Source organism: Hippocampus guttulatus, chromosome 3, assembly GCF_054856545.1.
Source record: "Hippocampus guttulatus isolate MCC_2025c chromosome 3, RoL_Hgut_1.0, whole genome shotgun sequence".
NCBI lineage: Eukaryota > Metazoa > Chordata > Actinopteri > Syngnathiformes > Syngnathidae > Hippocampus > Hippocampus guttulatus.
In genome coordinates, this window is record NC_141263.1 from 22,185,932 (window position 1) to 22,330,110 (window position 144,179).

The 144,179-nt window shown below is 42.7% G+C and overlaps 2 protein-coding genes and 3 long non-coding RNA genes across 11 annotated transcripts; 2 read left to right on the forward strand and 3 right to left on the reverse strand.

The window, feature by feature from the left end:
- The first annotated feature begins 21,645 nt into the window (after positions 1-21,645).
- aktip (akt interacting protein) lies at positions 21,646-26,836 on the forward strand. Of its 2 annotated transcripts, none has more exons than XM_086107446.1 (10): positions 21,646-21,913; positions 23,018-23,173; positions 23,807-24,006; positions 24,089-24,153; positions 24,245-24,345; positions 24,860-24,948; positions 25,013-25,111; positions 25,398-25,505; positions 25,578-25,638; positions 25,903-26,836. In XM_086107446.1, the coding sequence occupies exons 2-10, from the start codon at positions 23,126-23,128 to the stop codon at positions 26,032-26,034; spliced, it is 903 nt and encodes a 300-aa protein (XP_085963572.1). In that variant the 5' UTR covers positions 21,646-21,913; positions 23,018-23,125; the 3' UTR covers positions 26,035-26,836. The 2 variants fall into 2 exon arrangements, with proteins under 2 accessions (XP_085963572.1, XP_085963571.1); XM_086107445.1 differs by having other exon boundaries at positions 21,646-21,769.
- Positions 26,837-27,820: 984 nt separating this feature from the next.
- On the forward strand, positions 27,821-105,478 carry chd9 (chromodomain helicase DNA binding protein 9). 5 transcript variants are annotated; one of them, XM_086107440.1, is made up of 39 exons: positions 27,821-28,255; positions 32,033-33,611; positions 58,968-59,395; positions 71,671-71,773; positions 74,493-74,639; positions 75,675-75,743; positions 75,849-75,904; positions 76,323-76,440; positions 76,657-76,743; positions 77,646-77,783; positions 78,066-78,187; positions 79,788-80,031; positions 81,522-81,698; positions 82,305-82,448; positions 84,647-84,902; positions 84,987-85,197; positions 85,948-86,143; positions 86,846-87,049; positions 88,688-88,873; positions 88,960-89,070; positions 89,853-90,052; positions 91,275-91,474; positions 91,554-91,713; positions 93,828-93,917; positions 95,758-95,861; positions 96,199-96,316; positions 96,405-96,462; positions 96,896-96,944; positions 97,046-97,325; positions 97,849-98,054; positions 98,153-99,001; positions 100,081-100,250; positions 100,329-100,553; positions 101,705-101,885; positions 101,982-102,121; positions 102,480-102,707; positions 102,790-102,939; positions 103,288-103,392; positions 104,066-105,478. In XM_086107440.1, exons 2-39 carry the CDS (start codon positions 32,133-32,135, stop codon positions 104,921-104,923), a joined length of 8,847 nt encoding a protein of 2,948 aa, XP_085963566.1. In that variant the 5' UTR covers positions 27,821-28,255; positions 32,033-32,132; the 3' UTR covers positions 104,924-105,478. The 5 variants fall into 5 exon arrangements, with proteins under 5 accessions (XP_085963566.1, XP_085963567.1, XP_085963568.1 ...); XM_086107441.1 differs by having other exon boundaries at positions 101,708-101,885; XM_086107442.1 differs by having other exon boundaries at positions 100,329-100,502.
- Positions 54,203-55,534, reverse strand: LOC147207861 (uncharacterized). Its single transcript, XR_015100489.1, has 2 exons — positions 55,391-55,534; positions 54,203-55,283 (listed from the first exon to the last, which is right to left on the reverse strand). It is a non-coding gene; the product is annotated as an uncharacterized LOC147207861 (long non-coding RNA).
- On the reverse strand, positions 59,029-65,022 carry LOC147207862 (uncharacterized). 2 transcript variants are annotated; one of them, XR_015100491.1, is made up of 3 exons: positions 64,979-65,022; positions 62,334-62,495; positions 59,029-59,157 (listed from the first exon to the last, which is right to left on the reverse strand). It is a non-coding gene; the product is annotated as an uncharacterized LOC147207862 (long non-coding RNA). The 2 variants fall into 2 exon arrangements; XR_015100490.1 differs by lacking the exon at positions 64,979-65,022 and adding an exon at positions 64,571-64,655.
- On the reverse strand, positions 72,709-76,471 carry LOC147207863 (uncharacterized). Its single transcript, XR_015100488.1, has 2 exons — positions 76,330-76,471; positions 72,709-75,863 (listed from the first exon to the last, which is right to left on the reverse strand). It is a non-coding gene; the product is annotated as an uncharacterized LOC147207863 (long non-coding RNA).
- Positions 105,479-144,179: the final 38,701 nt, after the last annotated feature.

Genomic DNA, 144,179 nt, shown 5'->3' on the forward strand with positions numbered 1-144,179 from the left:
ACTGAACTTGGTCGTTTGGTTGTGCTGGTAGGTTGGTTTTTCAGGTATGTAGACAATGTCACAAAAAACTGACAATGTAATAATAAAAAAATTAAAAAAAACATAATATGCACATGTGAACCAGAGTTGAGTCAAAACCGGTGTTGCAAAAAAAAAAAAACGTTTTTCAGTAGGGACTATAGAAAGATTTTCTTTGTTGTGTATTCGATTGAATATATAGGTTGAAAATGATTTGCAAGTTCTTGATTTCTGTTTTTTATTTTCCACATCTCACCTTCATTGGAATCGGGTTCGTAAATCTCTGCTATTTTAAGCAATGAAATTCTGACACGATGTTACAGAAACCTTTTGCACACAATAACTGTGTGTGTGTGTGTGTGTGTGTGTGTGTGTGTGTGTGTGTGTGTGTGTGTGTGTGTGTGTGTGTGTGTGTGCGTGTGTGTGTGTGTGTGCGCGCGCCCGCGTGTGCCCCCACCAAGTGAATGTGGGAACTTGAACTTTCTCCCATTTGCAGGAGTTTTTAAATCATTGCCGATGTCAGGTGGGACACGCTCCGTGCCACCTGGCATCATTATCAGCACTTCCCGGTGCCAAAGGGGAGGCATTAAATCCTCTCCACCAGCACGCTGATTGAGACTGTGACTGTCATTAACCTGAGGTGACGTCGGCGAGGGGCTGCTCAGCCCGGGTAGGCGGCGATTCACGTTGACACAGCCGTACGGTATTGTATGTTGCTAATGCCTCGCCTTGCAACTGGAGAGTACATATTGTTGCTGCTCAGTTACTTTACGTGACCCGTGGCAATACACGGGCGCTGACGGAGTAACAGAATTCTACACACAAAAAAAAAAAGAAGCCACATACACTAAGTAGAATAAATTACGGATGTATAGAATTGCCAACGTGAAGTCCAAAATGTTCATTTATTCAACCATTTTGGGGGTTTTATTATTTGATATTGTTTTGTATTCATGTATTAACCGTTTTAACTGTACAGGCAGCGTACCATTTTAACATTCTAAACTGGCCCACAAGCATAATAATCAGGTAAATATAGCCTCTACAGGGACACGTGATATTTCCTGAGCCGTATTGTACATATTTGTACTGCTGGTTCACCATCACACTTTTGCCATGACTGGTGCCTTTATGTCCTCCTTTTGAGGACGGGACCGCCCTGTTTAATGAGCGCGTGTACTCTTTGCTGTAACATAACGTTAGCGGTAGCCTGGAATTATTTTTTAAGGGTCCGTCTGACATCTTAGGTGATGATGAAGTGGCAGCGTGTGGATAGAGGAGGTGGTCCACTCTTTGGAGGCGTGTGCTCCCCACAATTAGAAGCGACCGTCGCCCCCCCCCCCCCCCCCCAAGTCTCGCTCTTCTCAGCAGAAATATATTTATCTGAGGATAATTGGCCATTAAATCCTTACTTGACAACTGTGGAAAATGCCAGCCCCAGTAGTAATCTGGCTGCCAGAAAATGACAACGGCTGGCAGGGCTGTCGACTGCTGGGAGCCACATCAGGAAGGGATGGATCTATTCCTTACGCACACATACACACATGGAGCAGAGCTGGCGGTTCAAATCAAATCCTGTCCCGTTCACAAGTTAGTGATTTTTTTTCTTTAAAAAAAATGAAAAAGAAAAAGAAAATAAACCCCTCATTATATTATAGTTCCCAACAACAGACAGGTCTCAGCATTGAGGATAAAGCATCATCCACTTTGCCTAAGCTTATTTTACCATACACATTATGAGGACAGAGCATGGTGACCATGTTGGTTTTTTTCCCATAGCAAACATGAAATGTACAAAAAAACTAATAATAATGTACATACTGTAGTTTCTGTGTGTTCGAGAGACATCTGGGGTGTCGTGTGACAATACATAGTATAAATGTTTGAGTGTGAGTTGGGGTCAACAGCAGTTCCTGCACCAGTGAGCCAATGTTTTTGCATGTTTAACAAATGATTGCACTTCTCAATAGGACATTTTCGTGATATGGGAATTGTGGGATTGTTAAAAAATGTTTGATTGCTGTATTGAACAAACTGAACATTTAGAATTTTGAATGGGAACCAATTGTTGAATTTCCCATGGGGGGAATGACTGCCATGTTTTGGGATGGCAATGTGGAATTGTGGGAAAACTGCGAATGCTTGGAATGTGAAGAAATAAAAAAAACATGGATTTTTGGGACATGTTGAAATTGGAATGGTTTGAAGTGGTTGAATTACGAAAAATGGCAGAAGAAACGAAAAATATTTAAAAAAAATAAAGGGAGAACAATATATGTGTGAACACATTCAAAAATGTTTCTTCGGTGGTATCTCGTTGCCAAGCAACTATGTTGAGCTGAAGTTAAGAGTCATTTTGTCAGTCAGTAAGCCTTGTCTAATAAATAAAAATACTCTTTTGCTGCTATTTTATGGCATCTATAGGAAATTACAAATCTTTGTGGATGGGTGCCAAATATATTTTAGCTTTGTCAGGCAAGGTTTGGTCCCTACCTGTCACGATAAGAACAAATTCGCTATATTTCCACACTGACATACTGCATGTAGCCCCAGACAGGCTGCATAAAACTGTCCTATAAAACTTTTTATCAAACCAAATTTTGCCTCTAGCTCTTCAACTGTATTTTCTTCACGGGATGACAAAAACATGTTATCTGAGATACTCCAGATTTAAGCCCGAGTATGGACAAGGCCTCTGCATGGAGGCTTTCAACAAATCTGGCTAAGAGGTTGGGTGCAGGGCCCTGAAATATAAATCACGCTTTCTAACTTTTTATCGTCATCTCATCTTTTCACGTGTCATTTGTTTTGCTCGATTCCACCGAGCGACTCGAAATCACAGCAGGCTGCCAGAGCACGTTTCGGGCGACACTCGTCTCCAATTCCCAACCAAGGAGGAGAGAGCTTTCTCGGATCTCGACCAGACAGCAAGGGTAGGATGAAAAAGTAATAATACTAATATTAGGCCGAGTGGCGGGAAGAGAAAGGGGATGGATTGTGCTCTAAAAGTACCAGCTCGTGTTGTTTATTAATTCAGAACAGTGTTTCACTTTTCTCAATCTGTGTTATCAAAAATTCCAACATTGTCTTGAGTGCAATCTCGTGTAGGGGTGATAATGGCACAAGGGAAGCACAGGCAGGTATGCGGCATCAACTATTCACAAGGGAACTTGGAAAAGAGGGAGGGAGGCAACGCGGTGTCTTCCCGCACCGCCATCAACACCCCAAAACAGTCGCACGCCACATTTGAACGGTTTGTCAAAGGCGCTTTTGTTTGTTCCGCCGTGTTTCCGCCCGCCGTTGTTTTTTCCGTATTGCCTCCCCTCACATCATTCTCATACTCTGGAGGCTCACAAAACAGGAGCCCTATTCCCTCGCCGCCTCCGTTTGATGACCTACATTACATTCTCTACAGCGGCAGCTTACACGTCCTGTGTGTGCATAAACTGCGGTGAACAAAAAGGGAGGAGCCGGCGTACAGGGATGGTAAAATGAAAGCGTAAGGTGGCGGGTGGAGGGATGTTGCATCGTCTAAACAAGCGTTTGTGTCGGCGTGTGTCAATAAATCCACTTGGGGCATTGTCGTTTGGGGGTTTGCCGTCGTCCCGACTCGCAGTTCCTGCGGGAAACCATCAAAGTTTGACAATGCAGGGACATGGCATGCTCTGCATCCCCGCAAAAGTAATCTAATTACAATAATAATCCCTTTTATTGCCCTCATGCAGTCAAGTCTACTTTTTGTTACTTTGCAAAGATGCTTAAATGATTTCAATGGGTGTTCTTTTAGTCATTTTATTCAGCTACTTTTCTTTCTTATTGCTCTGCACATGTCTTCAGTTGTTCCGTTTCTTAATACTTTTCGAAGCGCTTTGTTGTGTGAAGCACATTGAGTTGTCTTTTGTATGAAATGTGCTGTATGAATAAAATTGCCTTGCGTTGCCCAAAAACCAGCTACAGCTGTTTTGGTCACACAGAAGTAGTGTCAGGATATTACAACGCAGAGACAATATTATCGTAATCCAGGCCTACCCCATTTCTGTCAAATGACAAATAACGAGCAATATATAGTCGCCCAAGTCTGTGCCTGAGACGCTTGGGGGTCAGTCATGGGAGCCTCCAACCATGGCGCATCTGTAGCTCCTTCGAAAAATCATCCCAAATTGGTTTCATCTGGCAAAATGGCGAGCGCCTTGTACGTACTTTGATCACAAGGCATTGCGCAGGCCCCGCTAACATCATGTACTCGCTTCCACTGTATGTACGGGGAGTGCGCTCTGTAACCCAAGGAGCCTCTTTTTCGGAAAACCACATATGTTCAGCGTGGATGAAAAGTCAACTCCGTGATGTGCGTCCAACAATGCGCCCCTTTGATTATGGCTTTTCAAGCACGAGCAATTTCACCATCGAAAAAAAACCCCAGAGTCTGTGAAAACGTGCTGCAACTTGTGTAAGACGTCATGTGAACGTCTCGCAAAGGAAAAGAGCCATCACGCAAATTAAGCCCCTTGGTTTCTGCCCCTCTTTCCCCGCTCCAAAAACTAAAAAGTTTGGTGTTATCCCAGCGAGCAGCACTAAAGCAGGAAGCCAGTTAAGCCCTATTAGGAGCCTTCGCGCTGCGACGATCTCATTGGAAGTGCTGGGTGAAAATTGCCCGGATTAATGTGTTAATCCACCTCTTTAAAATGCTAATGTCCATTTTATGCCCATTAAATCTCAGTGTGCGTTTTCTTTGATGCGTGCAATTTCTATCAATTAAACACAGAGGAATGAAACAGGCAGCAGGGAGATTAGTCGCTTTGCTTCAAGCGTAAATTTCTCCATTTGGTTTCATATTTATCTTGAATGGCGAGAGGGGGTGTGGGATGTTTGGAGTGGGTTTAGGAAATACAGAAGGAGAAATGTGGCGACATGAAGAATTCTGGAAGTCCCTCATGCCTTTCACAACAACAAACAGTAGCACTTGCTCATGTCTAATTGACTTGCCAACATTTTGTTTCATGTCTGATTTTGCGAAGGACTCAATTTTCTTGGGATGAAAATTATGTAGGCATTCATTTCACGGACATGTATGCTCAAGCAGACTTTCAAGAACTTCCAAATGAATGCTGTAAATGTAATAATAGCGAATTGATACTATTCAGTCATCAAAGCATTCTGCTAATATTTTAGCTCAAAATAAGCATAAAGGCAAATTTAGGAACGTGATTTGGATTGTCAGTCATCTGCTCCAAATGAAAAGCTACAATTTACTTGAGCACCAGGATGCCAACAGATGAAGCCAAAGCAATACCGTTGCATTCGCCTCGGAACAAAAACAGCGAATGGGTGAGTTTTCCAGCTAATATACACAAATAGCTTTAAAAAAATTGAGTGCAGTGCGAATATCTCAAAATGGACGTACGACGATTTCAACACAAACTTAAAAAGGCGCGGGATGGGATGTTGCAGCCCAAGTACGATTTTTGAGGGGCCGCTCTGTTGGCCATTGCAGATGCGGGTTAAAAAAATTAACATTATAACACATTTCATTAAGGAACAGTTATGACAGTAGCGATTTTATCATGTAAAAAACTGTACGCCAGATCACAAATTAACACGCACTATGATGCTAAATAACTGATATGAATCATACAGAATAGAACCTAAACGTGTGGATAAACCTGTACGGTGAAAACTTCTCACGCCATAAATTGTGTGATGACTTGCGATGCCCTTGCCATTGTGCAGAGCCTTTTTGCAGCAGGAATGGAACTGGTCCAATCGCTGAGGGCTCTGCGGCTGACCAGAAAATGCTTCCAGATTTGTCGCACACACACATGCACAAAATCATTGTTCGGCGTTAAAATGCTTCCAGTAAACTTGCATCTATCATGCAAGTGCTATTTTTGAGATATGGCGCTCGAACTGATTTATGGAGGCCTTTCGACGCCACGCGCGACTAACCCTCCATCACGAGCAAAATCGGCCGCTGTAAAAGTAAAATACACTCTTGCAAACCCAGCGAAAATGTATCAAGTCATATTTTATTCACGCTGGCGTTGTGTGACAAGTTGCAATGCGCCACTGGGAAAGGTCGAGGAAGTCTGGGAATCTATTACTATTGATTATTCAAAGTCGAGGTGAAATGGCTTGAACCAAAGGACTCCTAGGTTGCTAGGAAAACAGCGCAAATTGGTAAACAATTGCGCCGCAACAAAAGACGAGCAAAACAAACTCCTTCTGTCCACCGTGAGCATATGTGGGCGATAATTTATTATGAACCGCACCTAATTTTCTGTGACATATTATATCTTTGCCTCAGTAATCATGAGCCCCATTTCATTGAGTGAATTAGGTGCTCACGGCTTGGTGCGATCACAGACCTGGAAAATGAGTGTTCACAGGCTGCTAATGGCCGGCAGATGAGGCAGACAATCATCTTTAATGTTCAGCAGCAACACAGAGCAGCCTGATATAAAACCACGGTCGGTTATTACCGTACTATTATTCTACTAGCCTACTAACAGCTAACAGGGGCATTTTGGAAGACAAACGGTTGATTATACTGGGAAACAATTTGAACCCCCTCAAAAATAATCTGTTGAGTTAGATTTCCATGCCGATTCCAAAATTCTAGGACATGAAGATTGTTCTCCACAGTTTTACCACATAAGCAAAAGTCCACTCCAACTGTAGTAAGACCCAGCAGCTTCTTACTCATCGACAGCTATCTGGTAACTTGTTTGTGCAGTTACAATTAAGCGGTGAGAGAAGTGTGCAGCTCCCAATGGGTTGGTACTATCAAGATCTGCAAAACAAACAGCGAGCATAGTAAGATTTGTCAGGGCAGCCATGACCAAGCGGTGAAGATCATCATCTACAGCAGTGGTGGGCAAACTACTGCCCGCGGGCCGAATCCGGCCCGTTGGTCTTTTTAATCCGGCCCGCCGAAGGTTGGTCCACAATTAAGGTTTGATGTGAATGATTGCATTCATTTCAATTGGATTTGTAATGACAGGCATTTCACCGCCAGGTGGCGCATTGACTTTAAGTTGCAGAACACGGGGGGGGGGGGGGGGCGGGGCAATCTTTTCGACCACCTAGTACCTCTGTATCGCTCTACTTCTACTGGTCTGATCACAACCCATCTGCAGCGATGCACAGGCTAAAATAGGTCATCAACAACACTTTTGTCATTTAAAAAAAGTATATTAATACAGTACTTTCATGCTTTTGTTCTGTTGATGTTTGATATGGACTGTCAACAAATGCAGTTTTTTTTTAATGTACCATAGCTCGTGCTGACCTGGTCCTTCTGTCAATTTTTAAAAGTCAATGCGGCCCCCGAGCCAAAAGGTTTGCCCACCCCTGATCTACAGCCTTCTCACAAACTCAGACCAGATGAGGTCGCTTCAGCATGGCAATATTCTTCTTGGTCAGGAACGGTCAGATGCTCAGGGCATTTTAAGCTTCCACGTTGTGATGGTGAAACTCTCGCCCACATCGGAAGGGGGAAACTCATAGCTTGTAGTTTGGGTTTGAAATACTGGTATCTTTTGTGACAATCGTCCTGGAACTTTTTTGACACACCTTGTGCAAGTTTCAACTAAATTGGGGGGGACTGGGGACTACCCAGTGGGGTCTGTTATCCGCAGAGAAATGTGACCTCGGTTTTGACTTAGGCTTCGATGACCTGAATGCAGAAGTAACTTGGGAGTCCAGCATAAAGTGGGTAGCTGGTGTAGTCAAGCCACAGTGGCTCATTTGCAGATGTGTGGTCATAGTCAGTTGCTTACTGTCCTCTGAAGGCCATACAGAATTTGTTGAGTAGAAGTGCAAGAGATAACGAACCATCCCACAATGACTCTGCCACCTTTTGCCACTGCGCAATTTGTCGTAGGGAAAAGAAGCATAAAAGAAAGGCTGACAGAGAAGGAAATATTGGAGGGAGTCAAGCGGTGCAGTCGGTTTGGACTTTTCCATCACATTTTTGAAGGGAGCAGCCACTCAAACACATGCTAAATCTATCATCCCCAAAAAAGTCATTTGTGTGATGTTTGTCTCTGTTTTTTTTTTAATTTACCTATTTATTTTTAAAACACATGCAACGTTGTATCTTTCCCTTCCAAGAGTCCTCCTGCTGCTCTTCTCCGTCTTTCCAGTGGTTCCAGCTGGTGTTACAGATCATGATCCTTAGCGAAAGTGTTGTTCTGGAAGTTGGGTCTTTTCTGCACCATCTATTCTAACTCCATTCAACAGCCTCCCCCCCGTCCTTAACACCGCAAGCTGTCAGCGGTGTCACAACATGACGGGGCTGCGACACCACTGAATCTGGCATCGCTTTGTCACCCTGATACACTTAAGCATTGGTTGCACTGTGCTCCGGCTCGGCAAAGACATGCTGTCAAGTGAGGAAAGGCCATTATCTGCAATAGACACAAAAGTACAGGGGATCCCTGCAGACAGAGAGATGATTAAGGGCTAAGTGTCATTCTTCCCGTCTTGCCGGCTCTTTAAAAAATATATATATATATTTCTTACTGTCCTTTCTACTGCGGAGCCTGCGACTTATAGTCCTATCATCGCACGCCCGTGAGGAAGGGACACACCGGCCTTGACAACCACGCCTGGCCGTTCCGTTCAACCATCACCACTCCAAACAATGAGAGAGGACAGAACTCAGTAGGATTTAAACACACGCGGCAGGGAATAAATGATGACGGGCATGAGTGGAATTTGGCTGTGAAATATTTGAGGAATGTCCACACAGGGATTGGACACTTGGTGCAGGCGGGGAGCAACACAATATGGCTAAGCCTCGTAGACATGAACCTGGCTACGGGTGTCTGATTTCTAGGCGACAGTCGCAATAGCGGATCAGAGATAGTGTAGTCGGACACTCGGCAGACTTGATTCCCCAGTAAATGAGTGTACATGGGGAATGGTTATGTGATGGGCTGGCGTCCAATCCTGGATGTCTTTAACACATAGTCTGCGAGGACAAATGTCAGCATCTTTGTGGTCCATCAAAGGGTAAACAGAAAATGGATCATGGGAGTATGACATGGTTGATGGTAGGCAAGGTTGAACTGGTGCAAAATAAAATCAATCAATCAATCAATAAAAACACAGCCCTGCCATTGCCTACTTTACTTGTAACCCTCCCTGTAACTGAGAAGTCATTGTTTCTCATACGATCCACAGTCATGGCTCCATAAAATAAAAACATACTCTTGCCCATCGCACAGAATAAAAGCAGGATCAAGTGTAAGTAAAAAGCATGATTTGCATTTGCTAGCTATCAGCTGAGAAGTGATTGTCACCGACACTGTTTTGCAGATCGGTGGCATTCAAATCGTATCTACAAAGCTCGATGTCACAAAAATATGCCTTAATTCTTCACAATCCTAAATAGCCTTTGTTCTTGCCTGTATTATGAATTGAATGAAATGAATGAAAGCAAGATTCTGGATATTTAAGCATTTTATTTCATAAAATCACGACCGAGGATCGTGCGATAAGCAATAACTTCTCTCAGCCATGTTGGTTCTTGGCCAGATGTGAAGACAATGAATTAGGTTAACATTGAAATATTTTGAAGTTAATGAACTGCAAAAAGATCATTAAAGTTTTATTAATTGCACCTCATCTACCTTTGGAGGCAAGTATCTGACCGCTATGCCCAACGGTCCGTCCAGTCCTGATTGTATGTAGGTGTGAAAGTCTAGGCAATTGACTGGAGACCAATTCAGGATTTCTTTCACGCCCAAAGTTACTCGTAATAGATTCCAGTGTCTCCCTTGGCCCTGAAAATGGAAGTATAGATGGATGCTAGTGCACTGGTAACTCAACTGTTTCGATTCCTGCTCAGTGAGTTCAGGTCGAAATGGATTTCTATATGTATGCCCTACGAGACCGGCGACTATTTCAGGGTGTCTTTTACCCTCGATCAACTGGCAAACTGGTCGAAAATGGATGGATGGAAAAACCAATCGCAGTCTGTTCTATCATCTAGATTTCTTGGGATTTCATATAGAGTCCACTTTTCCCCCTGATCTACTGAATGTTTATCCAACTAAAAACGCTACAAGAGTTTTGCCTCGGGGACTTTCAGTGGCAGCTAAGCGCGAGTTTGGATTTGCATTCTGCCTGCCCCAGATCTTTCGCAGCCAGTGTTGAGCCCTGAGTGGGAATTCCATCAACAGCAATTCGCCTTCCAAAATTTCTAGGCTAGCATGTGTCCCCCGACCGGCAGCCCAAAGACTGGCATCAGTATTCCAATGGACAGACAGACAATCAGCCTGCAGTTTTATCACTCAACATTTGTAAGAATCAGATCTGAGACACCACAGTATCAATAAAAGATCTCATTTCCAGCCTCTCTACTACAAGTGGGCCTCTTTCAAGCGACAGTGTGGGTATCAATGGTGCTCCGAATAATGAAAAGCAATTATGTAGCTAAACAAAGCCGGCGCGGTAATGGGCTTTTGTTTTATTTTTACTTTCAAAATGGAAATAGATTTTGTGGTTGGACATGTGTGTGCGTGTGTGTGTGTGTGTGTGTGTGTGTGTGTGTGTGTGTGTGTGTGTGTGTGTGTGTGTGTGTGTGCGTGTAAGTGTGCTGCTTTTTTTTTCTTCCCTCTCCTCCTCATCTTGTGGGTCACACGTAGGACAATCTCCTCATCACACCCGTCGACCCACAGCATTATTGGGACGGAGGTTGCAAGCCGCATGAATTAGATGGCAAAGTCTGCATTGAAAGCTCAGCTCCCAGGCAATCTTGCCCAAACAGAAAAAGGGGAAACAGAAGACAGCTCCTTAGATTGTCTCTATTAATTATTCAAGTGTCGGAATCTCTATCCAATGACCCCCATCAAATGAGCGCACATTATTTAGCAGGCAGCCGCGCATGAGCATGACGACAACGACTGAGGTATCACAAACGCCACGGGAATCACATAAGCACATAATGCGAATTCATGGACTCGAGTGTATTGTAATGACATTTTTAATTTAATTTATTATACCAATTTTCATGCTATGAGTATTTATTTTTTTAAATAACAAAAGTTGAAGGGATTGATTTATTTCACTACAGTACCAGGAATTTCTTGGAGGCATGCACTTCCACACACAAAAAATACACACAAAAATGCTGCATGTCATAGGGGTATGTGTATGTTTCATTTGTCATAAAATTTATATATCTGCCGCGGAAGTTACTGTACACTTCCATATACGTTTTTGTAATGTATAAATTAGTATATCATGAAAGGAACTGTACGATACAAATGAATCAAAATTTAAAACTAAATTCCCTTCCTTTTACTGAGCATTTAAGCATTTAACAATATGTCAACAAAAATACATTTTTCTTTGGATTCCATCCATCCATCCATGCATTTTCTAATCCGTTTATCGTCACAAGGGTCGGGGCATTCTGGAGCCTGTCCCAGTTGTCTTCGGGCAGTAGGCGAGGGGTTGCCAGCCAATCGCAGGTTGTATAGCAATCATTTTTAATAATTGCTACAGTGTCTTGTGATAATCTACTTTAATATGAATGGACTATATTTGTAAAATTTTAAATCATCAATGGGGAGACATTTATTTATTTAACTGCAGAGGGTGACAAGCATGAGGCTACAGAATGAATGAATTAGTGTGAAACCACTATTGTGAAGTTGGCATTTATTTCCCTGGCATGTAATATCAGTGCATGCAGTATTTAAGTATTATTTTAATAATCATACCAGCCTTTTGTGATTTTTTTTGCATGAATAAAATTATTATGAACTAATGGGTCAATATTTATAAATCAGAGTTTAAAACTTGCAGTTGTAGAGGTATTTACAGTGATTTCTCAACTGTATGTTTGTTTTACGATAATTCTCAGTCGTATATTTTTTTTCACAAAAAATAATTCATAGAACTTACATATAAGATATAAATATTAGGGGTTTTGTTTTAAAGTGATGATGGCATTGTGTCGCTTGCAGAATGCGACGGCAAAGAATGATCCAAATATGTTAGCAACCGAATTCATCTTTTTGCCCTTCTTCTTTTGGTGATAAAACACGTTTGCGAGCATTTGGCGGTTTCCAAACAAAGCCCTGAACTTGTTGACATGAGCTGGGAGACGTGTGTGATTGGCATGGTCGTCAACCCGCTCTGTTATTTCAGTCTTTCGCCGCATCCGGCCGCTCACTCAGGATTGTGTACTAACTAATTTACCAGAACGAGGGGAGGTTTGAGGGTAAACTCACAGGTGTGTTGTATGCAGATCATCGGTCAAGACTGGGCACCCGGGCATTGAAGACCTCACATGTCGGTTGCGGTTCTCATGGTGCCAAGTGGCCACGTTCGCTCCCTGGTTTTGCCATGGAAGCGGGCAGCCCAAAAAGACTTGAGTTGAGTACTGGGAATGCATTGCTCACGCTGGACTGTGAGTTCTGGAAGGAGAACGAGAGCGTCAACAGTGGAAACAGGCTGCCATCTGCTGTTGGGTTGAGGACTTGCACGTCCACTGGTTTTCAAATGGCACCAAATGTGAAAAACAAATCGATGTTTCCAAAATCTGTGGGTGCTGAACTGCGAAAATGCAGGGGTCAACTCTTGTTTTAGTTTGTAATATCACCGCTAGAGGGCAGACATCTTTAAGTTGCGCTTACACTGTGTCGTATACTGCCCTATACTATAACGTGAGTAGGCCTAATATATATAATTTTTTGTGGTTATGGAATGATATGCAAACATTTTGAGTGAACTGATGTTTGTGAAAAAAATGTACAAGATTATTTCTTGCACTTAACAGTGGTTTCTTGTTTGACAGTTTCGTGCTGTCGTCGAATGTACCGCATAGTACCAAGGTTGACCTGTGAGAGGCAGTGTGGTGCCACAAGCCATCCAGACTGCCAGGAAATACAAAGAGCAGTACAATTTGCAAATTCACATAGTTGTGTTTTATTTTATTTTTAATATTTTTAGCCCATCCTCACTGAAAACATCATTTATTTACTGCATTTGTGTACAGGCCCCAAACTATTGCTTTGTATGTATATTTGATATATTTATTTTAGTTCTGAGCTCAGTCAAACTTGGTGTTGACGCAACACTTGGAATTGGAGAAAAAAAGTGCTCAAATTGGGCCCACTTGGTGGTACGTCTAGAACCCGCTCAAAATTCTGAAATCCTGCAAAATGTTAAAATAACATGCTAAATTTAAAATCGACTTCAGAGTGTCCCCTCCTTGTCAAACAATGCCATTCATTTTGTGACTGCATGTGGTTGTAAAGTTGCTTAATTAAAAGAATCGATTCGCTTACAGTCAACCTTTCCACTTATGTTACAGTTTTCCAAATGAATGAATTATTCAGGAGTGGTGGCTAGGCAACAAAAGGCATGGCCGCTTAATGTGCTTGCCTAAATAGCAGTAAAGAGCCGGGCCTCGCCTCTTGCCGCGGATAAGGTACCACTGTTCTGCTTGTGCTAAGTGTGTCTCGTTTAATTTAATTCAATAATCCCGATAAATGAAATAAATCCCTTCAGGGACACCCGGCAAGATAATATAAAATGAGTTTGGCAGCGGGAAAAAAATTAGGACATTACGGTTGATTGAACGTTGACAAAAAGCGGGAATATTACAGCGATATTCTTTATGTTTGTAATTTTCGCAATAATGAAATGAAGGCATCCGGGCGGAAAGCAATCAGCGCCCAAAATGGATGACAGCGATTTGGCGGCTTAGCGAAGGAGGGCGCATTAGCATTTTTGTGCACTCCCAATGCAAATTGTTTCACTTAAACTTTTTCAATACCAGTTTGCGTCGTGACTTAATTTTAATAAGCACCCGGCTGATAAGAAAGTGCCAACTTGACTGGCAGATCAGGGTGCAACACTTTTGATTCACAAAATTGAAGAAGAGTGTGATTTTCTCAGTTTACGCTGAATTGAGATTATTTGACTCTGTAATGAAAAATATCCGTATCAAAACATTCATTTGAATTTAATAGGGACGCCGGTGTAATTAAATGTGCTCCTCTGCATAAATGGAATTGGTCTTTACTCGAGGCTGCGGCTGCTTGATAATCTTTTACTTACAACCGAGGCCTTTCTGCTCAGAATGGGAGAGATTTAATTAACAAGCTATTAAATATGGTTCATACTTACGGGAGCTACATTAAAACGCTGCTTGTGTTTGACGCTGATAGTGATTTTTCAAGACGCTCAAACGCATACGGCGGCAGAATTGTGTGCTGTCAGTTTTGGGGGTTTATTGATGCCATGATCAACTGATTTCATTGAGGTGCACTTGTCCCCCCAGATTTGGAACAAAATATCAAAAATGATCGTCAAGCCAGGCACAACGAAATGTACACAACACAATAAAATAAATGAAATATGCAAAGTTTACTGGTTCTTCTTGAGAAATATGATCGCATGGATTATGTTCAAATTTGAGCATGTTACCACCCACATTAAAGAGTGTCATCAAGTAATTATTAACTTGCCCAATGTATAGAATGAGGCTTGAAATTAGTGAAAAATCATTCCACTGTCTGCGCCCTCAAATGCTGCAGGCGTGTCCGACGTGCGCGCTGAACCTCACCCCGCTCAACTGTTAACTATCAATTACATGCCACCACTGTAGACAGCGATGTATACATGCAGTAGGAAAACTATGGCTCACATCTTGCAAAATCACTTTCGTAATAATAATAATAATAATATATAATAACAATAATACATAGGATTTAGGAGGCCCGCCTTCTGGAACAGTTACTGTGGCGTATGATTATGAAATAAGCGCACAAGCCAACGTCAAGTCATTAGTGTGGCTATAATGTGAAAGTTGACCGCTGCCACAAGTGTGTCATGGGGCGCGGTTCAAGCCACGCCCAGAAAATAATGACGGAAGAAATGGTGAAAAACAGTGGGACGCATATATCGCCACAATTCAGCACTACGGAGTTTTCAGTGATTATCTTCAAACATGTATTTAGAAACAGATCTATAATTTCACTTAATTAGGACTTTAATACACGTAGACCATAATAAGATGCATGCTTTTGGGGTAAAACCAGAATAGCCCGGGAGAACCCACACAGGCACAGAGAGAATATACAAATTTCACACAGGTAGGCCGGGATGGGAATCAAACCCACAATCTTTGCACTCTGAGGCCGTCGCGCTAACCAGTTGACCACCATGCTGCCGGCTCTCACTTTTGGTTGATTGAATTCAATGTTCCGATGCAGTCATTTAACTCATTCAGTACCAGCCAATTCTGGACCAAGTCTGAAAAGACGTTTAAAAACGTCTTTGGGAGTGAATGAGTTAAAGGTAGCCGTGACCATACGCAACTGAAACGAACGATCGCGAGCCACTCAAAGCTGGCAACCTAGCGTACACACCAGACAATGTCAGACTCATTCAATCATTCATATTCCGAACCACTTTATCCTCATGAGGGTCGCGGGGGGTGCTGGACAATATCCCAGTTGTCTTCGGGCAGTAGGCGGGGGACGCCCTGAACCGGTTGCCAGCCAATCGCAGCGTACACGAACAACCATCCAACGACCCCACACACTGCGTGGCAGTTCATTCGCATTCGCTCAGAGTTTGGCGAGACTAAGTCGATTTTTTCAGGACTATCCCCCTTCATTTAGAGTTGTAGTTTAGGGACAGCAGCCTAAATATCTGTCTCCGCCTAAGTGTTGCTGCAGCGTTCTTCTCCAAGCGCGAGCTTCTATCCACCCTCGCAGACGCATGACTGGTTTCCAGCAACGGCAGCCTCAAATTGATTGAGCCGTCCTTGAACATCTGTTGTTCTGCCAAGTCTCAAAGGTAATCCCGCTAATGGCCCTCTAAGCTATCCACATAAACACATACATAAATAAAAATGTTTCCGAAGAGAGTTCCGTCATTGACTCGCCGGTAATCAATTCTGCAGTCACATCTGTTGATGAAGGTTCAGGAAGTAGAGAACAAGATATATATGACGATCAATGCCTGGCACTGGAGGGGCAGCAAGTGACAGTCACAGCTCCAGCGGGAGTCCGAATTTACACAGCAAGTCTGTTGGGATGGAGGCTGGTTTGAAAAAGTGAGCGGTGAAATGCCGTCGACACAGGAGTGAAATTATGGGCTTGTCATTGTATCATTTAACCTTGGCCAAGACAAAATATGACCGTGGCAGGATGAGTGACACCTTTTGTTGCAAGCGTTTGTTGCAGTGTTATTTGAACTAGCAAAAGCAGTCAGTGCAAAATGAATCACCATTTTCGAGAAAAAAATTAATAATTGAATAATATACAGCTCCAATATTGCACACCACATTAGTGGTGTGCAAGATTGGTATTGATCACATACCATGTAGATATGAGTGATATGCGGATCGATACCGAAATGTCAATACCTTGGCTACCTGATTTATATGCTGGATCATCGATTCTCAACTCAAAATATCAATACTATTGATGCTTCAGTCATTTGATGTATCAAAAAAAAAAGGAAGAAAGTGAAAGTTGCAATAATTGAGAAGTTGTCTACATGATACATGGTTGGTGGAAATTGCGAGTACCTTTTCTTTGTTGGCAGTGCATGCAGGAGACAAATCGAAACTAAAGCAACAATCTCATTACACTGGTGGCCAGAGCAACTTTACTTTCGATCAGCCCACCACTGCAGTTGTTTATTTTTAAGGGTGACTTGTTTATTTTACAAAATAAAAAGCATTACATTTTTTCCCTGTGTAATTTCATTATGTAGCAATAAATAAATACATACATTTAAAAATAATTAGAATTTTTGTCTGTTTGTTTGTAGCTCCTCGTTGGTTCACCATTTCCCACTTAAGAATAAATACAATATTCTGAAAATATTTGGACTAGTGTGGCTCTATTTTTTTCCGAACAAAAACATTATTTTAATATTACAACTTTTTCCTCATAATATTCCAATTTTGGTCTTGTAGCAGACTGCTACTGTATATTTTCTTGACTTGAAGTAGTATGGCTTAATTGATTAAAATTAAGTGTGATGTTTGGACTACTCTCGCATCATTATGGCACTTGATAAAACAACAGCTTTATTTGCTCAGCATTATATATATATATATATATATATATATACTGTTTACAGTATAGCCTATTTAGAGAGTGAGAGAGAGAAAATATACACACTTCATTATACACTAACCATGTACAACTTCATTATTTCTCATGATATTACTTTTTTCATATGTACTGTATATTCTCATAACATAACAGTCATTCTCTCCAAATATTTTGACTTTATTCCATAAATATTTCATTATTCTCAAAAAAATAATAATTTCTGTTTGAATTTGAGAAAATAAGTTTGAACCTTTGCTTAGCCAAGGCACATATCCGAAAAGTGAAAAAAAGTCATGGCACAACACCAAACACAGTACTTCCTCCCATCTCCAAGATCAGCAATTCACGGGTCTGTGTGTCATTTTGTGTCACTGCTATAGATTGATGAACATCAGTCAAGATACATCAGTCGAAGTAAATCAATTTTTAAATTTTGTTTAGTGAAAGAAATGTTGTAATTTATGCGATGGCCTCTCCCCTGCTGCGAAACAGAGTTTGGAAATCACCACTTAAGACTGTTTTATAAAATTGTTACTTATTTGCATGGCTTGGCTAACAAAGCATATGAACACCCAATACACCAATAAGAGATGTCCTTCAATGTGACACTTTTCCCCTCCAAAATACGTTGAGACAGTGCTCTTTATTTCCGATTGCTCCCGCTGCTGTGCAATATTCATAAATCTAAATTCAGATCTGCTTTTCTTTTATTAGTTTGGGTGTTATTAAAAACGATATCTTCATCTTAATCGAATATATTTCTAGGGGCCCGCTGGATGTGGTTAGGAGCTGATATTCAAATTCAATAACATGGCCTATACTTAGTGCATGGCACTAATAAATGCCAATGTATGATGCAAATACAGACAGGGCTCTGTGTAGATGTTCTGGAAGGCAGTAATAATGCCGTCAATGTCCTTCACGAGTACGGGGGGCGTTGAGAGTGGAACGAAGCCTAGGTGACCTACACACTGCTGCAGGAAGGATGAAAGGGATGGAGCAAAACGGAGGAGAGGGAGCACATCTGATTTCCGTGTATTCATACTTTTCACTAGACAAGACAAAGCCCTGAAAAATGAACACACATGGGCTGGGGAGCTCAGAGTAAGAAGTAAGTAAGGGTATTGGGTTTTCTTTTAATACTCTACAGTGTATAAACAGTATATAGAAAGTCACAATATCAAGATCTGATGCTCGTGTATCCATCTACAGTACGTCAATCAATATCTTGTCCTATTGCCAAGTATCACTTCCTGTTAACTTGTGATACGAAGGATGCAAATGACAACAAAGGTTACGAGTCTCAGGACCTCTCCAGTGGACACCAATGGGGGGGGGGGGTTTTCGGATCCTGTAATGACAACGAATAACCGTGAAGCTAACGTTCCAGTTCGTCGGCGTGCCTCACCTCTTGGCCTTTTCGAGGTTAAAATTTGGTGTTCCCGCTGTTGTTCCAATTTTTATCAAGGAACCTGCTCCTGCAAAGGTTGCAGCTTAGGAAGCTTAGCAGCGGCGATGAGTGACCTTTACTTTTATTATGAATATTTCAATTTCATCATTATTATAATGGAATGAAATCTATGCATATGATCAGCACAATGGATTTCTTTTTCATTAGTCGTGTAAAATGCCATTCGGGTGAATGAATGAATGGAAGGGAGGTCGCGAGTGCCTGACAGATTACCCACCCTCTTCCGACGTGATCTGACAATGGGAATTAAGATGCACTCCCCATCCCGCTCTCCATTTGTTGGCAGAGGTTTTTGCCAGCAACTTTATCAGAGGTAACATTATCGAGAGCTTTGCTGAGAGCATCTCGCGAGTGTGCCCAACACTTGTCACTGTCAATCACAGGGTGATAATACGCATACAATTCTCTCATTTGGTTTAATAAAATCCCTGGGCTTATTTGAAGTGCAGTCATTACAGCAAATAATTGCTGCATTGAGGTTTTAGCCCGGCCATAGCCTCGGGGATAAGACAAGACTATTGCTATATGAAGGATCTGCCGGCTGGGTGGATTTTAACCCTTGCTCCCCAGTTGTTCATATTGCTAAAATGAATATTACATTTGAATGTAGACCTGGCTTTCTTTATTCAAACTAACATTGTTATTACGCATTATCCCAATATGGAGTCATCCGTTTTCCACTCATTTTCTGCGCTTAGGCGGCTTCCATGGGGGACCACCAGCTGTCATTTAAACCAAATTGTGGATGTGAATAGGCGGCCTAAAACTCTCGGAGGAAAAAGGCAGACACGAATGAACATATTTCATCTCCAGTTTAAATATGCCGCTGGCCGTCCGGATTGAAGTAATGACTGAAAAATGCAAACAATTAGATCAAAAGATGGCCGTTGTTGGCAGGCAGATTAAAGAGAGGGAAATATGTGGGCGCTCCTCAGTCCAATCGCTGGGATTCTCTCATACCAGTTTTTTCAGTATACATAGCAAAAATAAAGGAAGTGGCCCCATTGTTCCAAAACCTTTGGAGGGTAGTGTACATTTCGTGAGTGCTTCTTTAATTTTTAAACTTCAAAGAAAGTTGACGGTTGAATGGTAGACGAAAAAAAGAAAAACAAACTGCAGCGTGTCACACATTCAATTAGTTAATCCAATCTCCCCACAGTCATTACGTCCATTAGTATATTTGTTTGACCAAAACAAGGTCACAAGTTGATGAGCTAAAGGTAACTCATTAGAAAAGCAGCGGCGTGTGCATTTGTTAGCGTCGCACAGTTGATCCCAATGTCGAAGGGAGGCAAAGGCGCCATCAACTTATTTGTTTGGAGGTCGCCTTTGATTTGTATGTGTCAAAAAACAAAAAACCTCAAGTGACCTTGCCTCCTCCTCCTTGCTGCTCAAATAAGCAAGCAGGACACTAATTAGCTTTGTCAGTCAAGTGTACATGGGACAATATACAATCAAATAACAAATAATGAGGTCAATAATTTCTATTTACTCTCAAACTCGGACAATGTCATTCCTCCCCACATTAATACAAGCGCTCATGCGTTAAATTAGTTTTTTTTTTCTTCTTGCCCAGAGAAATATAATTAGGCGTGATTGTTTGGAAATCAATCCATCAACGGAAGGCCAAGGAAGTGTGGTCAAAAACTAAGAGAAATGCAAGACGCAGATGGCGTGGATGCGCTCTAGCCCCGAGGGACAGTTGCTGTGCACCGCACCGAAACATTCAATTTAAAGCAAGAATGTTTTGTTTGACTGTCCTCAAGCACTTCAGAAGGCTTTTGCCCTGTAACTTTGCCACCCTACTTGTATTTCTCTGCAGTGCAAAGTGAAGTTTTTTTTTTAGCCTCTTTCACAGTTCAAAGTGCATCCCTGCTGATGCTCACTGCTGACCACTAACAAAAAAACTGCAAAAGGAGATGCGAGCTAACAAAAGTAATTCTGCCAACTTTGCATTTGGTCACTTTAATTTGTGATTTTGGTGACTCCTTAAGCAACTGTTTTAAGGAAAAACCACAAGCAAGATTAATAAAAAGACAGCATGCAGCCATGCACGCCACAATTTTCACATTGTTTTGTGTATAGCAAGAAAGGATCCCAGTGGGAGGCAATTACGAAGTCAATCGCGCTGAACATTGCCAAAGATTGGTTTCAGGTTGGCACAGGAACAGACTTATTCAATTACCATTGATTCTTATGATATAATGATTTTGAAATCCAAATAGTTTGGATCTTGAATAACTTCCCCAGTCCAACATTGATATTAACAGAAATATGGATTTAGGGGTTTATGATGGCCACAGTTTGAATCTGGATTGCTAAAATTACTAGTGATTCTTATTTGAAAATGTGTCTCAAAATCCACCATCCTGTCCATCTAATAGGTGCCCCACATATTGATTATCAGGAGTACAAAAATAGTACATATATAAAAAAAGGTCAAATTAGATGCAATCCTGTTGAAGAGTTTATTTATTTCATTCTCTGCACTTTTCACCATTTTGTGGGCACATTTCACCATTTGGTGTGCTGAAGTGAATTGAATGAAACGGAAGTAAAATGTCCACTTCGCTCACTTGAATAACAATTTCAAATATTATAAGCAGAATGTCTGGACATAGCTGTGACTTAAGGTGATGCCTGGAAAACCGTTACTAACTCGGCGTAATCTGATGTCTTGGCACGACACGCAGCTGTTAAAGCAGACAGCTGGTTGCATTTGCTTTACTTTATTTTTGCTGCCACTTTACACATGCAAAACCAGCATGAATACAATTTTTTAAAATGCTGTAATTTATCGATGGTAATTTTGTGGTGGGATGGGGGTTCGGTATAATTCACGTTTTAATTAAAAGTGACAGTTTAGTACTTTTTCTATTTTTTTGTTTTTGTTTTGTTGGGTTGTTTTTTCAGGCTTCATCCACAGGTCGTCGCTGTGATCTCACAAAATTCCCTCTTCCGGTCCACGTTACCCATGTGACCACATTTAAACCAATCAAATGACAAAGTAATTTCTACTAACCAATGACAATGCACACTCACGCATAGAAACGCCCACGCCCTGTCGTTAGATTGAGCTTCGGCTGTCAAGTGTTTGGCTACAAACCCCACTAAACTAGCTAGTTTAGCCGTGTTTATACCCGTGGGAATGGCGATCAGCTGAGCATTTGACCACACGCGAGTCGAGGTAAACGTTGTTTATTAAGCTTATTGTGTGCCTAAACGACAAGCACAGTGATTATTTTGGGGTCAATTACGTGCGCCATACAAGTTGTCATCGACGCTGAATCTACTTCTGCTAATGCTAAAGGTTGGGTTCGTGGAGAAGCAGGTGAGATTGCATCAGATTGTTTTCAAAACAGACCAGACCATTAAAGGGTCGTTTTGGGCAAGTAAATATGATATTGTCTCCCGGAAAATGACGGAAGAAAAGACATTAACCACGTAGGTAGCGACCCCCCCCCCCCCCCCCCACAACTCGGCGTATGACTACACACTGTTTGTCAGGCTTGCTATGCTAGTGACTTACATAACGTTACATATGAAGAGATATCTCTCATGTAGATAGCCCGCTATTGTATCGGTGAAGTGGTAGAGGTGTGCTGAAATGAGTTAAACAGTCAGCATGTTAAGTTCATCAGTAATAGGGGGGAAAAAAGCTGAGCTCGGTTTTGGCCAGCGTTGTATTGACCCGTGACACGTTTTACATGATCAAAGTCTCATAGCACACCACTAAACACAACTAATTCTTTGTACAGTCCTGTGATCATGCTGATATCGTCCCAGTTTACTCCAAAATGTACTTGGTGTGAGATTGGGGCCTGTGTAAGAGCAACACAAGATACTCTATTGTTGTATAGGGAGAAGGGTGAATATACAATCCCTCTTACTTGTCAGGATCGTTATCAGGCTTCTGCAGAGGTTGCTGATCATTTGAATCAGGTGTTTTTGAAGGAGGCAAACATCTAAAACATAGGTGTCAAGCTCAGGTCCTGGAGGGCCGCTGTCCTGCATATTTTCCAAGTCTCCCTGTTGCAACACACCTGATTCAAATGAACAGGTTCAATGTCAGGCTTCCGCAGAGCTTGGTGATGATCTGATCATTTGAATCAGGTGTGTTGCAACAGGGAGACTTGGAAAACATGCAGAACAGCGGCCCTCCAGGACCTGAGTTTGACACTTATGATCTAAAACATGCAGGATAGCGGCCCTCGATGACCGGAGTTTGAGACAGACCCTTGACTTAGTGAAAGTGCATGTACTTGTTGTGCCTCTCACTGTCTGTCTCTGATATAGATCGAGGAGCAACTATATTTGATTTGTGGTAAATAAATAAAAAAATTCAGAACAAGTAAATGAACGTGGATAATCTTCTGATGTACACTTGACCATTTTGTATTTTCAGGCACTGTTTTCACCTGTTTCTCATCTGCAGATCTACAGAAATTGCTCTCTCTCAATGGCCTGGCCAGCACCTGTCATGTGACCTACTTAAAGAAAACCTGGGGGGATACCAGTACCAATCTCAGCTTCTACATGAGTTATGAACTTAAACCCCTTCTGGAGCATGTCTGCCAATACGAGCCGTAAGGTAATGTAAAAGTGGCGGTGTACGTTTACTTGTAACTTAGGCGACAGTAAGCTAAAACCTCATATTCAGAAATATTAACCCTATTAAAAGTGGAAATGTGAGGTTTTATGGTGTCACATGAGTGCATTTTGCTGTACAAACAAGAGGAGGCTTAGCTTGTCATGGAGCTGTGACTTTGTCATGAAGCTGTCAGGTTTTGCGGTCACAACTTGGTGGAAGGATTAGTTGAGAATCTTATTTTCATTTTGGGGGAAACAATGGAAATAGTATCCATGGATCCATTTTCGATAGTACTCATACTTGTTAGGGGTACAGCAGGAGAAACAAAGAAGAAAAAAAACCTTTATTAGTCTCACAATGGAGAAATTCTGGAGACGATCCAATCTGTTGCATGAGAAGTGGAGGGCATGCTGTATAGACAGACAACCATTCACTGATCAGCAAGTTACGGCCGTTTCAGAATATTTTCTTCACTATCATTCAATTTGTAAATTGAAAATGAACATTTGACTTCTCAACCTGTCAATGTTGAATACTGTTCCATGTTTCAGTGCTATTTGTTGCTGTAATATTTGCGCATTTTGGACAAAGTGTTGATCTCATGTTGAGGTGTCTCTCATTGTTACATTGCAGAGACCTGAAAGCGAGGACCAAGGCGAGCTGAAAAGCAGCCCTTCCCGGCTGCCCTTTGGCAAGAAGCAGCTTCCAGCCATCCCCAAGAATGCGGCTGCCGTCACCAAGCCGGCGGCCTTGGGAAGCCCCGCCCACTCCACAAATGGCCCGCACGCACCCTACGGCCCCTTTTACTTGGAATACTCTCTGTTGGCGGAGTTGTAAGTTGCCGTGGCAGCACATGAGGAATGATTTTTATTTAATGTGCATTTTGAATTGATTTGCCTGTCATGTGACCTGCAGCACGCTCGTGATTAAGCAGAAACTCCCTGGAATTTACGTGCAGCCCTCTTATAAGTCAGCACTTAGTAAGTATGCACAAAAAGCATGGCTCAAAAAAATGTGAGACTTTTTTTTATTATTCCTGGTCAGATTTAACACATTTGTGCTCCTGTTCAGTGTGGTTTGGGGTCATATTCGTCAGACATGGCTTGTACCAGGATGGAGTCTTCAAGTTCACTGTGTATATCCCAGATAACTATCCAGATGGCGATTGTCCAGTGAGTAATGTTTGGTCTGGTAATGGTCTGTAACAAGAGATTGTTTTGAGATTGCCAACTCTTTCGGTCACCGGTAGATCTCAGAAATCAATAAAAGTAATCTGTTTATATTATTCACATCTCTCTGTTTAACAAACTGTCATGCAGGTCTAGTTGGCTAACCAAACCTGTAAAGTGTAAAAACAAAACTTGTCTACCTTTGATAACAGGTGCTTTCTAGTGTATATACAGTACATTCGTCGTTATCACCCCTTGTTGATGCTGCTCCTCTTTTTGGTGCTATTTATATTTTTAAAAAAACAATGTGCGGGGAAATCATTTCCGAACTTAGACCCAGGTCTGGCATTAGCTGTCTTTGAATGTGAATTTAATGGCAGATTTCCATCCCCCACCCACCCCAGATTTTCTGATCTATGGTGGTCTACTTCACATGAATTCATGTTTCAGGAACTCCCTCTGCAATTGGCTCACTGCGATTTATTTATTTTTTATCTTTGGTTGTGGTGTTTTACAGAAATTAGTGTTTGACATGCCAGTCTTCCATCCACTTGTCGACCCAGTGTCTGGCGAGCTTGATGTCAAAAGAGCTTTCACCAAATGGAGGTGAACACAAATGCAATTTACACATCAATGGCCGATATGTGTAATTTGCCGTCTTGTTGTTTAGGCGGAATCACAACCACATCTGGCAAGTCCTCATGTATGCACGTACTGTTTTCTACAAGATTAACACCTCAGAACCCCTCAACCCAGAAGCTGCTGTACTGTGAGTGTCCAGGCTACTATTTTTTTTTTTAATTGGAGAAATCAGAACAAATGCAAGGTACAAACGGATTTTATGTTACTACCATGGGATTGCCGCACCTACGAATGTGGACATTGTTATCTTTAAGGCTGCCTTCACATTATAGCTCCAGGTGCCCACAGTAAAAGGGGGGTGGAATACTCCCTTGAACCATCCATCCATTTTCTTTAGCACTTGTCCTTAATTTGGGCCGAGAGTGAGCTGGAGCCTTTTTGAACAAAGTTTTCATAGCCGTCTTCCCCCTCAGGTATGAAAAGGATGTGCAGTTGTTCAAGAGTAAAGTGGTGGACAGTGTGAAACTATGCAACAGTCGTCTGTTTGACCAGCCCAAGATAGACGATCCCTACGCAATAAGGTTGGTAGGTCATCTTCACTCATTAGATGTTTCAATGTATGAAAAATAATGTTGCCTGTCAATGTCTTGCAGCTTTTCTCCGTGGAACCCAGCTGTTCACGAGGAAGCGAAAGAGCGAATGTTCACGTACAAAGTAAGTCCATAATGAGTACGTGGCATGTGCTGTCCTAGGGTGCCCTCACACCTGTAGTTCGCTTTCTCATGTCTGACTCAGGTTTGTAAAAGAACAAACAATAACAGATGACTAAAAAAAAAGTGAACAGCCACACTATCACGCTTAAACATATATTTTTAAATTGTATTTCTTCATTTTTTAAACATGCAGTGTTTTGGTGCTTTCACATTAAAGCATCCTTATATTTTTGTGTGGTGCATTAATGTCATTCATTTGTCCTAGAGACGACCCGAGGACCACTACAAGGGTACACAGGGCTCGGGCCTGTCCTGGGTCAAACCCGGGTCGACGCAGCCCTTCAGCAAAGACGACAGTCCGCCCTTCAGCAAAGACGACAGTCCTCCTCGGAGTTGAACCCACGCTTGCAGCGCCACTGACCGTTAGGAGATACCCGCAGCGCCGGCCACACCATATTTGTGAGCCGGATCCTCAAATAAGGACGTTGTGAATATTGCTCAGCTTTAAAAGCATTGCCCACCAACAGCTTTAGCATACACAAACCAAGTTTATAAGGCAAAGATGGCAAATGGATGTCTCCGATGTAGAATCTATCAATTCTTGCAGATGTTTTAGGATCCATATGCACATGCTGGCAGGGCTCAGTGACTACATAGTGTTCTAAAAGTCCAAAAAGAGTGCAGTGGGTGTCGTGATCTCTTGGCTCAGGACTGCTTTTATTCATCATGCAAGGAATGTCAATCACAGCTGGGTAAAGAGACTTCCAATCTTTCAATCATTTTTATTTTATTTCCGCAGATCGGTTTTAAACATGTTACTCAATAAAGAGACATTTTTAATCTGCTTTTTAAAGGTTTGATGTGTAAATAAGAGGTTTGTTTTGAAGACAAAAAATAACTTTTCGGTTTGTTTTTTTCTTCCCGATCCAAATAAATTACTAAAGCTACCCGAAATGACTCCAAAGGTTCATATTTGTTTTTGTTTTGTTTTTTCCTCTCCACTGTCTCTCCGACCTGTTTCAAGTTTGTATCTTTTTAATTTTATTTAATTAAACTTAAACACCTTGGATGCATATGATTGGTGCTTGAATGTTTTTTTTCCCCCCAATCAAATCGTTTGTTTTTTCAAACCCATTTTCTGCATAAGATGACAAGCTTGGTCATTGCTTTTCTGTAACAATAAAAATGTTGGTTTGTTACGCATGTTGTGATTTTCCTCTTAATTTATTTAACCAGCAATGTTACCAGATAATAAATGTAAATTGACAAGAGTAGGTAAATCCTACTAATTCTGGTTAAAAGTATGGTATTCAATGCAATATTTGTTTGTTTTTTGCTATGCCATCGTTGTATCTCAACCAAAATATATGCCACATTTTTAAAATAACTTCTAACCATTTGAACGTTTTTAAACTGTCCATCTTAATCTCACAAAGTGAAATGGAATCTTTTCATTATTTGGGACCCAGCAGTTTCACAATAAATTATTTTGGGGAGGTAATGGGTGGGGGGGGCAGTAAGTATAATGTAAGTTTGTTTTCCTCACCAAATTAAAGTTTCGCAAGTCTTTGATATATTTGTCAGGAGTATTATTCAGGTTGATATATTGCTTTGTCATTGAAACAGATTGATCTAGAATGATGAAACTTTAGTACAGTATTTAAAATTTTAAACATGAATTTTATTGATATTTTGATGTTGATATTTATCAAATATTTCATTAACCAACAAATAACCCGAAACAAAAAAGTGACCATTGTTTTGGTGCTTTTACAATAGCGCACTTATTTTTGGGATTGCATACTGTATTCGTCTTTGGAACTTACTTTTGTATTAATACTCCCCGCCCCAATAATTTTTGAAATAATGTCACATAAGGGTGCGTTAAGAACTCCTATGTAGTTAGAGAATGACATTGTCGCTTGATGGAACGTCCCCGTCAAACTACGTACGAAAAAGATTGAACGTTGCACATCGCTCCAGGTGTGTAGTTCACGGTCTTGACCACTCGAGGTCCGTATAGTCCCACGGTGCGCTTGACATCTCTGGGGCGCCTGACATGTTCGGACGGGAGGACTGACTTGTAGTCCATGTGCCAAAGTAAAAGCTCACCGGATTGGCTTCTTTGGCTTCCAACGCGGCCATTTTATGCGCCGTGTCACGACACCGCAACACACGGGGACTTTGGCCCGGAGGTACCGTGGTCAAATCGACCGCTCTCCAAGTGTGGGCGACCCCGCAGCGCCTCGCTCTCTCACACCGGGGTGAACGGGTTTGTTGTAGTATTTTTTGTCTTACTTTATTCTAATAATATTTTTTTACGTGACACTTCTCCGGGGTGAAATTGCAGCGAACGCCCGGACGTCCAATCAGGGAGGAGGTCACTAGTATGCAAATGTACCCTTATCGTCAGTCACGTCAGCAGCGGCGGCAGCAACACAGAAGCAGCCAGCCAGCAACACCCGCGGAGGTGGCGGTGGTGGTGGCCGGGCTTGGTTTCGGGCTTGGCGGCGACGGAGCAGCGGCTGTGCCGAGGTCGCCCGGAGAGGAGCCAACTTCAACGAGAATACGCACGCATGTGTCCGCGTTTGGCGTCGCTTCCACCGGTTTCATTTCGGGTAAGTCACCGCCGCCTTCCCCGACACTCGCTTCGCTTGATGCGCTTGTGTGGCTTCCCTTCGTAGAGGAAGCTGTCAAACGCCCCGTCTCTTCGCACTTGTTCCGCGCACTTTTCGAAGAATACTAACCGGACTTTTGGCGCAGTTTCCCTGCCGAAGTGGAGCTGGTTGCCCAGGGTCCTGAACTGACAGCGACCGGTGCCGCTCGGTGGGTCGGTCGTGAGCTTAACAGTTCGTAATTGAAACTGAAACTCAGCCCCGGAAATAACACCCGGCGTGGTGGTTGCTATCTCGGACACCATCGACGTCGACCACCCCCGACCTCCCTACCTACATCGACACCCTCTTTCGACCAAACGCCCCCACCCATCTCCGACACCTTTTGGCCCGTTCTTAGTGAAACTCATTGACTGTCTTCACCATAGTTTGCGCATTTTTTTCCTTCGACGTAGTTTGCATATTTCTTTGAGAATTTTAGCTTTGTACGAGCCATTGGTGCCTTTTGGGGGGGGGGGGGTGCAACTACACGACACGACTTGACTTCAGGATATTTGTTCGAAGTGACATGATGGAGTATGGAAACGAACTTTTCTTCTGTAAAGAAAACGAAATGGCTCAATCGAGGGGTATATATGTGTGTTCGTGTGTTTGTTGATCTTATTGGCCAGCGCCGTTGGGGTGCTGCAAACAGCTGGAGGTCGACGCATGTGACGTTCCCTTCGCCTGGAAGGAAAGAAGCGAGAGGGCGCTTGTTAAGGCCCAGGCTGATGTTGATCTGCTGTTAATTGATTGAAGGAAAACGTGTTAGGCTTAGCTTGTTTTTGTGTCACTTCCCGCGCTCCTACCTCAATTATCAATTCGTTTTTGACAGCACTTAGGATGATGTCAACGAGGAAGTATCAAGAAACATGACAGTCAATTGTCTTTTTTTGCCTACTGTTGCCTCTTTTTCACAGAGATTCTACAAAATGTTCAATTCACATTCCCCTGCATTCACACAGAACACAGCAAAGTGGGATATTAAAAGATATGGCATTTATCTACCACGGTTTACTTTTTCATGCAAAACCCAGCAAAGAGGGCTATTACATTGTTAGACATGTATCCATTTATGTTTTTCATCCAGGATTTCGTTACAAATGTGTCTGTTTTCAAACAGCCACATGCCAAAATGAGATGTTTAATAAGAGATCTGAAATTTATCCACAACACACAACCCAGCGATGATATTTGCAGTTTCATCCAATGACAAAGCATCCTCTATGAAGGTAATTAGATTAAATCAGATACCTATGAAACACTGAAAAAAATTGGTTTATCTGAGCCTGAATGTTCGATATGGTATTTCACACAGACCCCAGTGAAGAGAGATATTTGAGGTTCCACATAACAACACATCATCCGGTGATTAGACATGTGGTGACATCCAGCCACCTTAAATCCCTCTACAGGGTCAGATTGGAACATCATCCAACGTATGACCAATCAGGTTCTACATGCTTTTTTTTTTTTTTTTTTTTTTTACATATACATCAGAACACACTTCCTCATATTAAACTGGATCCAACAAAGTGTAATTTTAGCCTCTAGAAGAGATAGTGAAGATTCCTCCCTCCTATCCCATTATTGTTTGGCCATGGCGGAGGTTTGCAGTTTACTATTTGTTTCTGTGGTTCGTGGTGATAGGGTCAAGGCCGAGTTGGGTGACTGTGCCTCGTTGGTGCGTAACTATATGCTAAAGACCATGCGCTCTCTTTTCTTTTGCCGATGCTATCAATACAAATATGAAATCTGGATTTGTTTTTTTTAACTGTATTTATACAATCAGCTAAATTAAAGCCATTAGGCCATTAAGTTATGGACAGCAATTGTGGGCGACCTCCTTGACACAGTGTTTCATTTATCCATCCATCCTTCTATCCATTTGCCGATCAGCTTTATCACCACAAGGATCGCGGGGGTGCTGGAGCCTATCCCAGCTGCCTCCAGGCAGTCGGCGGGGGACACCCTGAACCGGTTGCCAGCCAATCGGAGGACGCACAGAGACAAACAACCATCCGTGCTCACACTCACGCCTAGGGGCAATTTAGAGTGCCCCATTAACCTGTCATGCTTGTTTTGGAAATGTGGGAGGAACCCAGAGTGCCCGGAGAAAACCCATGCAGGCCCGGGGAGAACATGCATACTCCACACATGTACCATAGTGGTACTGAGCTTTGGAGCCCGACCTATCATGCAGCTGGTACAGGGTGAACATCCCCTCTCGCCAAGAGCCAGCTGGGATAGGTTCCAGTTCACCCGCAACGCTCGGAAGACAAGCGTGACAGAAAATGGATGAGTCGATGGAAGGATGGATGGATGCATGATTCTCTGTGCTATAGCTTAGGTTTTTGTTCCTACTGCTTTATTGTTACATATTGCATACTGTATAACTGTCAGTCTTCCATCCATCCGAATTCCCACCTGAAATTCTTGAAAATACCTGAATTCTAATCTTGTAATGTTCCTGAAATCACCTCCTCGAATATGCCAAATAGCATGCCGGCACAACGACGGAGCATTCGCTGGCCTCTGTCATCTTCCGCTGGTCTGTGGTCGCCAAGCACACGCCCTCAAAAGACCTCGTCTGCCTCTGTTCCTGGGCTGTTGAAATTCAGCTGTCAACGCCTCCCTGTGCGTCCTGCCCTGCAGCTCTGTTGGCTGTCGAGTTTAGAAAAGGTTGTGGTGGGGGGGTGAGGCGGGGGTGGTTGAGAGGAGGGAGGGTTGTGGTGAGGGGAGATTGGGAGGAGGGAGGGTGCATACAAGGGGTTGCACGAAGAGGCACCTGCTGCCGGTGGCTGGCAGTTGGCTCGCGCCAGCTGCTTTCACTGCACACATGAAAAGCCTGCTGATAGATAATTGACAGCACAGAGTTCCTGACCTAGCTATTACGTGGTTTTAGAGCGCTTCTTTTCAATGCCACATGGAGAGCCATTATGGAAATCTACTAGTCAACTAGCATGTTTCACTGAAGGACTGGACGACAAAAATAGCTGCAGTGGGGGGGGGAGTCACGTGAGGATTTCTGTATTCTCAATTCATTCTTTTTTTTTTTGAATCATGTCTGTCTGTCTGTCTACAGACACGTAGCTACACCTTCCACAGCTGATGCGTTCTTGTTCTTTAGACTGCATACTTATTAAGACGTACTGTATATAACAACATCTCTGCTGGTTTCTTCAATGGCCTCAAGATGCCACGAGTCAACAACTAACCCTAGGCGATCGACAGAGTAATTGAAACAGACTGTAAATATCAAAAAAGTAACACGCGCCAAAGTATTTTTCGTTGACTGCAACCTTAACTTTGGGAAAGACTGATACGAATGATACCACATAGGAATGAACATAAGCCAGGAAGAAAAAAACACTCCTTGGTACTGCTAGGGAAGGGGTCAAGAAAGGGCAGCATGGGGAAGTCGTGGTGAGCATTTCTTCCTCACAGTCGGGAGATCCAAGTTCGAAGGAAGCTCCATTGGAACATTTCTAAGTAGTTTATAGTGAATGTGAAAGTGAGTGTGAATTGTTATTTGTCTATATGTGCCCTCTGATTGACTGTTGACGAGTTTAGTACAGAGTGTATGATCCCTCTTACGTAAAGTCAGATGCGTGAGGCTTCAGTTACCCGCAAACCCAACCCAGAAATGGCCTGACGGATGGATAGAAAAGCCTGAAACACCCCTTTTGCGAAATTTTCCGATCTTATGTTTGATTTAATATTTGTTTCATGTTTTTACAGAGTCATGATGTGATGCCATAGCTCTTTGAACCCTGGTGCATCGTAACCAACGTGGATCCACTGAACTCCAGGAGGTTCCGTCACCAGTCAGAGCTCCGACATGGATTTTTTTGATGACCCAAACCTCTTTGGTGGAGGTCTGGAAGGGGTGGATGTCGACGGCTTCCCCTCAGGTCCCTCGTTTGTGGATGAGCTCAATCTCGGCACGGACTTTGAGCCCATCCAAGTGGAGTCTCTCGCTCCGGGGAAAAATCAAGATATGATACTGCCTGTGTCTTCCACGTCCAACCAACAAACCATAACCTCTTACAGTCAGCAGATGGGGCACTATGTTGGAATTAAGGCACAGAATCCTGCCGGGCAGCCGTTTTCCAGTCCCGGGGCTTCAGGTGGTGTGACGGCAGAGCAACAGGGCCAGTACCACAATGGCCCTGTCAGCCAAGTACCTCAATCCAATGGGTTATTCTTCAACAGTAGCAGCCCAATGTGGGGGAATCAGGACCAGGATGGTAACATGTATCATCCTTTATCTCAGCAGCAGCAGCAACTGTACGGCCATCAAATACATGTCGGACAGCAACGAACGCATCATCCGCAGCAGCACCGAATGCGTCAGCAGCAACAGCAGCAAAGGCAAAGTCACCCGCAACAGCTGTTCAATCAGAGCCAGCATCAACAAATGAACATGCAGGGCATGCCTTTGGCGCAACGGCACCATCACGGCTTCCCCTTTCACCAGGGGAGCCAGCCTCGGAGCCAGCAACAGGTTCCACAGAGTCCGCAGCAGGCCCAGCACCAGCTAACTGCGGTGGGAGCAAGGTTTCATTCGGCGGTTGTGCCAAGTCAAAATGACCCTCTGCAGGGATCTTGCTTGCAGCAGCAACCGAAGCGCAGCTTCTCTTGCAGATTAGGAATGGCCGAAAATAACCCACCCATGGATTCGTCATCTTTGGTTCACTCACTGCCCACGTACTCTGTGAGTTCTGTCACCACTTACCAACCAGCCGAATACCCTTCCTACCCTGGAGAGCCAGAAATGGACTGTCTGAGTCGGCCGTCTTTGTCCTCGGTGTCGGCGGCGGCTCGGCCCGCTGCCACCGCCACTCCCCTTGCGGGAGCGCTACCCGAACTCCCTGGGGCAGCATGTCAGTTTCCATCCGCATCAGTTATGGGTCAGCAGCATGCTCAGACCTCAGTTAACCAGGCAGAGGAATGTCATTTTCGGGCTTTACGCTGTCGCGGTGAAACGCAGGGTAACAACAAGTTGTCCGAGATGTTCGGAGAATCGATGAGCTGCTACCCGAGTGTGGCCCACCAGTTGCCCTCTGAGCATCCTCAGCGCTGCGGGGCCATCAACGCGAACGGATACCCATCACTAGGGGACAGTCTCCTGGCATCGGAGGCTCAGGATGGAGATTTGGCGGGGTTGGAGCCCCCGGACCTCTTGCCTGACTTTCTTCCCCAGCTCGAGGCCGCCCTCAGCCAACCTGATCAATCTAATGGTTCCTGGGCGGATTCCAACCAGGCTTGGGGGCACGAGCACAGGACACAAACACTTGTTGGACAAAAGGAAGACAAGGTACTACCATTTTTTTTTTCTTACGATATCGTACATTTGGAAAGTTATTCAGTTATTCGCCTGCAAATACTCATTTATGGCGCTGCTCGAGGAACCTGGATTTAAACAGCAGCGCACAGTACATGATATTACATACGTCATTACAGTGTACACGGGTGCAAAAGTACCCCCTCTATCATTGCTGAGATGGCCTCTGAGGAGATAAATGTCATGAAATGGCATTTCTCCACTTTGTTCAATTAAAAGAACATTCTAGTTTTTCCCAGGCTCTAGTGGACATCAGTCTGACCAGCCGTCTAATGTTTAACGCTTTGCTCAGAGAAAATGCACTGATGTCTAGTGGGGAATTGTCTTGTTTGGGCGGGAGGATAAGAGAACGCCTGCAGAAAATAAGATAAGATAAGATAAGAAAACCTTTATTTGCCCACTGCTGTCAGGGTGAAAATGATGACGAAGACGACTGTCCGTCCAGCCAGGCTTGTCTATCTTCCCTTTACACCGACAGCAGGTCAGGCCTGATTAGGCTAAGAGTGGAGTGTCTTCAGGACTTAGCTGTAAGCATACTTAGGGCTATATCAAGATGTGGGTCAGGGCAAGCCAGGAGCACACTGGAGTGGAGTGTGGGGGGAGGTTGCATGCTGTTGTGGTAGCTGCGAGTGCAGGCGCATGCATGAGTGAGGCAAGGCTGTCGGAGGAAGAAGAGGGGTTGGGGGAGTGTCGCTGAAGGAGAGCACTCCGGGGAGAGGGAAGGGGGGATGAGGAGAGCAGTAGCTCATGGAAAAAGACGGACAGCTTAGGAAAGAAAGGGAGGGAATGAGACAGCAAGGAAGAGCATGAGTGGGAGAAAATAAATGAGAGGTGGGTGGGGGGGGGGGTGATGGGTGATTGCCTGAGCTGGCTCTAACAGGCTTCAGGCAGATCCCGGATCTTTACTTGGCGAGTTACCTAGCAGCATCCGCAGAGACTCTGGGCAGTGACACACATCTGGCGAAGTTTGAGCACACTCACGCGAATTTTGACACACTGGTGTGGTCTCTCCAAAAAAAAAAGGTCTACGAAAACGCATAAAATCTTGCAAAAGTTTTTGACCTCATCGTAGAAAACCCGTGCGAGTTCAGGCTTATTGCATTGAACATACTGTAGGTTGGATTTACAGTACAGGGTGTCGAGCTAACAAACCGCACACAAACAACACTTTTGGGCAGTGCTATAATATGAGTTACCCGCGACTCTAGTGAGGGTGAAGCGGTTCGGAAGATGAATGAATGAATCATATGAATTATAGTTATTAATTATGGCTCAACTTCTGCATTAGGCATACAGGTTAGTGATATTCTATGACACATTCCGATGTCGTACAAATTTGGGTTACGCTGCTACTACAGGAACAGAACGCTATGGAAGATCACCTGACGTGTGCAAGGCTGTTTTTCTCTGCACATACACTTTCGATGAGTGTTTTCACGTAATTCACCAAGGTGGAAAAGAGAAAGCGCCCAAAGAAAAGGCCTTGTTCGTGCTTTGCATGACAGTTTATCTTTACATGACCACATGTTGCGGGACCCCCGCTCGAAACACAATAGGCTTACCTTGTCCACAAAATGTCCGGTAAAGTCACTCTAATGCACTCAAAAGTAGCGGAACAAAGAAACAGAACGTATGGCACCGCTGACCATATTATGTTGCATCGCATTTTGTCAGTCACTCAACAGGTGACAGACTCCACCATATTAGCTATTTTGATGTTCTATATATTGATGGTAGGAAAATCATGATTAATGTTTTCTGCATTTTTAAACAGTTTCTACCTATATTGGAGCTGATTTCATTAAAATACCCCAAAGTACCATGAATTAAAGCACACTATATTTCTTGTCTTGCTGAAATCAGCCCATTTTTCGGGGTGATTCAGCTCTCATACATGTTCCGCTGGGGCCATGGTGGGTCTATACGGCTTTCATGAGCATGACAACGGGGCAGAGCCAGAGCTTTGCAGCTGCAGATGCTTAGAGAACTGTGAGAAAACTACAGTTGCCGACTTTCAAACTTGGCTTGTAGCATTCGGGAGTGAGGTCATGCTGCACACTGTGATCACAACACCGATGATCATGGTACCCCCATTCTGGTTGTCCGGAAGAACCTTTTGTTTTGGTCGCTGCCGTAGCTCCCCCTTTTTCTTTTCTCAGTCAACTCAACCTGCCCTTTTTTGGGGGTTAAAATATGAACAAATCCAAAAAAAAACAAAAACTGAAAGCATTTTGGTGGAATCCCCAGCAATCGTGTGTCTGTGCTTTTCTTTCGTTATCTTTTTCCATTTGTCAACATCATTGCACTTCAAAATTATTTGATTGTTTGGTGACCTTTAAAAATGTAGAATGTACATTTTTTTAAAATCTTTTTTTTTTTCTTTTGATACTGATGATCTGAAAATCACGTGATTGGATTGGGACAACATTTTTCATAGTCTTGGACCTGTGCAGATCTTCGAACACCATATTGGTCGTGATTTTGCTTCTCTGCATAGCTTTGTGTCCCAGCGAATTCTTTCGGCAACGATAGCCACAGATGTGCAAGTCGAAGGTCCTCTACAACATGGCTGTTTGGAAGATGACACGGCAAAAACACACGATTCGCGATTTGATGACCCCAAACTCGAAACACATTTACGGAGTAGTACAATTGATTAGTCTGTTCAAGTCCTACTGAACACTTCACCGGATTATGGCCCTCGCTTGAAAGTGTCTCTCAACCTTCGCCCAGGCTAGCTTGCAATGTCTTGGGCAGACAGTCAATGTTGGGGTGGTTATGATGCAAATTAGCCCAACTTATACATAATGGTGGGACTGAAGTGCATGGTAGCTTGCTCACACATATTTCATTCAGAAATAGACAGAGAACAGAGTCATTTCACACTCCATAGGTTGTGAGGCTCTCCAGAGACGTCAATATTGATAGCCAAGACACCTTTATTTATTTTTTCCAGTGATATGTCCCCTTTAGGGTCAAGCTCGCATGGCCCTTGAGCAGATTGGAATTCTTGACCTGTGTATTTCAAACCGAAAGGTCCATATAATGGTATCAGAACACAAAGTGAGGTCAACGCCAGGCGTCAGCGTTGTAACAGCTCCATATTTCCTTCCATTTTGTCTATTGTTTGTTGAGCCAGGATGTATCTAGGAGTCGATCGCAATCCGTGGTCTTTGCTGTGTGTCCAAGTGCGACCTCTTTTCAACCACAACTAGCCAACGCTGGCGTCTTTGTCCTTTATCGAGACCGTTTTGACTGGACCCTTTGTCCGGCCCCCGTGTCGACGCTCGGCGGCTGACTGTGCTAAACATGTGCACTGATTTGTGAAGAGCCTGCTGATGGTGGCGTGTTTGCTGAGCAGGCGAGGCTTCGGGGGGTTAGCGGCCCATTCTCCACTCCCCCGCAGTGAATCTGCCTAATTAGGATTGATCACCAAATGCTGCAACAGTCAGCTCGCAGGTGTGACGAGACCCTCGAGTTCAAGACAGAGTCATTGTACTGGGGGTCTGTACTCAGAGCGTCAGTTCCAAAAAATAAAAAATACATTCTTTGTCTAACTTGGACAAATGGAAAGATCTATCCATTTCTTTCCACCTGCTTATGAGCATTTCCCACTGAGATGAGATCGATTTGAAATCGGCCTGAAACGAGTCCCCGAGTAATTTGGGTACCTCGGTTCAAATAAATGCTCAAGGTTTTTTTGTTGTTTTTTTCCTTCTCCAGCACCCGGTTATTTACGCGTTCACTATGAACAAGAAGTGAAGCTAATCGCAGCAAAATGTGTTCATGGTATGCATGACAATTACGCGCCGCCAAAATGGTGAGAAGGTCAGCTTCAAAATAAACGTTAGCGTAGCAAATACTTTATCGACATCAATCCCTTGCTTGTATTTTGAAGTTATTCTCGGCAGCGTGTTGCAGAATAATTGTTGACTTGACTCATGTTTGGGGTATTTATATATATTGTTTTTGTCTTCAGCTCTGTAACCAAAATCTATTTTTTATCCAAATATCTGATTATTCAATAGAATTTTATTAGGCTATCCGAATTCCAAAATATTCGATAGCTGCCGCCCTAATTTCAAATCATTTGTTCTCCAGTCCAAATCCATAAATCCCTATATTAAATCTACATGTTTTGAGTTGTATTTTTACACTGATATTCGCCATACAAGTTAGGATAGAAGGTCAAATTAAACACTACCGCCGTGACAAATCATCAGGGGTAGTAAACTTCATGCATACCATTAACTGTTGCACAGAAGTAAAAAATTAAATCAATCTCTCACATGCACACACATATACACACTCATCACAAGTGACAAGCATTTGGCACGTAGCCAATTGGCAGGATTTATATTGACGACATAGCTGTCATTGCACTGCAAAGTCAGTCGGGATTCCAAGTTGGGTGAGACGTCACCATGTGGATCACGTAAACCACTGCTGGTTGCTCAGAGGATTCGGTGCCACAATATTGTAGTATTTGAGTTTACAGGCAAAAAACAACATGAGGACACATGCTAATACCCTGTTGCTGTGTCTTAGTTTTTAACGCTGCAGTATTATATTCCTATTTGATGTGCACTGCTTACACTAGCTACGTGGCTTCAAACAGAGAAGACCAAGGTTACAAAAGCACAGTCAATGTGGACGACTTAACAATTTGGTTGCTATGTTGAGCAAATTTTGCAACTTCTTTGTACGAAGCGACGGGTAAGTTTAATTTCAGGTAACAGAGAGCATGAGGGTAATCATGTTTGACATGATGTGTATGGCAAGAAAGAAACCCGGATTTGGTCACGCTGAACATTACCCAAAAGCCTACATTGCAGAAAACAGAGGTCTATCGATATGTTTGGACCTTTGTATGCAGCGATGGCTGTTTGAAAGTGCTCTATAAATACAGTTGAGTTGAGTTTTGAGCGATCCAAAGTACTGTATATACTTACAAGTAAAACATATTTTGATGAGGTTGTTTGCCTCACCTGTACACACGTATGAGAAAAAAAACAGTGAGAAAGCTGGATGGGGTGTGACGTCACTCTTATACCTTCGTATGGACCAGCCGAGCCATGCGGTTTGACTTTTTATGTTAAATTACGGAACATTGCAAATGTATAGCTTTTAGTAAGGATTATGCTGACTGGACACACTGTACATGTTTTGACTAAAAGAGCATTTTCCCAAGACGATTCACTTTCGCATTGCCTACAAAGGAAAAAAAAATTGTTATATTATTTTCATGGCAGGTGATGCATGTTAACGCCGCTAGGTTCCACTGCAGTATAATGGTGTTTGATACTGCTGTTGGAGGGTCAATTTTAGGATATGGATCCAGATATGTGTCAATAACCAAGGCAGATTAATTTGAATTGCTACGTTTAAATGTATTTTCATTCTTCAAGTGTTTTGGTGGTTTTATTTCAAATGATTTTGATTGGTTTTAAACCCAGCACAAAATTTGATTACCAATGGATAGAAAATAGAAAATTCTGAAATTGTAAATGACTAAACAATCTCCGAGGGCACTGTGGTCATCTGGTTAGCACGTCCACCTCACAGTGCAAAGGTGCAGGGTTCCTTCCTGTGTCGTGTTCTCCCCGTGCTTGCGTGGGTTTTCTCCGGGTACTCCTGTTTCCTCCCACATTCCAAAAACATGCATGGCAGGTTAAAGGAACACTCTAAATTGCTCTGAGGTGTATGTGTGTGAGCGTGAGTGGTTCTTCGCTCTGCGATTGGCTGGCAACCGGTTCAGGGTGTGCCTCGCCTACTGCCCGAACATAGCTAGGATAGGCTGCAGCATGCCTGCGACCCTTGTGATGATAAGAGGATTAGAAAATGGATGAATGGATAAACAATCGCCTTGAGTTTAAAGAAATGTTTGAGGAAATTGCGCACAGGAGAGAAACTGTAACAAAAGTATCGTTTTTATTCCACTTTTAACAATCAATATCAATACCAATTTATAAGATATCCTTTATTTGTCCCACACTGGGGAAATTTTATTATCGATATCTGGATCGAGCAGTATGCAGATGCCTCAGTTCTGGATAATTGCTTGCTGCCACTCGTCCTCCCCCACCTTGCTTTTCCTGTGGGTGACTGAGGCCAAGCTTGTGCGCTCCTGTCTGCGTCACGCTAGCTTCGCCGCCTGCTGACCTCACAAAGGTTTATATAACTCAGAGGCAACGAACGATCGGAGCGGACGAGCTTGGGTATGGTGGGGGGTTGGGGGGGGGGCACGATCGGCCCTGAAAGGCGACACCCAGCGCCGGCTTAATACAACACGACGTGCAGATTCTACACACAGCAGCCGTGCGGCCCTGTGGAAACCTGCTGCTTCTGTAACAACCCCCACATCTCCACCCCACGTGCTAAACCTTCCCCTCCCTTGCCGTGTCAAGTTGTCTGCCTGTTTGCATTCGGCACATCAGCTCCTCTGGTGGGAGGCCCGACAGATAAGAAAGGGCAGGCGGCGGGGGTGGTGGTGGTGGTGGGGGGGGGGGGTGGAGGGGTTGAGCGAGGGACAGCAGTAAACAGGATGTTAGGCAGTTGAGGCGGAAGAGGCGGGACTATTGGGGGAGGAGGGAAGCTGTACTTGACAGAGTGCGTGGAGCATGTGAGAAGCCTCAACTACTGCACCGTAGGTCTGAATTTAAAGTTTTCTCCTTTCGTCTTGTCTATCCTGATGTTGCTTTTATTCTGTGGGGAGTAAAGGCCAGTGAGCGTCTATTTTGGGCTGAAGTTGAGGGCGCCCGGCACTAATATGGAAAACTGTGTGTGTAGCTGGAATGCAATCACTGTGATGCGAGGCAATGTTCCTGAACTTGGTTTGACCTGCCGTTTGGCGGCGAGAGAATACCACAGTCCTCCTCTCCCTCTGGACATCTAAACATGAGTTTGAGGAAAATCCCTTTTACATAATGCAAAGTTAGAGCAAAAGAAAAGTTGGCGACTGACAGTGAGTAGTTGCCCTGTGCCCTTGTGTTTACAGCTGGACCCTTTTTCCTACCAGGGACGATGTCACACTTGGCCCACAGGTCATATGTTCTACACTGCAGATTTACAGTACAGGAGTTCCACGGTTTTTGAAGGAATTCGGTTCTTAGGCCAGCGACGTAACCCAAATTTGTGTGTAATGTGGAATGTGCCGTAGTTTATCACTGAACTATGCTAACGTTGGAGTTAAGTCAAAATTACAGTGAATATTTGTATGTAAAACACTTTGTTTTAGAATATTATGAAACAATGAAATGACAGCAAACAAAACAGAATTTTTCAAGAATAGCATGCACAGCGTATCCATTTATATATTACACTAATTGTGCTTCAAAGCTTTTTTTTCAATGTACTCATGAATATATTAATTTTCACGACCATACAGCGCACCGTATTAAAAGGCACGGTGTCAGTTTTGGGTGCTATTTCTGTATTTAATACATACAGAAGACGCACTGCATCGTAAAATATATGCTAGTTTAAAAAATACAGTTGCGTGCACGCTAGCGTCTGTGTTTAAAAAGGCAACGGGAACAAAGCTGAGTTCAGTAGTACTTTATTTAAATATTTAACAATGTACTCACGTTACTTCTGGATCAATCCTCATCCCCAAATCCCCAGGTTCTCCATCAAACACGCCAGGTTCCCTCTCGTCATTGTCAGAATCAGTCTCGTTGCTATGTAGCGCCTCGGAAATTATGCCGTTTTTTTTCCAAAAGCTCGAACAATCGTGCAAGCAGACACGTTCGTCTAAGCATCCACAATCCGTTCTCAAGTTGTGGCTTTGTAAAGCTGTGTTTGCCATCTGTCATCTTTTGCTTCCATGCTGCTCACAGCTTCACTTTGAATGCTCTGTATACATCGATGTCCAGCGGTTGGAGTTCCTTCGTCGAAATTATAGCAAGCTCCAAGTTCATTTGCTGCACATGTTTTTTCACAGCGGCCATGAGATGGACACGCATGGAGTCACAAATCAACAGGGCCGATAAGGCATGGAAAAAAATCATCCGGTCCAAAAAATGTCCGATTTTTAAGTGTGTACCTTCTCTGTTGAGCTGCTCTGGGCCGGGAAAAAAAATCTAATACTTAGATAAATTGACTACCGGAAATGTTCTGCCTTGAAGCTACGCGGGTGCCGTATTATTGACCATTATAGAATTCTTCCACTCGGCATTTCCATTCTACATCCAACTGTGTACTGTAACTCTTCATGACCATTTCACAGTCCGTCAGCTCCGTCTACCTCAGTTAAAGCGCTGCCGGAGTTTTTGGGTCCCTTCCTCAGACAGACCACCTCCTGCAGCCTTTTAATGGTGACTTGTGAAACAAGAAAGCTAATGATCCTCTTTTCCGGAGTCCTCGGCATGTCCAGGCTTTTCAACAAGCTATGTCTGTCCTGACAAACGCTGACCTCCTGGCCCACCCAGTCTCCAGAGCGCCAGTGGCCTTGACGATCGGCACGTCTGATATTGCTGTTGGAATGGTGGTGGAACAGCAAGTGGTAAATCTGTGGCAGGCCCTTTTGTTTTTCTGGCATAAAATCTCAGGAATCTGACTCTGGCGGCCGCCTGAAGCCACCACCCAATTTGTGGCACAAATTAGGACTTGCTTCTCACCCAACCAGCATGTAGGTGAGGCCCTGGGTGGAGAGTGTTGGCGCAATATTTTGATTCTTCACCCCCCCCCCCCCCCCCCCCCCCCAACGCAAGAGCCCATATGTTGTTTTTGGTAACAGTGGGTTTCGCCTTTGAACTCTGCCATGGGTGTCAATTTCACCCAGTCTCTTATTGTTGAGTCTTGATCACTGATCTTCACTGAGGCGAACAAGGTCTGCAATTCTTTAGCAGTTTTCTTGGGTTCCTTTGTGACCTCCTGGATGAGTCTTGGGGTCATTTTTGTTGGCCAGCTGTTGACCACTTTTGTTTTCTCCTTTCATGGATAATGGGTTTCACTGTGGGCTGTGAGAGTCCTAAAGCTTTAGGAATGGCTTTGTGACACTTTTAGCCTTCCAAGACTGGTAAATGTCAATTACTTGAATATCTTTGGATACCAGAATTTTATTACTTTTTTTTCCCGATCTTTTGGCTGACTTCATTTTGTCAGACAGTTTTTATTCAAGTGATTTCTTGATTTGACTGGTTTGGAGGTAATCAGTCTTGGGTTTGGTCAGTGAAAATGAACTCATTATTCTAAAAAAATGTGATTAGCTTACAATTAATTAATGAAAAGGGGGGGGGGGATGCTTCGGCATACAGGGCCAGGTTGCTTATCTTATTATTCTCAAAAAAATAAAATCTTACTTAAAAATTTGCATTTTATCTTAACTTGTGTAAGCTTTGTCTGATATTAACATTTGAGTGATGACCTTAAACATTAAATTGTGGGAAAGTATTAAAAAATTGAGAAGAGGGCAAATGCTTTCTCGTGCAACTATGCCGTATTATAATTCAGCACACATTTAGTAAATAACCATGATTCAAAATAGCCTATATATAAAAAAAATATCGAAAATATAAAACATGTTTGTGCTACATCATCTTATTTTTATAAATGTGCTTCCATAATCTCTTAGCCTGTTTTATGCAATAATCTTGGACAAATCGCCAATATGTTAGAGATGAGAAAGAAGACCTGGCGTTTTTGCCACCTTTGCCTTTCACAAGGAAGACACAGAATACTGACACAATTGTGTGATATATATAAAATTCTCATCCGACAGTGAAAATTGCTTTCAACACAACAGGCAAGGAGAAAGTAGTGGGGGGTGTTAAACTTGACATGCGAATCTCGCCTTTCCGGCAGTCCTTTACAGACGTCGGGGACGTCTTTGCTCCTGCCTCCGAAGAAATAACATTTGGTCGACTTCAATGCTCATTTTGTTGTGGTACCTATCACACTGAACTGCTTTCCTGGCTTGGACAAGCAGTGTGAAAGGGGTTACACAGGCCCCATCACACCTCTGTTATAGTTTTGTTACTACAGCCAACGGCAGCAAATTGCCAGGTTGACAAATTTCTTTCTGTGAATCTATGCAGGGTGTGCACCGTGTCAAGAAATAAACTTTACCGGCCCTGTATGGCACAAGGGTTTTAATATTGACGACGATATGGACAAAATGAAAATATCTTCCAGTTGATCATGTTTGTCTGTTAGGCACGATTCAAGTCTGGCTCCGACAGCTCCAGGGGAGGTGACACCTGCCTCGAATTTCTTTGGGAAATGAGAGAGAATTTCCTGTTGGAACATGTAAATCTTCCTGGAACGTGTTCATTATGCACGTGCTTGCCTCTTTAAAGGTGTCCCCCTCCGACGCTTTAAAGTTACCCTCCCCACCCCTTGGCTGTGCTGTAATAAACAGAAGTGTTGTAAACTTGCCGAATAACTCCCAACCTCAATACCCATCGTGTCTGTCTGCTTTTGGCATCCTAATGCGATGTTTCCGCCTGAGAGTACAGTTCTGTTTGCTTTTATGTGGAACGTTTTGGAACAGGCTTGCGTTTTGGGCCTCGAGGAAAAATGGCTTAATTAAACGCGACACAGAACAGGGCTAACATTCTCTTTAAATAAATGACGCAAAACAATGTACATTCAATCAGCCAATGAAAGGATATAGATTAAGGAGGATAATAATGATAATAATAAGGAATTAATGATCATGACAAATGTTTCATTAATTTGTTTTAGTTCAGACGAATGAATCATTAATACAGACATTCAAAGCTTTGTATCATTTGGTCTGCCAGGACTAAGAAACAGTTTTAGATTTGGTCAGAATTTTGATTTTAGAGCAGCCAACTAACTGTTAAGGATTGTCTGTGTCTTGTTCTGGAAATCATTGAACGCTACCTCATTTGATAACATGACGCAGAGGCACCAGTCTTCTGCTGGTGGCTCCAGTGAAGTCATGCTAGATGTGGAAGCTAGCAGATGAGTCCGACATTAGCCAAAAGTTAACGACTTGAGACTTAAACCAATTCCTGCTACCCTGAATAAATTCATACTAAAGGCAAAGCACAAGGGCAACGGCACACAATGAAGCTTCATCGCCAGCTTATTATGTCCAATAACGTGCAGACGGCAACTCTGTGCAAATGACATCTTTATTCATCATAGAATAACATACGTCATGCCTACTGTCACAAATTAACACTTGTTAAAGTGGAGCTGATGGTGGGGTGATATTTTTCATCCTTTTTTGAGCTACAGGTATTTGTTTTATTTATGTTTAATTGTATTGACATTAATAAAATGATATTGGTTTAAATACCGGTACATAAAATATATGATATAAAATATAACACTGTCCCACTGTAATGTTCTTGACAGTATTTTAAAAATATGAAAATTCAGTTAAATTGCTTTGGAAGTGGATTTCTATAAGTTGGCAGCCCGCGGGACTTTGACGTATTAAATTATCTGTGAACATTACTCTAACTTAATGATGATGATTAGAAACATTTAATTGCCTAAAATTGTGACTCCCGCTTTAGTTAGTGGGCTTTATTGACCGTGAAACAGGCCTGCATTTAGAGTGATAAAGTTTAATAAACGATCTAGAATGGGTCCCACTGTTCTGTATAATTTGCAGTTTATGGACATCGCCAGTCTTGCTACCAGTCCAGTGGGAAAGGAGGGTTACAGTCAGGGGACTAATATCACATTTGTCTTCTTTAAAAGCAAAGAGCAAAATTGTGAGTCTGAGACTAAATCCTATCCCAAAGCAAGCTCTTTTCCTCGTGAAGGCCAGTCCAACTAAATGGTATGTAACATTTAATATTTATATTAGTTGTTGCTGCTTGAGGAGTTATGTGCAATTCTGGAGTCATGCGGTCTGTATCTTTGGGTTGTACCATATGTTTCGTACATTCATACAGCATAAACTCTGATATGCTTTTTCAAATGTACAGTAAAATAGACAGTCAAAAATAATCATGTACCTGTATATTGAAATTGGGCGTGTAAACCTGCAGCATAAAGGTTTTCTTTTCTTTCCTTTTTTGTTTTGTAGTTTGCATTTTGTGCATAGGCAGTACATACTTCAATAGCTTGTTCTGAAAAGATGAACGTGACAAAAATATACACACCTTTAATTGAGCTTTAATTCATTTATTCCCCTCTCCAAAAAGTATATATATATTTTTTTGTGAGTAAGAAATTCCTTGCAATGCTTCTCACAGTCCCCCCCTAGTGTTCAACTTGATGATGACACTCTGAGCTGTTCCAACCTGTTCTACCAAAACAATGAACACTGAGCGCACACAGCTAATTTTGTGGGGGATAAACAGCATGGCATACATTCTAAAAAACTTCAGGTATAGGTTCTAAAGTGGGCGTGAAACTGAGCAGGATAAGCTGTATTGAAAACGGAAAGAAAGACGTCTGCAAACTTTGTCATCTCCCAACAGCTCTAAATGGCTGGTGGGTAGTCGGGCATTATGTAAATTTGCTGCACAGAGAGGTTTATTGTGGTTGGCACAAGCGGCATCTGCACAAACTGGCACTGTACAAGTCCGGCTTTGGCATGTGGCCACCAGCCCAGTGTTCGAACTGAGCCCGTTTAATGTGACATTGCAGAGAGCATGTACTGCGAGCGTGCGGTCTGCGGCTTCAACCGTGTCGTGGTTCCATCTGGGCGGTCACAGCAGAGTAGGCCAGAAAGCAGAGGGGGTCCAGTGCCTTGATAGTGCGATGATGGGCTTTGAGCAGCTTCTCCAGAGGGGGGCCATGCTAAGCCTCAGCTATTATACCGTACCTCGTGACCTGGGGTAAAGGAACATTAAATTGCGCTTTGGTGCTTAATTAGCCGAGGAAGGCATACTGTGTATCTTGTTGACCTTAATTTATGTTTCAAATTTCAAGTATCAACAGCTTTAGAGGCCGTAGTTCGATGATCGACTTTGTGGTTGTATCATCGGATTTGCGGGCGCATGTTTTGGACACTCGGGTGAAGAGAGGGGCGGAGCTGTCAACTGATCACCACCTGGTGGTGAGCAGGCTCCGATGGTGGGGGAAGATGCCGGTCCGTCCTGGCAGACCCAAACGTATTGTGAGGATTTGTTGGGAGCGTCTGGCGGAATCCCCTGTCAGAAGGAGTTTCAACTCCCACCTCCGACAGAGCTTTTCCCATGTTCCGTGGGAGGCGGGGGACATTGAGTCCGAGTGGACCATGTTCAGTGCCTCTATTGTTGAGGCGGCCAATCTGAGTTGTGGCCGTAAGGTGGTTGGTGCCTGTCGTGGCGGCAACCCCCGTACTCGCTGGTGGACACCAGCAGTAAGGGATGCCGTCAAGCTGAAGAAGGAGTCCTATCGAGCCTTTATGGCCTGTGGGACCCCAGAGGCAGCTGACTGGTATCGACTGGCCAAGCGAAACGCAGCTTCGGTGGTCGCCGAGGCAAAAACCAGAGCGTGGGAAGAGTTCGGTGAGGCCATGGAATCCGACTTCCGGACGGCTTCGAGGAAATTCTGGTCCACCGTCCGACGTCTCAGGAGGGGGAAGCAGTGCACCACTAACACTGTGTAGAGTGGGGATGGGGCGCTGCTGACTTCGACTCGGGACGTTGTGAACCGGTGGGCAGAGTACTTCGAAGACCTCCTCAACTCCACCAACACGTCTTTCTTGGGGGAAGCAGAGTCTGGGGACCCTGAGGTGGGCTCTCCTATCTCTGTGGTTGAAGTCATCGATGTGGTTAGAAAGCTCCTCGGTGGCAGAGCCCCAGGGGTGGATGAGATCCACCCAGAGTTCCTCAAGGCTCTGGATGTTGTGGGGCTGTCCTGGTTGACACGCCTCTGCAACATTGCGTGGTCAACGGGGAGAGTGCCTCTGGATTGGCAGACCGGGGTGGTAGTCCCTCTTTTTAAAAAGGGGGACCGGAGGGTGTGTTCCAACTACAGAGGGATCACACTCCTCAGCCTCCCTGGTAAGGTCTATCCAGGGGTGCTGGAGAGGAGGGTCCGTCAGGAAGTCGAGCCTCAGATTGAGGAGGAGCAGTGTGGTTTTCGTCCCGGCCGTGGAACAGTGGACCAGCTCTACACCCTTAGCAGGGTCCTCGAGGGTATGTGGGAATTCGCCCAACCAGTCTACATGTGTTTTGTGGACTTGGAGAAGGCGTTTGACCGTGTCCCTCGGGGAGTTCTGTGGGGGGTGCTTCGTGGGTATGGGGTACCGAACCCCCTGATACGGGCTGTTCGGTCACTATACCACCGATGTCAGAGTTTGGTTCTCATTGCCGGCAGTAAGTCGGAATCATTTCCAGTGAGGGTAGGACTCCGCCAAGGCTGCCCTTTGTCGCCGATTCTGTTCATAACCTTTATGGACAGAATTTCTAGGCGCAGCCGAAGCGTTGAGGGGGTCCGTTTTGGTGGCCTCAGTATTGCATCCCTGCTTTTTGCAGATGATGTGGTGCTCTCCAACTCTCACTAGAGCGTTTCGATCGTTTCGCAGCCGAGTGTGAAGCGGTTGGGATGAAAATCAGCACCTCCAAATCTGAAACCATGGTCCTCAGTCGGAAAAGGGTGGAGTGCCCCCTCCGGGTCGGGGGGGAGATCTTGCCCCAAGTGGAGGAGTTTAAGTATCTTGGGGTCTTGTTCACGAGTGAGGGCAGGAGGGAGCGAGAGATTAACAGGCGGATCGGTGCAGCATCTGGTGTGATGCGGACGTTGTATCGGTCTGTCGTGGTGAAGAAGGAGCTGAGCCAAAGGGCGAAGCTCTCAATTTACCGGTCGATCTACGTTCCAACCCTTATCTATGGTCACAAGCCATGGGTCGTGACCGAAAGAACGAGATCCCGGATACAAGCGGCCGAAATGAGTTTTCTCCGCAGGGTGTCTGGGCTCTCCCTTAGAGATAAGGTGAGAAGCTCGGTCATCCGGGAGGGGCTCAGAGTCAAGCCGCTTCTCCTCCACATCGAGAGGAGCCAGATGAGGTGGCTTGGGCATCTGATTCGGATACCTCCTGAACGCCTCCCTGGTGAGGTGTTCCGGGCATGTCCCACCGGGAGGAGACCCCGAGGAAGACCCAGGACACGCTGGAGAGACTATGTCACCCAGCTGGCCTGGGAACGCCTCGGGATCCCCCGGGGAGAGCTGGAAGAAGTAGCTAGGGAGAGGGAAGTCTGGGCTTCCCTGCTAAAGCTGTTGCCCCCGCGACCCGGCCCCGGATAAGCGGTAGAGGATGGATGGATGGATGAACAGCTTTAGAAATGACCGATCCAGGATGTACCCTGCCTCTCTCCAGCTGGGTGGTGGTCACAGTTACCAGTCACCCCAATGCGGACGGCGAGGATGTAGAACATGGATGGTTGGAAGGATGGCTATACAGTCATACCTCGGTTTTCAACCATAATCTGTTGCAGAATGCTGTTCGAAAAGAGATTTTTTTTTGAAATTTTTATTAGCCCATGATTCGGGGCTAATACACTATGCAGAAATAACATAAAAACAATCTCGGCTTCCTCGTGTAAGGAAGCCGAGAGTAGTCAAGTGGTGTGTGTTTATTCGTGTTTGCTCAGTTTGGTCAAAAACCGGTTGTCGGTCGTAACCCGAGCTGTAAAAATCTCATATTTTCTCGTCGAAAACCGATTTGGTCGAGAACAGAGATGTTCGAAAACTGAGGTATGACTGTCAGTGGCGGTTCTGGGGGGGGCCAACGGGGGCCAGTGCCCCTGTAGCACCGATTCTGGCCCCCCCTGTGGCCACCCCCTCCGAGCGCAGATTACGCAGTCGTGCCGAGTCGCCGACGCGAAAGGTGGAACCAAAGTGCGTGATTTAACATTCTAGTCGGACCCTTTAGTGCGCTGCGCCATTTAAAAATGAGCGGGAAAATGAGAAGCAGTCCGCAGAGAAGGAAATTACCACGACACGAGTGCTATTTGCGTGTGTGTGCGTGTGTGTGTGCGCGCGTGTGTGTGTGTGCGCGCATGTGTGTGTGTGTGCGCGCGTGTTTGTGTGTGCGTGTGTGTGTGCGCGTGTGTGTGTGTGTGTAACTTTTTTAGTCTCCCTTTTTATTTAAATTTTTATTTAACAGGATCAATATATAAGACATTGCCTTTTAAAATTTGGATAATTATATGCATGTAAAACATCTAGCTTCAGTGTATTTGCAATTTTTGTCCCCGGCAGGCTGGTACCATATCATCCCCTGGCTTGAATATTCTCAACAGACGTATTGTTACGCTTGCAGACATTTTAGCGCTCCTAATACTGTTTTTTTTCTCATCACTCTAATGTTATGACTACAATTTCAAAGTCTGAAGAAATAAAAAGTCAAATAAGATTTTGAATCTGTCTTTTTAGCCCTGGGTTGAATGTGCCCCCCCCCCCCCCCCCCCCATCAAAACCCCTGGCCCCAGCCCGGCCCCCTCAGTGAAATTGATCCAGAACCGCCCCTGATGACTGTATCTCCCAAAACTGTCCTGTGATTGACTGGTGACGTGTGCCAGAAGTCAGCTGCAATAGGCCCCAGCTCGTGATCCTAATGAGGCGGGGCAGTATAGAAAAAGGAGGGGAGGGTACTACTTTGTTCTAGAAATGGACAGCTTCTCAATGATATTGAATCCGAGTTGCCCGAGGCACCAGCAGTCGTTAAATTCATTCTTCTACACCAATCATCGGGTGGAAATTAATGAGCGCGCGACAGCTCTTCTCAGCGGTCAACACTGAAGACTTCAGTTTTGCAAATCGTTACTTGTCACAGAAGTAGCACACCACAGGTGATGCATCCTTGACCAAGAAGACAGCATAGATTGCCAACTGCAACTGGGATGCGAGGGGCGTGTGTGGACGGGGGAGCGGCGATTCCATACCTATGCTACTTTTTCGGACATGGTATGGTTTAAGAAGAGAGCAATATGCAAAACAAAATGGCTTTTTCTGTGCAAGTAGGAACATATTGTTTTAAAATGAAGGAAACTGGAAAGATTCTCCAACAAAATATGACCGCATATAATTACAAAATCTATAATATGACATTGTAATTTAATTGAACTTTTTTAAACAATGTGTTTGGCAAAATGCAACTGTTAAAAAGTTGGATGGATTGTTATAAAAACACCATTTGCATCTGTTACTGCTGTAGTTCTTTCCGAAGAGCCTGGGAGAGTGTGTTTAAATGGACTTGGAGCACAAAAACGTGGCCACCCCTGCTGTGGTCGCTCATTTTCAGCCCCTCTTTTCTTTTTTTTAATGGATATGCTTACTGTGGAGGAGAGAAAAGAAGGCGAAGAATGGAGTGTCAAGAGACTGTCACCTGTGCAGCCACCCACTCGCCTGCTCTTCCTCAGAGAGCAAACATTCCCCTCTCCTTCCTGTACCGCCCCCCCCCCCCCTCATCTGCGTTTCAAGTGAGCCTCTCCCCCTCTAGTACAGAGTTTACAGGCCTTTTGCCTATTAACACTTGCGTTGCCGCATAGCCTGTAGCCATGTGACTGCCAAATCACCATTGTTGTCGTTTTCAACACACGGTGGCAATGGCGGCTGTCATTTTGTATGTCCATCAAAAAGCTTGTTTGCCTGTTTTGGATTTTGTTTGTGTGTGCGTGCGTGTGTGTCTTTACCATTTAATACAGAGTATTTTTGTTTCACTATAAAAATTAGCCATATGTCTGCTGTGTTTCCCCGCCGACTCATTCATTCATCTATTTGCACATCATGTAGGTACCAATGTGACATTATTTGCTGTGAAACTTGCCTATTTGCTGTTTTTGTGCTGTTTGTGTTCTAGGATGCCACAAGATGGCAGCAAAGTTGTTTGAGTAAGAGCTTTGGCACCATCTAGGGGCCTCATGATGCCAAAGGACTAAGGGTTGATGGATTTAAAGCATTCGTGGTTGGGTCATTTTTGTTTGAGAGACACAGATTATTTTGAAGCAGCCTTCAAGTGGTTTGTGATCTATGTCCACCTGTGCTACAATTGCACTCTACAGTGTCCTCCGTTAAAAAACAAAACCAAATATTTCTTAAACTATGTATCTAAATTTGTCTTACTGTTTATTGTGCATGTTAAATTGCTCCATGTACAGCACTTTGTATGCAGCGATGGCTGTTTGAAAGTGCTCTATAAATACTGTTGACTTGACTTGACTTGACTTAAATTAAATTATTTTAGTTTTTGGAACTTTGCTTTAACTTCTTTGTGAATGGCTGTCACCTCATGTCTTTTTTACTGTGTCCAGTCTTTAGTTGGTTGAGGGAAGCGATTGCCTGCTGTGTTGGGGCGCAGTGCTTTTGTCATAAATAGCAGTGCAGGATTCCTCAGTATGCCTGAGCATGGTATATTAATTTTCTTTTTTTTACGCAGGAAAAACTCTGCATCTTGTTGTCATCCACATCCCTTGATGACCATCTTGTTCTTGGTGAAGATGGAAAAAAAAAAATCACACATTGTTAGATTGAGTGGGACGGGAGGTTGCTTTAGCAAGGTGATGTTCAAGAAGTGTCTGATATTTTGGACTTGGAGTGCTGTGCTTCTTTTGATCTTGGGGATGTTGAACTCTTCCAATGAAGGCTCTAGCATTATGTCTGCATATTGTACTCGAAGATCCATGACTCATCACTGGTGATGACTCTCCCTAGCAAGTCTGGTCTCATTCGTCTCATCATCACTCAGCCTGCTAATTGTTTGATGACTTGACTCAGATATTTGTACAGAAGCATGTGGGGAAAAAAAAGTTAAATGGCCGCAGAGAGCTGAGGAAAAAGCTCTCCTGTATAGTTGAGGATGCAGTGAAGGCGTGTTTTGTTTTTAAAGAGTAGCTTGTGTGACACCAGTCCTGGAACTTTCCCGATACACCTCGTATGTAAGTGACACATCTCGACATCAGACTACATAGTGTCTCATAACTGCTTTTGAGTTGTGTTGACGAGTCGTAGCCTGTGTAATATGACATACTCAATGACGTCTGAGATGCGTCTGATACGCTTCACGACCATGATGATGAAGGTTTGTCATGTCATAGTTTTTGTTTGTCTTGCCCCATAGTGTGACATGTCCTATGTCTTCCTTCGATGGGTTCTTCGGCATTGACCAACAGGAAGCCGGTGCCTTGCTACTTATGTCGAGAGATTGGACGTGGCGCACACAGCATTTTAAAAGTGACTTGAACAATGGGGAAAATATTAGAAAGTATATGTAGCGTTTCAACACATGCTATGTTTCAACTCTTGCGATGTTTGCTAACTGCAAAGCTAGTAGTTGATTAGCAATAATGTGAAACTATGAAATAATATGAAACCGTTTTTGGGGGCATACTTTGTGGTATATATCAGAAATGATTAACCTTTTCACGGGGGGCATCAATTATTTCGACTCTTTTGTGATTTCTGGCAGGGCTCTGTCCCTTTCCCTTAAAGATGGTGGTTGAATTGCTATACCGTATGCTTTGCTACCTGTTGCACTCTCAATGTGCGCATTAGGCAGCGTGCTTGAACCCCTGCCATGTGTTATCAGAGGGTACATTTGTGCCGGACGAGACTTGGAGCCACAGCTGTCAGTGAGAACGCCGCCCCAGTCCTCGTCCAAACTCCAAAGCACAACCTGGCAGATGAATCTGTTGTCCGCTGCAGCTCCTGTTGCGGTTACACACGTTTCTTACCACGCACGTAAGGTGGTCATCCTCATAACGGTAGCCCTCTTTCACACAGTGTCTTACTTTTTACATTTTTGTTACTAATGACAGAAAAAGCACCTCTGGTTTGCTTTGCTGTCACAGTTTGATGCATATGGAATTTTCAGATTCAAATTAGAATTTCTTTTCGCGATTTCAGTATAAAATCGATCGCTGTGATTCTGGGATTTGGGGGATCCTAAATAACTGCAGCCCCCTTTCATGTTGCCTGTGAACACAGAAATATGTTTTTTTTTGTTGTTGTTTTGTTTTTACTGTTATGTATAAATAGAATGTCACATGACCAAACCCAGCATAAAGGTGATTATTCGTTACCTGAGCCCTTCGGCACTGTGATGTTGTTTTCAAATGAAAAAGGATGTGACAAAATGGCTGCCCCCTGAGATAGACAAAAAACGGGTGGATTCTGTTGCTTGATTCATATTTCACAAAAGCAGTATGAACCAGAATGTCTTGTTTAGAGGAGTAGAGGCACATAGAGCATATACTGGAAAGGAAAATCTAGATGGGACTTCTCCTTTAAACCATATTGAATTGTCGATGGTTTTGCTGTAGTTTGTTTATTTTATTTTATTTTTTAACATATTAATTCGCCGCAAATGTGAAAGAGTGTATTTGGATGACGTAAAGCTCATTCAAACGAGATACTGTATGATTGATCCGTTTACGGCTCACTTGCATTGGGAGTTAACGGATTCAAATCATAATTGTAATAATGTATTGACTCACCCCCACCCCACCCCCGTCCCTTCAAGATATCTGAATTGTCACTTGCACTAAGCACTGGTAATCCAGCCTTATTTTCTCTGGGAAAGCGTACACCTTAGAAGCAATATCCGGCCCTTGCAATCTTCTGTTACAAAGAGGCTTGGAGTACATCAAGACAGAGTGTTGATAGAGAAATGAAAGACTTTGTGGTTTAGAAATAAGACGGCATTCCAGTTAGTCTCAGAGACTTTTATTGACTTTTCAGCATTCATCAAACACCAACATTTATTATTCAAAGTCAGCTACTGCTCTGGCTAATGTTACAATGACCGTTTTGTTCATGTTTACCAGTCCCTTGTACTTTTCACGTGACTTGCGTTTATGGTGGAATCTGTCTTTCTGGAATTGGAGTGTGCGCTGCGTTCGAGCCGCCCATAACAGAGATTTAAATCATCACTGTCTGTCGCTATAGCCTGGACCGGGTCTCTCTACTGTACTGTACCTGGCTTTGGTCCAGCCATGTGTCATTCCTGGTGCCATGTGCCGGCTGTTGCACATGTCTGCCTGCGATGGGAGGGAGTTGTGTAAAGGCCAGCGACTCCGACCTGCCGGAAGTCTCAGAATGTTTTTCTAATGTTTCCTGAAATAAACCATCACACCATTGGCTGTAACCTATAAAAAAGGCCAAAAAAGTGGTGACGGGAGTGATTCAGCACTGTAAAGGTTAAATTGTGAAAGTTAATGTAATAACTGCTAGCACCATCTGCTGGCCTACTTCCTTTACAAAGAGAGAGAGGGGGGAGTGAGCAAGAGAGAGAGAGAGTGTGTGTGTGTGTGTGTGTGTGTGTGTGAGAGAGAGGGAGAGAGAGAGAGAGAAAACGAGCCTGGGTTTTAACGACATCTCTAATATTCATGCTGATGCATTTTGCTGCTTTGTGCTTTCATTTTCCTGCCGGAGCTTGCCGTGTGCGGGCCGTAGCCGACTTGGAGGCGGACAGAAAAAAATACAAAAAAGCTTTTTTTAGAAAGAGTTTACCTACCTTATCCCAGGATGATGAGGAAAAGAGGGAACGAGGAATCAATGACCCGGCGGTAGGGAAACTCTGAGAGAGCGAAGGGGCAGCCAGCGCTTCTTGGACTGCCACGCACCTCCTCTGCCTCGGCTCCCTCATCACCCCGTGAAGAGACAAACGTGGGTGAGGGAGGGAGTAAAGAGGGAGAGCGGGGGTGAGAGAGCTCCCATGCACTCCTCTTGAGCCCTGCCCGCTGCGGGAGGAGGAGGAGGAGACAAGCCACTCCGACGTTCACGCACCGCCTGAGGAAGGAGACGAGTGGACTACCGCCGCCGGAGGAGGAGGTGGTGGAGGAGGGGAGGCAAACCAGTGGGGAGGGGGAAGGGGAAGGGGGGGGATACACACTCACCAGTCCAGGAAGGAGACTGTGGAAAAGTGTATTTATTCCGGAGAAGGATCGTCGGCGAGAAAACCCGGCGAAAGGGCAACGAGGCTTTTGTTAGCCGGTCACAGGGAGAGAGAGAGGGAGAGCGAGAGAGAGCGAGGGAGGGAGTTTGTAGGGGGGGAGGTAAAGAGGAAGAAAAAAAATGTCTACAGTGAAGAGGCCAAGAGGAAGGGTAAGTGAGCTCTGGGAGGGAGGGGTTGGTGTGAGGGGAGGGGAGGAGCCGGCAGGAACTGAACAACCTACTCGACTCATGCTGCACTGCCGCCATCTTGAACTCATTGCTGCCTTTTTTTTCTCTTCCCCTTCCTCACCCTCCCTTCCTTTCCCTGCCATACTCTCATGCTTTGCTTATATAGACGACAACGACAATACATTTTTCTCTACCCAGCCTGCGCCCTAAACTGCTCACCTAAATGCCTTCCTCTTTTAATTCATATGTTGTTTGGGGTAGCCACTCACCGGCCCGATGTAGCCCCCCACATCTGTCTCGCTACCTTTTTACGTTTCTGTGGGGTAATTATAGTTCAAGCCTCCAGTACCTGAAGCCTGTAACTTCATTTATTTATAGATTCGTAGATACAAACAGCAACTTTCTCGCTTTTGCTGCATTCGACGCATATGCACTCACACACACCCGTTTGTTTTTATATCTCACCCCCACTCTGTGCTCTGGTGTTCTTCCACTCCTAGCACTACTTTCAGCCCTTCCCCCATCTAACCATTCAATGAGAACATTCCAGCGTGATCCGGTAAAATTTCGACCTAATGGTCTCGGCAGCGTTGCACACGTGACTGGTCATAATGCAGCCTTTGTGAGCGCTTGTTTTTGTTGGCTTGCCTCCAGTGCACGCAGGTACACATGTTGCTGGCAAAGTTGGAGCTTTGGGTAGTTTTCGCAACAACCTAATCAAACGGGACGGGTGTTTTTCTGTTTAAGTTTCACGTACAGACCTGCAAAAATGGCACGGGTAAAGGGCTTAACCGGCGACATAACCTGAATGTGTCAGTACATGCAAATGAAGTGTAATAGCAAAGTCATATTTACATTATGTTTTAGATGGAAAACACTTCTAGGACATAAAATTATGCAATCAAAAACGGTAAGCACAGCGCTGAGTGAGTGTGCTTTCAGCCATGTGACGATGTGTTAATTTTTAACAGTTTCAAATGTGACATAGTCTTCTATTTGCTTTGCAGAAGAGCATTTTTCAGTGCTTCAATGTGTTTTTGATGTCCAAAACTTTTCACTGTTATCATCTACACGCACAACCAAAATTCTGTTTCTTTTTAAAAATTATTATTTTATAATGATTTTAGTTCAAGAATGGCTGCAAAGTACAATAAAGCAGTTGAAGCAATGAGTGAAAATGTGTCATTCTAATACAATGGGTCCTCGGTTTACAGTAGTGTTCCTCTCCAAAGATAGCGAAGTAACCCAGACGTTCACAAGTGTAAACCCACTGTAGTCTATCGCTAACCAATAGTACTCAAGTCATAATTACAGTAGCAACGTACCAAGACTTCCCAAAAATGGCACCCAGTCAGAATGCTGACAGTTGTTAGAATGGCCACTTCAACCTGAATACAAAGCGCCAAGAATATAGAAAATTGTATCATGGGTTCTGGGAAAATGCCTGTGTTTCTTGGAACTTAATTATTTTTTTAATGGTATCTCCTACAAAAAAAATTGGTAAAAATTCCTTCAATTTAGAGTGAAACCATATAACAAAATGACCGTCATACTTCAAATGGCGTCACTTGCTCTAAAAGCTCGACTTAAATAGTGCCAAAATCTATTGGGAAAAAAAACCTCATGACCGTGCCTCATGACCAGGTCATTCGGGCTCAAACCTGCCTCACTATATCTCTTAATGGAGCGGTAGTGAAAATTTTCTCCAGGTAGTCGGGCTTCTTCCCACATTCCCAAAAAAATACACATTATGTCGATTTAAAACTCCAATTTGCCCATTGGTGTGAATGTGAGTTTGAATAGTTAGTTGTCTATATTTGTCCTGTCACCCTTGGCAAAAAGTAATTTATTCAAGAATACTGTTACGTTAACTTTTTTTAAAAACTAAATTGGAGGCCGTACACTTGAAGTCTGCTTAACTATACTTGACTTGCATTGAGAAATATCCAGACAGATACTTAAATTATACTTTTGAAACTTAATGTGTTCCAATTTAGGATGAAAAAGTACACTTTATATACTTATACTCGAGTATACTTCATAATGTAAACTTTGTTTTTGCTACTTTTTCGTAAGGGTCGTAACACGGTATTGGCCTCATGCCCAAATTTAGACAGGACAGGTTATGGTTACTTAGTTACTCGAGAAAATGGCTGCTTTTTGTTGATATTGAGTCACAAAGGGTCTTGTGTAAATGCCCTCTAAATTTGTATTTAGCTTGCAATATGGAGTGGAATAATAACAGAACTCAGACATGTCGACATGGCCACTAGTCTACACTGCAGGTTGCCCATTTGTGGGTCTATCATCCATGTCGTGACTCCTCACTGCAGTCACGCGATCCATCATTTACATATGATCATGTATCAGCCCGGCCTGGATTATTTACGCCCTCGAGGCCGAATGCTACACTTTACCTTTATGCCCAGTGTGACTTCATTTTAGCTGACTTTTCACGTGGCACACACTTTCAAGGTTACTCCCCCCGCCTGATCCAGATTAATCGGAGTAATGTTGGCTTTTCTCAAGATGAAGGTCTTCCAGGGGCCATTTGAGCAAAGAATTTAATACTGCTTGGGGTGTTTGTTTACATGAATGAACGGTTGGACTACCGCTCTGTTTAATGGTATGTTCAACTGAAGATCATGAGTTTGATTACATTCCTCCTGCAGATCGTATATTGACTGTACTGCTGCCGTGGCCGTGAAGTTGATGCTTAGAAACATCAAATATTCAACCTACATACAGTAGATGTTAATACTTTGTATTTAAAAATCCCACTCTTGGGTAAAACCCTGGAAGCTAGTAGTTGGTCCACATAACTCTTTGTTTCCAAAGTGACACTGGGTCTATGTGAACTGGTGTCAATATCTTTACACAAAGTCGATGCAAAATAAAATGCTTTACAGATCCCCTCGGAGTCCTAAAATTACATATTCCCCAGTATTCTTAAATTCATTTAAGTGCGCCAGTACCAGAAAGCCATTAGCATGGATCTCAGCCATGGCCTAACTGTTGCTAACATACTGGGCAATAGTGTGCCATATTACAGAGCGGATAGTGACGTTTCTTCCATGACTTCTGTTTGCTGGTTCATGCCGGTCACTGCCGCCACTTAGCCTTGAAGCAAGTGGACTGATAAAAGGAAAATGTTCAATCTTAGCCTTCTGAAATTCATGAATGACAGTTTAAAAATAGGGCCATCCTGTGATTGCGTGTCAGTCTGTGTTTCAGTGTTGTATTTGGGAGCTGTTTTTCAGCTGCAGGAAACTTGGTCTCATCTGTAATATGTTTTTGAAATGGAGACATCGACTTTGGCTGATTTCTTTTTTCTTGTTTCTTTATTTAAAGCCTCGAAAGAACACCAATGGTCCCGCGAGCCACGTCCGGGCCCTCAGTCCCGTGATGAAGAGCAGCTCGTCCTCCTCCTCCTCCTCTTCTTCGTCGTCGTCGTCCTCATCATCGTCATCCTCCTCCTCGTCTAGCTCCCCTTCGGAAAAGAGGACGCCGCGGCGGACGCACAACCAGCTGGATGTGACGCCTTTGGACAAGCAGGAAAAGGCCAATCGGATCATATCGGAGGCCATAGCTAAAGCCCGCCAGCGCGGCGAGAAGAACATCCCGAGGATCATGAGCCCCCAGAGCTTCCCTGGGTCGTCGTCTCAGCACAAGAGCCATCAGGAGCATAAAGGAAATGGCAAAGCGCGGTCCAAATTTAAAGCCTCAAGGAAGGCCTGCATTGTCCCTTCTTCCACATCCAAGCAGAAGCCCAAGATCGGGTATGTGCTCCTCATCTTTTACTCCTCTGGTTCAATAGTCAGGCTGCAAAGTTGCCAACCACAAAGTGCTATCGGTTTGATGTTGTGCTTTTCAGAATGTACAATCAGTTAAAAATAAAAGAGAGGTGATCAAGTTGTCTGTAGACCCGGTGAGAATATCCACAGTGATTTTCCAGGCCCACCGATGCAGCCGTCTACATGGGAAATCACCATTACATATATTTACAGAGTATTTGTCCCATGGGTTGTCCAATATCTTCTTTTTAGCTGCTGTTGTCAAGTTCAAAAGTTAAAACCATCAGCACAACACAGCTGTGTGCAGCAGACGGGACAGAAGACCGAGTGAGTGTGAGAGTGCGTATGCGTGGCGTGCATCGAAAAATATTCGGTCGGCCTCTTCAATAGTCTCCGGTTGCACCAGTGTCATGACAAGTTTAGAAATAATAATTAAACATTTAATTAGAGGCCTAAAATGGGGCAAGGACGGATTATTTTTCAAAAGATTATTTTTTGGATAATATTCTACCGTCAGGTCATGCAGACAGTTTTAACAGTCACACACATATACTAACATGCGTGCACACACACACACACACACACACACATTCATACATAAACACTGTATATCTGCTTCACTTTCAGGTGAGGGTTCTTTTGCTGGTATTCAGTGTTGACTTTTTGCCAAACCTGGTGGATTGGTGGTGAGAATTGTGACAATATTTGGACTTATCTGGCCACAGAATGGATTTTGAAAAAACTTCAGGGTTGTCCAGATACTCTCTGGCAAAAGTTGAGACTGGCGGCTTTGTTCTTTTTGTGGGTCAGGGCTCCTTTAGAGCAATCCTATCATGAAAGCCTTGTTGATTGAGTTTTTTTGTGTGTGATGTTTGGGTTGGCTTTTACTCGAATTTCTTCACGGCTCTTGCTGATATTTTAGAAGGTCGACCACTTCTCAGGGTTGTAGCAATTTTCTCTCCATTTGTAAACAATCTGCCTCACGTTAGAACGATGAATCTCAATTTTTTTTTAGGTGATTTTATAGTTTTCCCCAGACACATGTGTTGTCACTACCTTCTTCCTGAGGTCCTTTGAGATTTCGCTTCCTCTTGGAATGACTGAACTGTCTGGGTTCAACTCGGTAAGACTAAAGTGACTTGTTTTTTAATCTATGTTTAGATCAGTGATGCAGAATTTCTTTGGCTAAACCACTCTCGTTTCATTGATCCATTTCAGTGGTTCATTTAACAACCGATTTGTTCCACCTGATTCTACTTGACTGCTTGTTTTAAACAATGCAGCTTAGGCTTCGCTTACTTTTGCACCTACCGGTACATACATTGCTCAACATTGCTCTTTAATTTGGTCTTGTTGGACTGTGAAAATAAACTTTTTTTTTCATGCAAAAATATATGTATAATGCATTATCCTTTGGGTTCTTTCTGACATTTTGTAGAATTTGTGAAAAAAAAGCTTAAGTAGTGCTATAAAGAAAACTGTCCACTGTAATGCAGCCTACCTGTGTCAACAGTATCCCTGCCATCTCGACGGTGGCATTTACACGTCAACTCTGACATGCGACTTATCGCTACTTTTCCACCTGATTATTGTTGAGACGATATTGAATGCCTTCTGCTTCCACTTGATTTATTTTCGGGGTGGTGCAACATTCCTAATTCGTAATGAATGTGAAAATGGGGGCTTTGTCTTGTTGAAATGAGCGCGGTATAAACAGGAGATATACAGTATATATTTTCCCCACAGCACTCTGCTCATATCTGACAACTGCTCTCCAGTCCCATCAATGAATATGAATGTATTGGCAGTGGTAGGTTTTGTAAGAGGTGGCTTAATGCTGATAGATTGTATACAAACCTACCCTTTAATCATGGTATGTACCATATACAAAATTTAGATTTGAGATGAGATTTTTGCTGGTGTTTTTCCAGAGATGGTGGTTTACGGCAGCTCAAAGTTCAGACTTTTATAGCGTGCCGTGACAATAAACCAGGCACGGGCCATCAGAAACGGGCCAGCCGCAAACAAAAGCCGCATTCACAAGTGACACAGTGCTGGCTCGCATATGCAAGCAAGTGTAATTCGCCTTCCCCCCGTTATGGTGGTGTTGAATAGTTGTCGGCCACACCACACACATTTGTATTGGAACAACAGCCAGTGTAGATGCGAAGGCTGAGGCAGCACACAAATGAATGAATGTGGTAATGATGCCGAATTTTCTCCGAGCACGAGTAATTTCTGTCGCGCTCGCTCGCGTTAATTAGTCAAAGTGGGAATGCATCTCAAGGCTCGTCGGGTTTCATCTCGATTGCTGGAATGCTAATTCAGTGTCACTGCTGTAGCCACGTTTTCTTCAAAATTTCAACCAAAGCATTGTTTGATCAACGGATTTATCTTTGAGGCAAAATATTGCAAGATGAGATGGCTTCAGGTGCTTTCCCTCCACAACACCCTGCACTGGAGTTGACGAACAGACCGTTTAATGAAATGCATACCCAATTGGTCTAATTTCTCTCTTTCAAAAGGTAGCACCATGAGGCGTCCTTGTTGCGGGGTAATGAGCTGCGTAACCTATTTTTGTTCGTCAGTGTAACCATGCATGGCCTACATTAGGAAAGAATACAGCCTCCGAATGGAGCTTGCTGTTCCAGGGCCTCCTTGTGTAACAGTCATTATTACATCATAGCATTGTACCCATTTTTTTCTTCTGTTTTACAGCATTTATAGGAAATGACACCCGATGTTGTCGTGAATTAAGCCATGGTGATGGTTCTGGTTATAACCTTCCCGACTTGTGAGTGCCTCTCGCTGTGAGCTGATGGCAAGTTCAGATGTACAAGCTCCCGGTGGGAGTGTGCGAAATGTTGCTTTAAAGGCGCATGGACTCAGTGTTGGCGATTCGTCACACACACAGCTGACTTACCCGATACAATGCGATTTCGCTGTCGCTGCTTGGAAACTGCACATTGCACAGCAGCCATTTTGTTGCGGATTGATTTGAGAAGAGCTGCTGCTTGTCAATCACTTTTGATGGTGCTTCGGTTCCGTTTACCGCAGTCCCTTGGATCAGTTTCTAACGCCGGGTCTGTGGGTCAAATGACGATAGCTGCGTTAGCTGCAAAATAGTGACATCATCCTCCACCAGCCAGACGGTATTTAACTCGCCAATTGATAGGAAGGAAGCATGTCACCGTGAAATGGTATCGTGTGATATGTAGACAATACCGGCAAACAGAAGAACTATTGCGAGTGTTGGTGACATACTGAGGGCTAATTTCGAGCAAAAACTAAAAAATAAAGATACAGTACTTACAACGTGCCACGGGTTTTTTGCCCGTCAGGAGGAAAAGTAAAACTCACCCATCCATGTCGATGCCAAAACTTTAAACCAAAGTATAGAGGTGAACTGAGGCAATAGTTATTCCAAATTTTTTTCGTAAACAGAATTGTTGATTTCACAAGGTTGGTTTCACTCAATATGCTTTTTGTGAGATTTTTCTTTTGGGGGGGTAGATTTTTTTTTAATGTACTGTATATGTGCCTTGGCTCAGTAACGGTTGGGAAACACTGGCATTCATATTCACCAGGACATTCAACAATTATTACATTTTTAGGTATGTTCAGGCCTCCAAAAAGGCAATTACTGTAGATCGTCGGGAGAATAATAATAATAAATAGTGATACCAAGAGGCCTTTTACACTGGTGCCAGATGACCTGATTTTTATTCAGTGAGTTGCAACATCGAAGCCTATTTGTGACGCCAAGTTTGGTGAAAATATTGCATAGGAAGCAGCATAAATGACTGCAATCAGGTTTATAAGATCAAATTTCAGACTTGCTTTGGCCACAGGTCATTCATGTCGAAACAAGACAAAGGAAGGAAGGAAGCTTGCCATAATATAGCTAGCAAGAGCGCCACGGGACAGGGACATTTGAAAATGTTTTCTGAAAAAGGTCAAGGTCTTGTTGTCGTTGCGAATGCCCCGAAGCGATGATCGAGTGATGGCAGCGTGCTTGCCCGTCAAAACTGACTGCTCTTCAAATGTGCTATCGCTAATGAAGACAGCCTGCAAGGATGATGACAAGGAGCCCTGGAGGAGAGTCCTGCTCATTGGCACGCACCATCCAGGCTCGCCCCATCAAATATTAAAGCATTTCAATGGAGGGTGTGCTCTGCCTCCCCTTAAGCAGGCGGCATCCTCCATTCTTGATGATTCGGAAGATCGCATGCGCTCACACTTGGAGTTTCAAATGTCCTTCTTATTGCAACCTCAATTGTCCATGGCATGCTACTGCCATGATAACTTTTTCTTTTTTTTTTTTACAAACGTCAATTTTGTTTTAATATTACAAAGACTTCATGATGTCTGCAGTTCTTCTTGCAGCTCCTTTCAAAAAGTTTCTGAGAAAATACAAGACAAAAATTGTGACAGATGGGCAGCCTACAACTAAGTTGCTTAGTAAATTAAGTGACACAATGAATTGAATTGCATTTTTTTCCTTTCACCGTTGCAATTTAAAATGAAATAAAATTGAACAAAACACATGGAGTGAATTAATGAGTACAGTATTAGAATAAAAAAAACAGATTTATGAAACATAAATGTTTTGGTCTTCTAGGTTCAATTGCGTGAAAATAAAGGCAAATGAACCATGAATTGATATTATTAACCACTTTGATTTGCGATCTCGTAACTTTCACTACAACAAACAAGTGTGGCATAAACATTAGTCAGTGAGTGAGTCAGATTACAACAATAATTTGTGGCTTTTTAATTTCATGAAAAAAATTATATCTAAACATTGACTGCACTTTTTAAGCACTGAATTTAAAAGACACAAAAAAATAATAATAATGACACCCATCGAGTGACTTTTTTTTTTTTCCAAATTCCAGCCGTTGTGATTTGAAGATTACTTTCTACTACAATTTTTTGTCGATTTAAATTAACTGAATCATCCGGGCCTAGTTTTGTTTCATCTGCCCAGAAATGTGTTGCGTGTTCAACAACATGGTAATCATATACCGTTTATTTATTTATTTTTTGGGGCGGGGGGTTGTTTACTTTCTGTTCCAAATGTGAACTGAACTGCGTGACATACCGAACAGTTCAACAACAAAAAACAATGCAGAGTATCTCCCGTCCGTCAGTATTTACCTCTGCGATGCATCCATTTAGTCAAGCACATTTTCTATTTATTTATTTTGCAGCCATCGCGATCTCTGCTTTCTCCGCAGGCTGGAACTTGATTTTCCATGCACGCTACCGGCTGTAAAATAACTGTGTATAATTATCAGATGAGAGCAATGTGCTCCCGCCCCTCTCCTTAATGTTATTATAGTTTTTTTTCTTTTTCTTTTTCCCCCTGATTATAAATATGCTTCTTCCATCATGCTCGGAGCTGTTGAAATGTTTCCTGAGTGCCGGCCTGTTTCCCTAATATGCTGATGCCTCAAAGCGCTCGGAGTAGTGGGAAAAATACAACACAAAATGGTGCATGCGAGTTCAATTACATGATAGAAAATGGAGGTTCAAGTGTAGCCTATATTCCACTGCATACTATACCACAGTATTCCTGTCCCAATCTCCCCGCACGGTTCTGTCTTTGCTCCTGTAATTCAGATTTTTTTTTAATGATTTTATTTCTCTTTTAATCCTTTGCAGGGTGTGTGCATGCCTGCGGGGTGTTGCGTGATACATGCGTGTATGTGCGTCAGACCGAGTGCAGTATCCATTTTTCATCTTGAAAGGTTGAGCCAACCTTATTGTTGTATGACAAAACAACACATGGCTGTATTTCACGCTGTTTGAAGTGCTCTGCATTTTGCTTCTGTGGCTTCAAGACCTGATTGATCAGTTCCATACTAGTGACCAAATTCTTAATAATTAGCCTTTTAACAGACTCTTGGAATTGATGTATTCCATAAATTGACTTGCTCCATACCTAACACAAAGAGAAAAAAGATTTTCCAGATGGAAAGAAATAAAATACTCATAGAATCTTACTCCAGAAGGAACCTGGTGACCAGTCTTGTCACATGACGTCTGAGAAACGAATCTGATGACTGGTTGAAAAAAAATAAATGGTCGCCATCACTTTGCATGCATCATGTTGTTGGAGCTTGTCGCATAAACATATGCCAGCCCATCTATCCCTGCCAAATGAACAGCATGAAACATTATTTTCATTTTATCCCGAGACAAACATACCGTCTGGTCACTCTGTTACATCTGGTAACAGTTTTTGTTTGTTTGTTTGCTTTTTTTTTTTTAGAGAGCAGCGTGGGTCACTACCTTGCAAGGCATTAGGCGTGTTTTTAGGATGAAGAAGGCTTGCTGGGCTCAGTCGAGACATACTCTCCACACACGTTTGACTAATGTAGTTGTTTGTGTTTCAGTGTGGAGGACGAGGGCCCTTTAAAGGAAGTAAATGAGCGGCAAAAAGAATTTGCAAACTGAAGAATCAATCTACCGTGTCAGAATAGATTAGAATGAGAATGCAGGTTGCCAGGAATGAAAGGGCATGCTGAGAGTTGGAAACGAAAAGGTTGTCAAGCGGGTCACAGATTTGAGATCTGGGTAAGAGGAACGCGCAAGGTGACTGATTAACTGATGCAGCAGCGGGCTAATATGCTCTGGTAAATAATCAAAAGGCCAGGTAAAAGTTAAAAGCACTGAACCATGAGCTAGTCGTGTTGTCACGGTATGTTGGATTTTTATTTATTTTTTAATGTACACAAGATTAGTTTGGTGTTAATATGCAAATGAGTCCATTTCTTTTTAATTTGGGGACTATTTGACAGCACGGTGCCAGTGCCTTATTTTATTATTCTGTTGAAGAGGTTTGAAAAATATTAAGCACGAGAAACAAGAATCACACTCCCAATGTGTTGTAATCATAGATTTTGTGCCGACTTAACAGTCAATTAACTCATTCACTCCCAAAGACGTTTTTAAACGTATTTTCAGACTTGGTCCAGAATTGGCTGGTACTGAATGAGTTAATTAAATCATTTGTTGCTTGCTGTCTCATTGACAGCTCCCCATTGCTATAGGAGAGTTGCCACAGCAATGGTCTGTGTGGAACAATGTTCCGTAGCTGACAGCATGTTGTCAAATAAACAATGCTCCTGCTGGTAGCAGCCAAGTTGTGCACCGCATTTTCCCTCCAAGTTTTCAAGTGGCCTTTGGTTTATAACGCTACGGACGTGCAGAGATTCGAGGCTTAAGAATTAGTCGTCACATGGCACAAAAGGGCACGCTCGGTTGCTGCCGTATTGACTGTTCTTCAGTTGACTGTTTTGCATGTTTGTCCCAGAGGTGTTTTTCCATGCAAATATTTACAGTGAATCCCCATTTATCGCGAGGGATGCATTCCACCCTACGTCAAAATAGCTGAAAATATGCGACAGAGAGCCCATATAAAAAAAACTTGGTTTTAATAGTTTGACCCGTCATACACTGTAAACACATTCAGACTTGTTAAAAAAAATAATTTAAACACACTTCACTTGTGTTTGAAGGCAAAACAAATTGCAAGCATAAATTCTACACATAATTGTAGATGTAAAATATAAAATCAAGTCAACTTTATTTTCTAGAACACTTTAAAACAGCCACATCTGCATACAAAGTGCTTTACATAAAGTAAAGAAAAAATCAGACATAAAAATAAAGATAATAAATCAAATTAATAAATTAAAGTTGAAAGCCTTGCAATAAAAAAGTGTGTGTGTGTGTATTAGATATGTGCCTTTAAGAGGCGGGGCCTGGTGGGGTGTTGGTTGTTGGCTAGTCTGCGCGTGAGTGACTGGGTGTGAGCCATGGTCGACAGCAGCTCTTGCTTCCGTGTGCTCATCGACTGCAGATTAGGGCTGGGCAATAAATCAAAATGTCAACGTTTTGGCTCACGATCATAAAAACACTGTAATCAAAGAAAAATGATTAATTTGCTGAACAGCAGAGTGTGTATTTGGAAGTTCCTAAATTGTGAAATGACCATGAATGCACTGTGTTGCTTTCAACAAGCGCATCTTTATTCTGCCACCCCGTCAGTGACCTTAAGATGTTTCATGAAAAATGAAAATGTAAAACTAAACACACAACAAAAAGAATTACACACATTTTATATTTAAATACAAGACATACTTCTTTTTAGAAAAACATCGCTAGTGCGAATGCTTACAGTCAATGGGAATTCCCATTGACGACCTCCTCGAAAATGAGCACTTTGTTCCAGGAGTGATATCCCTTTAAATAACGAATACTCACCCACAAGTGCTGTATTAAGTCGACCACACTCACCGTCTTTTATAATTCTTAATCTCTGAAAATCAAGTTTTATTCATTAAATTCAATTGCGGCGTTCGTCTTCTGCTCTTTTTTTATATTTTGGTGTATTCACACCTATAGTGGTCCACTTTAATTGAACCAGGCTTTTTTTTCCCCCCACACTGGACCGGCCTTTTATGCAGGTGTGAATATACGCACACAAATTTAAGTGTGGATGAAACGACCAGGCTGTGACCCACTTTCTGGACTGGTCTTGATGGACTCGGTGCGGTTCGCTACAGGTGTGAATACAAACCACTGCCGATCTGCACCAGCAACAGGATAAATGAACCTTTTGGGGCTGAACAAGTCACCATAGCCAGGCATCGTGGGAAAAAAAATAGAACACGGTGAATATCTGATCCTCCTTCTTATTTTTAGCCACGTTGCTGCCAGCATGTTGTTGGTCAGGACACACAGAGCACACGCTCTTGCGGGTTCCTGCCTTCATTCACGGATGCAGGTACAAAATGTAGTCATATAGCACCGCAAAACAGACATTGAATGAGCTGCTCTCAACAGTCAAAATTATTTTGCAGCTCTAATAGCACAAATATGAAGGGCCGAAATGTAACATGTAGGAATTCCACATTTTCCTCCATTTCCGGCTTCGTGCTCGGTGTGCTGCCCCCGTTATTTGTGTCAAATGCCTTATTTCAGATACTTGTTGAATACAGACTGGGAAAGGTAGATCTACTGATTCAACTCGTGTAATGAAATAAATGATAAAAATCCCAGAATCTGTTGTTGAAGCTGCTTCAACCGTGTATTCGTGTTTAATCTGCTGAGCCAGTGCCCGGCAACACTCTTATTCCACCAGAAATATTTTGATGAGTCGGATTATTCTCTATAACCTTTGTGGGTGTCAAAGCTGGTAGACTTCATGTCACCCTGACATGGCACATTTCTCAATGCTCGCTATTCGGGGCTCAAGACCAGGCACGTGCGGAGTTGCATTTTGCACAGGAAGTGACGTCACTGCCGGGGCTGCAAAACCCCGGCTCTCAAGGGCATGTTGCGTGGCAACCATAATGTGTCATTGTCAGATGGTTTGTGAAATGTAATATCATGATGAGGGGGAAGGGAAGGCAAAGGAAGGGGAGGGGCCAACAGAAGGAGGAGGCAGCTCTTTATAGCACTGCACCGGTGCACGAATAGGCTTTTTCTTCACACTTTGCACAACCAGAGAATACATCCAGCGTCCATATTTCAGAGCCACTACCCATGACCCTGGCTTGCCAGGGTGGCGCTGCAAAATGCGATACCAAAGTCGCTGTGTTCCTGCCCCCTATCCCCACCTGTCTGAAGAATTTCTGTTTTGCTTTTTACAAACAGAAGCACATCAAACAACAAAAAGAACAGGCAGGTTCACGTTTTTCTGGTCTGTTGGTCGTTTGTTTTAGTTGAAGTGCAGAAAACACTGCAATTAACCCACACCGTCCACCCCCACCACACACCCATGCACATACACACCAGAGGGGGGGGGGGATGCTTGCTATTGCCTTTTTTTTATATGGTACTTTTTTGGGGGGGGGGGCACATTGTCTACATTTCAGAAATCTTGATTTGACACACCACCGAACAAAAATGATACAATATTTGTGACACATTTTGAGTCAAATTGGATCACCTGCGACTGATTGTCTTTAATATGAAACATAAGAGTGTTTGGGAATGACCAAGGCACTGCATTCTGTTGCACCTTTGACACCGCCTGCAAAAGAACAGCATTATTCCTCCATCTTTCTTTGCCAATGACCTGTTATTTTTCTCCCTTAAGAGGTAGTATGAAGGGTGTTACGCCACCTGTGTTTGTGGGAATTCCACTAAGGAAAAGGCGGTATTTAACTGATGTTTTTTTTTTACTCTCACTTCTCCCGCCTTGTTGCCGTTGTCCAATGAGTATTTTATAGACATACTTAACCCTAGTGCTCACTGACTTCCTTTAGCCCCAAGATTCTTTTTATATGCAGTGCAAGTCCAAAAGTCAACATTAACAAGGTGAGGATGCTAATGACCTCACATTAATGCAGCTTCACTGTAAGACGTACATTCTGTATTTATTGTTGTCACACCATGATGTGCTGAGCAGTGAGGACAGAGACGCACATATTTGCTGCCAAGTCGTCTTCTTTATTGTTCCTTGGTCATCAATGAAAGCCACTTATGGAGGTCATCCTTAAAATTTCGTGACAAATTAACAAGAGCAGCTACCAGCAAGCGTGGGAATCCTTTTGTCTCCCCCTCACAGATCCCCCCCCCCTCACAGACCCCCCCTCTCCATCCCCCCTTCCTCTTTCAAGGGAGTCTACTGACATCGCAGTTACCCTTCTCAACGAGCCCTCTGGGACCACGCTGCATCAACGCCTTCATTTTTGCTCACCAACTCGTGGCCACACTTAGTGGTATCTTTCTGCAATTTACGTCACAGACACAGACAGACAATAAGTCTGCCGATGAGCGAGGACTACAAATTCAACGCATTCAATGGTGGCATATGAAGTCAAATTTGCTGCTGCCTATGTTAGCATTTTAATGCCTGCCGCCTCATCTTTTTCTGCTTGTGTGGCTGCACTTACAGTGTGTACAGTATGAAGACACCTAATTACTAAGAGACTAACCTTTTGTAAATCTTCAGCACTCTCAAATATGCTCATCACTTGTCATGTTGCGAATATGCGTTAAATTCTGAGCGCAGTCATTCCTTCGGTGGCTGTGCAGTACAAACTTGGGAAATTTCTACCGTACCCGTGTGCAATTACCTAAAAAGCCATGCCGACAACCTGACAGATGTATTTTCCCCGGACAGAACAGCTCGGTGTCGTTATTTAAATTCCCATGTGTTTTGTCTTATATGCAAATGTAGCTGCTGTTTAAAGTTGAAACGCAAATCAATGTAGGCTTTTGTTGACTAGCAGGAAGTACGTGCTTCGATGTCTGTCAGCTGTCAAAGTTGAGGGAACGTCTCAATTCGTCACCATTATGAAACCAGGTTTTTTTTTTTAAATTATTAATTCAAATTTGACAGGCTTGTCAGCAACGCTCTTCTCTGCTGTGTGTCAAATACATTTTCGTTTTCAACTTACAGGCGCTTTAAGCTGAGCAAACATTTTGAAGGCAGCGCTATGTGGTTGTTTTTCAATACACCATGTGTTCTATTTCTTTTGTGCTTTGACTGTAACGTTCACCTGGGAGTGGCTACATACAGCGTGAAGCCTCTTGTTTTTGTGCTGCTTATTGTGAAGTGAGTTTGAGTTCATGGCCACCGTACAAAAAGGATGGAGAATTATGGACAAAAATAACAATCCTGATCATTTTGATTGAAATCACGGTTAATAAAAAACGATTATTAATTGATTTTAAATGTATCATGTATTCAACTACCCAATCAAAACTACTCCAAACTACCAACATAGCCTCATGACCATTCATCCAAGCACCTTGAACACTCTACTCAGTCAAGTACAAGTACAAAATGACCTGCATTTTCATTCTGCTGCAGCCACATATTTGCTGCATCCACATCTTTTTGCTGCATTGCATCTTTGCACACATTCAAACCGCGAATACGTTTCTCCCTTATATCTTTATCTCATTTATTTTATCTTGTTTTGTCATTTTATTTTTATTTTCACAAGTCTTGCGACTTTCTGGGCTAACCTGGGATCTCGGGTATCGTATGTTGTGCCTGTATCTCAAGTCACGTGTCGTGATATCGTACCCTTTGCGCATAACTCCAAATACACCTAACAGTTTTTTTACAAAAAGCATTTGTGCGTCATGCTATATGGAGGACTTTTCAGTTACAAACCACAGTGCCGTTTGCTACTTAGAGTACAAAATATAATCAGCGCGGTTATCAGTCATCACTCTGATCTTTTTCCGCACATGAACTAAATAGATGGTTGTTGTTTTTCCTCCCTCAGGAAAATTGTCATCAAGATTGGGAAGAAGAAGAAGCGAAAGCCCGACTCTTCCGAGGAGGAGTCAGACGAGGACCCTCCGCCTCGACACACTTCAAGAGACTCGGTAAGAAACCGGTATTATCAGAAAAAAGGATTGCAGATGGGTCAATCTTTCCAAATCCAGCGTGGATACATTTGGACCTAAATTGTGGCCGAATAAGTAATTCATGGAATATTTGCTACAGATAGGAACCAGGTAGTTTGCAGGTAAATAGAGTGGTAATGGAATGAAGTTATTCGGCATTGTGTTGTTAATGTTGTTTAATCTGGTCCACTTTTAGTTTGCTTAACCTTCATCCTTCCTGCTCTGGCTTTGAAAACGCTTTCTGACTAAAGAAAACAACTTGGTTGTTTGTGTTTAAACACCATTTTCGAAATTTGTGTCTTGTGCAAGTATTTCCATTCAGTGGTCTGTAAAAACAAAGAAAATGCACTTGCTTGTTGGGCTTCAGAGCCTAAACAATGCCTAACGCCCTAAACAGCGTTTGAAAATGCTAAATTCTCGTCATTGCAATTGTACTTAGTTCCCTTTTCAATTCACATTTGTGGTTGCACATAAAGGACCTACGTGACCGAATACATTTTACACCTCTTGCATTTCTGTTAACATGTATTTCACATAAAGCGGGGTACAAACAAACAAAATTGGTAAAAGTCTTAACCTCGAACTTTTGGGGGGGCTCTTCATATACCGCACGTTTAATTACTTGCCATAGATGATATGGAACAGGTTTAACATTTACAATAGTTGGGCCCGACTGCTTTTTTGAGCAGCTCCGGGAGGAAAAAAATCACCCTTAATGCACTGAGTGCTACAGGATAATAACTCAGATTAATCTTTTGTAAACATCCGCAAGTCGGGCCTATGCTGACGGAGGAAACATGATCAAACTAGTGCTGTTTATCAGTATGCAGATACCTCTCAGCAGGCGGAGCTCTTGAATGCACATTCTGATCTCTTTTGATGCCATCAATGAGGTCAAAGCAAGTCAAGTCAAGTCAAGTCAACAGTATTTATAGAGCACTTTCAAACAGCCATCGCTGCATACAAAGTGCTGTACATGGAGCAATTTAACATGCACAATAAACAGTAAGACAAATCGGTAATAAAGGCGGTAGAAAGCACCAAACAGTAAAACCAAGAACAAATCTGCAAAGCAAGGCCAACAGCACCTTCTCATCAAATAAAACAAAGAATGTGCTGACAGTGGAATTTTTAGTTGGACACCTTTTTTTTTTTTAAATTGAATAATAGAAGCAATGAACACGCAGTATTTTAATGCACCCCCAACTTTATCCACATTAGCCCAAGAATGAAAAGGATTCAAATTCATATGTTGAGTTTTACAACATGAAGTGGTGTCATCTTCATTTCATGACTTCCTCCTTAACATAACACTTCCTATAAACACTGCACGCAACGTGCCTAATAAAAAAAAACAAACAAAAAAAACCCCCAACATATCATGGGACATTGTTCACATTATTGTTCAATAAAATAATCACCTTTATGTATCATTGTGAATGGACAACATGATGCTCAGCGCTGACATTTTGTCAGTCTGTGACGTAATTGACTTCTAGTCAGTTTAGTTGGAGATGTGAGGGTTTATCGTTTCAAGGGAGGAATTTTATTGTTTCACCAACTTAATTAACCTTGTCTCAGTGGCATTTCTTTTTAATTAACAACATATCATTATGAGTAGGGTCTTGTGTGTTGATGCTGCAAGCAGTCACCCACACGTATGTTACTTATAAATATCATGGTCAGGAAGGAAATGAACAGAAAAACAATTTTTGCCACATTTATTGTTTATTCATCGTAAATTCAGGATCGTGAGAAGCCACGGTGACATATACTTAGCAGTACGATTAAAAATAAAACCCAAACAAATAAACTCAACAGTTATTGGTTATATTATTGATTATATACAGTGAAACCTCGAAAATCTGTCCAGGGATGCTGTCGCCTTCTTAAACTGAAGGCAAATTTTTGAAGTATAATTTTATATGCTGTTTGTTTGTTTGTTTGTTTGTTTGTTTGTTTATTGAACATAAAACATATATACAGTAATAATTTGACAGAAAATAAGGTAGATAAAAAAAGTAAAAAGAAAGAAATCAATCTTCATTCAACACAGTTATTATGTTCAAGGGAGTAGGAAGAAGTAAAAAACTTATCTAGTCCTACCCCGTTATGTGATTGTATCTAATAAATCATTTTTATATCAATCAGAAAAGAAAAAAGTAAGAAGAAAGAAGTCTCCATTAAGGCTCATACTTTACCCTTAACCGTGATATTTTTACAACTTTTGGTTTGTATCGGGATTATATACTTCCACACCCTGACACTCTTGTGTCAATTTTCTCTTGTATTCATAATGGATATTTATATACCTTTCTCTATTTATCAACTTAGTTCTGATTTATCATTATATTTAATGTTTTGAATTTATCATTTTAACTCTGATTGATGTAGGTTGTTTGTACTATTTTTTTGAATTTGTTTTTGAACTCGGCAAACATTGTCAAACAATAGAAAGCCAAAATAAGTAAACTTCTCTTAATATAAAAGCCAAAACAAAAGTCCTATAATTGCTAACATCCTAACAGTTGGCATGTTAATTTATAGCAAGGTGGCAACCTGAATAGAGAAAGTACTAAGGCCAATTGGGTTTTACATCATTCCCTAGAGTCGGGTACTATTTCAAATGTCATTTAAAAAAAAAAGCCAAGGTGCTAACCGTTGGAATAATTATTTTTTGTATATCTTTGCGTTTCAGAAGAGACGCTCTAATCGTCAGGTGAAGAGGAAGAAGTACGCCGAGGAACTGGAGGCCAGGCTGTCAGACGAGGATGGCAAGGTGATCGTCAAAGCCAAGAAGGCCAACACGGTGGCGTCCAAGCAGCCTGCGGTGCAGCTCTTTGTGGTGAGTACTTGCCACTTCTGTCACTGTGTTGTCATGCATTTTCACATTTGGAACTGTCATACATAGTGTTAAAATAAGTTAAGTAAGCGAGTCAACATAATGCGTCACACTTGGACCTTCTTGAGGGGGAAGTCAACTCCCAAATTTTTTCGACAATAATATGTTCTATGCAGCCCCACTAGTTGAAAGAAGGCATTCTGAATAATATTGTGAATGTGGAACATGAGTTAAGCAGTAAAATCCACCTATTTTTGCTATCACCACCTATCTTGGGAGCGGACATTTTGCTCTCTGTTGTTGACTGAAAATGACATCACAGTTGCGCAGGGTTCAGGTAACGACCAATCATAGCTCAGCTTCACAAAAATAGGTTAGCCGTGCGTGATTGGTCGTTACCTGAGCCCTGAGCAACTGTGAGGCCACTTTCAACTTCCAAAAACAGGTGAGCTATGATTGGTCGTTACCTAAGCCCTGAATAATTGTGAGGTCATTTTCACCTGATCGAGTGGCAAAATGGCCGCTCCCTCCGATGCCTAAAAAGGCTGGATATTGCTGCTTAATTCACATTCCACGAACATAATATTAATCAGAATGCCGTGCGAAGACTAGTGAAGGCATATAGAACATATTATTGTAAAGAAAATTTCAGGGTTGACTTCCCCTTTAACTATCTTGCGTTGTGTAAAAAATAAGTTACTCTCCGTAGAAGACTCGATAAAGCCCAAGTAAAACAACTCACTCATTGATGGCATAAGGTTTATAGGAAGGAGTGAGGAGAGGGAATTGTTGAAAGCGAGGCAACTTGATAGTGAAATACATTCTTTAGGGGGTTGCTACTTTTAATAAGAGCTCAATTCCAAGGCACAATGTTCCAATCTCCATAAATTATTAATAGTCCAAAATCACAATTTCACCCGAGGGTTTTTTTTTTACGACCTGTGTGAATTATGGTCGCCTCCAAGCACAGATTCCAGATATAGAAACAAACTCTCGTATGAGTACTGACCATCGTTTTTTTCTCATCTCCATCTGAAGGAAAACCCCAGTGAAGAAGACGCCGCTGTCGTCGACAAAATCATGTCCTCTCGCGTCGTCAAGAAAGAGGTAACGCTCCGCTCTTTCCTTCTTGATCTGCGGTGATGTGTCTGATGCCTGTCATCTGTGTGGTAAATTGTCTCTTTATTTCTTCTTTCTTTATAACACGTGTAGGTTTCTCCGGGTGTGCTGGTTGAAGTGGAAGAATTTTTTGTCAAGTACAAAAACTAGTAAGTTCTTCCAGTGCTTTTTTTTTGTTTATTTTTGTGCTCGACACTTGAGTAGTGTGAATCGTTTGTGAAAAATGTTGTTTTGAAAAACAATATTTCTATCATTGCTGTCCGATGAAAATAATTTTTCTTTTGTGCCAAATTTAGTTGAATCAAAATGCGTGGAATGCGTGTTGGCTTTATCTGTATCAAGACAGCGAACATTGTAGTCAACTCCTCAACAAGGAAAGTCTGATTTGAGATTACCGGTAGTTTTATTTCCAAATAAATCTCGTTGCTTTAGGATGCTTAATGTGATGAAACCAATAATCACAATCATTTTGGTCATGATCATCTTGATGTGACATTTTCATACTCTTTTGTTACTAATTAGGACTGCTGTGTGTGCTTCTCCGTGCGTGTCTATGTGTGTGTGTAGCTCCTACCTCCATTGCGAGTGGGCCACGGAGGGCCAACTGGAAAAGGACAAGAGGATCCAGCAGAAGATCAAACGCTTCAAGATGAAACAGGCGCAGCGGGCACTCTTCTTCGCCGACGTAAGGCCGACGTACACTCTAACGCGTGTGCGTGCATGTGTGTGTTACCTACTGCGCGCTTACAAATGCGCTCTAAAGCAAGTGTGTGTAGGTTGAGAGGCATCTTATCTCCTCTTGCTCTGTGGGCGGACACATCTGTGTATGCTTGTTGACTCCAGATGGCAAGTAGGCGCGAGAGTTGATTTGCTCCCTTTGTCTCCCTCTTGTGATTCACAGATGGAAGAAGAGCTCTACAACCCAGACTATGTCGAGGTGGATCGTGTCCTCGAAGTGTCTTATTGCGAGGACAAGGACACAGCAGAGGTAAAGGGTCCTTTCATTAAAAAAAAAAGAGTCCTTTCATTAAAAAAAAAATTGTCAGGATGAAACAGTTTACAGCAGGGGTGTCAAACTCAGGTCCTGGAGGGCCGTTGTCCTGCATGTTTTCCAAGTCTCCCTGTTGCAAACACACCTGATTCAAATGAACGGGTTCAATGTCAGGCTTCTGCAGAGCTTGCTGATGATCTGATCATTTGAATCAGCTGTGTTGCAACGGGGAGACTTGGAAAACATGCAGGACAGCGGCCCTCCAGGATCTGAGTTTGACACCCCTGGTTTACAGTATATCGGTAATCCGTGCCAAGATTTCAAACGGTTCGTAAAACAGCTTCAAATGTAATTATTGACAAAATCATATTTAGAGTAATCTGCTCTACAATGTGCCAAATTAACCGGAGTATATGCAAATCTGAATTTGAGCTTCTTCTGTCCATCCCTTGCCATTGAAGGAAGCAAATTTGCAATCATTCAATGTCTCTAACGAATATACGCAGTGATTGTCTTGTAATGTGGGTTGTGGTGAAAGTGATTTTTACATCCCAGATTTCCTTGAAAAATGGACAATTGTGACCGGTGAATCTTTTTGTTGTTTACGACAAATGCCCATGATATTAACACCAACATGATGTCTCTATCTAGCTCTCTTTCCATGTAGCCATCTGGTTTTGGTCATGCTAATCGTTAAAGGAAATTGTGATACTATTTTATTTGTGTCTGGTAATTATATCTGCAAGTTCTGTCTTCAACGTTTTTATGGCTTATATTTTCTCTGCTGAAGCACCGTCTTTTATGCCTGATAAGTGGCCCAAGGCCACGCTAACGGGCTCTCTGGCAGGCCTTTTGTCAGCGCTATGAATGCACTCACTCTCCCGCGTGTCCGCCGCCAGGAAGTGATCTACTACCTGGTAAAGTGGTGCTCGCTGCCGTACGAGGACAGCACCTGGGAGCTGAAGGATGACGTGGATCAGAGCAAAATAGAAGAGTTCGAGCAACTGCAGGCAGCTAAGCCGGACTCGCGCAGAGTGGTGAGTGGAGCGCGATACACAGCTCGCAGTATTTTTGAATCAGTTTAAGGGGAAATAGGTTTGGGCTTGAGCTTCTACTTGTATAGCTTAATATATTACTTTCCTTCTCACTAAGATGCAGCCATTTGTCCAATTTTATTTGATCAATGACTAATAATCGGCCTTGTACAGGTTTCAGTAGATTTCTAAATTTTTGTCTTTTATTCCCCTCTGAGGTCATTCTAAATCTACTGTCTTCAAACTGCTTTATGCTGAGCCAAAATAACAATGCGTCCCCTGTAGGAGCGGCCCCCAGCCAACCTGTGGAAGAAGAGGGAGCAATCACGCCAATACAGGAACGGCAACAGCCTCAGGGATTACCAGCTGGAGGGGGTCAACTGGCTGCTCTTCAACTGGTACAACAGGTCAGTTTCAACCATCAGACTGTTTACATGCTTCAGCAGATGCTGCTGTTTTGGTTAGCGACTGAGGCTTTCCAATGTCAAAAATGTTGCATTTAACAAAGAAAAATCAGTCTCGTAGTTCCCCCACAATTGTGGCACAACAATGTCGTTAACAGTCTTTAACTCTTGTAGTTTTCTGCTACATAATCATGGTTAGATAATCTTTCAGCACAGCACAATGAAACTATATTACAATGTGCACTAATTGAAACCTTGAATTCATTTTCAGAGGTGGTTTATGTGCTTTGGTAAGCGCTGCTTTTTTGGTTAGTGACTAGTATTTCCATTCAGTTGAAACCTGTGCAAAAAAAAAAAACAATTACTAATGATTTCATATTATAGGTTAACTAATATTTAGCTACATAAAATAGCCTACATTTTTCGACTTTGGAGTGTACAAACCAGTGTCGCCTGTGTGTGAGCCCGAAAGATTTGATTCAGCTCGCCCTTGCAAATTTTCAAAACCAATAAACTCCAACAAACTGCGAAATAAACAAGCCTATAAACATTGGAACCCACACAGTATATAATAATAAACATTTGTTCCAATCATCGGTCCATATTTTTTCCTTGAATTGAGTATTGCCTTCAGAGGGGTTCATAAAAATTGAAATGGCCCCTGACAGGAAAAAAGTTGATGTACTTACGCCAGTGAGTATAGATTCAGACGCCTGATAATAAATATTAAATTACATTTTCTGTCGGCTGTTGCTGCGCTGTGTCCCCGCTCTCATTTCAGAGCTGCGGCATTTCCTCATTTCCGAAACGTACCTTTTCCGTTTTCACCCACGGTCGAAAAAGGAAGCCGGCGCAGTACACCTGGAGTACACACTCCATTATGCTTGTGTTACATTTGAGCGCGCAGGAGTATTACATGCCCACGCAGAGCGATTTGTCAGCAGCGGAAGGCTGCTCGAGCAGCCGGTGGGAATATCAGCATGTTTGCCCCATCCTCTAGATAGCTGTGTAAATGCTACACAAAGGAGCTTGTGATTATGCTTCTCTCTTTAGTCTTTTAATATCATTTGCTTTGTTGTTATTTTTAACTCTTGATGTGTTTTATTTAATGTGCTTGACGCAGTGCAATAATCATACACCCACTTCTTTAAACAGGCCAGTTGTTCTTATTGGCACGAGTATATTTCCTTTAATGATTTATAACTGGTATTCAGTCAGGTTAGTAATCCAGTGTTATTTTGAATAAGAAATCATCAGCATGTTAACATACAGCAACCTGAGCAGGAGAAATATAAGGCAATTGGATAATATATAATGCCATGTAATTGGTTCATAATTCAAATGAGAATTGACAAAAACAATAACATGCTAACAGTCGGTATGCTAACTTATAGCAAGATCGTAACCTATACTGTATCGTAAGTTCAGTGAAGTACTATTTGGAATGAGAATTGAAAATATGCTAACAAAGCTAACGTAGAGCACAAGAGCGGTAAGATGGATCCATAAAAAGTTCTGTAGTCTAGTCAGTATTTATTATGACAGTTGGATAGTTGGTATCTTAAAAAATGGCAAGTCTTTCATTTCCCATCATCATCCTTAGGCGTAACTGCATTCTGGCCGACGAGATGGGCCTGGGTAAGACTATCCAGTCCATCACCTTCCTGGAGGAGATCTACCGCGTGGGCATCAAGGCGCCTTTCCTCATCATCGCCCCGCTGTCCACCATCGCCAACTGGGAGCGCGAGTTCCGCACGTGGACACACATGAATGTCATTGTGTACCATGGCAGTGTTGTCAGCAGGCAAATGCTGCAGCAGTATGAGATGTACTTCAGGGACTCGCAGGTAATTATGAACATTGTTCAAAACTGTTTCTTGCATACCAAATGACTGGGAAGCTGAACAGTTCTCCAGTTTTCCAGAACTTTTTTAGTCAAGCATAAATTAAAAAAAAAAAAAAACATTGGTTGACAACTTAGAAAAGTCAGGTTAGGATGTCAGCTTTCATTATCTTTGCAGAAAGACTGAGTTTTGTTCCAATTCTCTTTTCCGTTTCAAGTCACTTGTTGGAAATTTCTAACATTCCTCTTTCTACAATGTCAGCATTGATTTTCACATACGGGTTAATTTCCAGTATGTCAAAGCAACATGTGGCACTTTTAACACATTTTACAAATCAGAAGCTGCACGAACGTCATTTGTTATTTTTATGGCTGTAAATCAGCAGTGGTAAATCAAAGTAAAGGCTGACTTTAGAAATTAGGATTTTTATTTTTTTTTTACCCGATACCGATCAGCTGAAAATCATATGATCAGCCTTGATTTCCGATCATGTTGATCAGATGGGGACGGTCCTTGTTTACATTCAGCTGCCTCCATTAAATAAGGAAAAGGCACGGAATGTGTAAAAATATCAAGTGTTCAAAGATTACCACTGAAGTACGTCAAATTGACCAAAGACCACTTTGACGGAATGTTTTATTTTATTTTATTTATTCATTTATTTTTCTTTCTTTATGGCGTGCCTGAAATTACTTTCTCCCGGCTTCTGATTGTGGTTAAAGTGCCAGGTAATTGTAGCTTTTGTTTTGACATGCCCTTCCATCCACAGTGTGGGGGAAAATTGTTTTGGGAAATGGCCTTCAAGTCAGCCTCACAGTTGAGAGACTTTGCGGTTTAATCTCAGGACTTCCTGTGTAGAATTTGTATGTGCGTGCATGTTTTTTCTTCAGGTACTCTGGCACTCCCACATTCCCAAAACATGCATGTTAGGTTCATGACTGTGATTTGAAGGGTAAATTGTCCATCGATGCAACCTCCCCCCGCCCCCTTTTCTTTATACTGTATGTGCCCTTTGACCAGTCCAGTGTAAAGAAAGGTGATTATGCTGCTGGGATACCTCAGACTGGCACTTGTCCAGCATTTGAGCTGTGACATTGTCAGTCCTGTGATGGCGTAGCATTCCGAACCATAGATAAAGATGTTGAGAAGCAGAGCAAAGCTGCCACCTCACTGTGATGTCAGTGCAGGCTCCGAGGTGGGGGTAGCACTCCTTCAGCGCCTCTCAGGCTTGTCTGTTGTGCGAAGGAGGCTGATGTATAATCGAGTGGGCCTCCAGAGGTCCGTTGTCAAGACGATGGCAACAAATGCAGAGGCGAAGTGAGTCGATGCTTACTCGTACGTGTCGACAAATAAGCAATCCTGTGGGTGGGAGCAGGATAGGTGCAGGGTTACGGCTCTCCTGTGGCGAAATAGAATTGAAAAGTGTCAAATTAGCTTTCAACTAAAAGGGTTGACTGCTCCTGTCTAATGTGTTCTTTTCTTGTTATTTTAAGGGCCGTGTGTTGCGCGGCGCCTACAAGTTCCAGGCGGTCATCACCACGTTCGAGATGATCCTGGGCGGCTGCCCCGAGCTCAATGCCATCGAGTGGCGCTGTGTCATCATTGACGAGGCGCATCGCCTCAAGAACAAGAACTGCAAGCTGCTGGAAGGCTTCAAGCTCATGAGCCTGGTAGGCCTAACTTTCAGAGTAACTTTCTTTGTTGCTAGCTACATGCTACAGTGGCCCTTCAAGTCGATCCAGATCCTCTCCTCAAGTACAAATTCTGTGAATCCAATAAAAAGTAACCACATAGCGGGGCTCTTGCATAAACAAATGCAAATCATGATTACAACATTCAACTGCTCAGCTACAATAAAGATTTTTATTTGAAAAAAAAAAGAAAAAAGAATCGAGCCGCCATTTTCCCATCCCCTGTAAAAGAATGAAAACATATGTTTATAAAATTGCCTGTTTCCTGGACACAGTTACTACTTTTCTATTAGCGAGGTCTTGGCACCATCTTGTGGCATCTTAGATCGTTATTTAATATGCACCAAAACACAAATAGGTTAGTTACGTTCACTGTAACGTAATACAAGAAGAAAAAAATGAGTGTTTCTTGTAAGATGACTGCTAGGTACAATACACCTACGTCAACTATAATAAAGTCGTCAGGCCCTCTAAGGCAAATTAGCTCCAGGGGTCGTTCGGGCTGTTCAGTACAATAAAGTGAAGTCAATCATATCATATGTCATATGACGTTAACATGAGCGGCTTTGCTTCCGTTTGTGTCAGGAGCACAAGGTCCTGCTGACGGGCACTCCTCTCCAAAACACAGTGGAGGAACTGTTCAGCCTGCTGCATTTCCTGGAACCGGCACGTTTCCCGTCGGAGAACACCTTCATGCAGGAGTTTGGAGACCTCAAGACTGAAGAACAGGTGAGTTTGAGATCATAGTGCCCTATCAAAATGTCTGTATGGCAAATCATGCCGCTTTGATGTTTATGTCAGCCAATGCAGACTTGAATGTTGAGCTTTTGTCTAACTGGGCCACAGTATCATTTTGTAATACACACACAAGCACAAACACCGATTATTGGTATGCTGGTTTGCGATAAGAGATATAAATAAATACCACTCGGTCTTTGACCATGTATCAATATACTCAACTCAACTGTATTTATAGAGCACTTTCAAACAGCCATCGCTGCATACAAAGTGCTGTACATGGAGCAATCTAACATATACAATAAACAGTAAAACAAATCGGTAATAAAGACGGTAGAAAGCACCAAACAGTAAAACCAAGAACACATCTAAGTCATGCTGAATCGAATGCCAAAGAATACAAGTGAGTTTTGAGGAGGGTTTTGAAGATGGGCAGCGAGGAGGCTTGCCGAATGTTCAGTGGGAGGTCTTTCCAGAGAGAGGGACAAGCAACAGAAAAGGCTCGATCCCCTCTGAGCCTCAGTTTAGTTCTTGGTACTTCTAATAATATCTGGTCCGCAGACCTGAGGCGCCGGGCAGGTGTGTAGGGGCGGATGAGCCCAGAGAGGTAAGGTGGCGCGAGATCATTTAGAGATTTGAAAACAAATGTGTGTGAGATGAACCCACAAGCACACGATGGCTGCTGATTAGCTGTGTGAAGCAGGCATAGTTCACAATTCTTCAGTACCATAACATTCATAAAGGTTTCGTGATGGTGACAGTTTGACCCCAGATCAGGTTAATTTCCATTGGTAACGATCAAATTCCACTTTATTTTTTGTGAGGCCTTCTTAAAGTTTCTGTTTATAGATAAATAACTATGCAGTGAGAAGTGGGGGGGGGGGTAACACACTGATGAAATTAGTAATTAGCAATCTTAACTGAATATTGATTTTGGTGTGTGAGTTACGTCTCTGTGGGCTGCCTCTGCAATGATTTTTTTTTGTTACCTCATTGATCACTTCATATTACTTGTTTTTGTATGAATGCTCGTGACACTGTGTGGGCGTGTGCATGTGCGTGTGTGTGTGTTTGTCTGGAATGGTGGCCTTTTGAAAGTGGAAAAACAAGACTCATATGTTGTTCCGTTTGTTCCGTTAGCAGCAGGCGCAGCAGTGAACATTTCTAGCTCGTGTGTTTTCCTGCCTTCCTCCAGGCGTCTGTGTGGTTTTTGTTTGCAATCGAGACTGAGCGCCTGCACAACAACACAAGAGGGATAACAATGCAATATAGAAGTATTCACACTTACTCTTTTATTCCAGTATTTATTTTTTTGGTCTTACTTTTTTATTTTATAATTGTATGTAACATTGTGTTCAAATTTAGTTATTATTTTATATGTCATGTATTTTATGTTCATGTTATTTTGTTTCAATCCTGGACTTTTTTGTGTCACATTTTTCATTTAAGTCAAAGATTTTCCTTGCAATAATGTTCCCTCACTTGTCCAAATCGGGTATTCTGGTTAATATTGCTTTTGTGGAATCAGAATGAAGAAGACTAATGACATTTTATGCAACACTGCTACCTGCTGTCAACTGAAATTGATGTCAAAGTCACCCTGCGAATGTTTTCCTGTGTGTTTCCCCTGTGTTTTTCTTCTCAATAAAAAATGCTGTCACTTATAAACAGCACAGTGTTTACCGTTAAAGGAGAAGCCAACCCCCAAATTTTCAGTACAATAAATTGTTCGTTACTTGAACCCTGAGCAACTGTGATGCCATTTTCAGTTGACAGCAAGTGGCAAAATGGCTGCCCTTTGAGGTGGATAAAAGCGGGTGGATTTTGCCGCTGAATTCATGTTCCACAAATCCAACATTAATCAAAATGCCGTGTTTAGACTAAGTGGCTGCGCAAAGAACGTGTTATTGTATAGACGATTTTGGGGTTTGTTTCCTCTTTAAGGTTGACACATTGTTGACCAACAATCGAAGGGAAATGAACAACATTCTATCCAATTTAAAGTACAGTACTACAGTACTGATATATGTACTGACCGTAGTTTGACGAACAACGTACGCGCAATTCTAACAAAAATGTAAGCCATATCTGTTCTGTTCGAGTTGACCCGATGTTTTTTCAACGTCTAAATATAGAGTCTTTAAATGCAATCTCTCAAAAAGTGTCATCGTTCTTGGTTTGGTCAACAGGTGCAGAAGTTGCAGGGCATCCTTAAGCCAATGATGCTGCGGCGTTTGAAGGAGGATGTGGAGAAGAAGCTGGCGCCCAAAGAGGAGACCATCATCGAGGTGGAGCTCACCAACATTCAGAAGAAGTACTATCGCGCCATCCTGGAGAAGAATTTCTCCTTCCTGGCCAAGGGAGCAGGCCAGGCCAACATGCCCAACCTGGTCAACACCATGATGGAATTGAGGAAGTGCTGCAACCACCCCTACCTCATCAAAGGTACGACCGGATCCCAAAAATGAGAGTTTTGAAGTTCTACAATGACATGAGTCATGCAGCTAATGCCATCCGTGTTGTTTTCAGGGGCAGAAGAGAAGATCCTGGAAGACTTTAGGGAGGTTTATAGCCCAGCTGCCCTGGACTTCCACCTGCAAGCCATGGTGCAGTCTGCCGGGAAGCTGGTTCTCATCGACAAACTGCTGCCCAAGATGAAAGCCGGCGGGCACAAGGTGCTCATCTTCTCCCAAATGGTGCGCTGCCTGGACATCTTGGAAGACTACCTCATTCAGAGAAGGTACTTATCAGTATCGAGGTCACACAGGAGAATTTAACATACATTCTGGTTGTGCAAATGTATTTGTTTATTTATTTTTTTATTACCACGGCAACCATGGGCAGAGCTAGGGCAGGATCACAAATCAAGGGCTACTCATAATTGCCAACTACCAGCTGCTCTCAGAACATTTTTTTTTCCAAAAAGGGAACAGCAACAATTTAGTGACTTTTTGTGCTGTAACTGACTACTTCTGGAGACTCTGAGACTCCATTCAGAGAACGTTCACTCGACCACGTCCAGACCGCAAATGGTATGGCACTGCCGCAAAGCCTCCACTGGCTGATTTAACTACAGTACAAAGTGAGGTTTCCAAAAAGATTTTATCCTAGATGTGCAGGCACTATTTTATCACCAAGCCACCCAGTTGCACTCGTTGTTCATTACTGTAGCATATTTGTACATGTGGCAACACAAACATCCCGGTCGACAAAATAGCCAAACATTTGTCTGTTTATTATTGATTTTGACATGATGGGCTTTCGTGTATTTCTTAAATGATCTTCACTCAGCCAGCTTCGAATTCATGAGTGCAGAAACTCAGAACCTTGCTCAGAGGCACTTATTTGGAACGGGGCATCTCAAGGAACAAATGAACTGGTTGTTTCATTTTCAAATCAATTGGTGGGCATGCACACCAGAGATTGAAGTTTGACATGCATCAATTTTCCATAACAAGTCCCGGTTCTCATCAACCCCCTATATTCGTAGGTACTTGTACGAGCGGATAGACGGTCGCGTTCGCGGGAACCTGCGACAGGCAGCCATCGACCGCTTCAGCAAGCCCGACTCAGACCGCTTCGTTTTTCTGTTGTGCACACGAGCCGGCGGGCTGGGGATCAACCTGACAGCAGCGGATACCTGCATCATCTTCGACTCGGACTGGAACCCACAGAACGATCTCCAGGTAGCGTCCGCTGATGTCAAATCAAATTATTGTGCAGCAAATTTTTGTTTTCATTTATTTGAATAGTAAATGCAAATGAAATTCAGCATGATTTTTAATTTATTAACCCTTAGAGAAGAATTCAAATGTTATAATCATTCAGTTCACTACAACCTATAAAATGTCTTTGTGCTTTATAGGGAGGTTTGTTCGCAAACAATCAAATTGTGATCTTTCGAATGATGAAAAATATGTTGTTTCGTTTGCATCGACTACCTAGGAAAGTCCAAGAAGAATATCAGTTTCATAATAACTTGATAAATTGAGTATTCTCTAAATAATGAGACTAGATTCTCCAAAAGAAACATGTCTTTTATTAAAAAAAAAAGACTATATTCCTGTTATGATACAGGTTTGTTATTTCCAAAAAATAACAACACTACGTGATTCAAGCACGAATGTCAAATTTATGTGATATGTCACTAGAATAGCTTTCTATCAGCCCAAAGCTAGGTTAAGAAAAAATCATTGCTTTATTGTGTTTGCTTTCGTGGCCCGCTGGTCCCCATGTGTCTGTATGCACATTTTGAAATGATACGGCAGACAGTATGTTGTTGATTTTGTTTTTTTTGTCGACCCGTGGAGACCTGAGTTTGAGAACCACTGTTTTTTGCATGATTATTTAATTTTATTTTTGTTTTTTGTACTCCTGTATTTGCACAGGCACAGGCTCGCTGCCATCGGATTGGTCAGAACAAGGCGGTGAAGGTGTACCGCCTGATTACCAGAAACTCGTACGAAAGAGAGATGTTTGACCGCGCCAGTCTCAAACTGGGTTTGGACAAAGCGGTATTGCAGAGCATGAGCGGCCGCGACAACAGCCTGGGAGGAGGCGGCGCTGGTGGAGCAGGAGGCACTGGGGGAGGGGTGAGTCATGAGAATTTCATTTTTATGGTTTGTTTTGAATGACAAATGAATATTAATTATCCAGTAGTCATTTGACTTACTTAGATCATTTTCTTTATTTGCTTCAATTTATTTAATTTAATTTAATTTTATTTTATTTATTTGTTAGGTTTTTTTTTTTTTATTAAAAAAACAATTGCCTCTCCTGTTCGGCTACTTACTCACGCAGCATGGGGGTGGTTGCCTCATTTCACTTATCCAGTCAAGGGCTGGAAAATAAAAAAATGTGGATTATCTGATTAATTATAAAAAAAAAAGAATTGATAGATTAATAATTTATTCAAATAATAGTTACTTGCAGCTGTAAAATGTGATCCATCCTTCAAGGCCTTCTCTGCTGGCCAGAACGGCATCAGAAGCACAGACCGACAGTCACAGATGACATGACGTGATCATTTGTGGATTATTTGTTATTATTGTTTTTTTTCAACTTAGTGCACATTATTTTTGCAATGTCTTCAGAACGTCCATTGCTGGTGTCGACCACACGCACTCACGCATGCGCGAACACACGTACGCCATTGAAATAATTTCTTCTTTGAACCAATCAAATTTTAGATTCACCACTCTGTGCTTTCATGAAGGCTGTGTGACGAGTGACTTTTTCCGTCGTCTAATTGGCTCACCTACATTTGAGCTCGCTGATTGGCTGAGTTTCGCATGAAAGATTGTTTTATGGTGGGGAATGATGTCGGAGGATTAACAATTGATTTTCAAGGCACATTTGTCAAGAAAATTGGACTTTATGATGCCAGGTCAAACAACACCGTTGCTGAGTGGCTTGTTTCAACCTGGAAATTGTTTTTTTTTTTGTTTTGTTTGTTTGTGTGTTTTTTTGTGGGGGAGCATAGTTATCTTAGAAAGACAGGCAGTAGTAAGTGAGCGAGGTTGGCTGTATCTGCATCTCTGGTGAGTACGCAACCCAGCGTGTGTTTATGATTTGATGGTGTTCTTAGGAGGTGGATTAGGTCACATTAATACCCATTGAAAACTTGGTTCCAAAACTCCTGCCACTGCATCGAAATCGCCAGGTCTCACTCATATATGATCAGAATCGGAATAAACCTAAAACCCTCATCAGAACATCTCCATTTCTTATTATTTTTACCTTTCCTCTTCAGCTACTTAGACATGCCTTATTGTGTCTCATCATGCAGTTTAAATTTAGATGAATTGTTTATTGGAAATGCATTTGTACAAAACAAGGTTTGAATGAGAGAGGGAGATGGAGAAGAGAGTTCAAAGCAAAAAACATCAAAACAACAGCAGCATAACAACAGTCCAAGACAGCATTAATTTACGTAGGTGTTGAATTTTATCCATAATTGTGTGTACTGGGAGGCAGTGCTACACAGCCTGTGAGGAAAAGACCAAATAGCACAAAAGCAGGAGATGTTTTCTGGGACGTTGATCCTAGCATGTCATTTTCAGTTCAGTTCTACAAACTCTCAGTAAGTCAGGGTCATGCATTTCAAATGTTTGAGTATAATTGCTTTTTCATCATGACAAACCAAGGTAATACCAGTCCTCATTTTACACACTTGTCTCTTTGAGGGTTTTGCTTTCAATGTACGGTAATAATATAATTCATACTCCCAGGCGGTCCAGCAACAGTTATCCAAAAAGGAGATTGAAGATCTGCTGCGACGCGGAGCCTACGGCGCCATCATGGACGAAGAGGACGAGGGGGCTAAGTTTTGCGAGGAGGACATCGACCAGATCCTCCAACGACGAACCAAGACCATCACTATCGAGTCCGAGGGCCGAGGGTCCACCTTTGCCAAGGTGGCACGGCACGCCAAGACATTTTAGATGAGTAGAGGGGCGGATACCAAGTAGGATTACTAAGATTGTCCGGTGTCATCTTCCAGGCCAGTTTTGTAGCATCCGGGAACCGCACAGACATCTCGCTGGATGACCCCAACTTCTGGGACAAGTGGGCAAAAAAGGCAGACATCGATATGGAAATGGCCAATGGCAGAGTAAGTACACTTAAGTTACAGAAGATCAAGTGGGGGACTCTTGTCTTCAGTAAATTCTAGGTCAGTGTTTCTGTGGTATGTGGGACTATGGTCGTCTCCAAGAACCTACAAGTGCTCCATGAGTCTCATGAGCTTGGAATTTTCTGGAATTTTGTTTGAACTTTTGGCCCATTTTCCATGGAAAGTACCATTTCCATATTTGAGCAAAGTACCATTGGCTTAAAAATGTCTGGGTTTTTTTTAGGGGATGCGATTGAAAACATTAAAATGAAGGTGACTAGAATAAAATCTAATGCTATTCAATGGAATGAGTTAGTACAATTTCCAACAACCGGTGACACACAACACACAAAATGACGAAAAGCTACAGCGGAAGTAACAAATGGTCTGAAAATTCCAGGCCTGGGTGTTGTCATTAGTGGCGTTCTGTCTGCAACATATGACACATTTACTGATTTGCACACAAATTGAAACAAAATATAATTGTATTTTAGTGCCACTTCCATGAATAAAAATACAATCCATGCTTTTATGATCTTTATGGATGCTCTTCTTCATCACAATCTGGGCTTTTTAAATATGCAACATAAGAGGTGTGTCCATGATTTAACAAGCAATAGATTTGCCTGTTTTGCGTGCAGGTTGTTTTGACACAGCCAGATAAATTTTGATTGGATTGAACATGAAAATACATATACAATAAAAAAAGGAAAAAGTATAGGCTTTGCTGTTCAAAGCCGTGCCATTGAAAACCAAACTCAGCAGTCTTGTTACGCCTACAGAACAGCCTGGTTATCGACACGCCTCGCGTCAGGAAGCAGACGAGGCCCTTCAGCTCCACGAAGGATGAGCTGGCAGAGCTGTCGGAGGGCGACAGTGACAGTGACGACACCAAGCCCAAAGTCAGGCGAGCCCATGAGCGGCCCAACAGCTACGGACGCACAGAATGCTTCAGAGTGGAAAAGAACCTGCTGGTATATGGGTATGCACATTCACTTAATAGATCTTATTTCTATCTAGCTCTCTGTACATACCTATAAACATAACTGTTCTTTTTTTCCTCTGTGGACCCTACACCCAGCGATTTGCTGAAAAATTGTGGTTCTCTGCAAATTTTTTGTAATGTTGGCGGCAAAGTACTGGCTATTTGGCTAATTGGTGTCAAGGAACTATCTTGAAGTGCCACATCAAGTTTTTAGCCTGTGTTGTAAGTGGCACAGTAGAAGATGCGATACAGTCTTGACCACAAAGGCTATGTTTTTGCTCTGCTGCTTTTGTGTCTGTTAAAAATATCATCGTGGTGGTATTGTCATGGGGCGGCCCGGTAGTCCAGTGGTTAGCACGTCGGCTTCACATTACAGAGGTACCGGGTTCAATTCCAGCTCCGGCCTCCGGCCTTGCATGTTCTCCCCGGGCCTGCGTGGGTTTTCTCCGGGTACTCCGGTTTCCTTCCACATTCCAAAAACATGCATGGCAGGCTGATTGAGCACTCCAAATTGTCCCTAGGTGTGAGTGTGGGCATGGATGGTTGTTCGTCTCTGTGTGCCCTGCGATTGGCTGGCAACCGATTCAGGGTGTCCCCCGCCTACTGCCCGTAGACAGCTGGGATAGGCTCCAGCACCCCCCGCAACCCTAGTGAGGATAAAGCGGTTCGGAAAATGGATGGGTGGATGGATGGTATTGTCATGGCAAGACAATTGGTATTTTTATGTAATTTTTATGGGTTGCTGTCTTAGAGCTTATTTTTTCTTTTCAAAAAAAAAAAAAAATTTCAAACCTGACAATTGTCATCAGTGGTGATGTGTCAGCTGTATGTGCCACATGCTCACATTTGTGTACTTATTTACTCAACTCAACTCAACTGTATTTATAGAGCACTTTCAAACAGCCATCGCTGCATACAAAGTGCTGTACATGGAGCAATTAACATATACAACAAACAGTAAAGCAAATTGGTAATAAAGACGGTAGAAAGCACCGAACAGCAAAACCAAGAACAAATTTAAATCTATTTAAAGTGTAATTCGGCAGTTTGGTAATGAAGTGCTGCCTCCACAAGTGAAAATACAACCGCAATTGCTTCTGTGATTGTTTTTTTTCCCCCCCGCACTCTGGGCTGCACCTTATGCAAGTAGTTGCTGCTGGAGTTAAGGTCAGGGGATGATGGGGGCCACAAGATGAGTTTTCCTTTTATCGACTTCCAGGTGGGGCCGCTGGAAGGACATCCTCAACCACGGTCGTTTTAAGAAGCAGCTGACCGACTGGGACGTAGAGTCCATCTGTAGGTCACTGCTGGCCTACTGCCTGGTACACTATCGTGGCGACGACAAAATCAAAGGCTTCATGTGGGACCTGATTGCACCCACAGAAGATGGCCGCACGAAGGAGCTGCAGAATCACTTGGGTATGTGGACTCATTGACGTATTTGAGCCGAAGGGACCAGAGATGGACTTTAAACCTTGGATTCTTCCGCCGCCGCCAGGTCTGTCTGCGCCTGTTCCCCGGGGCCGCAAGGGCAAGAAGATGAAGACCCAATCCAGCTCGTTCGACATCCACAAGGCCGAGTGGTTGCGGAAGCACAATCCGGAGCATATGCTCCAGGACGACGGCTACAAGAAACACCTCAAGCACCACTGCAACAAGTAGGTTAACGCGGGTAACAGTTTTACGTTGACAATGGCCAATGCTGTTTCTAACATTACTTGATATCTCAACGTGGGTAAAAAAAGTAGAGGGTTTTGGGGGGGGGGGTTGTTTGGATTCAGTTTCATTGAAAAGACAACGGACAGTTTTAATCTCAGCTGGCCCTACTGTATTATTGGAACCTTAATTTTTTTTTGTCTTCAAAGTTAAGGATTCAAAGATTATAACTGTTAATTGTTAAAAGATTCTCTCACTCAATTAGTCGCTTGTAAATGCAGCCCACTGATTGGGTCTCAAGGTTGAGTTTTTTTTTTGCATCTTGAAGCTCTGTTGTATCTTAAAGCACTGGATTAATAAGGTTTGAAGCAGTCAGTTAGTCACTGAACCCTTTAATCAATAATTACCGCACCCGCAGCGGCTCCTCTTGTTTTATGTTGATAGGGAAGAAATTTAATCTCTGCTGTATGTTACATGTTACACATACAGTACATTTGACAATAAAGTTTTATCCTATCCAATCCAATAATCCATTCATCAATTTTTCAAGAGCTTGTCCACATTAGGGTCACCGGTAAACTGCAACCTATTCTAGCTGATTTTGGACAAGAATCGAGGTACACCCTGGACTGGTCACAGGGCATACAAAGACAAGCAACCATTCACATTCACATGTATGAACAGTTTATAGTCAAACTTAACATCCGCACGTTTTTTGGAATGTGGGAGGGGATGGCAGGTTACCCAGAGAAAATCCATACAAGCACAGGAAAAACATCCAAACTTGAGATTCAAACTACTCAAAAGTGTGATGAAGATGCGCCAAATAGGAGGCCCAAAATAAATTTTAGTAACTGGAAATGTAGTCAAATGCAAATAGAATGCACTTTTTACTCTTTTCCTGCGCACCCCCTTGCTTGGGTAACAACGAGCCACTAAAAGATGCACTGGAGCTGACACTCTGCTGATACATTATCAGACGCAGCGAGCGGTTGAGTGATGGAAATCTTAATGAGACTTCAGGCACCGACTAATGGCCACCATGGATCAGACTTACTTGCAGACAGACGGAGAAGGTGGGGTGGGTGCCATAGAGACAAAAGCCAAATAGATGATGGCGCATTGTTTTGAAACAGTCCTGCGTTTTCCATCGAAAGTTCCCCTTTGTTTCCCAGTGCAACCGGGTTGAATCCCACTATTGTGCAATACGCGGCACGCAGGGTTTGCTGACGATGATGTTTTCCCTCTGGAGGACAGGCACTCCCTGGCGTTCAATAGAAACCAAAGCGAGGAGTGACATGTCAGGCTTAAGCGCTCATGTTGTCACTTGCGACGTCTCTTCCCGCTCGTGTTGCTTCTGGCTTGGGCTGGTGCCTCTGAACGGAGCCGACAGGGATTCCTCGCATGCCAGCCGACTGTGTCACACATCTCAGCTGGCTCGCTGCGTAGCGAGCAAGTGACAGCATGCAAATTTTTGGCTCTGCGTGCGTGCGTGCGTGCATGTGTGTGAGTGAGTCACACTGCACACACTTGCATGGAACCCGAGGGGAGAGTGATGACAGGTGTGGTGGAGCATCGCAGCAGCTGCTTGAGTCACACAGGAGTGTTGAGGGTGCGTGGGCGTAGCCTACTTATCACACTTTATTTTTCCCAGGAAAGATGTTGAGCTAAAAATGTATCAAATATCGTGTATATGGCTGTGATGCTGGCCCTCTGTCTCTAGTTTTCCATTCAAATCGCCTCGCAGGTATGACTGACATATGGTCTGCCCTTCCTTCCTGGGCTTGTCTGATTTCCTCTGTCTGATTTGGACAATGTTTGTGTGTGTGTGTGTCCGACTTCCTGTTCCTGAGGACTCTTTGTTCCTGTACGAACTGTCCGACTGTTAATGGGTTTGCTTGTTTTTCAGCAGCGGTGACAGTTTATCCTTCACCATTTTATCCATGATAAATATTTCTGTGTTGAGTATTGATGGTGCATATTTTCATTTGGTGTTCAACCAGGCGGAATGTGCGTGTGTATGTTTTGCATGTGCGCATGCGAGTGCACCGCGCCCTCACGGGATTTTGCGTGGTCAGGGCTTTTCTTTTCTAAGCGCTGGCTTTTCTCTGCGCAGGGTGCTGCTCCGGGTTAGAATGCTGTACTACCTGAAACAAGAGGTAATCGGCGACGAGGCCCAGAACGTTCTGAACAACGTGGACGCTAGGTGAGTGCACCATTGACATCCACTACCTCTGGAGACTTAAACAACAAAGCTGAGAAATGGATGGTATAAATATTTGATGAGGACAGACTAATTGCACAGCAACGGTAGATGACTAATTTCCAGGCCTGGACCTGCTTTGAAAATTGCAATCGTTATGCCACAAACACATTTTAATTTCATGAATGCTTTAACACGTGTCTGCAGTTGGGCTTCAATAACATTACCTTATCAATTTATCTTACAATAACTTATACCTCATATTAAACACACCCGCCAGCATCAGATGAAGGAATTAATGAATACAGACCGATGTATTTACATGGAACAGAAAAGGGTGGTCTTGCTTTTGAATGTCCAATCATCAACCTGTTGAAGGCTCAGCAGCCAAATCTTTAAGATAGCCATTGAGCTCCACCTGCCGGAAGTTTTGAAAACTGCATTGCATTTTGGTCAACTCAACTGTATTTATAGAGCACTTTCAAACATCCATCATTAAAACAAACGCGAGTAGGGAGCAATTGTGATTGCAGTGTTTGGAAAAACATACAAAGGAGGTGTATATATATATGTATATATATATATATATATATATATATATATACAGTCTATGTATATACAGTAAATATTCTGTAGTGCGGACTCGTGTTTGCGCTGTCCAATTTGTCCTGATAACAGAAATTCCTCATTTGGGAAATGAGCATGGTACATGTCCTTTATGAACCTGCAAGTATGTTGACAAAATGCACGTGTAACATCACAATAAAATGCAAAAATATACTGTCCAAAAACTGTTTACTGCATATAACAAAAACTGCAATACTGTCCAGGTACAGGTGTATAAAAAAAAATCACAAAAGTACAGCACAGTACAGTATTTTAATGCTTATTTTTTGCCTGCCTTGGGGAAGAAATTGGTCTATTTTGGATTGTTTTGTTGCGTGCAATCTTTAGCTTATGACAACGTTCGCCTGCGTGTCATACAGTTTTCTTGCTAGTTGCAAGTAACTGTCCCGTTGATCACCGATGTCTGGTGATTCTTGTGCATACTGAAGGATTTTTGTTGCCACTGGCATTGCTTCCTTGCTGGATGGTGGCTTGTCATCAAGAGTTGAATCGATGCCTTGTTTTTTAACGTTTCGTAGATTTGCATCTTTCCGACTCCCAAGTGTATCCTGGATACTTTTTACTTTGTGTCCAGCCTCGCTCAAACGGATGCATTTCACTCACTCCGCTAGTCATGACAGTTCTTCTACGTTTCGATGCCATGATCTACAGGACGCAAGTTAATAAAGTTACATTTTTTCGCAATTACAGTAAAACGCACGCCAATAAAAAGTCACTTACACGTCGTCGTTTCGAATCTGATGAATGAAAACGGCGAAGCGAACGTTTCTTCCGTCGTGTGGAGTGGGCGCTCCTTTTTAAGCTAGTGCCGGCGATCGACGGGACGTAAGTGAATAAAGTTAAAATCTTTCGCAATTAGAGTGAAACGCACGCCAATAAAAACTCACTTACACGGCGTCGTTTCGGATCTGATGATCGAAAAATGCGAAATGAAAACGTGTTTTTCCGTAGCATCGGGTGGGCGTTGCGTGTATTTAAGCTCCCGCGGCATTACACCTCCATTCGGGTTATGGGTAGTGGAATTTCCGCTTACGCAAGTTCCGGTTACATGTAATATCGGAGTCAAAATGTTAATGCATAGGTTTTTCTTCCGGGTGAAGGAAATTCCTTTTCATAGAATTCCGGGGATGGGAATATTTACTGTATTTATTTATTTATTTATTATTTTATGTCATGCCTTTGTAATGTATGTCTTACTCAATTGCTCCTCCTCCAGTGAGATCAAGATCTGGGTACCAGAGCCGGACCACTCGGAACTTCCGGCCTTGTGGTGGGATATCATCTCTGACAAGTGTCTGCTGCTGGGGGTCTACAAGCATGGTAAGCGTATACCACTTATCTCAGCTGAAGCCTATCCCAGCTGGTTTAAGGCAAGAGGCGGGGCACACCCTGGACGGCCCATCGCAGGACACATACAGTACAGACAACCCAGCAGGCCAAACGTTGAAAAATGTAATCCTCAATAAATCGAACATGCATTTGTTTGAAATTTGGGAGAGGAAGCTGGAGTATCCGGAGAAAAACCACTCACAGGAAGAACATGCAAACTCCACACCGCACCCAAACCCCGAAGCTCAGAACTATCTAGCGGATGTGTTTACCGCTATTCCCCGTGCAGCCCCTTTCTTAGAAATCTTTTTTTTTCTTTTTTATACAGGTTACGAGAAGTACAACACCATCCGAGCAGACCCTGCACTGTGCTTCCTAGAGCGTGTTGGTCGACCAGACGACAAGGCCATCGCTGCCGAACAGAGAAGCAATGATTTCATGGACGGGTGGGTAACAAACACTCAAAAACATGTTTAACATTTTTTTAGCAAACAATATCTTGAAAGTTGGACATTTTTATGTGCATGTCTGCAGGGATGTGGATGATCCAGAGTACAAGCCTGCTCCAGCCCTGCTGAAGGACGACATGGAGGTAAACATCAGACCCGGCCGGACAAAGGCCAACGTTGTCTCCTTTTTGAAAAGGCCGATCAATGATCAGACTGGCAGAGATGAAAGTGTTCACACTCAGCACTGACTTAGCGGTCACGTCTGCTCTCATTAATCATGCGAAGTAGGTTTTATGCTCCCCCCCCACGATTCAAACCTTTTTCGTGGTGTTTTGTCATGTCTATGACATGCTTTTTGTCAGAATTCCCCCAACGAGCCAAGAATTACAATGCACTTCATAAACCTTTGTCTTGTCTTTCTGAAATTAACCTGACCAATGGCAAGCACACACTTTGTTACCGTGACGACGAGGGATGAGATTGAGGTGGCATAGGACGTAAAGTCAATTTTTCATAAGATGCCCCTTTAAGATGAGATGTCTTTCTTTCAAGTAAAACAATGAAATTTCCCCATAGGATGACGCCTCCTCTCCGGGGGACTTGGTTGTCACTGACAGCGCCGGAGGTCAGTATTAATCACCCCAAAATCCTGCACGTTCTCAGCATCTCTCTGAAATTCCACACACATTCATCAGCAGTAATGCATTTCCTCATAACCAACCTCAGACACTGTTTCGGGAGTAGCGAGCGCCTACTGGCCCTCGTCTTCCGTGCTCACTGCCCGGCTGAGGCGTCTGATCACGGCCTCGCAGCGTTACACCAAGAGCCGACAGATCCTGCATATCCACCAAGTGCAGTCGCAGTCGCAGTCGCAGTCGCAGATGCCCATCATGATGTCTGCGCCGCTCGTCCAACCGCAACCGTCGGCGGCGCTACTGCTGCCGCCAGCAGTTCTCAGTGACCCGTTTAACCCCAAGATGGCCGCCAAGATTGAACGTCAACAACGGTGGGACAGAGAGATTGGCAGAATAAGAAATATGGGCACTTATTAATATTGTCTGTCTACAATAATGTATGCGCATAAATATGCTCGCCTAGCAAAAGGTGCATTAAGCACATGTTGCATGATGAAGCGGGGCAGTTTTATACCACTACAAACTATAAACATATGACAAAAATGTGCTTGTCAAAGTTTATGAATTTAAATATTGATTAAATATTTTGGACATGTACATTTTATAACATTCATGACTTTTGTATCATTTGTATACAGTATGTGTTCAGACATTTTGATTTAAAAAAAATAGAAATGAATTCCCATTTTAATTTAAGAGGCATATGATGTTATTAAGAATATTTTAAAAAAGTATCAAATAAATGCCTGAAATGTTGATATGTCCAGCGTGGACTAAATGCCTCAACCTCTTTGTTTTATGTGCTGTAAGAAAGTGGTTTGGAATTGCTGTTTTACATTTTAGTTATCGATAGCATCAAAACTGTACCATCATATTTATTTCTATTGTTAATAGATGGACCAGGCGGGAAGAAGCCGACTTCTACCGAGTGGTCTCCACATTTGGCGTGGTCTTCAACCCCACGCTGGGGTGCTTCGACTGGACAAAATTTCGGGCGATGGCGCGGCTGCACAAGAAGACGGACGAAAGCCTGCAGAAGTACCTGTGCGCCTTCGCCGCCATGTGCAGACAGGTTTGCCGCCTGCCACCCAAAGAAGGAGGTCAGAGGTTACATATACTTGCCTATATGGTGGTAACTAGTCTTTGGGTTTGACTTTATTTCACCACATGCTCACATTCTTCCCGTCTCTTTTCTCAGACTCTGCGGTGGACCCATCCCTCAATATCCAGCCCATCACGGAAGAACGGGCGTCACGCACCTTGTATCGGGTGGAACTGTTGCGCCAGGTGAGGGAGCAGGTCCTTCGCCACCCGTTGCTCTACGAGCGCCTACCGCTGTGCCAGATCAGCTCTGACTTACCCGCATGGTGGGAGATCGGCACCCATGACCGGGACCTGCTCATTGGCGCCGCCAAGCATGGCGTCAGCCGCACGGATTATCACATACTGCGGGACCCCGATTTGGGGTTTATGGCGGCCCAGCGCAGCTACAGCCAGACGAAGGCCATTCCGCAGCACTCGCTAGGATTCACGCCGCTCCTGCAACCTCAGTACCAGGCATCGGTCTCTGCTTCGGCAGTTCCACCCCCTGCCCCCAGGGACTTGGAGTCCGGCGGGGTCATCCCGAAAGCAGAGCCCCCCTCGGTCGGTGAGGAAACCAAGGAGAAAGCGAAGGACAGCTGGAGTCCCATCCGAGCGCAGGAGACCCCCGCAGGAGTCGTGGAGGACAAACCCGAGAGCGAGGGACAGATGGTGGCAGCAAGGACAAAGCCCCTCACGCCCAACTCATCCGAGAGGAAGCCCAAGAAGGCCAGCAAGAGGGGCCGCAGGGAGAGGCGGACATCAGGGACTGACTCGGGCGGCTCGTCGTCCAGCTCTTCGTCGCGCTCGTCCTCATCTTCCTCCTCATCCTCTTCTTCCTCGTCCCACTCCGGGTCCAGCTCGTCATCGTCTTCGTCATCCTGTTCCTCTGGCTCTTCCTCTTCGTCGTCCTCCTCCTCTTCTTCGGATGACAGTGACAGTGAAGGAGAGAATGGGAAGAAAAAAGGTGAGAAGTCAAGACTCAGTGTGGTAACAAAATAGGATTTGGGGACATGCTGTAACCAAATTGGAATGCCGAAGTATTAAATGAATTGATGACTGTCATAGCGTGTACCAAATGGCCCAAGCATCAGGCAGTGCCACGGTCCTCTCGGAATCAGTGTTTATTATCCTTAAAAATAACGAAATACATTGATCCGCTGTTTCCTCAGTATGCCTGAAAACTGTGTGTATCCAAGTGAAAATGTATTTTGTGGGTCCCGAATACAACCCCCCAGTTGTGTCTCCCTGGAAAGTTCGTCAAAAATCAGTGGGCATGAAATTGGGTGTACATGTCTATAATGAGGAGACGCGTGAAAATTTAAGGATTCACGCCCTAAATTGAACAGAAAGTTTTTATTCAAGCAGCTGTTTCGGGTGATTTCTAGAGCTGGTTCTGTAACAAATTTCTATTTGATAATTGAGTGGCACAAATAAGCCCCAGTTAGAAGCAGATAACCGAGATGCTAATTTGCATAAACCATCTTATGTCGGTAAAGTATGGTGTCAAAATTGAATCATTACAAGCTTTTTCTTTTTTTTTTGAGTTTGAAAAAATTCCTTTCGCCACTTTGGCTAATCAATATGAAATTGGGTGTCTTTATCTATTGCAATGGGAGGTCTGAAAAGGTCTCAAGAACTCATACCTGAAATTGAGCAGAACGTCCACCATTTTGGGCAAACAATCTTGCCATTTGGCAAACTCAACAAAACCCAAATGAGCCTCAACCAGAACCAGACACCGAATTCCCTAGCTTGTTACTGACTCCATCTAAAGTAAGCAGATCATTGTGTCACATTTAGATCCATTGAAGTATTTTCCCCAAAACACTCCATTTTGATGAAACATTGCATTTATTTACCAAAATGAGGCTGCCCAAAAGGGGGGAAATATTATCAGGAGACTATCATAAACACTGATTCTAAGAGGGCATCTGTTTCTTTGAAGCACAGTAACATTACTGTCAATCCTGTTCACTCTTCACACAAAAATAATACATCAGCCATTCGCGAAAAAGCTCCTAACATTGTATGTGATGTTTCTAGTGCCTGCAGCTCCAATCGTGAAGGGTTTCGACGAAGACAGCGTGGCATCACTAGGCACCGCGCACCACGATGCGCAAGACACCCACGCGGTGCAGAACGGTGTCACCAACAGCGTGCCACATCCGTTCCAGGCAGGGGGCTACATGCTCGCCGCCTCCCACTGGCCGAAGGTGAGCTGCCCTCGTGCTTATTTGACTGACAAAGAGGAGCCATTCAGTGTCTGACGACTCTGCGTTGTTCAAATTCAGGACCGGGTCATCATCAATCGTCTGGACAGCATATGCCAGGCTGTGTTGAAGGGCAAATGGCCGGCCACGCGGCGCGTCTATGAGCCCGGAGGCCCCGTGGCATCCTTCTACACCACCAAGCTCTTGGACGGCAGCCTGTGCGAGGACCCCTCAGCCTCGCCACAGGGGTCTAAGGTGACCGAGCATGTTGCAGAAAGCAAGGAGTTCTCAGTCAAGCTGAACGATGTATGTTGATATCTCCCGTCTTCGCCTCGTCTGCCCGCCCTCACCTCCGCCGGCCGCCACGTTGGGCATGTCACTCTGATTTTCCCGCTCTGTCTTTCTTTTGGGAGTGAGCTTAATTCTTCTTGCAGCGGGAAGAATATTATCAAAGCCCTTCCTCTACTTTTCCTACGCGCTTAACTTTGAATTAGGCCCAAAGGACAACATTACGCCAATGGAAAAGGTTCACAATCTCCTTCGCGCTCATAACATTTGTACTTTTCCTCTTTTGGCTTCCAATTACAGTTCGATGAATTCTGCATACTTGGCACTGTCCTCTGTGTCAGGTGTCTCAGTTGCACTAACACGCAAATAGCACAAGCACTTACAGTGGAGCATCAGACTGGTTAAAAAAAGGTAACATTTGACAACAAAAATAAGAAGGAAAGAAACCCGCAATTTTTTTTTTCTTGATTGTGAACATGTTGAAAGATTTTTTTTTGTTAACAATTGCCCCCCCAACAAAAAAATCTGAGATGCTACCCCCCCACGCATTAAAAGTTGTCCAAAAAAATATTCTTTTAAACATAAATGAAAAATGTGGGATGACTGTCCAAGGATTTGAGTTGTAATAGGGAAACGTAATAGGGGGGGAAAACCATTGTAAACATAAAACTGAAAAAAAGGAAGAAACATGAATTCAAATGTTTTGCAAGTTGAAAATGGTGGACCTTCACGTCAATAGGCTCCGTAATGAGTGCAGCATTGACTAACATGAGTGACATGAAATAAATTCATTCAAGGCTCAAACCATCCGCATCATAAAACCTTTTACTGTATAGGCAGTGTTTTTCAAGATAATTCTCATGCTTTACCATTCACACAGAAAAAAAGCCCAAAACACAAACCCTTGCACTAGTATCCTTGATGATCACTGAGCTAGTCTGGCAGGATTTACTGAAACCTCGCAGGACCATTATTTGCGTGACTTCTTGATCCATATTGTACAACTCTAGTGTTATTCAAACATTGACGTTCCACTGTATTTATTTGTGTTTTCAAAAGACACGTTGCATTGGCGCTATGAAATAACCTCTTTGGAATTAACCAATCCAGGTTTCACACCTTTGTCCATAAGAATGGTTCACCAAACCTAAACGTGTGGCTCTTCGCAGCAGGAGGGAGGTCTGAAGTTGACCTTCCAGAAACAGGGGCTACCTCTGAAAAGAGCCCTGGATTCGGAGGAGGTACCCCAAGCCCAGCAGCAGCAATATCTGGCTCGGCTCCACGACCTGCAGAGTGCCTCTGACACGGGCCTGGCCGACATCACCAAGCCGCAATGCAGCTTCCAGAACGGTACGTACAAAAAGGGGATTGACCGCTACTTTTCCCAATAACCGCCACAAAACGGCAGCAAAGCTTGTTGCAGAGATTTATTTCTGGGGCCTTCAGTACCTTCAGGTCTTGCTGGCACGATGAGACTGAATGGTGTTCTGGATAGCCAGCCAGTGGTGAAGAGGCGACGGGGGAGGAGGAAGAATGTTGAGGGCATGGATCTGCTCTTCATGAACAGGACTCAAATCCCCGACCAGGTAAACTGCTGTACCTAAAGGACCAAATGTTATTGACAAAAGCGGGACAAATAGTTATTTGATACTCTTGCTATTCTTTGCACACTTACAAAGAAATTCAGTCTCTGTTAGTCCGCTTATATGCAGAACAGCAGTCGAAATATGTGTAAAATAAATAACTATGTGAATTTTTCATTCATCCTTCCGTTCATCTTCTCGGAAGCACACAATCTAAAAGTGAAGCATTTTGGCTCTCGTAGATCGCCAGATGCAAAGCACTGAATGTTCCCTGTGCGTGCGTGAAGGAAACATTCAGTGCGTTCAGTACTGCCGTCTGGGGGTCAGCAGGGATGAAATAGAACCTCACATCTGCTCCCAGGGTGCTCCCGGGTGGGGCGGCATCGGCCAAGTGGGCATGCCTCCAGTGCCGGGGTACAACCACCAGACCTCCGGGCCGGGCCCGGAGGACATGGACAGCAGGATTCCGGTCATCAACCTCAAAGACGGCACCCGGTTGGCCGGAGACGACGCTCCCAGGAGGAAAGATCTGGACCAGTGGCTGACGGAGCACCCGGGCTTTGTGGCCGACACGGGCGCCTTCATCCCCGTGAGTTATCTACCGTACTGGACGAGCTCTTAACGTGCTGTATGTTGTCCTTGTTTTTTGACGCGTTTGTCTTGGTGCGCAGGGCGTGAACAAGATGCCCCTGCAGTTCCACGTGCAGGACGGGCGACCCAAGCAGAAGAGGCACCGCTGCAGGAACCCCAACAAGATCGATGTCAACAGCCTAACGGGCGAGGAGCGAGTGCAGATCATCAACAGGAGGAACGCCCGGAAGGTGGGTGGCACTTTATACAACAAATACAATGAGCCACACTATGGAGAACACTGCATTCGTTGGTTTGAAGCACACACTCTCTTGTTTGAATTTTGATTTCTTTTTTATTTCATTTGTATTTCATGTTTGATTAAAAATTTTAGCAATGCAAAAAAAGCCCAGAAGGATAATCTTTAGTATTACATAAACCATAATACAATTGTGTTTTTATTCAGTCTAAAAAGACGACAACAGTGGAATTTAATCTTGCTACAATAGTCTTCTTAGTAATGGGTTTCTGTGTGATTGCTAGAGGAACCGCAATTTCCGAGTATCTCCATTAACATCTGCTGTATTTTTGGCCTCAAGGTCGGTGGAGCTTTTGCACCTCCTCTCAAGGATCTGTGCCGCTTCCTTCAGGAGAACCCGGAGTACGGCGTCCCACCTGAATGGGCCGACGTCGTCAAACAGTCGGTGAGTCAGAGAAAAAAAAATTGTATCAACTGTATGCCGGGGGTGCGCTAAGTATAGCTCGCGAGTTCTTGCTTTCTTCCATGGATGGTATTTTGGTTTCAGGTTCCAAGTGATGAAGTCAGGATATGCTTGAGAAAAAAAATGTATCACCTTTGTGACACTCAAGGAGGTTCAAATTAAGCAAAGTTGCAAAGTGAACTCTGGTGGGGCGAGTTATGAAAAAAATATTTGTGTGCCTTTCAAAACGTCATATTTTTTCTTTTTACAGCCACTAGTCATTATCGGCCTTATTTATATATCGCAATTCAAACACAAGTTAACTCAATGTGCTTGACATAATTAGAAGTAGAATATTTATAAGCGGTTTTAAAAAAAGGGGGTTAGACATTTAAAAGTAAAGATTCAAAAAGTAGCTTAGGAGAATTCCTAAAAGATCATACAGTGGCAGACGTGGTTTTAAAAATGCTTTGATTGCCCTTAATCAGAGGTATTGGGAACGCGCATTTTTAAAATGGATTGAAAAGCATTTACACGTGATCGGTATGTCTTGAATCCTTATTTGCAAATCGGGGTAATGCATTATCCACAAATTAAATCCAGAGGAAAAAAACTGCTTTTTTAGCATATTCGATGCTATTCACAGAAAATTCTCCAAATACTTTCCCACTTTCAGGGTTACCTCCCAGCGAGTATGTTTGACAGGATCCTGACTGGTCCCATCGTTCCTGAGGAGGTGAGCCGGCGAGGGCGGCGTCCGAAGAATCCTCTGGTTAAAGCGGCGACGGCGGCAATGATGCCTAACTCTGCGGCGGCGGCGTCCTCCTCCCTGGGCCTCAACCCCCTGCTGGCCAACGGGCTCCTGGCGGGCATGGACCTAAGCAGCCTCCAGGCCTTCCAGCAGAACCTGCAGCTGACCGCGGGCCTCATGGGCCTGCCCCCCTCGGACGCCGGAAACCTGGCGGCGAGCAACCTGGCCGCCATGTTTCCCATGATGCTCTCGGGCATGGCGGGGCTGCCCAACCTGCTTGGCGTGAGCGGCTTGCTCGGGAAGAATGAGGAAGGAGGCGGAGGAGGCGCGGGCGGCGGAGGCTCCGAGGACAAGGAGATGGGACTCGGCAGCGGTGGCGCGACAGGAGAGCCGTGCGCCCTCAGCGGGGAGCGGACAAAAGGCGCCGACGCCGCCACTTCCTCCCAAAGTGCCTCGTCCACCTCCAGCCCTCTTCCTCTCAACCCTTTGTTGCTGTCCAGCATACTTTACCCAGGGATGCTTCTCACTCCAGGCCTTAACCTCCCCGTGCACAATGCGCAGCCTGACCACACGCCACTTCCTCCTCCTACTCTTCCCCCTCCTTCTCCTCCTCAAGCGCCCGCCGTCAAAGCGGAAACTTTGGAAGATGACGATGATGACGACGACGACGACGACGAAGAGTCGGGAGAGCACAAAGACAACAGCGGGAAAGCCGAGTCATCTTCATCTGAGTCCGGGTCCTCTTCCTCTTCCTCAGAAGACTCTGATTCCAGCAAGGACTGATGGAATATTCATTTATTTATGTACGGCCTTCATACAATTGTATTCATATATTCACATTTACGTGGATCCCCCCACCCACCACCCACCACCATCAACCGCCACCTTTCACCCTCCTCCAGCACTTACGATTTCTTTACATGTAAATAACTAACCAAATTGTTGTGTAATAAAACCAATATGTCAACAAACAAAAATCAAAACAAACAAACAAAAAAAAGAATTGAAATCAACGTTTATGGACAAGGTAGCGTCTTGTTTCCTGACATTTTGCATGTCGGACTTGTGTAGAAGCGTCACCTTGTACTGTTTAAAAAGAAAAAGGCGAAGAAAAGAAAAGGCATTATTATAATTATTATGAAGTCAGGATTTAATTTTATTATGAAAAAAATGCATCGAGCTGTACTATTAATATATTTTGAATGGCGACGATATGATGTAAATAAGGCACGCTTGCTTTGCAGATCATGCGGATGTGAGCAATAACTCGGGCAGCTAACGAATGTCACTCAAGCTGTAGAATCCGTCACGTTCAAAAAAAAAAGGCTTTTCACCTTGGTCCTGTCATTCATTCATTTGCCACTGTATTTTATTATTATTATTCAAATTTTTTTTGCAACCGTACAGTGGGCTCGTGTTTTCGCACTCTGCCTTCCATTTGAGTGGTCCCAAGGGGTCCTTTCTGTGCGGAGTTTGCATGTTCTCCTCGTGCTTGCGTCTCTGGTTTCTCCAGCTTCCTCCTGCATCCCAAAAACGTGAATTTTAGGTACATTGAAGACTCAAAATTGTCCATCGCTGTGAATATGAATGCGAATGCTTGTCCAGTTGCACCTTGTGACTGACTGTGCATCAAGCACAGGGAAATTGTACCCGGCCCATCGCACAAACACGTCTGAAAGCCTTCTTGCGCATTTGCTCTGCCAAAATCCAATCTTCTTCATAAGCTTCCAAGAGCTTCCTGATCGGTAGCACCTCTTCCTGTTTCCAAGCCCCCCATCAACCACTTTCCGACGGCACAAGCACAAAATAAAATGGTTTTGATTATTGTCAGACACGGCAGTGCCACATCTGCTAGCATGCTGGCTAGCTCGGGCAAGGGCTCGAACAATCTTGCTACTCACGCTAGTTTTTTTATTTTATTTTGGGGTAGGGGGGGTCGTTCTTTTTTCGTTGTTGTTTTTGAGCTTCAGCTTAGACTTAGAAGTGCCCTTATCTTGTACCTCTACTTTTCGGTCCTCTTATTCTTTTGTTTTGTTTTTTCTGTTTGTTTTTGTGGGTGGGTTGGGGGGGGGGGGGCGCCAACACTGGAATTTCAACAAAACTGAAGTACCTTTGCCGACCTCTTGTGGACTGTTAGTTCATCAACACTCTTGATTGTGGCTGTCTCTCCGTTCTCCCATGGTCAGTGAACGCACCCAGACTGAAAAGCTTGCCGTGATTGACACACAATACGCTTTTTTTCTTTTTCTATTGTAGTGCTCTTATACATATGTGACTATTATGGTACAATCTGACACGCACACACTACTGCTGTACAGGAAGGTATCATCCATGTCATCACTGAGACGAGATTTTTTTTCCCGCAAGCTTTGAGCTTTGACGGTATCCAGGTGTCACCATGGTCAGTTTTTGTCTTCTCTTTCGAGAGTAATATTTTGCGCTCTCTTTCGCGCTTTGTGTAGTCAAACTAATTTCATGTAGTCGAGAGGAGGAGAAAAAGGCGGGGAGGAGGGGGGATGTGTCTTAAAAACACACAAAAAAAAGTCATTTGTAATTTATTGGATTACTTTCTATGAAGTTCTATAGAGGAAACTGAGGTTTAATTATTTTTATTAAACATATTCTTCTGACTATCCATCAGGTGTCAATTTGTATGGGCTCTGTTTATATATTATTTTTTGTATTCCTGAATGTATTTCTGTATATGGGGGGGGGGGGTATTTAGTTTTGATTGGTTAAAAACCACTCTCCTGTAGCAATTTGATTCTTTAAAGTCTGCAATGTTGTGGATAAAACGTATTACTGATTTTTTTGACGGCCGAAAAGAAGCCCAAAGCACTTTTTGTGTCGAATATAATTCAAAACTAATTGAACTATTGCTTTTATGATGCCTTCATGTATGACAGCGTCACTTGAGGTTTAATGAGAGGGTCTTGGCTCGGGTTGTCACGGAAATGACCACATAATATCCTTGGCAGTGTTTGCTATCACCAAGTGTGTGTTGCCGGGTAGGTGAGCAAGCAAAACAACACGATGTGGACGCAGGTGCAGGTCAGGAAGTGATCAAGGTCGCCGTGGAAACGATCGACACGCATAACGCCACAGTGAGATTGGAGCAGCACTTTAAAGTGAGGCGAAACTTCTGGCGTGAGGCGAAAGAAGCGGCATTTAAAGTTATGGGCTGTCACACCAGCAGGGGCGCCACCGTTACCACGGGTTTGGAAGCTTCGGAAAAGCCAACCGAAAGACCCGCGACGGCGGCGTCTGTCTCGGCGATGGCGGCGACGACGGCGTCTTGGCCAAACGTAAACGTGGACGAGCAGACGGACAAAGATGAGGAAGAACAAGGGGACACTCATAAAGTAAGTCACCAAACAGCTGCTTTCAATAATGTAGGAGAGACGTGGTGTCCTGTCTGAAAAGAGAGTAGCACATTGTGGGGTGAGATGAGAGCCAATTAACCATTTTTGGTTGGTTAAAAAATAAAAATACAGTATTGAAATAAACGTCTTAAAAATCGTTGCTGTGACACTTATGGACTTGTTAGAGAATAAATTCTGGCGTATTTTAATACATCAGTCATTATCCATTTTAAAACCAACTTTAAACAAGAGCTAATATTCCCAAACAGAGTACTGTAGTTTGGGGCACCATGTGTCATTCATTTTGGGCATAGTTGTCACACACGAAAAGAATGGTACAATGAAAAATGTACTTCTGGCAAATTGGTTTATGTTCGCCAGGACGTTTATTCGGATAATGAGTCTGACACGTGACGACATTTGCGTCAGGTTTTGTTTGAGTGTTTACAAATGCTGCGTGTGGCTGGCAACCAGTTCAGGGTTTCCCCCACCTACTGCCTGAAGACAGCGTCCGCGACCTGCGTGGGGATATGAAGATTAGAAATGGATGGATGGATGGTTTTCAAATTGATTTTTCAGTAGTAGTTAGAGCTACCGTATGACCAGATTTCAGGACTGGTTGAAGTTTCATGATGAACCAATGCTTTCTGTTTTGTAATTCTCAATTGAATCTTTATTTTTATTTATTTTTTAGTTGAAGGTGAGAGCCATTGCAAACGTGCCATCATGTCCAAAAGACATTAATCCAGTGCATGTGGCATAATATTTTCTGTCAAAAGTCAAAACATTTTCAAACTCTGTGATAACCATTGCCGTTGGCTGAGTCAAGGAGACCAGCAATACAATACAAAATATGTAAGTGAGACGTTGGTCTTTCATACATTTTGTGAATATATTAGGTATTTAATCCAAGAATCTCCAAGTGTAAAAAGTGTGCCATCTTGCCCCGGTCTCATCTACACACACATACAGAAAACGTGGTGTATGTTTTGATTTAATTTACTGTAGTTAGATGTATCTATCCATCTATCTATGAATCTATCTATCTAATTATTTATTTATGTTATTATTTACAGATTTGCATTTCTGAGAGTGAATAAGAAGAAGGAAACAACCCCGCACTGATGTCCAATTCAATAACGATGCTCATATTAATAAAGTATTTTGGTATGATATTTATTTAGTTGTTTATTTATTGATTTAGACTTACCTTGACAAATTTCAAGTTCCTTGAACAAATGCTGTAGTTCCACTAATCCGCCACTAGAAAGCGACGTGGTGAAGGAAAGGGAAAAAAACCAAAAAACAAATCGGTGCAGCAGTTTTTCTTTTGTCCACCAGAGGGTAGCATCGGCCTTTACCAAATGGCGCCAAATAGGACAAACGATGGATGTTGCATGGCGAAAGTAATTGAGTATAATGTATTGGGTTGGCCGATGTGAAATAGAGTGAAGGTTTGAAGTTCGCACTTATAGACAACGGACGGATGAGTATTTTGAGCAAATTTAACACTCAGACCAGAAGGGAAATCAGAGATTTAGTTTCCCTCATTATTTGAAGTGGAAATTTACCTTATTGAGTAGGGCAAGGTGAGGAAATAAATCGATGTAGAATTCTGAATATGTTAAAGATTACATGTCAAATCCATGAACAACAACAACAACAACAAGCGTATGTTCTGTAAAGTGCTTAGTTAAGTGACAAAAGTGTATGTTCTGTAAAGTGCTTTGTTACCCCTGCAGGTGTTGTGAAAGCGCAATAAAAATAAAGATGTATTGTATCAGTAGAGGATGAACAAGTGGAGAGGAGGTCGTGAAAGTCCTGAAGGCAAATCCACTTCATGTCAGCACAAACAACAAAACATGCCGGCAGTGGATGCTAGCACAAGCACTAACCTTTAGGGTACAAAATACAACCAGACACATTAACCTCATCTTATTCAGGTGCTCAGGGGATTTTTTTGTTTTGTTTTGTTTATTTATTTATTTCTTTTATCAAGTCATCGTTTTAATGGTCTCAACATGCCCCAAAACATATTTGTGTGAAAATGTATGTTTTGAGGGTGCCCAACACGACCAACGTAAAACGCCACCTGGTAAAAAAAACTTTGACCAATCAACAGGAAAGTGTGTGAACATGTCATACACACACACACACACACGTGTGTGCGCGTGTCAGGTGGCCATCATCTTTGAGCTGAGAGGCATAATAATCATTATAAGGCTCTCATATCCTTTCCCAGGCCTTATTACATGCCTGACATTAAAATGCTAATTGGTGCTATAAAAGGAGCAATTAAAAGGCTCATTAAAAAGGCTTTGTTCCAGCAGCCTACCTGCATGACCACTGGTGCTAAAGTCTAATAATCCCTTTTAAATGCGAGTTCAGATGAGGGTCAACGCCTTTTCATAGAGGGTGCTATGATGCCTTTTATTCTCATCCTATACGTCAATCATTCTGAGTCTTCCGTTTTGCCTTTTTCAATATTGTTATATCAACCCTATTAGTGGTTCATGATGGACTCATTGTAAAACTAGCACAAGTCACACAGACTTAACAAGGTGACAAGTTGGTGTTGACACCGAGGAAGCAAATCTTGTCATGTTGAACCATGGTAGCCACGTGGCCTCGGGGATCCAAGTTCTGAGTTGTCCCCCTGGATCAGCTCACCTCCTCCCTCCAAAAAGGGGAGCATATGTTCAATATGACACATGGCCGCCTGCATACACGTGAGCGTGCTCATGCTTTCACCGCCCCCCCACTCGTCTCCTCCTTGCCACACTGAATATTGCCATAGCAACCAGCAGCATCACACAGATGAGATGTATTGGAGACAACGATACAGGTGATACGAGGATGTATTTTTGGGACCTGAAAATAAAGGAAATAGTCCATCCCAGTCATAGGAATCAGACAAATATGAGGCTAATTTTGTCTCACTGATAATATTGTGTTTGGTTTTTAGCTTTGGAAATCCCCTCTTAAGAGCTGGCTGCGAGAGGTTGCGGTTTAAACTACCAGGAGTATGTTTGGTTCAGACCAGATGAGTAAGTAGTACATATGTTGGAGTTGACATGGAGTCATTCTGTTGAACTGTAAAATGTCCACCAGGCGGGGATGTGATATGACAAGCAGACTGGAGCCTCACGGCGCTCTCGGCTCCGTTTTGTTCCATGCGCGATGACCTGTTTGGTGTATGTACTCAGTGCAACCACACAGTAAGTCATTCTGTGTCAAGTCAGTTGGTCAGATAGACACACAAACCTTACTGTAGATAATCTGAAAAAATACAACATTCATCTGTGCAACCTTTAAATAAACGAAAAACATGGCTACAGTTTACAAGGCTTGTTCCCGCCACAGGCTTCTCTTTTATTTATTAGCGTGTCCACAGCCAGCACACATTTCTGTTGTCATTGTCAGCTAAAACAAGCTAATCCGAACAGACAAACACAAAGCTTGCGTGCGTCAAAAGTCGTGATTTATTATAAAATTGTAACAAAGCAATGTCTTGTCTCTCTTGGTAACTACCATCAAATATTACTTCAAACATAGCCACCAAATTGAGCCAGAAACTGTTTAAGACGTCGGTGTTTCTGTGGGACAGTGCCCCCTACTGAATGGGAGTTTAAATTCAGTATTTTCATTTGTTATTTAGTCCATCCATCCATCCATCTACTTTTGTCCTGTTCCGGGTCACAGGTTGCTGGAGCCTATCCCAGCCTACTTTGGTCAAAAAGCCGCCAACACCCTCAGCTGACGGACAACCATTCCAAAATTCACACCGAGTACCACGAAGTAGGAACTGAATTCACACTGCATCATTATTAGTTATAAATCCATTAAAAAAAATACCAGACTAGAAAGAACAAGAATCATTGTCACCGTGCTTGTTGTTTTTCAGACTTGACACGAGTATGAGTTTGTGTGATTGTGTGTGTGTGTGTGTGTGTGTGTATACACATCCAATCATTCACGCCTTGGAAAGCAGCTGCTCCACTTTCTCTTCATATCAACAACAGCGCAGCAGCCATATTCTGCTCAGATGTTGTTATATCAAAAGGAGACAGAAGAAGCATAAAAAAACTAACAAGACATGACAGAGACCGCTGGGTGTGCATCACGTCTTGTATTGCCAGGGAGATGTATCTATTTATCCAGGCCAGATGACAACCAGATGACCAGATGAAGTGCAACAATGTGACATTTGCTGCGCTTTAATTAACTTTGCAGGGCTGGGTCAGGTGGGTTAAAAGCAAACAAGTCATAACTTTCCCTGACATCTTCATCCCCCCTCCCCCCACTCCACAACCCCCTTCCCATTCCCCCTTACAGTGACCTCTGAGGGCTTGCTTCTCCCTGACAAAGCATTCCTTCCGACACAGAGGGCACTATCATCTCCATCATCCGCCTTGAGCCCCATGTCAAGAAGAACAAGCCGGAGATGTTCAAAGGTATCCCTCAAATATTCAAAGCCACAACCAACAAATGGTGGAATACATTTGAGGAACTATTTTAAGGAGTTGAGCCACCCATGTTGCTTGCTCAAAGTGTGTAATACCGAGAAGATCCATTAGAGGCCGTTGTATCTTTGAATTGCACACATTTTCCAACAGGAAGTCTTTGGCATTTACTCGCTTCCCGATGACATTTGAAACACGTCTCCCCAAGCCCCACCTTCTTGTTATGCTACCTAAAACCTTACGAATGACTCCTGATATGATAACAAATTGTTTTTTTTTTCAAGAATTTGTTAAAAACATAGTATATTAAAGACTGAGTATTGAAGTTTGTTTTACAAAAAGGCAGGTCAAACTGATGGTCATAGAAACGGGAAGGCGGGGAAAAACCCTCCTCAGTTATTATTGATAACATGATTTGAACATACAGTATTCAGGAAACAACTAATGGTGTGCTGTTGCTGGACATTGAAGCTCGTGTCCCCCAAACCTTTGAGCTCTGCCTTGATCTAAAAAGCTATATGTGACTTTTTCTCCCATATTTACAAAACTGTCAACGTTTGTTGCATAAATATCCAAAGGCTCCGCTGGTTAGGATCCATGATGATATAATAAGACCAATGCAATGCAACCTCTAATACTGAAGTCTTCTCCCCATTGTTTTATTTTGTCAAGTGGTTGCATGAAATTAAAAATATATCCAGAGCCAGAGGATTTTATTTTGTGCAACCACTTGACAAAGTAAAATTTAGTAAATTGACCCCCTCCTCCCCTCCCACTTTACATTATTTTAGCCATTCTGGTAAGCTACTCTTGTTTTTTCTGCTTTGCTTCTGAATGTCATTAGCTGTTGTGTGTTTGCAAAGGCTTTTTTAGGGTGATGTGCCTTTGCTTGAAGGAAGCACAATGTGTTGCTTTGGACTTCTGTTGATTTAGTTTTACACACACACACATACACTTACACACACACACACACATATATATATATATATATATATATATATATATTTTAGCTGTTGTGTGTTTTACACACACACACACACACACACACATACATACATACATACATACATATATATATGTATGTATATATATATATATATATATATATATAGGGCGGCCCGGTAGTCCAGTGGTTAGCACGTCGGCTTCACAGTGCAGAGGTACCGGGTTCGATTCCAGCTCCGGCCTCCCTGTGTGGAGTTTGCATGTTCTCCCCGGGCCTGCGTGGGTTTTCTCCGGGTGCTCCGGTTTCCTCCCACATTCCAAAAACATGCATGTCAGGCTGATTGGACGCTCTAAATTGTCCCTAGGTGTGAGTGTGGGCGTGGATGGTTGTTCGTCTCTGTGTGCCCTGCGATTGGCTGGCAACTGATTCAGGGTGTCCCCCGCCTACTGCCCGGAGATGGCTGGGATAGGCTCCAGCACCCCCCGCGACCCTAGTGAGGATCAAGCGGTTCGGAAAATGGATGGATGTATATATATATATTATGTACAAGTTTAACACACAACTCTTGTTGGTGACATTTGTTTAAAGGTACAGAGAGCGTTGTTTTACATCGAGGCGCAACACATTTTTATCCGATCACATGGTAAATTCCCATTAGAAATAGAAGTGCATTATCTTTCGGAATCTTTCAAACTGCCTTTCAGAAACGGACTTCCTTTTGAAAAATTTGACATGCCAGGTTCATTGAAACAGAAACCCCATCCGTCTCGAGTTGCACAAGGTTACAAGGAAATCGCCGCTGACCCCACAACAGCAGAGTAGAGAGAACCACTCGAAACGTTTCCAACCAAATTCAAGCAAACAACAGCTTGTCACATGCATTAGCGTCACACGCTCGGTGATCATTTGATGAGTTTGGATTGCGGCTCGGAAAGGTTGGGAGGTGCAAAATGATTTGATTCAAATATTGTGATTGGAAGGGTTGATGGAAAAAAAACCCACCTCTGCAATCTTCAGTAATTGTTTCCCAGAATGAAATTGATTCACGCCCAACCGAGCATGAAATAAGCTTGGCAGATGACACTCTTGTAACTGTGCCCGAGACCCGAGCCACACCACTGGAATAGTAATAATCAGCACCTTTTGAGGTGATTTGTTATTGTAAAATACTTCAACAGGTATCATTTATACGGTCCTTACATACTTCCACAGTGATCACGGTGTGTTTTATACTCTGAAAACAAACCTCATGACCACGTGCTTTTGATGGTGTAGGATTGGTGGTCTTCATCGAAGAATGGAAAGATTGGGTTGATGATGGAATGGATGGACGACTTGATGAATGAAGGATGAGCGGATAGTTGAACATGTGGAAGTACAAAAAGAATCGTTGGCTGGGTATCTGGAAAAATCTTCCAATGAAGTGACTGTGAGTGGATGGACCGGTGGCTGAATGAGCGAAGGGCCAATGAATGGTTGGGTGTTAGGATGAATGGATGGATGAAAGGACCTGAGATTGGTTGGATGGTTGGGTAAACAGACAAACAGAAGAATATTATTGCATCGCTGTGAGTTGAGTCCATCTAACTGTAATAGACAGCATGCGGTACCGAGTAGAGATAAAATATAACTATGCTAAAGAAGAACAATTAGTGTGTATTATTGTTTCGGTAGTGAAGTCAAGATGCCAAGCACACATGAAGCATCTTGACTCTGATTGGTTGCCTTTTGCCCAGTCCTCTCCATTTTCCTGACATTTGACCCCACCAACAAGCCAGTCACCTCAGCGAAAAGACAAACTGCAATTTCGCGTAAGCACACATCACTAGAGCACTTTAGTCCAAATCAATAGGACGCGTGAGCTTTGTCCACAGAAAAGGCAAACAAATAAAGCAGTGAGGCAGAATTGAACAGAACAAGCAATTACAACAGCGCTGTGTCGTTTGGCAATTCTATACTGTAATTATGTTCATTCGGGTTTTTTTGTTTTTTTGGGGGTTTGAAAACGGGATGATTACAGGAACAATTAAGGGAAACGAGACAAGTTTCAATCTTAACATAGTTAATCGATTGACTGTGCTAATTTCTGCTATTGCTAACATTTGCTGAAAATGATTCAAGTAAAATTTTATTTATTTTTTAAATTTAAAATGCAAGCATTATCTACGATCCGAAATAAAAGAAAAATAAGATAAAAAATATGACTTGAAAATTAAAAAAAAAACATGGAAAAAGGAAAGTCATTAAGTGATTAATTGCTCAGCATCGGGCAAAGAGGGCGGAAGGGTAACGGCGGGGTGCTGCGGATTGACATGGCGTTATGAAGAGGTGGATTAGTCCAAAACTCACCGCCCACAACCAGAGAGAGAGAGAGGGAGAGAGCACAAAATGAATGCTAATTGCTCCCGAGATAGCTAGCTAGCTGGATAGCTAGCTTGATAGATAGATAGATTGTTTTTTTTTTTTTTTCACAGTATTATTATTTCTTTCAACCCACCTACCCAATCCTAACTGGGTGTGTTTCTACTTCCCCCATGTGCCAGTAGGGGGCACTGACACAACACAGCAGCCTGCCAATCTGTTCTGCCTGGCTGGCCCTCAGAGATGTTTGCAGTAATTTAGTTCCACTGCCAATATATAAATAGGAATTCTGCTGTTAGCACAAAAGAGGAAAAGGGGGGATGGAGGAGGAGCGTGAGAGAGAGAGAGAAAGAGCAGAATGAATGTGAATTGCTCCCTTGCTCCCATTTCAACATCAAAGTAATCAAGGAAACAAGCTTTTCTTTTAATGGAAAGTATGCAATTACAATAAAGCAGAAATGGATGAAGGAATCCACGAGAGATGGTCCAGCATTCTGATTATTTCTTCATATATTCATTTGTGCCGAAACAATCATTCAATTGTGTGCATTTGAAGGACACTTTTTGTGTTTACGTGCTCCATCTCTCAGAAAATAAGATAAAACCTGTCACCATGCAAGGACATGAGATCTTTTACCATTTTCATTTGTGCGGTGCGCGCACACACACACACACACACACACACACAGAGTGGGAGCCGGCTATAGGGCGACCCCATGCTGTCCTGTCCTGTGCAATGTCACAACAATGCTAAACATTTGGTAGCTATAGGGGCTCAAAGCTGAATGGGCTGTTTTGTCCCACTGAACAATAGCGGGTCGAAAATAGTGCTTAGCAGCTGTGCACTGCGCACTGCAGCAGGCCCAGTAGTTTGTGCACTTGAGGCAGGCACAGTCTTTGACAGCATTGGCAGCGCAATTCAGATCGGGTTCAAACAAAATTATTGGTATCATTTATTTATTTATGGGTCCATGTGGTGTTATTGTTTATTTTTTTGTTCGGTTACTTTCCAATATTATGTTCAATGTTTTCAGTCAATTGGCTTGGAGGAATGTAGTGGTTGCACCGCCTCTTCAGATGAGGCTCCATTTTGAACTATTAGTTTTGTATAATTACCACAACCACAATTAAATAATCAATCAAACGAAAGTGAACATTATTATCTTTGCAACCCTTTTTTTTGGTTTGTTTTGTTTTTTTGACACACTTGCTCATGTATTGACTCTCATGTGGTGGTGCAGGTACCGAATGAGGTGTCCGGTAAAAAGCAAATGCACATAACAAAGACAGAAAGTAAATGACTCCCTAAGTGTCCACTTGGTTTGGAAACAAGTGTGAGTATCAACATGACTCTCCGCAGGAGTCGAGGCAGCAGCTGTCATGTTCGATGCATTCAGTGCCGTCAACACCGAACGTCTGCTTCGGTGGTGTTTGTGAGTGTAATCAAGCTCCGTCACATAACTGACAAGCCATCGTCTCCACTTGACTCTTTCCTCATCACAGCGTCCCCATGGACTCCATCCATCTTGTCTGTCCACACGCGTGTCAAATGATTGTGCTGCCACATTGAACGCTGTTGTTGACTGCATTGTACAGTTTGTACACAAAGTGATGTAACGCACTCTTCATTCGTCTTACATGTAATTGGTGTGAGCAACAAACATAATTATGCTGGTTTTGATACAGGTAGAGCAAATCCTCCATTTAATTGATGGCGGGCATTCTTTAAAACCAATGTTTCAGTTTTATTGCTACTTGTAATTGCAACACACCGTCACTACTTTGCTTAGTTGTTGTTATTGTTTTTTTTTTTAATCATCTTTTGCTGGTAAAGAAAATAACTGGCTGACACACCGACTGCCTAATTGAGCGACCAATTGGCTAACTTCCTGTCCAAGTGACAGACTAACCGACAAATGAATTGACTGTCTGACTAACCAGTACAGTGACCGACTGACTACCCATTTGACTTAGTGACGAACTAATTGACGAAGCAATTAACTGACCGTTTAAATGACTGAATTACTGAGCCATTAATAGACGGACCAACCAACCACCTGATGTCCAAAATGCCCAATCGAGTGAGTGATGAACTGACTACATAAGTGACTTATCACTAATTGACCAATCAATTGATTGACTGAATCATTGACAAACTAAGTGACCGACTGAATGACTCACTGATCAGTTAATCAACGATTTAAATAATTCACTGACTGACTGACAAATGGACAAACCAACTGACTAACCAATTGAATGACTGACTGGCTCGCTCACTGAAGGACTGACTAAGTGACTGCCCAAATTAAGGTCTCGACCACCCAACTGAGTGACTGACTAACTCACCAATAAGCGAATAATTCATTCATCCACTTATTGTACTAATTGACCATTCTAATAAGTGAGTGACTTAGTAACTAACTGACTACTAAGTACATAACCAAACTAACTGCTCAACCAAATGAAGGACTGACTGACTTAGTACATGACCAGCCGATGAACAAAGAGGCTGACCGATTGACCAACCAACTGAGTGACTAACTAACCTACTAACAAGCTGAACTAATAAACCGATTTGTAAAGAACAAAATTACAGATTGACTGACTAACTGGCTGACCGAAAAATAAATTAATTGACCGACTGACAGTCAAGCAAACTGACGATCTCACTAGCTAACTACCACTCGAGTCTTCCCACGGAACATACTGTTTCACTCCAGGCCTGTAGGTGGCGGTAGTGTAATTTACCAAGTGAGTTCCAACTGCCACATTCAGCAAGCTTGTTTTTTCCACCGCTCCATTGGCTGAGACCATCAATGTATACAGCCTATGAACTCAAAAAAAAAAAGAAAAAAAGATGAAACATAAAATAAATGCAGTCCACGAGCAACAATGTGCCGTGGTTTCATCACCCACTTATCATCCAGCAAGGGAGTATATGAATACAGATGATATCAACACGGCAGTGTGTGTTCCCCGACCCGCTCTGCTTTATCACAGAACTGATCACATCTTTGTCTCCTGGAAAAGGAACAGAGGGACATCATTGAGGCTGATTAAAGATACACTCTTAATACCGCCACATATGAAACGCACCATTCTCATCACGTCATACAGCTTCTTATAACGTTTTTTTTTAAATTGTGATATGACAGCTAGTCAGATTTTTCAAATGTAAATGTGCCATTTACGGAGATGGCTTTCTTCAGATTGACTAAAATGGTCCATCTTGACTGGGAGACTGCATCAGAAGTACTCAGTCTTTATTGAGCCACAAGCTCCATATTACTTAAGAAAAATCTCATGGCGCCTCCCACTCACAAAAATAAATAAATAATAGACTGAATTAACGATGAGCCCATTTGATGACGATCACCTTTCCAAACAGGTTTGCTGTACCTTCTGTTTACGTTAGCTCAAATGGGTGTGAAATGCTCTATTCCTACTTATTTTTTATTTTATTTTATATACACCATATGGGTATATGTAGATTTAAATCATTTGATTTTATTATTTATAAATCCAGAAATAGCTATAAAGATGTTAGCTGGAGGCAAGTGCAGTGTTGGATGCAAAAATCAGTGAATCCGAATATCACAAGCGTGGCGTGATGATCAAATAAAAAATAATAGTCATAACTCTGTCAAATGCTCTCAAACAAAAAGTAATTTGTATGCAAGTCCCGTACACAGAGTACGTTGAGTGAATAAGATTCCGTGAACAATGTTCGTCAATGTCTCAATAAAAAATGCAGCAGCCCAATTTATTTAAATGTATTCATCTTTGCCTCGCAAAAAGAAACATATGGATGTTTTCAAATTATAATCTTCTGTTGGTGACTCATGTGCATGATAATTGACGCTGTGCTCGTCTATTTAGTGGGCACGCTTCATCGTTTTGCTGTTCACAATTATGCAATTGGCGACATCATCACAAGGAAATTTGCAAAAATGGAGAAATACTCGCTGGCGTGCAAAATCAACAAAACTTAAAGCAACTGTGCATAATAATTATACCTAACAGTAACAGCTAAAGAATGTTGGTGACGATTCGCTGGCTTAGAAAAGGATGAAAGTGTTATTGCTATGCTCATTTAGGGTTAGAAATTAAGTGTTAGGCTCAGGGTTTTCTGGGTTAATTTCAGCATTTGTGGTGGATGGTAAGAGATTAGGAATGTGTGCATGTGTTAGAAGAGTTTGAGGACAAGACTGGCCTGCCAGCAGTCCAGACCTGTCTCCAAATGAAAATGTTTGGCACTTTATGAAGCACAAAGATACAGAGACACTGGACTGTTACACAACTGAAGTTGTCCACGAAGCAACAAGGGGAAAGGATTTGGGACATTTTCATTAGGATACAGGCGATAACAAAAATTGGTGACTTTTCCGGCACGTCGAAGCCCCCAAAGGTGATTCAATCATCCGAAGTTGAGGAGGAAACTCATCTACTGATTGGCATTCAAAATTGCCATCTGGTTGCCTTTCCTACATCAACAGATGTGTACGTTTGTACTAGCTCATCATCATAACCCTGCGTTTTACACAAGATTTATATCACGCGTGTAGTTCATCCAAAAAATCAGAAGGGCCCGCACCGGCATCTCTCATTAGCCAATGCCAGTAAACAAAATGAGCTTGCGGAAGAAACTGAATGGGAAACCAAGCTGTGTGGATTTTTTGACCCGATGACAGCAGAGAAATCATCGTAATGAAGTAGCCTAAACAAGGAGGGTGCATGGCGGGTAGTCATGAAACAATCCGTGTCACTCTTGGGGTCCTGCAGGAGACGGCAGTTATGTGGGCACCATTAAAAATTCATCAACACTGATGCATATTTTCATGAAAGACATTATTCAGATTATGCTAAATCACATCAAGTTGTCTACTCATCGCAGCCAAAGAGATGCATTCTATCATACGAAAGTGTGCATGTCATCTAGCATCAGGCTGTGTATAGCAATTGCGAACCAGTTGGCTCTGGCAAAAAAACAAAAAAAAGGGTCGTCTACAAATTTAGTGACATGACTTGTTTTATATGAAAGTGTTTTTTTTGTTTTGTTTTTTTAAACGCGTATCCTAGCACATGCTCCGTCCACCTTACGTTGCAGCAGTAAAAGAGCTTCAGCTTCCCGATTTAGGCCATATCGCACCAACAAGGTTGTCATGCTTTAAGTTTAAATTATGTTGCCCCAAATGTTAAACGTTAGTCAATAAAATGGAAACCTGCCTTTAAACCTCACTTTAATTTGTACTCTTAACACTAGGTGAACTTGAATTCTGTTGCAACAGAACTTTAAATGCGGTGGCCCTCCAAAAAAATGACTCATCTGTCAGAAGAATAATTTTGTTACCATGACAAACAGCATATTAAATCCCAGTGTACCTCTTGCGAAACAAGGTGAGCTCCAGGGAGGAGCGACATGTCAGGGGGCAGCTCCTGCGGCACACCAGAGTAGCGCTTGTTAACTAAATGGAAGGATTCGGGGGGTTTTCCTCTAGTCTCTCTGCTGAGAGCACAAAGCCGAAGCTTGAATAGCAGTGGTAAGGAGCCTGGTCCTCGGAAAAAAACCAAAAAACCCCCCCAACTAGCTGCAGACAAATGTCGCCAATTAGCCGAGCGCCCCTTACTCATTAGCCGTGTGTTCACATCTGATTAACCGAAAACATTTGTTGCAGCGGGTCCCGGCAAACAGGGAACCTTTCCCCCCCAGGCACTTGCTTTTCTCTTCACATCTTAATTTATGTCAATTAAAAGGCTTTATTATGAAGCTAACCGTGAGACCTCTCATGGGAGCGTAGTGGAAAAGAAAAAAACAAGCTGCTACTGTATTGCACCTTTGTTTCCTTCCATCAGAGATGTGTTCCAAATCACAGTTTGGCCTACTTGAACAATCTAAAGAGGAAGCATGAGGAAGAATCGACCACTTTTTAATGACCAAATACTTCTTAGAGTGGCTTGTGTGAAACTGCACAGTCGAAAAGGTGATGCATTGTGTTACTGCCGCCCGCTCAGAGTTCAGCTGCCCTCACCTGGACAGCTGCATCTTGAAACGACTGATTCACAAAAAAAACAAAAACAAAACCCAAAACAAAACCAAAAAAAGAAAAACGTTGTGTTAATGAATAGAACATACATTGTGAGTTTGACAAAAGGGTAAAGGAACAAAAATTACATCAGGACGAGTAAAGAGAAAGAATAGGGTCAACACAAGAGCATGGTGATGACACACAGTTGGGTAGAAGTTGTGGGCGTGCTCAAAAAAAAATCTGGTTCAAGGGGGGGATTGATGAGGCAGGACCTGAAGGTAACATGGTTGACTAACAAATAGCTGGTAGCTTGTGAATTGACTGAATTTCAAGAATTCACTGAGTTTTAGTGTCATGTGAACGCATAAATATGATCAATCAGGGTGGACAGCAGTCTCCAAGTGCCCACTTCACAGATCTGGGATCTTCATGACCAACTTTATAAATCCGCCCGTGGAGGGCTACTTGTATTCCTTATAAACAAATTATGAGCACTTCAACCTCCTGGATAGACTCCAGCAAATCAGTTTCCACTTCCGCCATATCAAAGACCGCACCTCTCATGTGCATCTTAAAGGGAATGAGATGGGCTGCTTTGATTGGCGGTGAATCAATTCAGCTGTGTTCCCGCCCACAACGGCGCAAAATACTCCTCTTTGACTGCACCAAGCTGCGTGCGTCTACAAAAAACCTAGTCTAGCCCGCCCCTGCGGAGAGTTAGACCGCGCCTCACAATAGACTTGACCAACCAATGAATGATATCGTCTTACATGACTGACATGTAGCCCGACCAATGTCTACGTTAAGATTTAGTCACCTGATCAACCAACAACTAGTACCACATGAAACGAATGACAATCGAACGATCCATGACGGTCAGGTACACACAGGCGACACAATTACAAGTGGCGTCCTGTCTCGTATCTCCATTTTGACAACGCTAATCTAATCTATCCACACGCGCACAACGTGACCCCATTGTGTTGTCTTAAAGGTGCCTCCTCCCGCACGCCCTCTAATGCCATCAAAACACACTTAATAGTGTTTGTAGACTTCTCAAAGGCACCGGCTTTATTGTGGGCGAGGCCGATGCGAGCCACACGAACGGCAACAGGAATATTAAGTGAGGCGGGCCGAGCAATATAGAATATAAATGGGCTTATTTTACACGGCGGAGCTGTGCAAACCCATGCACACACTCTTCTCGTCGTAATAAATCATTCCCATTCAGACAGCCTCTACTCTTAGGGCATTGTTTAATACTATCTGCAGTGAAAGGGAGGGGTGGATGTGTAAATAAATGGGTTTACACTGAAAAAACAAAACAAAACAAAACAAAAGAGAGAGGGGGGTGGTTGAGGCAGTTGGGGAACAACACGACATGCTGATGAAAGATAGAAAGTACCTGACTTATTGATGATAATGAACCTGCAGATAAAACAATGCGGCACGGACAATGTCAGGGGGGACTCGTATTAAGACGAGAGAATGGAGAGAAATCTCAAGTAAGTAGTAAATGGAGCAGAGTAAGATTTTCTCTCTTCCGAATAGCGTTTTAGTGCCGAGCCAGCCGTTGGATGGAGCAACATAAAAATGCAATCTATGTCTCGGTGACACACTGAGATAAATATTTTGTCAGATGTGCTGAAGCTTAGCGGCCCTTGAGAAACACATCTTGCCACTTTGCTGTTTTTTTTTGGGGGGGGGGGGACGAGTCAATCAGATTTCAGATGATTTGTAGAACTATGTCATTTATATTGAAGGTATATGATGATGAATCAATACCACAGCGGATGAGAGTCATACAGGACAGAGGACAATCATAGTTCTAGTTTACTCTTGTTCTCGCTCATATCATCACATATCATATCATTACAAGATGGCCACTTTGCAAAGAGGGGAACGTGCGATCGCAGAGATACGACTATCAATTCTGGTTTGCTTTGATGTCTTAGTGCATGAATAAAAGCCTCAGTGCAAGCGCGAGCAAAGTGATTTAGAAATGTAGACGGGCAAATCCCTGCATGAAGAGCGAATCACATGACCAATCAATGGCTGGCCCAACGTGCAATGACTGGCATTTTAAACTAGCTGATCCCAACCAGTAGACGTGACTTGAGACATGAAGACTTGATTCCGTTGAAATTTTCATTTGGGAGATAAAATGCAGACTCATTTTAATTAGTCGTGGGATGAGAGCACACCCTTGGAATGACACGATCACGACTGGAGGATTAGCCTGTCAACCAATTAAACCCCTCCCATGTGTCGATGTGGTTGGAAATGGTCAGTTAACAATTAAGTAAGTAAGGCGGTAATACTTTTTAAAATTGGTGTACATTTCAGTTAAAACAGCGCACGGCAGCCCTCCCAGGTCCCATCTTGTGTCTATCTCTAGTTTTAAAAATAACCACCAAGCCCAAGGAAAAACAATCAATTACAGACAGAAGGCGTAACCGACAAGGTGTCCATCATTTTGCCAGCACATTAGTGGTAATTGCACTCTCTGATGTATTGTGATTGAGAAATTAAGGTGATATTTGTTTCACAGTTTACTTTTTCTGGACTGTTTTACAGTGGGGAAACTAACACTCTGAGTCAGTAGGAGCCGTTCTCTTTGGTGGCTCATTATTCTTGCGTTGTAGCCTCTTTTCCTGCATCTCCACGTGCAGTGTTGCCCTACAGCACTTTGGTGTTCACCGATAGCGAGGCTCGGCCTTCCTCTGGAATCACGCACGCAATCAAGACGCTTGCTTTAAAGATGCCAGGCGGCAATACAACTACTCACTATTTGGATGAAAAATGAGCACGTTATGCTGATTTTAGGGATTATGCATCGTTATCTCACTGGCCACATCATTAGGTATGCCTGCACTTTCGAATCAGATCCAATGCAGGAGCTGTATGGAGCCGGTGTAGTCTTCTGTGAGCCTAGCGTACATGTTTTTGCTAACATCGACAAAGACAGTTTACCCGAATGGTTCAATAAAATAAAAGCAAAGTTAATCATCAGCTAACTGAGGTCTCTTGAGGTTACGCGTGATATGCTGCCTGAGGTCTTGCATTTTGTAGGCGGGGGGGTGGATATATGAAGGTGAAGTCAATTTGAAATTGCTCGTTCCTCTTCAAAATGTAAATCACTTCTTCAAATTGAAATAGTCCACATTACAGCACTACACCATGCTGGATGCTCTCTTTATCCGAAAGGCCTTCTAATAAATGTGTTAAGCATTGTATGTACACGTAATGCTTCTTGGGGATGTGGCATTAAACAATTGATGTGCTTTTAAACACATGTCGTAAAACGAGCTATACCCAACTTGAAGAACAAATGGCCTCCAGCACAAGATTGTGAAAGCTATTTTGAACTGTATTTTATGAGGATCATCTTTAAAATAATAATAATAATTAAAAGAAAAAAAAAAAAGAAATCTTCCTTTGAGTACCCTTCTCGCAAATCGATGACAAATTACTCCATCTCTCCACCCTACATTAAAAAAGCACATCTCTCAGCCAGTGCACACATACAGTAAAAGCCCTCATTTAGTCCGCAATAATAATTACAAAAAAAAAAAGCTTAGAGAAACGGATTCTTCCTAAGACATTCATCACCAAAATTTAACACTTGTCTAATAATTAATAGACAGCTTCGTATTGCGACCACTCTCTCGCCAGATCGATGGTGTACAAGGGAAAATCCATAATTAAAATGTTGCCAGCAAGAGAGTGCAAATCATTAAGGTTTCTCTTGGCTGTCATGCTTAGGGAGAGCGAAACATGCTCACATCAAGTATTGTGTTAATACGGGAACATCTATAAGTGCATACAAGCTGAATTGTGTCCGTATAAATTATTCAGCCGCTCTGTATCAATATCTCATTTGCAGCATTTATGTATTCTTAATGGATGTAGAAAGTATTATACAAAAACACCAGAGGGAAATCAATGTTAAATGAAAAAATAAACAGTGTTAAATGGCACAATGATGGATTCCCTTGAGTCAGGTGAATGGGGAGGGAAGTTATGTGTTTTAATAAGGGGTGTTTTCAATCAAAAGTGTGTTGACATTTTACATTATCTCATCAGACTTTTGGTGTTCAGCATGTGATATACGAGATTACATGTTATCTCAATCGGTCCAGGTAAACTGCTAGCATGCTAGATGTTAGCATTCTACATGTCTCATTAGGCTAAGCAGTCCCTTACTAACACGACTGCTCCAAACTAACTGTTAGCATAGCAACTATTATGCTTCGTATGCTGTTCAGCCTAAACCAACCACAGTATTGTCAGGCATAGAAAGAAAGGGAAAAAGCTCTGCCTGTCGGAACGCTCACTCTCGCAGTATAGCGTTAGCTAGATTGAATTTCAGAACAGAATTCATGTAGGATGCTAGCATTTCCTAATGCTAAAAGCTAGCAGTCTAGCAGTTTTGCATTTTAGCATTGTGTCGATTTCAAATAAATATTGTACACTACATTTTTTTCCCTTTCCTTTGGATGAGTCACGCCACAAGTAAAGATCAACTCCACACATCTTGCAAGAGCTGCACAACAATAACACAACTAGCCTATTTATGGGACTCATTTTGAAGAAACATATTTAAGACATTGATTCACCTTTTGCTTGAAAAGCTCGCAATCTAATTATAGCCCTAGGACTCCAGTCAAGGCTGCGGTAGTTCTACAACATCTTGCTCTGCTGGATGTGAATCATACCCCCCGCGCCCCCATGTGGATTTGACAACCATTAGAAAGAAAAAGTGTGCCCTTTTCTTTTTCGTCTCTTACATCCATAATGGCAGAAAGGTTAACTTTTTTTAAAACAACCAACTGATCAACCTGGCTAAGAAAGAAAGAAAGAAAGAAACTTAGGGTCACAGCTTGGAAGCTCTTCTAACAAGCTTTACTGGACTGTATTTGGAATTCAGATGGGGTGGAAAATTGTGTGGTGTAAAGTAATCATCTTCTTGTCGCTGTGCTACTTGGCACCCGGCGAAAGTGTTGCTTATGCATGTATCGGCTGCATCAAAGAAGAAGAAGGGGGGCAGCGGGGGTCTTTGTGAGAGAGAAGGAGGCAGGGAGTTGTTCTGTGAAACTCATTATTCAGTCGATACCACAAGCCATCCACTTTATTGTTCTGCACATCAGCCTACGCAGTAACACAACACAGCTGCTTCATTTGTGCCAAACAGATTTCTCACAATGAGCCATGAAGCCTCATTTTGGCTCCGTTTTTGGCCGTTACAAAAAAGCGAGCTAAAATCTTTAACCTGCCAACACTTGCTATTCAAACATTCTTATGACTTGTGTAGACCGATTATGTTAACATAGAAACATCTCAAACCTCAATGGACAGGCACCGAACCACTCAAGAATATTCAATACATCAACCTTGCTAGCATTTGTACTTCAGTGGACAGGCTCTGAACTAATAAAATCTCTAACTAGTTTGCTATGCAAACATTCAGTGTCGAGTTAATGTATAGACTTGACTAAGATGTTTATGCAGTGTGGAAATTAAAACCGTTTCAAGCCATATTACAGCACTTTTTCTTTTCAATCCAGTTTGCTATAATGCTAATGTGCAAACACTTGGCTTGCTAACATCGAGTCTGTAAAAAACTAAATGGATGGACCCCTTGTGTTTATGTTGGGAGAGTGGCTAACCAGGATTTTGCCCTTTATTTCTGCTTCAATTACGGCAAAAGGAAACTGACAGTGGATCATATTTTGAAAGTAACTTGCCCTACCACCAGCACACACAAAAAAAAACGGGTCACAAATGTGCTGCATTATCTTCTCCCAAAAAGCAATCATCCTGTAAAATGTATTCCTCCACTAAAGCGTTTATTCAGCTAAATATCTGGAAGAATGAAAGTAGAAAACATGTCAGATGAGCATGTGCCACGTGCATGAGTTCCAGTAATATGGAGTGTTTATCCTTTTGTCAATATTTCAATCTGCTCATAGTGTGGAGTAAATCATTGCAGGGCACACATGACCCAGATGACCTTGTGGGGATAATGGCGGAGGCATTGTTGCTGATATAAAGAGCATGAGAGGGGAGAAAATTCAATTTTGATTCAGCAGAGTGGGTCCAAGTGATTTTGACCTAATGGATTGGCAGAGATGTTGCATGCAGAGGTCACCCTAGATGATGGTCTAAATGAGATTTGTTGAAAAACACACAAGGAATGCTTTGTCTCAAGGTTACATCCTTTTTGGATGCTTTGCTACTTTTAATGGGAGTTAATATTTTTATTTCATGGCTGTGCCTCAAGGACTTCACGATTTTTGCCCAAGCCTTATTTGAGTATTTTGTGCAGTCTATGCCGAAAAACAGCATAGATACAGTATATACTGTAGGCTTAAAACACACACACACACTGTACAGTATCTATATTTCATACAACGTTTAAAGAAAAGACAAATGATAACATGAGAGTTACTCAAATTAACTACTCTTTATCACCTGACCACTGAATAGAATGCCATGAATACAACACAAGTTGGAAGCAGGACAGATGTTTTGCAAAATCTATTATTTCATGTCTTAAATGGTGCATGCTAACGTAAGAGCGACTTCACACACTTTTGCAGTTCACAATTCTTTTCTGTCCGAAAGTTATAGCACCACCATGTAATTGAACTGGCCTTTCATGGTGGACGTTGGGGGTGGGGCGGGGGCTGGTATTGTGTCTTTTGACACAGTTGTCGTGATGCTGCTATGTGTCACGTTCAAGCAGATCAGCAGAGGTGGAATGGAAAAGGGCAATACAAGCAGTGGAGCATCTAAGCTTAGTGAAAAGCCAACTTGGACAGTTGTTGTTTCACTTGTGAGAGTACACTGTGCTCTCTCTCTCTCTCTCACTCACTCGCTCCTTCAAAGCAGCCCATGCGAATAAATCATTCAGTGAGCAGTATACACCCGTTCAATTTATATATGCTCCCGCTATGTTTCTTCACTCCTGACATGCCTCAAGTAATATAGAGGGGAGGGGGAGGGGGGGGGGGAATGCCTGCCATCTCCCTCATGTCTCCTGCAAGAATTGGTAAACAGATGTACACTTTGATAAGGTCGTGTTGAAGTAAATCCAGAGGTGAACGAGGTGCACTGCGAGGGCTTCGTTGCTTTCACTGTGCCAACTAGTTTGCTGTTGTACAACTTCAGCTATTAATGCTGCGCCATACTGCAAAATGTTGTGTCTGTTACCAAGGAAATACATATAGTAGGCGAGTATTGCCAGATTATTTTTTGCGAACTAATTAAGGTAAATGCATCATCAAATAGCTAAATTTGAATTAATTCTAATGACGGTAAATAAACAGTATTATTGTGAAAGACAGAAGTTAAAAAGACAACCGATTCAACAAAAAGGCACACAAATCTCTTGGGCTCACATCCACAAAGGGCTAAATACCCTTAGAAATCTTGCTTGTCTCCTTCTTCCTTCGTTTAGTCAGTAGTTACTTATGCGTTTGGTATTGTCTTCGTTTCATGATGGGGGCGCAGAGCTCACGAAGTAGTTGTCTGTTTGAGTGTGTGTTGGCGAATGCACATGTCAATTAGTGTCGGGCAGAATCTTTTTACGTTACAATTGGTTCCTGCTCATAATCATTATATAAGGCACATCGGATTATAGGGCGCACTGCCGGCTTTTGAGAAAATTGAATTATTTTAGGTGCGCCTTATAGTACGGAAAATACGGTACAATACGCTCATTCCTCATTCGTTGTCATGCAAAACAAGACCAACGACGATCTTGTGGAAGATTCATTCCATGTTAACGTGGAATATATTATAAGTACTAGGTTGGAGCGTACAACAAGCGATGTCAGGCTATAACTTCAAGACACTTTCGTTCCCGTCTCAAGGTAGCATATCAAACTTAATTACCTTTCAGGTCGCCTCATCAATTTTCTGCTTCCTTGAAGACTGATTTTATTCCTGCTCCTCAAAATTCTTGAAAGCCTCTTCCTGTTTTGAGTTCACTTCTCATTCAAAGCTCAAAGTCCCGTGGTAATGTCGTGCCACAAGGCAACAATCAGGTTTGAGGTGTGACCATGTGTTTACCGCACGGCTCGTTTGGTTTTACACCGTTGCTCTCGGGCTTTATTGAGCATTACTTTTGCTTTATGGAGTGATTTCCACACATGCTGTCCTCGACGGTAGCAGTGGTCTCGCTACTCAACTGATTACAGGGCCCTAAACTAATGACTTAAAAGCTCCCCTTATGGCAGTGATGTCTAAAGTTGTTCCACAGAAAAATGGACGGGGTGGGGGACATTTCACCTTGTTTTTATGAAACATGCTAAAACCAATTCTACACTCTATAGGTCAACAGAGGCAAAGCAGTAAAACACAGTGATCCACTCTTATCACGGGAAATACGTTTTCGACCCACTTGCAGTCGGTAAAAATCTGCGCTACAGAGAGACCATGTTAAAAAAAAATAATAATAATTCTGAGCCCCATCACAATCAATTTATTGGACGCGTCAGGTGAAAGTGGCCAAGTCGCCCGTGAGTAATCATTGTGCAATTTTAATTTATTCTTTGCTGTTTCTGGACAACCAATCGGAGGTTTGCTGCTCAGGCAGGGTGACATAACGTATGTTGTCCAGCGGCTACGCATCAAGAGGTCCTTAGCCTTCGCTTTGTAGCTTTTCATTATTGATGTATCTGTGAAGTTCGGCCTCGTGTAGCGATGCAGCAACAATGTCGGGTGTGTCAAAGATGATGCTGCAGAGCATTTGCTGCGCTGAACGCTACGTAAACATTGATGAATGATTTAGCTCTGCAGGATGCTGTTGCTCACAACCAAGATCCTGTCGTTTCGTACTCACAGTTCCATTTTAATGAAGAACGTATGACTTTGAGTCCGATGTGTTTTGATTCCTTGAATGTATCTTGTGATTTTTTTGGTTTTTGTTTTGCAACGTCAGTATCTGTCATTTTACTTAACTTTCGAAAAGCTAGTTTTAAAACTTTGTCAAAGGTCTCAAATGCCATAAAATCTGAACTTCAGTCCAAGCTTTTGAGAAAAAAAATTAAATAAATGCAGTTCAAGTAATGGCGCGATCAATTTTACTCAGTGGACTATTCGATTAAAAAAAAAATAGCAGGGAGTATTTCAAGTTTGATTTCAGTAAAATTCGACTGTGTCTTAAAACTTGAACATTTTCAACCAGGTTCATTTTTGTCTTCCTATACAAATAAACAAATTGCACCAAAGTAAATAAAGACGAAAAATGACAGCGGTAGAAATTTTAGTTTCTGACATGAAATCAGTATTTAATAAAATTGAATAATGAGAAACATATTTTCTCAAAATATTTACATCCAGGTTTTGTCACAGAGCAGATTTAAGGAGGTAGAAATAGTTGTGCTTTACGGGATATATTTTGATCACATCCAAGTATATTTCATTCTTGGGTCCTCCAGAAATTCTACCATTGCTTTGCCACTTATAAGATGGAATTGAGCACAGTTTGGCCTGGAGCTCGCTCTCATATTTCCTTCTTTTTTTTTTAAATCGCAAGCACAGCTTATGACCTCAGCTCTGATTTGCGCTTCAGGGGATCTTTAAAGCAACCTCAGAAAGCATCACACTGTGTCCGAGCGCCTGTGTCCGTCCACGTTAATATACTACAGATGATATTTTCATGGAAGACGGAAGATTTTACGGCACGTCTCCAGAGTGAGGGAGTAAATGTGAAAATACAGGAAAAAATGATTGCAAAGATCTCGCTATGGGCGCAGAGCAATACTGATAACTACAATGACATGACATGTTAGCTGCAGGTGTTTGACATCAGATGGGTATCTCAACCATTTCCACCCAGACTCTTCTCTGTGATGGAAACACCCACCGTCAAAAAATGCTTCTGTGGATCTTATTGTTTTACACAGAGAAGGTTAATAAACGGCAAATATGTTTCTATACATTTTGGCTTTTAGTCAATATGAAAACTGTATTCAACACAACTGATTACTAACTAACTTTCTGCAGCAGGCTAATGTTTACTATAGCATTTACACTTCGAATATATATACTGTGTGTATATATATATATATATATATATATATATATGGAACAAGAACAACAAGAATACAAAACACTGCAACAGACACAACAAAATGGGCACAGCCAAACAGACAACTTACTGAGCGCAATGAACATAATGCGTGCAACGGCTCATTCAATGGACGCAATATAGTGGAAGAAATGAAATACATGCAACGAAATGGACACAACAGAGCAAACACAATGAAGCAGTCAAGTCGACAAAATTAAATGGACACAACAGCGAACCGAGGGAACGAAAGTAGCACAACGCAGCGAACACAACGCAGCGAACACAACGCAGCGAACACAACGTAGCGAATACAACGTAGCGAATACAACGTAGCGAATACAACGTAGCGAACACAACGTAGCAAACATTCATTCGTTCATTTTCCGAACCACTTTATCCTCACTAGGGTCGCGGGAGGTGCTGGTGCCCATCCCAGCTGTCTTCGGGCAGTGGGAGGGGGACACCCTGAACCGGTTGCCAGCCAATCGCAGAACGTAGCGAACACAACAAAATGAATACACTGCAGCACGACGTCAACTCAACGCAGTGTTACTTTCTTACGTAAGCTTTTTGACAGTTTACAAATGAGTGCAATGATTTTTGAAGAATTTTGTCATTTAAGGCTATTGGAGTTGAGAGATATATTTTTTTCTTAGCCCTGGCATGGCCAAAACAAATAGTAAACATCACATGTATGTGTGGAAATAAAAATAAAAAAACTCTTCACGGTCTCCTGAGTTTATGGCACAAAACATTTGCTGCTACACATTTAATAATCTGATGATGTACTTTCCTTTTTTCCGAATGAACTCCTCCATAATTAATCACCTCCATAGAGTTCCGTACAGCTTGAAACGCAAGCCTGTGCGCTCAATCCACGGATGATGAAATTACCAAAACAGGGCTACAAGATCCCATATGTTGCATTATGGAATCGATCACATTTGGTAAATGAGGCATAAAAAAAGAGTGATTGGTCCTGAGAGTATCTGTGAATATTTATTCAAATGATTGCAAAGAGGATTCTGAAGTCTTTTCTCCAGAGATGATTTTGCTTCCCTAAAAGGAACATCATTAATCCACAAGGGTGATTCTACAGAGGGCTAAGATCCACTTTCATCGTGGCTTAAAACCCGTTGACGCTTTGTCCCCCTGAGTAGAATGAAATGGTCTCCAGAGAAATCAACATACATTAAATGTCATCTGTCTTTGAGAAAATGAGCCTTTATTTAAGGGAGATGTGTAGGATTCCATTTGCAGATATTGTCATTTAGAAATGATTATTTAGTCCCTCTGATGTAATTACACACAGTTTGTCAAACTGGACAAGCTGTGATTAACACATACATACATTACAAGCTGCCACATACATATGTGATGAGCGTGCTGAATGAATGTGTGATTAACGCAAGAATAATGGAAGTGTAATAGAAATGTCTTTTGGGGGGGGGGGGGGGCGACATCCATAATCTGCTTCTTCTCCTTTGTTCCTAACACAAACGCTTCCGGCTCCAATTTCCACTCTCAGTTGCGAATAATGAGACAGTAAATTGAAGTGAGTGGCCTACTCAAAGAAAAAAAGGCACCTTTCAAATTCAGCTCATATGTATCCTGACCTTGATTTTCCCCCTATTTTATGCACTATATATACTGTATAAGAATTTGTGTGATGCAATCGCAGCGATTCAAATGGAAATCGAAGAGGTCACGTGGTCATAGCAACAGTGACTTTACACTGCAGTAAAATGCACTCTGTCATTTATTTGTGCTGTTTACATTGTAACAACTGCACATAAAATTTGGGGGGTTTCCACGAAACGGAGAAAAGAATAACCACGCTGCACTACGGGACAAAACACTGTGTAATGCAATGCTACATAACGCAGTGCACGCAATGTAAAGGCAACACTAAGTAACGCCACACTACATCATGGAATGCTACGTGATGCAACACGACGTGACGTAACGTAACGCAACACTACATAACACCACGGGAAACAAACCCACACTGAACACATACCACATAACGATGGATTGAACATAAAACAACAAAAATGCACAATGGCATAGCGCAACGTCACACAACATAACACAAGATAGCACAGTATAACAGAACAGCACAATGGAATGGAATACAACATAACATGGTGCATTACCTAACAGAAAGTAGTGTAAGAACTTAACGAACATTCTAAAACAGAACATAACGTAACATAAGAAAAAACAAAACGCAATACTATGTAACATAATACCACAAAACACTCCGTAACATAACTTTATAAAAAAAATCTCGTGTGACTTGTTAGCTGTTATGTTTGTTATCAAAAGTATAGCATTTTACAGATGCAGGTATGTGTTTTGGTTTTCTTGTTGTATTTTACATGACAAGTGTTCATCTCCTGTTCTACGCATGTGACAAAGCAGCATTGTAGAAGGAGTAGAAGTGGGTCATTGAACTGAGCTGCGGGTACAGTGAATCTTGTCTTTGAAAGATCATGTCCGATCTGACCTCATTGTGCAAGTAGGTTTCGGCGGCAAGCCTCATGGTTAAGGTTAGAAAAATACCGCTGACTTGGTTGCTATGGAAACGGTTACTGCAACGGATGATTCATGATGTGAAGTCACAGCTTGTTTACATGACAAATGCTGAAATCCGACAAATGGGAGCCTGTCGACTCATGTGCTTACTACATGAGATGTACCCTGGCTGGTCCGCCAGTATTCGAGGTCACGATAATGATAAGGAAATAATTGTAGAAGATTGCCAGCCCTAGAATTGATGTGTTGACATGTCCCATTCTAACTACTTGACTGGACCCATTGTGTTTTCTGATATTGTAACATCTCATACCAAAATGGATGAGTGCTAAAATGCTAAATGGTGATAAATATAATCATAGCATTCAGACATTTGTTTAATGCTAACATCTAGCATGCTAGCAGCTTGCGCGGACCAACTGTTTTGATATGGCTAAAATGCTAAAGCCCAACGATACAGGATAATGCTAACATGTTAATTAACAGGTACCATGCTAACACGAGCAATCCGAGCATCTCGTGTCCCAATGATTAGGAACTAAAGCCTTGTAATATTGCTTGTGCTAACTCAGAGATGAGGTGTCAAGAGGTATTATACAGTAGACTACTAAAATTGGTGATTCGGTGACCATGGCAACATATATACTTTGTACGATTGTTGTTTATAAAAGCCAGGGTATAACCCAGAACATTTTGAAGCTATTTTCTCAGGTCAAATTATTACATGTTGTTCCTTTTACACAGAATTTAACTACTGTACAGCTTCATCAACAGTGTTCTTTTCGTGGCAGGATTGCACTAACAACATGACCTCATTGGCAGAGGTAATAAGGTCTTAACACACACACACACACACACACACAGGCCCCCCACCCCCCAACCCTCCATCCATCCATTCCCTCGTGGTTAATTGAACAGAATAGTTCAGTGTGCAATTAATTATGATGTGCTGAGATGATGTATGGACCTGACAGGACATTGTGGGTAATAATAATAGGGGGACAATTTATTTACTGGGCCTGCTAACATCCACCCCGCTTCCTACCCTGCAGAAAAAAAAATCACAAATTCAAATTATGGAAGAAAATAGGAAGGAAATGGTGTCAGATGCATACATGAGCAAGCCACTCGGGAACGTGGCTTGTGCGCTTAAAAGGCACAAACACACACCCCAGCGTGTGCGCGCGCACACACACGCAAGGGGAATCGATGTTCCTGTGGAAAAATTGTAAATGTAAAACAGTAGAAATGAATCACGCTAATGACACAGCTGACACTCGTGTTCAATATTGTGATTTCAAATCCCCTGGAAAGATTGATTGCGCGTAAGTAAGCTCTCCTTTATTTACTTGCTGGAAGACAATAAGAACTGACAGTGCTGTTGGATGAACAAATTATTCAAAAGGACCTGAATGTATAATCTGTATGGGTCTGCCATGATGTTCACACACCAACTGGTACATTGCATATATATAATTGGGCTTTTATAATTTAGCAACTGCCCATCAAAGCTCAAATATTATGATAACACAAAAACGTCCACATCAGTTGCTAGCATGCTAAATGACAGCATACCACCTGCTAGTAGTTTAAGTCAAGTCAAGTCAACAGTATTTATAGAGCACTTTCAAACAGCCATCGCTGCATACAAAGTGCTGTACATGGAGCAATTTAACATGCACAATAAACAGTAAGACAAATCGGTAATAAAGGCAGTAGAAAGCACCAAACAGTAAAACCAAGCACAAATCTAAGTCATGCTGAGTCGAATGCCAAAGAATACAAGTGAGTTTTGAGGAGGGTTTTGAAGATGGGCAGCGAGGAGGCTTGCCGAATGTTCAGTGGGAGGTCATTCCAGAGAGAGGGACCAGCAACAGAAAAGGCTCGATCCCCTCTGAGCCTCAGTTTAGGTCTTGGTACTTCTAATAAAGTCTGGTCCACAGACCTGAGGCGCCGGGCAGGTGTGTAGGGGCGGATGAGCTCAGAGAGGTAAGGTGGCGGGAGATTATTCAGAGATTTGAAAACAAATAAGAGGATCTTGAAAATAACTCTAAAATGAATGGGGAGCCAGTGAAGGGATGCCAGAGTAGGAGTTATGTGCTCCCTCTTACGAGTACCAGTCAAGAGGCGAGCAGCGGCATTCTGGACCAGCTGAAGGCGCTTAATGGAGGACTGGCTGACTCCAAAGTAAAGGGCATTGCAGTAATCGAGCCGGGATGTGACAAAGGCATGAATTACTGTCTCAAAGTGCTCATGTGAGAGGAGAGGTTTTATTTTGGCCAGCTGTCTAAGGTGAAAGAAGCTGGATTTAACAACGACACCAATTTGCCGATCGAGTTTGAAATCACTGTCCAGTTTAAGGCCCAAGTTTGAGACTGTTGACTTAAGATAAGGAGACAGGGGGCCCATGTCTACAGGATGGAATGTACAAGGGCCACTGGGACCAAACAATATCACCTCTGTCTTCTTTTCATTGAATCTCAAGGAATTTTGTGCCATCCAGGTTTTGATTTCTTCCAGACAGGATAGGAGTGGCCTTAATGAGAAGGCGTCTTTCTTGCTCAGTGGGACATAGATCTGGCAGTCATCTGCATAGCAGTGGAAGGGAATACCATGTTTCCTTAAGATGGAACCCAATGGGAGCAGATACAGCGAGAACAGCAGAGGCCCCAGAATTGAGCCCTGTGGAACACCACATGACAGGGGAGCAGTGCGTGACTCAGAGCAGCCAAGGCGGACACAGAAGGTTCTGTCAGCTAAATAGGACCTAAACCACTCAAGAGCACTGCCGCCAATACCCACCAAGTGCTGTAAACGAGTCAGCAGAATACTGTGATCCACTGTATCAAATGCTGCAGTTAAGTCCAATAAAACTAGACACACGTGGTCTCCAGAGTCATTTGCCAGGAGGATGTCATTAGAAACGCGTAACAGGGCTGACTCCGTGCTATGCATCGTCTTGAAACCTGACTGGAAGACCTCCAAGATGTTATGTTCATCCAAGAAAATTTTCAACTGCATGTGCACCACTTTTTCCAGAATTTTGGAAATGAAGGGCAGTTTGGAAATGGGCCTGAAACTTGACAGCACATCTGGTGATTGATTGCATTTGGATCTTTGCACACATTCAAGCGGTGACCTAGTATTTCCTTTATCTTTTTTTTTTTTTTTGCTGCGTTTATTGTATCTTTTTGTTGTTGTTGTTGTATTTTTATTTTCACGAGTCTCTGGACTTACTGGGCTAACCTGAACTTCTGGTGTCGTATTTCGTCAATTGAATAAACGTGTTATGTAAATTGAAGATGTTTTTTTTTCAATGCAGCAACATTTGCAATCCCCATTCTTGATGTGAGCGCACACCCGCGCCATGCCGCCACTTATACAGTCCGCCCAGCACCCCGCGGTCACAGAATTTACCCCTGATTTGTAACACTCTCCATGGAAATCAAAAGAATCCGCGGAATATATGGTGCAGAATGAACGACATTTACATGTAGTTTTTGTCCTTGCAGCTAGATGTTGCAGTCAGATATCTCGAAAGCTAAGTTCGTACTGCAGGGCATGATACCTAATTTGAATTTTTTGTAAACTCCGATCTTTATATGTACAAAAGCAAATGTGAGCAAATTGTGCAACAAGTGCGAAAACCGTTGAACAGTTGGCCCCTTTTTTTTGAAGTACTGTAATTTAAATAAGGCCAAACAACGGTCATCTCATGAGGTTTTTAGATTCATCCTGGAATTTCACCCAAGAGCCCATTTTATCAAACTTTTTCGTGAATAGTGAAAATTTATGATTCAACAAAATCATATCAGTCATATACTTTGTCCAACCTTATGCGAGTTATAATAACTTGCGTAATATACTGGCAAAGGTCTATTCAGTTTGGCAGCAGAAAACCTGCTCGTGGCGCGCTGCTAGTTTGTCGGCAGTCAAAATTGCTCTCCTCAGGCGTCTATCGTTTCTCCGCTTAAGTGGCACCTTGAAGAGTCCAATGAATTGAACGCAGCAGCAGATACGCCGAGCGAGCGGTTTTCTGTCAATCAAAGTGGATGTTTACTGGCTTTCTATTGCACTCGGAGAAACCCTTTTTAAAAGAATGACATTGGGAGCACACAAGCGACTGTCTTACTTCACTTTTCAATGCGTTTGCTACCACCCGAATTTCATTTCAACTGTTCTCTTGTTCTTCGTCGGTCTCGGCCTTGAATTCCATTCTTGTCACACACGAAGGCTTTCTGGTATATGGAGATATATACAGTATATATATATATATAAAACCTGTGATGCATGTGACTGATTTTGTGACTTCCAAGTATTTTGTTAGCACCCGGGTTGAAACAGCCTCTACAGTTTACTCTTGAATATGTGAATGCTGACCTGAAATCCTCACAGTTCCAGCCCGTTTTCTTTCTCAAGGCATTTATTTTCATGTGAAGCGACTCACGGAATCGAGGTTCATTAGATTGGAGCCACCTTCTGAGGAAATACCGTATTTCATTATTAATGAAGCATTAACAGACAATATAAATAAGCAGATGTTGGCTGATGAGCGATGCTATCAAGTGCGGAAACATACATCGTCTTGTCTCTGTAAAAACAAAAAACAAACAAAACAGCTGCAGTTATCACAAGTATCGGTCGCTTATCAGGGGGCTAAGTGATGTCATAAAGTGACTTTCAACACCTCACTGTTGCTTTGTTCGGGGATGTTACAGCAGATTCCCTTTTCCAGCTCTAAACTCAATCTTTGGCACTTTGGCAGAAGATTAATGGGCCTTGGCCTCCTTGATATTGTCCCCCTCCTATCACAGCACTAAAAAGAAAAAAAAGGTGCCCGAGAGCGTTCATCGGGTTCAACCGCCACACTAACTGGTCAAAGATTAGACATGGGAATCAAAAGCATTTGATGGATTTATGCAAGATTCCAATTAACTGCTGCCTGAAATTGATGTCCAATTGTACAATGTTTCAGTGTATATTCAGTGCTTAACAAATATATTAGATCAGCACCTGATGACAGGGTTAAGCCGCTGCTGATGGAAATGATCAGAATTATCTGGGCCCGGAATTTTAATTATGGTGGTGATTATTAATGTGTTTAAGAATTACTGACTTGTTTGGGGCAACACTGCACTATGCAGTTAATAGATCCTCTCCGCATGAACATAATTCACTCATCTATTGTCTTCCAGACGACAAGGTCTGATGGTTTATGACTTCAAGGTACATGCAGGTCAGAATGCCCTCACAAAGAGACACATTTCATGTTGCACGATGAAAATCAAAGACGAAGAATCCATTCATTGTGTTACATTTAACATCAATTCGGGAGCTTTTATGATGCTCCACCAAGGACGATACAAAGCCGGTCACAGCGAAACAGAGTTATCGATGCATACATGCTGAAATAACACGCTTCCCACTATCACTGAATATACATCCATCCATTCTCCGAACCGCTTAATCCTCACTAGGGTCGCGGGGGGTGCTGGAGCCTATCCCAGCCATCTTCGGGCAGTAGGCGGGGGACACCCTGAACCGGTTGCCAGCCAATCGTAGACTGAATATACAGTTATTTAAAATTTTGTGTCTGCCACAAATGGCTTATAGGAACATTTTCAATACCCATTTTAAATACCGCTACTTATTTGACTTTTCATTACGTTACTATAGTTAATGTTTTCTCTATGTTATTGTAGTTGCTTTTTTGGGTAATATTTAGTGTATTATTATGTTGCTTAAATGGCTAGCTATCAGCTAGTGTTACATGCTAACATAACTGTCGACATCTTCATTCAGTTCTGTTTTATCTCAAACTTGGAAAAGTGGTCAGTTACAGATTATTCAAATCAAAGTCGCTTTTGTTCACAAAATGCTGCTCAATAACAGCTGACAGTCCTATGAAACAAGAACAGGACGTAGACAGCTAGCAAAATAAAAGCTGTAGGCTAACAGTGCTAAGGACAGTAACCACCCACTATTTGCAGGGGCTAGAGATTGAACCCTGCTGCCCATGGCAAAAACAAAAACAAAAGTAAACAATGCCCTCCAAAAAAATATTTACAATTTCCGACAGTATATTAAGAGTGTTTCTCCACTTCTGTCACCTGGGACACGCGTCTTCCTATTGTTGCAGTCGCAACCCATTTTACGTGAAGAACAAGAAAGCATTTTTTTGTTTGTTTAAAAATAGCCTCTGAAAATACATGCACGGTATGTTACAATTTCAAACACAGTTCAGAATGAGTCTGACGAGCTGCCGAAAACAAATTTCTAGCTTTGACGTCCGCTAGCCAAAGGCTGAGCTGCACTGGATTTGTTTATTGAGTAGCTAATGACTAGAGCACAAGTGAGGGGCATTTCCAGACTTCCCCATTATTGTATGTTCCCTGTGGGAACTTGGTCCACCTCTGTCCTGATCTGAAAAAAATCGGAATAAAAATACATATAATTTTTTTACGAGCTGTCCCCGACACACCCCAAATTAGTCCACGACCCACCAATTGAGAATCACTGGTTAATCCTGTAAATTTAGCACAAACTGGGATCCCAAATCAGTTTAATATCATCGCAAACTCATCTTCCAAAATTACCTTCAAAATAAATGGCTCACAGATGACTGCAATTTCACCTCTGCCACCTTTAAAAATACCAATTGTCAAGCAATAGCAAGACCGAAAACATCCTCTCTGGTGCTACCTGTGCTAAACTTAGGTCCTCTGTGGCAAGCAAAGTTTTGGAATAGTTGAGACATGCCACTTAAACTTACGTCCTCGACACCAATTCCTAAATTCTTATTAGCAAGAGTGACGGTGGCATCTTGTGGTATCTACAGAGTGCTACGAAGAAAGAACACATGATGTGGAGAGGTGAGCTTCTCAGGGAATGGCTGAGAATCGTTTCCACAAGAAAATCGTGATTTTGTGATTTTCCGAACAGGAACTTGATTGTTGTACTGTACATGCACAGTGTTCCCCCGCCGTATCACTATACCAGTGAAGAACGGGGGGTCACTTTATTAATAATAACTTCTTTAAGCCTCAGCGTGAATTTATGCCTCATTCAGATGTAATATCTTGTCGTCATCACTTGAGTCAAGTTGAGATGCATATTCGGAAATGGTGCATAAAAAAAAAATACTGGTAATCTATCTCTGCGATCCACGGTGAGGTACTGGAAAGAGGCTTTAATAGCATCATAATGATATTCATGATGAGAAGAGTAATTAGGTTGTGAAAGGGAGACAAATGTAATAAGAAGACTGATTTAGACGCTCTCATCGCCGACAGCTGCCGCCTGTAATCACAACGCTGTGTTGGTGTGGGACATGTTATTAGATCCCTGTCGTGATAAATGTTATTTATTGCTGGCGTGAATGTTTCATTCCGATGTTGGCGAGGCACCGGCGAGCGTTCGCTTTATGGCCGAAGATTGTTGAATAGAATGTTTATTTGCCATATGCACGTTCAAACACAATGGTAGCAATGAGCAACGGAGTTCTTACTTTGTTAGTCTCCCTCTACCTTTGTAAAGAATGTAAAAGATGGGGGGGGAAAGAGACATTTTAAGAAAAGACATCAAAATGACAACAGTTTTCTCGATGTAAGCAATATAATATAAATAATAATAATAATAATGTAAAACAATGTTGAGGTTAGCATGCTGGCTCGGTCCTCTGCAAGCATTCCAGTTTCTCATGTGGCCCCTTTGTTCAATTAAATTCCCACCTCTGGTCTAGTTAATGCAAAAAGAAAAATAGGTAGGCTATATAGCATACAAAAATTCTGTCATTCAGTCCACCGAGGAATTGGAAGGTTATCACCCTCTCCACCTGTGTTCCACTGATTACAAGAAGTGCACGCTGCTCTTTCCTTCTCGTTATCCACATCTCAAAGATAAAGTTATTGAAAACCCAACTCTGATATAAAAATGCGACATACTGGTCGCAGATGTGCAATGGTGGGGTGTGTTTAGCATTACGGGTAGGAGTAATAAATTATTCATCACCTTCCAAGCTCAGTGTGTTTGTTTGTTGACCCTTCAGCGCTAAGTTAAGACACTCTAAGCGAACAGATCATCTTAAATCTATGCGCATATGTAGTATTGTAAATAAAATAAAGGCCTGGTTTGTTTTTTGGTGTGATGGGAAGGTAACGTTTCTTTAGTTGTGCCCAAGTTCCTGAAATAAGAAGTTGTAAAGTGGAATCGGTCCAGTCAACTTTATTTCCCGAGTGAAGTGCTCATTCATTATGTAACACACAGCAGTCATTTGAATTCAGGCCACAGAGCCACGGTACACAAGCATATATACATTCATATACGGTGTCCTATACGATCATATATGGTGATTCTTCATCCAGACGTTGGACAGTATGCAATGCATGGCACTCACTCACATAAGAGTCATTGGTTGTGAAGTGAGTCAATGTGACTACAGACAGTCAAGTAGTACCTCAGTGTTGCTGCTCGCATCACGCCCTCGACTCCATTGCGCAGGAAATACAAATGGTACTGAGATAAGGACCTCAGATGGCATCGGCGCTATTATTAGTATTTGTCGTAATAGTTGTTAGAATGGTCAAGCCACTAAACACAGCGACAATCTCTCAAAGTTGGCAACACCCAAGACAAGTCTGTTCTTGCTCGCTTGCACTGCTCACACATGCAAAAGCTAAATAAAAGCAGCACGTACTTTACATTTGAACTTGCTGGGGCCTGTCGGAGACTGTAGGTGGGACGGATTTGCCCGTATATTTCTGTGATATTACAGTCCTCAATTCTTTTCTTGATATGATTTTTTTTTTTTTTTTTGCTTCTTGACAGTATCTCTTGCACTCCCACATCATTTCCCCGGGATTTCAAGTTTGTCTTGTTTACACGTTATCACCCCCCCCCGGCCCCCACCCAATCCATAAGCTGTTATTTCTTCAAAACATCACGCACATTTCATCACAAACATTTTTTTTTTTTTTTACAAAACCACTTCCCTTATGCATCACAAAGCAGAAGATGCGAAAGATGCTCCGCGCAAACATATCCAAACAGCAGCTCTCCAGAGGCAAATTACACGTTGCTTCTTTAATTGACTAGGCTGGAGGGAGAAGACAGCCCCCCCCCCCCCGTCAACTGAACTGTGAGAATTTATCGAGAACCATATAACGCGCGCTTAAGATAAAATCAGTGCTGCGAGAAGAAGGAGCTCCTCCTTTCTCCTCTTTCCACGCCACTTTGATAAAGGTGCCTGACATCATCTACGCACAGTGAAGCCCATTTGTAACCAGGTTACCGACTATCTCTCATCTGTAATTGAGAGCATGCAGCTTGAGTCAGAAGTGTATCAACAATAGAAAATGTTGTTAGCCTTCCATCAAGCAGCCTGCGAGGAGAATTAATAGCTACGGTGTGAGCGAGAGTGAGTGGGGGGAAAAAGGGGTCTCCGACAAACCTGCAATGGGGGCTGCGGTGACAGTGAACGATGTTGCGCAGCATGCAGTTGTTGTTATCGCCGGAGTGGAAGAAAATGCGTCAAGTAATTGAAAGGCAAAGACAGAAAGCCGCAGTGAATTTCCCTCCTGACCATCATAAAGATACCCCAAATTATTTTCTTTAAATCCTTCCTTTTAGGAGGTGGCAGAACATCGCACATGCTCGTTTGTCAGATAGGTCCATTACTCCAGTTAACTTCCCCGCCACTCCCATGAGGCACGCCCCCTAGCGGACCGTCAAGTAATTGCTCAATAATAAGCAATGAACAAAATGAAAGAGCCTTTATAGAGGCCACATGTAGATTTAAAATCCCGATACTTATCGATAATTGACTGAGGCACAAAATATCGAGGTGTATCGCAATATCGACATAATTGTCACACTCCTGGCACTGACTACTGAGTATGAAGTCATTCCATTAGAATGAAGACATTTGTCAATGTACCGTATTTTCCGTATTTTCTCAAAAGCCAACAGTGCACCTTATAATCCGATGCACCTTATATATGGATCAATATTCAAATTTCTTGGACGTAGTATTTTAAATATTCTGTAAAGCGTTTTGTTGCAGCTGCAATGGTTGTGAAAGCTATTTATAAATAAAGTTGTATTGTATTCATGTAGATGTAGCTCCATCTAGTGGATGCATAATGCAACCGCAGCCTCTTGTGGCTTCTATGCACTTTATAACGCGGTTCGCCCTATATATAAAAGCAGTTTTAAAATAGGCCATTCATTGAAGGTGCGCCTTATAATCCGAAGTGCCTTATCAT

Excerpts from the sequence above, each read along its gene's own strand:
- aktip (XM_086107446.1), top strand. The coding sequence starts at position 23,126 with ATGAACTTAAACCCCTTCTGGAGCATGTCTGCCAATACGAGCCGTAAG. Across the intron at positions 23,174-23,806 it reads CTGCCAATACGAGCCGTAAG|AGACCTGAAAGCGAGGACCA; the intron begins GTAATGTAAAAG and ends GTTACATTGCAG. Across the intron at positions 24,007-24,088 it reads TACTCTCTGTTGGCGGAGTT|CACGCTCGTGATTAAGCAGA; the intron begins GTAAGTTGCCGT and ends TGTGACCTGCAG.
- chd9 (XM_086107440.1), top strand. The coding sequence starts at position 32,133 with ATGGATTTTTTTGATGACCCAAACCTCTTTGGTGGAGGTCTGGAAGGG. Across the intron at positions 75,905-76,322 it reads TTTGTCAAGTACAAAAACTA|CTCCTACCTCCATTGCGAGT; the intron begins GTAAGTTCTTCC and ends GTGTGTGTGTAG. Across the intron at positions 81,699-82,304 it reads GCTTCAAGCTCATGAGCCTG|GAGCACAAGGTCCTGCTGAC; the intron begins GTAGGCCTAACT and ends CGTTTGTGTCAG.